The following is a 143,802-nucleotide window of genomic DNA, read 5'->3' on the forward strand; positions in this document are numbered from 1 at the left end:
GGGAGTGAGGCAAGGATTGAAAAAAAAGCTATTGGATACTATGCTTACTACCTGGGTAACGGGATCATTCACATCTCAAACCTCAGCATCATGCAATATATCCATGTAACAAACCTGCACAGGTACTCCTGAGTCTAAAATGAAAGTTGAAATTATCGTTTAAAACAGCAATCATGTTTAAGAACGCACTTAATTTCAGCTGGCTCCACTTAGCTGGAAAATAGCTCGATAACCTGTAGGTCTCGGCTGCCTAGTTTTAGGTTAATGGCTGCACGCACTCAGAAAGTCGAGTTCCTGCAGCTGGTTGAGCGGTAAGTTGAAGTGAGAATTAGGCAAATGAGTCACCCCTTGCTCACATCTGCTCTTGTGGTCTGAGTGGGTGGATCTTCCTCTCCTCCCCAGCCACTGCTCAGGAATAGGCAAGGACACAAGGCCTGGGTGTAGAACCGCATCATTAAACCCACTGTGCTTGGCTCAGTGATGGGTGTAAGGCCCTAAGCTGGATCAATGGGCATCTTCCCCAATACTCTTGACAGCTCTGTCAAAAATTTGCTTTCCTCTTGTCTGAGACGGTAAGCAATGTGAGTTTGGGGCTATGAGTTGTCTTCTTGCTGCCATGTCAGGAAAGAACCTGTCTAAAAAATGAAGTCAAACAGTGGTAAGGGATACGGAGAAAGAGAGAGACAAGGTCCTAGCATTATTATTTGAACCTGTGGATTTAGCCATGTCTGAAATCAGCCCCCTCAACTTTTCAACTACGTGAGCCAATAATTTTCTTTTTTGCTCAAGCTAGTCTGAGTTAGAGGTCTGTCACTTGTGACTGTAAATATCTCACTCACGCAAAGGCCTCCTCCATTCTAGGCACTGTGCTAGCTGCTGGGATTATAGGAGTGGACAAAGACACATGTCATTCCTATCTTCATGGTACTCAGCATCCAGTGGAAAAGATGACAGTAAGCAAGCGAGCGAATACACAGATACATAAAGTAGAATAATTACACATTGAGATTTATAAACAATTGATGCTAAAAGAGAGAATGAGAAAGGAGGACTACTTTAGACAGCATGGTGGGGAAGGCTCCCTTGAATTGTTTTTTGAGCTGAGAGTTTGCAGTATGAAGAACAGGGGGAAGAAAGTTTCAGGTGGTGGAGACAGCAACTGTTCTCAGGCTTCAAAGGCCTCCATTCATTCCAGGACCTGAAAGAAGGCCTTCATTCATTCACCCACTCAACAAACGTCTGTTAGACAGTGTCAAGTGCTAGGTACAAGGAGATAAAAGCAGCCCCTGGAGAGTTGATAAGAGATATTGAAAGCTATGCAAATGTTCGAACCATGTGATTCAGCAATTCCACTTCTAGAAATTTAGTCAAAAGAAAAAAAACAGGAATTTCTGCAAAAACATAGCTATCATGATGTTCATTGCAGCGTTATTTTTTCAACTCTGATTGAAGTGTAACAAACATACTAAAAGAGTGCACATAGACCGGGTACAGTGGCTCACACCTATAATCCCCCAGCATTTTGAGAGGCCCAGACGGGAGGATCATCTGAGGTCAGGAGTTCGAGATCAGCCTGGCCAACATGGCGAAACCCCATCTCTACTAAAAATACAAAAATTAGGCGAGTGTGGTGGTGCATACCTGTAATCTCAGTTACTCGGGAGGTTGAGACAGGAAAATTGCTTGAACCCAGGAGGTGGAGGTTGCAGTGAGCCGAGATCGCGCCACTGCCCTCCAGCCTGGGCGACAGAGCAAGATTCCGTCTCAAAAAAAAAAAAAAAAAAAAAAAAAGAGTGTACATATCACAGTAAACAGTTCAACTATTTTCACAGTCTGAACACACCCACATTATCGAAAAAGGGAAGAGAACATGCCCTGCACTCCAGAAGTCCCCTTTTGCCACCTTCTAGTCACAAATCCCCCTTCAATCAAGGGTAACTACTAGCCTGACTTCTAATAATATAGATTAATTTTGCCTCTTTTTACTTTATATAAATAGAATCATCCAGTATGTAACTTGGGGGAAAGGGATATGGGAAGGTCTTGGCTTCTTTTGCTTAAGTTTTGTGTTTGTGAGATTTCACTATATTGTTAATGTAGTTATAGATTGTTTATTCTGCATAGTATTCCATCATCATCATGTACCACAGTTTATTCATCTGTTCTACCATTTATAGACATTTGGGTTGTCTCTAGACTGAGACTATTACAAACAGTGCTGTTGTGAGCATTCTTTTGGTTAACATATATCTGCATTTCTTTTGGGTATATACTTAGGACTGACGTTGCTGAGTCATAGTAATGATCAGCTTTAGAAGATATTGTTAAACAGTCTAAGAAAATGATTGCATCCATTTACACCTCAGTCAACTTTGTGAGAGACTTCTGGTTTCTTCACATGGTTGATAACACTCGACATTTTCCATTTTTAAAAAAAATTTAGCCATCTGGTGGGTATGTGTTGGTATTGACTTTTGGTTTCAACTTTCATTTCCCTGATGGTGAATAAGATGATTAGTGAAAACCCTGTCATCTGTTTATTGGCCATTAGATATTCCCTTTCCCGAGGAGCCTGTTCAAGTGTGTTTTCCATTTTTTAAGTGAGTGAGCTGTTTTTTTCTGTTGGTTTGCAGGAGTTCTTTAAATATCCTGGCTACAAGCCTTTGATCCGTCGTATATATGAAACTATATTCTTCCATTTCACAGGGTATCTCTTTACTCTCCTTTGATACAAAGCAATTCTTAATATTAATATCTTAGAATTCATCATTTTTATGAGTACTACTTTTTGTATCCTATTTAAGAAATTGTTGGCCAGGCGCTGTGGCTCACACCTGTAATACCAGCACTTCAGAGGCCAAAGCAAACAGATGTCTTGAGCCCAGGAGCTCCAGACCAGCCTGGGCAACGTGGCAAAACCCTGTCTCTACAAAAAAATACAAAAATTAGTTGGCTGTGGTGGCCCAGGAGGATCACTTGAGCCCAAGAGGCAGAGGTTGTAGTGAGCCAAGATCACACCACTGCACTCCAGCCTAGATGACAGAGAGAGAACTTGTCTCAAAAAAAAAAAAAAAAAAAAAAGAAAAAGAAAAAGAAATTGTTTCCCACCCCAGGAGCAGAAAAACATTCTCCTATGTTTTTCTCAAAAAACTTTACTACATTCATTTTACGTTTAGATCTATAACCTATCTGAAATTTATCTTTATGATGTGAGGTAGAGATCAAGATAATTTTTTCCATAGGGCCGTGTTTCCCAAACTGCGCACCAAGTCACCCTTGGGCACTGCAGTCAACTTAGAGAGGGGGCATGGGACATTTTACCTTTTTGAGGGAAGCACAGTGAGAACTGTTGGATACCATATAAAACTGTTAGCTGGAAATAGTTCACAATTTCAATGTTAAATCATACTCCATTCCTTTCAATGACATGATATTTTTGCAAAGCGGGGTTTTTTGAGGTTGCTATGATAAAAAGTAAATACCATGTGAAATCAGGAAATGAAAATGATGATGTTGTCTGATTCCAAGACCTGAGAAGCTGTGCAGTGCTCAACAGGAGCATGATCTACAGTCTATTGGTCAATATTGTGGTTACTTAAAAACAAAATATTTTCTTCTTTCAATTTACAAGTATTTTTTTTTCCAAACGATTACTACATTGTTAAGATACAATTATTCATTAAGTTGTTTGGATCTAACTACTTAATAAATAGAACAGTTAGGTATTTCTTTCTCTTTCTTTCTTTCTTTTTTTTTTTTTGAGACAGTCTTGTTCTGTCACCCAGGCTGAAATGCAGTGGCACGATCTCAGCTCACTGCAACCTCCACCTCCTGGGTTCAAGTGATCCTCCTGCCTCAGCCACCCAAGTAGCTGGGATTACAGGCACATGCGATTATACCCAGCTAATTTTTGTATTTTTAGTAGAGACGGGGTTTCACCATGTTGGCCAGGCTGGTCTCGAACTCCTGACCTCAGATGGCCCACCTGCCTTGGTCTCCCAAAGTGCTGGGATTAAGAACTTTTAGGTATTTCTTTTGACTGAGGGTTGCCATGAAAAAAATTACTGAGACATTAAAGGTACCATATATGGAGAAAGTGTGGGAACCTCACTGAGACAGACAGACTCCAGGGCAGTCCCCACAGTTCCCACCCTCATGTTTGTGTTCTTCTGTGATCCCTGCTCTTGAGTGTGGATGGGATCCCTAACTTGCTTCTAAGTCATAGAATACAGCAAAGGTGACTGATGTATGTGATTGTATGTACAGTACATGATTGTGTTATATTAGATTGTAACACCCAACTTGGAAGGAGACTGCCTCCCTTGTTGGCTTTTAAGAAGCAGGTTGCCTTGTTTCAAGCTACTCTGTGGAGAGGGCCATGTGTCAAGGAGGTGAGGGCAGCCTTAAGCCAATGGCCAGCAATGAACTGAGGCCCTCAGTTTCCATCCTGTAAGGAACTGAATTCTGCCAATAACCACGCAAGTTTGAAGCAGGTCCTTCCCTGGTCCAGCCTCAGAAAAGACTGCAATGCTGGCCACCACTTTCTTATTTTTTGAGATGAGGTCTTGCTCTTTGCCCAGGCTGGAGTACAGGGGCACAATCATAGCTCACTGCAGCCTCCAATTCCTGGATGCAAGTAATCCTCCTTCCTCAGCCTCCTGAGTAACTGGGACTACAGGTGCACACTACCACTCCAAGTTTTTTTTTTTTTTTAATCCAGAGACAGGGGCTTGCTATCTTGTCCACGCTGGTCTTGAACTCCTAGCCTCAAGTGATCCTCCCACCTTGGCTTCCCAAAGTGCTGGGATTATAAGCATGAACCACTGCACCCGGCTGCTGGCCAACACTTTGACTGCAGCTTTGTGAGACCCTGAGGCAGAGGGCCTGGGTAAGCCATGCCCAAACTCTTGTCTACAGAAACTGTAAGGTAATAAGTGTGTGTTGTGTTAAGGAGCAAGTTTGTGGTAATATTGTTACACAGCAATAGATAACAAATGCACTCACCATATAGATATCTTACTGATCCAGCATAATTTAGTAAAGAGACCATTCTTTGTAGTATCAAGTCTTTTTCATAATAGAAGTAGAAACTACCAAAATTTCTTTTTTAAATAATGTGTTTTATTAGGCCGGGCACAGTGGCTCATGTCTGTAATCCCAGCACTTTGGGAGGCCAAGGCAGGTGGATCACCTGAGGCCAGGAGTTCAAGACCAGCCTGGCCAACATGGAGAAACCCCATCTCTACTAAAAATACAAAATTAGCCGGGCATGGGGTGCATGCCTGTAATCCCAGCTAGTCAGGAGGCTGAGGCAGGAGAATCACTTGAACCTGAGAGGCGGAGGTTGTGGTGAGCTGAGATCGCGTCACTGCACTCCAGCCTGGGCAACAAGAGTAAAACTCCATCTCAAAAAAAAAAAAAAAGTGTTTTATTTCCTTCTTTTTTTGTTCTCCTAGGCTCTTAAAAACCACCAAAATTTCTGATAAAAGTTGATTAATAGACCATGATACATTTTGTGCACATGACAGAATAATAGACAACCCACAAAAATTATGTGGAAAATATCTAGTAACATGAAAACGTTTTCACGGTAGATTACTAAGAGAAAAATATGAATTTAAAATCACATGTTCAGTTATATTCTAATTGTGTAAAATGTGAGTACTATGTGTATCTGCATTGTAAAAAGACTGTTTTAAAATACGTTTGGGAGAGAGAGGATTACAGGTGTTCAACAACTTTTTTGTGTGTTTTTAAAATTTTCTACAGAGAAATTGCCAACAAATATCCTGTAAAGAGAACATATTAGTTTTTACACGTACAGATTCATACACTTTTTTTTTCTTAAAATAGAGATGAGGGCTTGCTCCGTTGCCCAGGCAGGCCTCAAACTCCTGGCCTCAAGTGATCCTTCTGCCTCAGCCTCCCAAAGTTCTAGGATTACACATATGAGCCTCCATACCTGGTAAACATACTTTTTAAATAAAAAAGAACAGTCCCTGTGTTGAAGGAATTTATAGTGTGGAAGAAGGAGACAGGGTGTAGACAAATAAGAGTGCTGTAACATTAGAGACTATACATTGAGGACACTTTCGAGACCCAGTGGAAACCATCTCAACACGGAAGGGAAGATATTGGCTCATGGACTTTGACTGGCCTTGCTTGGGTTATATGTCATCCTTGGATCAATTACAATAGACAGAATATGGCATTCTAGGCCAAAATCAAGAGCCTGTGCTACGAGCCCTGCCTGTTGTTAGCACCATGTGGCAAAGGGTGGGAGGTGGCAAGATCTTTCCCCTTTCCCCAAGAAAGGGTGCCAGAAGAAGGGGGATGAGAAAGGTAATTGTGGGAGATCAAGCATGAAGCAGTTAGTTTTGCCTGGAGGAGAGGGACAAAGGCACAGAGGAAGTGATACTCACACTGAGTGTTCAAAGACGGAGAGGTGTTTCCAGGCAGCTAGTGTCAGGAGGGCATCTGTAGAGGAAGAGGGGGAGTGTTATGAGCAATGGGGAAGGGAGCCAGAGAGATAGTCAGAAGTGAGAACTGGATGTGGCTTCTGGGTCAGGTGAGGGTGTTGAGCCTTCATTCTGAGGGTCATGGGGGAGCCCTCAAAAATAAAGATGAGGACATGTGTGTTTGATCGCCTTTGCTTCTGCAGCAAAATACAGTGCCTGGCAAACACCTTTACAAGCAATGATAGTAATAATATGGCTGCCTCCTGCACTAGACTCTATGGCTCTCCGATGGCCATGAGGAGGATGGATTTGGGGGCTTTTGACAATAGCCTCCACTGAATTTGAATCAGTGTGTTTCCAATGTTTTTTACTGTGATCCTCAGTAGGAAACACATTTTACATTACAATTCACCTAAATTTCACTGAATTATGTTAAAAAAAACAAAAAAAAAGCCCCGCCCTAGACTACCAACTCCATCTTGGCAGTGACCATGACTTATAACTCTTGATAATTACCATAGGTTTGATGTCTGGTGAACTGTCCCTTGGTGGGCCCATAATATTACTGTTACTACTAAGTGCAGATTTACTGAATGAACAGGTGCAGATGTCGATAAATTATTCAAATTACTTGCAAACTACAAAGAGTTATACAGGTGCAAACAATTGATGTTAGCCACCAACTCAGACCGATATTGATGAGCCTGTATGTTAGACCAATTGCCAGAGCAGACAGTGGGAGGTGATGCTGAGGGCAGAGGAAGCGGGTAGAGGGAATTTACTGTCCGTGGTGGGTGGTTCTCCATGCACCACATTTCAATGATTCATGCTGCTGCCCGGGCCACGGTTCTCCTCCATAACCACACATCCTTCTTCACAGACTGTGAGTGATTTCGATAGTATATGAAAACCATGACTCAGAGGCTGGAAATCAGAGGGTTTTCTTTGAAAGTCCTAAAAATTTCACCTGAAAGAGAGTGCAACAAATGCACAAGGTAGTCTTTTTCTCTGAATAGAGACATGGGTTTAAAACTAGGAACAGTAAATGACACAGGCACGGAGAGGGGGAAAAAGCCACTTCGTAGATATCTTGAAAGTGCATTTGGCTCACGGAGGGTCTCCAAGGACCACTTAAGCCCATCATTTCCATCCCACCTCTTGAAGCTTATTGATCAGTACAGTTGCAAAACCCTTCCCATGTGTTCTCTGTAACCAAAGTTCTCTGAGTAAAAAGCCAAACCAAGGAAACAGCTTTAAAAGGAGAAGTTTATACTAACCGGGGCTGAGCAGTGGCTTCCTCCCAACATCAATATTCCTCCAAGGCTTAAGGATTGGGATCCCATTTGAAGAAGCACTTGTCGGAAGAAATAATGATTTTCTGTCTTTTTTCAAAGAGTTGGAAACCTTTGTGATGAACGAAGTCATCATTAAAGATTTTTAGTTCAGGATTGCACTCACAGTTTGATAGTTACAGATGACTGAGGAGAAATTTCCAATACCAATTACATGGACCCTTTTTCTTTCTTTCTTTCTTTCTTTTTTTTTTTTTTTTTGAGACGGAGTTTCACTTTTGTTGTCCAGGCTGGAGTGCGATGGGGCGATCTCGGCTCACTGCAACCTCTGCCTCCTGGGTTCAAACGATTCTTCTGCCTCAGCCTCCCGGGTAGCTGGAATTACAGGCATCTGCCACCAGGCCTGGCTAATTTTTTGTATTTTTAGTAGAGACGGGGTTTCACCATGTTGGCCAGGCTGATCAAGAGCTCCTGACCTGAGTTGATCCACCTGCCTCGGCCTCCCAAAAGTGCTGAGATTACAGGCGTGGGGCCTACGTGGAACCTTTTTCATTCAACAAACAAGCAAAGAGTTAAGATAATATTCTAAAAAGGCCTTAGAGTTCCAGATTAAGGGACCCTGGGACCAGGCTGACTTAGGCTAAATTCCACTCTCTCCCCCATGTCACAGGTAAGATCCACGCCTTGGAAGTTAGTCAGGTAGTTTTTGCCCTGAACATCTTCAGTAATCAGCTTGAATTTTCTAAATGCAACTTCATCATTCTGCAAATCAGCAAGACTCACTTCAAACACACGACCCTTAAGACTACCAGGTGCAATTTTGGTTCCCTGGGTCCTGGTGACTAGTGTCTTTCCAATATTTCTTGCACTGAACATAGCATGTGCTTTCACATCATACCAGTCTTTCTTAGAAAATGGATCAACCAGCCAAGGGTGGTGGCTCACGCCTGTAATCCTAGCACTTTGGGAGGCGGAGGCAGGTGGATCACCTGAGGTCAAAAGTTCAAGAGCAGCCTGGCCAAGATGGTGAAACCCCATCTCTACTAAAAATACAAAAATTAGACTGGGCGCAGTGAGTCACGCCTGTAATCCCAGCATTTTGGGAGGCCATGGAGGGTGAATCACCTGAGGTCAGGAATTTGAGACCAGGCTGGCCAACATGGTGAAACCCCGTCTCTACTAAAAATACAAAAACTTAGCCGTGCGTGGTGGCACACGCCTGTAATCTCAGCTACGTGGAAGGCAGAGGCAGGAGAATTGCTTGAACCTGGGGGGCAGAGGTTGCAGTGAGCCAAGATCGTGCCGTTGCACTCTAACCTGGGCAACAGAGCGAGAGTCTATCTAAAAAAAAAAAAAAAAAAAAATTAGCCAGGCGTGGTAGCAGGCACCTGCAATCCCAGCTACTGGGGAGGCTGAGGCATGAGAATCGCTTGAACCCAGGAGGCAGAGGTTGCAGTGAGCTGAGATTACACCATTCCAGCCTGGGGATAGGGCAAGACTGTCTCAAAAAAAAAAAAAAAAAGAAAAGAAAAAAGAAAAAAAAATGGATCAGCCACTTCTTGGCTCCCTTTTTGCTCTCTTTCGTAAGGTGCTTGTTCCTGCCAACCACCACGTTGCTGCTCAGAGTGATCTTTTCAATAAATGTTACTGAAACAACTGGACATCCATATGAAAAAAATGAACTTTGACCTTTAGCTCACATCATATAGAAAACTTAAATTGAAATAAATAATAGAGATAAAAGTTGTGAAAATAAATACATTCAAAAGCTGCTGGAATCCCCAAAGCACTTTTTTTCTGAGGCAGAGTCCCACCTTAGCCTCAAGTAGCCGGGACTACAGGTGCGCACCACCACGCCTGGCTAATTTTTGTTTTTTTTTTTTTGTAGAGACGGGGTTTCGCCATGTTGCCCAGGCTTGTCTTGAACTCCTGAGCACAAGCAATCAGCCCACTTTGGCTTTTCAACTTGCTGGGATTATAGGCATGTGCCACTGCACCTGGCTTCCAAAAAGCCTTTAAACCTTGAGAGAGAACTGACTGTGATTGGAGTCACTTAGCATGTAGTTGCAACTTCTGCTTCTTAGATTATAGATCAACTCTCTTTTCTCATTGTTCTTGTGCTATAAATGACTGGGAGAGACCAGAGACCAGATGTCCTCCCCTTCTAATCACTGACCTTTGTTATAGATTGTCTCCTTCATTATTCTGTACCTAACTCAAACCAGATGGCACAAAAGACCTCATGACTGTTTCATCTTCAGTGTGGAATGTTAAGTGTATCTTTCCTGAAAGAAAAAGAGGACCTTCACCAATCAGACCATTGCAATTATGTATTAAGCCTTACATAAGGCCGGACATGGTGGCTCACAGCTGGAATCCTAGCACTTTGGGAAACCAAGCTGAGAGAATCACTGGAGCCCGGGAGTTCAAGGTCAGCCTGGGTAACATAGTGAAACCCTGTATCTATAAAACATTGACTGGGCATGATGGCACACACCTGTAGTCCCAGCTACTCAGGAGACTGAGATGGGAGGATCACCTGAGCTCAGGAGGTAGAGCGTGCAGTGAACCCTGATAGTGCCACTGCATTCCAGCCTAGGTGGCAGAGTGAAACTCTGTCTCAGGGAAAAAAAAAAAAAAAAAAGTCTCATATTTTAAAAAAAGTTAAAATTCTGTTTTTTCCCCCTAAACTTTGTCTATATAAACAGCCCCAAACTTCTGCACTTCAGAACACATCAGTGCAATTCCATCTTTGGAATTTGTGCTCCCTGGGTGGCTGTCCTCAAGCCTTGTGCTAAAAAAAACTCTACGTTTAATCATATTTTCTAACTTTTATTATTTTAGGTTGACAAAGTAAAAGCTAAAACTGTAAAACTTCTAGAAAAAAATAGAGGAGAAAATATTCACAAACTACGGTCTTGAGGTAGACAAAGATTTCCTGGACAGGACACAAAAGTATAAACCATGAGAGAGAGAGAGAGAGAAAAAAAAAAGATAAACTAGACTTCATTAAAATTTAAAAATTGCCTGTATTTTGAAAGATACTATTAAGAAACTGAAAAGGCAGGCCACAGTCTGGAAGAAAAGATTTGCAATGCAAATATTAAATAAAGGACTTGTACCCAACACACATAAAAGAACTCTGAAAATTCAATGAAAGAAGGCAACTCACACACACACAAAAAGATTTGAACAAACCCTTCAAAAAAATGATACATGAATGGCCAGCAAATACATGAAAAGATGTTCAACATTATTAGTTATCAGGGAATTGCAAAGTAAGGCCACTGTGAGATACCACTTAGAAGAATATTCAGCTTTAGAAAACAGTTTGGCAGTTTATGTATCCCTTACCCTACGACCCAGCAACTCAACTCCTAAGTATTTATTGGCTTGAGAGAAATGAATCACCTAGGCCCTTTATTTAGCTTCCCACAAATTCACTGATTCACTCTGTGACACTGGCCAGGTTCTTCCCATCTCTGGCCCTGTTTTCCATCTGTGGAAAGCAGATGCATGGGTTGGGCTAGGTCAGGGATGGCAAACGACTTTTATCTTGAGTACAAACTCCTTATCACTGCCAGGGACTGCCCAGACCACCTCTGTGATGAGAAGGAATGTCTGATAGAAGGTGAGAGCTCTGTGACCCACTAACAATGTCTGCTAGAAACAAGAGAATGACCCAGAAAGGCCACGTACTTCCTATGTGCTATATGCCCACAAAAAGATTTGTGCATGAATGTGCATAGCAACTGTATTCATAGCAATTGAAAACTGGCAATAACTCAAATTCCAGATACATTGTGGTACATCCACACAACAGTTTATTACTCAGCAATATGAAAGCTATTAATATATGCAATAACGATGATTCCTTTCTTCATATTGAGTGAAGGAAGCCAGAAACGACTCTATAAGTCAATGTATATGAAACTTCTAGAAAAGGCAAAACTAAGCTATACTGACAGGAAGATCAGTGGTTGCCTAGGATTGGGGTGAGACAGGGGACTGGATGGAGGTGGCAGGAGACTTCTGAGGGAATGGAAACGTTCTAAATTTTGATTGGGGCAGGTGCACACATTTGTTAAGATTTATCAAGTTGTGGCGGGGGGCAGTGGCTCATGCCTGTAATCCCAGCACTTTGGGAGGCTGAGATGGGCAAATGACTTCAGATCAGGAGTTTGAGACTAGCCTGGCCAGTATGGTGAGACCCCATCTCTACTAAAAATACAAAAATTAGCTGAGTCGGTGGTGGGCACTTGTAGTCCCAGCTACTTGGGAGGCTGGGGCAGGAGAATCTCTTGAACCCTGGAAGCAGAGGTTGCAGTGAGCCGAGATTGAGCCACTGCACTCCAGCCTGGGTGACAGAGTGAGACTCCGTCTCAAAAAAAAAAAGGATTTATCAAGCTGTATGTGCACTTAAAATGAATGTATATTAATATATGTCAATTATACCTCAAAAAATGATTTTTACAAAAGTAGCCTTGAAATGTAATGAACTATTCCTTGAGCATGTGGCAGGAAGAGGGAGACATACTGCCAGACATACTGTGGGAGAAACATGGAAGTGAGAAAGGACAGGGCACCCTCGGAAACACAGTAGTTGGTAAAATCGCTCTCAGCTTTGCCAAGACCTTTCAGGTGCGCTCAGAGAGGCTGGCCAGTTGCTTCTCAGATACCCTGTTAGAAATTTGACCATGGGCCTAACAGGACCAGGGCTGCCACGGAGCATGGAGAGAGGGCCTGGAGCCCAGGATAGATCATCTGACTTGGTTCTGAGTTCTCCATAAAAATCCTCATGGCCTCTCTCCTCCCCCAGCCTCACGTACCCCACCTCATCTCCTTAAGAATCTAGGCGCACCGCACTCAGGCAGGCAGCTGTCAACTCCGAGCCCCTTCCCCTTCTCCTTCGGGTAGAGTCCCAGTGTTCAGACATTGTCATAAGTACTGTTCTTTTAAAAAGCTGGAAAGTTGGGTTGAGGAGTTTGGGGCTATTATTAGTGCCAAACACTATAAAAAGGAAATGCCACTGATAATCTTAGATGGCTGTATTTTCATACGGGAATAATTCAAGCTTCCTTCTTAGAGTTCTTAGTCATAAGAAACCCTTCATAAAAATACTCCCTCGGGTCATAGCCTCAAACCTAGCATTGCTCAAATCCTTTGGGACTATTCAAGTTAGGACTGACTGGGAGAGCTGGCATTTTTTAGCCCATTTTTATGGCTGCCTCCTTCTGAGTTGCTCGTGTTGTTCTACTGGAGGAAAATAACGAATGATTCAACCTATGCACAAATATTTATTTGCACTGCTTATATGGAGGCGGCATAGCAAAGGGCCTTAGGGGGCAGGCTCCTGTCAGATTTAGCTGAGCTCTGTCCCTGTGTGGTGTCAGGTAAGTTGCTCATCCTTTCTGAGCTTCTCCTTAAAAATGAGCTGTCAACCCTAGGAGCTAATGCCTGGTGGCTGCCACTTAGTAAACTCTACGTGAATATTAATTTGTTATTATTATCACTGTTATGCATTCAGTTATACCATCCACCATGGGTACAGCAAAAATGCTGTTTCACCTTTGAGAATCCTACATTCTACCTTACTACACAAAGCGTACAGACAGGAGAATAAGAGAACAACAGAAGTGATGACACCCTACCCTGTGATGGAGAAGCTGTTAAAAAAGCATCTCCTTTCATCTTTCATACACTGCTAGTCCCCTGCTTTGAGTGTTATTGAGAAACAATGTGTCAATATGTGTCAGAAGTTTTAAAATGTGTTTGCCCTTTGACCCAGATTCCCTCTAGAAATTTTCATAAGAAAACAATTAAATCCGTGAGCAGGGATTTCTCCTGGATATTACTGAGGGTAGCAAAAATTTGGTAACAGTCTATCTGAATGATTAACAACGGAAGTTAAATGCATATTTAGACATTGTGATTGATCAACATTTATGAAAAGCAGGTCACAAAACAATATGTGCAGTGTGGGTCCATTTCGAGGCTATGACCTGAAGTAGGATTTTTAAAAATCGATACATAATAATTGTGCATATTTGTGCAGTACATATGATTTGATACAGGCTTATAATGTGTGATGATCAAATCTGGGTAATTAGAATATCCATCACCTCAAATGTTTATCATTTATTTGTGTTGGGAACATTTCAAATTTTCTCTTTTAGCTATTTTGAAATATGCAATAAATTATTGTTAACTGCAGTCACGTTACTGTACTATTGAACACTAGAACTTATTACCTTCTATCTAACTGTATGTTTGGACCCATTAGACAACCTCTGTTCATCCTCCCCTTCCCCAGAAATAGTGGTTTGTTTTTTCGTTTTGTTTGTTGAGAAGGAATCTTGCTCTGTCATCCAGGCTGAAGTGCAGTGGCGCAATCTCGGCTCACTGCAACCTCCACCTTCTGGATTTAAGCAATTCTCCTGCCTCAGCCTCCCAAGTAGCTGGGATTACAGGCATACCACGCCTGGCTAATTTTTGGTCTTTTTGTTGTTTGTTTGTTTTGTTTTGTTTTTGTTTTTGTTTTTTGTTTTTTCAGTGGAGATGGGGTTTTGCCATGTTGGCCAGGCTGGTCTCGAACTCCTGACCTCAAGTGATTCGCCTGCCTCAGCCTCCCAAAGTGCTGGGATTACAGTCATGGGCCACTGTGCCTGGCCTGAAATCATGTTTTTATTAACCAGAAACTCTAAGAAGGAAACTTGAATTGTTTCCATATTACAGATAATATCTATATACATATAAGAGAGAGAAAAGCTATATAGACCTTACTCACCAATGGTTTTATTATGTGTGAGTATTTGAGTGGATTTTTTTCATTTCATTTATTTGTACTTCTATAGAGTATTGCTTTTATATAAGAAAAAAAAACCCAGAAAATTAGGAAAAACCAATTCAAATAATCTAGAAAACCGAAAGAGAGAACAAATACAGCACAATAGGCAAAGTAAGCAGTAATGTAATTTTTCCTTGACATTTGTAAGAATTCTAGGCCTTTTATTTAGCTTCCCACAAATTCACTGATTCACTCAGTGACATTGGCCAGGTTCTTTCCATCTCTGGCCCCGTTTTCCATCTGTGGAAAGCAGATGCATGGGCTGGGCTAGGTCAGGGATGGCAAACGACTTTTATCTTGAGTACGAACCCCTTATCACTGCCTGGGACTGCCCAGACCACCTCTGTGATGAGAATGAATGTCTGATAGAAGGTGAGAGCTCTGTGACCCACTAACAATGTCTGCGAGAGACCTGAGAATGACGAATGACCTAGAAAGGCTATCCACTTCCTGTATACTCCATAATGTAAAGGGCTTGTACAACTCGATGAGTCTGGCACATCTTTAAGCAAAAATATGAACCTGAATTTGAAAAGTCATAGGGTTGGGGGTACCTAACTACATGTATTCGTTTTTGATTAGGTTACACTGAATCACTAATTTTCCATCTTACTTCACAGACCCTGAGACATAACTTAGGATTTACTAAAGCAGAAAATGGCCATGGTGGTGGCGTCTCAATTGTATTTGCACCCATTATGTCCCATCCCAAGGACAAGGAATAGATCTGCAGCTGTTGTTTCAGCCTCTTCAACCTGAAACAATCTGAAAGTCCCAGCTGTTGCAGGCATAAACCTGATCCTGGCTTTGTCCTTGGTTTATGTCTCATGTTTTGGGGAACTCCGAAAGCCACTCTTCTGGGGTTGATTCAGAGAAGGCCACCTTTAATCATTACCCTCCTGGAAAGTAGAAGTGCTAAACACACATTTGTTAGTGGACTTTCCAGCATGGAGTGGGACCCATTTCTCTCTTGACTCAAGGCCTACAGAGGAGAGATGACATTCCTAAAATCATGCATGAAGTTCAATCTACACCCAGCTCTGCCTGCAGGCAAGCAAACATGGATTCTTTGGTAAAAACCCACATCAGGCTGTCAGCGGCTTGCTATTTGGAGGAAGGGGCAGTCTGGAGGGCTTGACTGCATCTCAGCTGAACCACACTAATCTACCATAGCTTCCACAGAGAACAGCAGGCTGTATTCAGGGATCTCAGCAACAGCTGTGCCTTCCAAACCAAGACGCTTCAGAAAAATGATCCGAAAGTGGGCCGGGTGTTTCAGCAGGATTTGGTGGGACTTTCCTACTCAAATGGCCCTTTGTGTGCTTTTAAAAGACAGGGCATTAACCTTGCGCGTGGCTAAAGCATGATGGATGACTTGGAGTTCTCTATTTACATTTGGCTGGTGGCCACAGCGGAACCATCAAAATGCCTGGGTATCCGATGGACAGTACCCGGCTTGTTCAGACTTGTTTCTGATGGAGTGAGTGGATCCCAGAGCTTTTGCTCTGCCTAGGTTTGATAAACTAAACATGGCCAGGCTGTTAAAAAGCTGACTCCAGTGTTCCTCTCACGGCAGCAAAATTCAGTGTCCTGAATCCATAGCCTCTTTAATCATCTTTGTTTATATTCAGCATCTTTATCTACTTCGGGGTTACTCTGATCTCTGCCCATTTGTTGCAAGATGTGTGTGGTCCTGCCCAAGACTTAGGCATCAGGAGCACAGGGCCTGTGCTCATGTCGCTTCTACCCAGCTCCATGAAGTCACCTGCTTGATCTTTTTCCCTTCCCAGTAATACGCTTGGCAAGTGAGAGTGAATCTGGATTCGTCGGTTCTCCAGACAATCTTGTCAGGCCAGAGGGAGCCAGAAGTTGACCCTCTGCATCATGCTGGCACCATTACGTGAGAGTGTGCAGCACTCGCAGGCAGGATCTAGCTAGGGTAAATTATTAGGCTCTTTTCTGGCAGACCTGAGTCCTGCTCCTCCATTAAAGAGGAGCTGTTAAAGTCAATTGCTCCTCACTGGGCCTCAGTTTGTTCACCTTTCCCTTGTGTTTTTCATGAAGCTCAAAGGAGAAAGCAAAGTGTTCTGAATGACTTTATATAAACATGAGAAGGTGGTAGTGGCCGGTACCCTCCTAACAATAGTCCCATCACATCTTGAGGAGAGAGAGAAGCTAAACACTAGCGCAAGTGGACACTTAAGTAAGATAAACTTATTTCCCTTCTAATCATTTTCGCAAGCTTGGCCTTGTTGTAGCAGCTTGGAGGATTTCAACTGGGTGTCCCAGAGACATATAAAATAGAGCAGAGAGGGGATGCACTGATCTATTGCTAACAACACAAGAGGGAAATACTGGGACGTAACTACTGCTAATCATAATGACAAACACGTTAGTATTTATTATCACCCAACACTGTGTATAATCATTAACTTTCCACAGCAATCCTGTGAGGTAAGTATAATCATTATTCTTATTGTATGGAAAACTGAAGTTCAGAGAGGCGAAGTTACTTACACAGTGTCACACAGCCCTAAAAGTGATGGAGCCAGGAGTCTTTCTCAGATATGCCTGATCCCAAAGCTGATAGGTGAAAAATGTGCAGTATGAAAAGCATTCTCTGGGCTTCAAGATGTTGACTGGCTTCTTTTTCTTCTTTTTTTTTTTTTTTTTTTTTTTTTTTTGTTTTTTGTTTTTAATCATTATTGGGCAGTCTCTCACCCGGAGTAGGCTCAGAGACTTTCTTGACTGACTTCTTGCATCACATGAGGGGCCTGTTTATATGTCCCTGTGTTTGTCCAGACAAATTCGCAATAAATAAAAACCCACTATCACCACAACCCAAAAAACAACCTTGAACTAGCTAACTGTTCAAGAACCAGTGAGGATGAGCCCTGCAGGAAATGGAACCAAAGACTCAAACAGTGTCGGGCTCCATGTCTTCCTGTCTGCTTCTGCGTTGCGACGATTTGCTCCTCCCAAAGATGGGCTTTACCCAAACCCCAGAGAACACGGCCACAAGTAGATCCAAACTCACATTCTTAGAGAATCATTTTCCATGAGGAAAGCAAAGTTGCCTGCCCCGGAATGTTCACTTAGAAAAATCCTTGTGAAGGCTCTGACTGGCCTGCTGGGTAGGACACCCAGCCCTGGGCCAGTCGCTGTGACCGGGTGTACTATTGTGATCAGCCGTACCAAAACTGAGGATCTCTCAAAGTAACAGGCAGGAATGGGGGTGGTTATCACAAGCAGGCAGGCAAGGTAGCAGGGACCCATTGTGCTCTGGCAGGTGGCAATGGAATAAGGGATGTGTTGGTGGCCCCTTTATTCTTGCAGCTACCTTTCATGTTTTCTTCCAACCTAAGCTAGCTCAGGATCTGGACAGGGTGTTCGTATCTATGGAAGGAAGGACTTAGCCTGAGAGTTCTGCTTGACGTGGATCTTACCCCAGGATTGTTTGTCAGCAAGGTTAACGTGGCAGAGCAGAAAGACTGCTGAGTTTGGAGGCAGACAGACTGGAGTTCAGGTCTTAACTCTGCCATTACTTGCGGGGTGGTGTTGGATAAGTCGCTTTACCTCTATGAGTCTTCAATTTTTTTCATTGGCTAAATAAAGATGATAACACCTATTTACAAGCTCGTTATAAGAACTAAGTGAGATAATCACATAAACCATCAGATACAGTGGCATATACTAGGTGCTCAATAAACTGTACCTTCTACTAATTAATTCAACAAATATTTAATGAGCATGCAATACATTGCAGGCACAGTGGTAGGTGTTAGGGATAATACATCAAGCAAGAGATATAATGTTCCCATTCTTTTGGAGCTTCTAGTAGTGGGGGTTGGTGGGGAAAAAATAAGTGAGAAAGTAAGACAATTACAGGTAATAATGAGTGCTTTGAAAAAAAGAATTTTTTTTTTTTTTGAGACAAGGTCTCACTCTTCTGCCCAGGTTGGAGTGCAGTGGCACAGTCTCAGCTCACTGAAGCCTCTGCCTCCTACACTCAAGCAATCCTCCCACCTCAGCCCGCTGAGTAGCTGGGACTACAGGCGTGCGCCACCATGCCTGCTAATTTTTGTAGTTTTTGTAGAGGTGGGGTTTCACCACATTGCCCAGGCTGGTCTCAAACTCCTGGACTCAAGTGATCCACCTGCCTCAGCCTCCCAAAGTACTAGGATTACAGGCATGAGCCACCACTCCTGGTCAGAAAAAATGAAATTATTTTTGTGCTTATATTTATTATTAGTGCGAAAACCCTCCTGCGACGATGTTTGAACCTCCCTGTTCAGTCTCTCACCACCCATTTATCTATGTGTTGGAAATCATTCTCAGAGTGCAATAATTGCTTCGAGCTTGACTTTGGAAAGGGACTGAACTATTAGCTCTTAAAGTGACATGGAAGAAAGGAAAGGAAAATGGGATGTTGATAGGAGGAAAATCCCGATGTTATCCCTTAGCTCCCAAATTCCTTTTTTTTTTTTTTTTTTTTTAGATGGAGTCTTGCTCTGTCACCCAGGCTGGAGTGCAGTGGCATGATCTCCGCTCACTGCAACCTCCACCTCCCAGGTTCAAGCAATTCTCCTGCCTCAGCCTCCTGAGTGGCTGGGATTACAGGTGTGTGCCACCATATCTGGCTAATTTTTATATTTTTAGTAGAGATGGAGTTTCACCATGTTGGCCAGGCTGGTCTCAAACTCCTGACCTTTCAATCCGCCCACCTCAGCCTCCCAAAGTGCTGGGATTACAGGCGTGAGCCACTGTTCCTGGCCCCAAATTCCATTTTGTAAATCATTACCTGGTGGGTTTCAAGATCACCTCGGAAGCCTTTAAAAGATACAGATTCTTAGGTTGCATCCTCAAATATTCAAATGCCAGCGGTTCAGGGAATTTCTTTTTTTCCTCTTTCTTTTATTTTTAAGCTTCATGGTAATTTATATGGGCAATCAGACATAAGAAGCACTGCTTGCCAGCCAGCCTATGAATTCCATTAGTCAGGTTTAGAATACAGGGATGCATTTGTTATTCTGCTAGTCAATGTATACTTCTTTTTTCTAGTTTCTAGGAGAAGACATGGGTCATGGTTGGCCCCCAAGGAGCTTAGAATCTAGGGGGAGATATAAACAAAGTTGCTATGGGAACACAAAGCAGGAACAATTAGTCTTTGAAAATGAGAGAATGCTTTCCGGAGGGAAGAATTCTGAATGAGTTAGAATTTGGTTCAGCTGCATGTGACACAGAACACAAAATTATAGTGGGTTAAACTAGGTAGAAATACATTTTTGTCTCATATAAAAGTCCTGAGGAAAGTAATCCATTGCTGGTATGATGCTCCCATCTTGTTTTTTGACCCTCTTCAGCATGAGTCCTATGTGGTCCAAAAGGGTTGTTCACATTCCAACCACCCCTCCCATATTCCTCACAGTAGGAAGGACAAAAGGGCAGAGAAGGGTATAATCTCTTCCTTTAAAAATATTTTCTGGAAGGTGCACATGAAACTTCCATTGTAATGTTATAGTCCAGAACTTGGGTACTTGGTCACACCTTGCTTCAGGAGATGAAACAAAGTCTTTATTCAGAACGGCCATGTACGTAACTAAAAACTCAGGTTCTATTACTAAAAAAGAAAAGGAAAGCAGCCATTGGGAAACAACTGGTGGACCTCTACACTGAGATGTGAAGAATGAGTAGCAATTAGGCAGGGGAAGTCACATAGCAAAGACTGTCCAACAAGGAGAACTAATGCGTATCACGTCCCCCTCGGCAGGAGGGATGCCAGGAAGCACCCTTCTTTCCACATCTTCGTTGTCATCCTTCATGTTGTGATCTAAAGCCCTCCTGGATAGTGAAACTCCGTCTCTACTAAAAATAGAGAAATTAGCTAAGCATAGTGGTGGGGGCCTGTAATCCCGGCTACTTGGGAGATTGAGGCAGAAGATTACTTGAACCTGGGAGGGAGAGGCTGCAGAGAACTGGGATCGCTCAACTGCACTCCAGCCTGGGCAACAGAGGGAGACTCTGTCTCAAAAATAAATAAATAAATAAAAAACAAAGTCCTCCTGAGATGAGTCTGCTGGCCCTAGCTATTCAGTGCTTGGATTTACAATGACCTCAGCACAATTCTGACCTTAAAACCCTTCATGTCACTGGAATGATGGCTGCTTCAAGAAAATCCCTCCTTTTCATTTGTCAGTAAGAGAACTCACTCTAAGATCTCATCATTGACATTTACCAGGACAAATTTCTGAAATCTCTTTAGAAGAAACTACAATCCCAACTCTTTGATATGATTAGTTATGGCACATCTGCCTGAAGCAATATTATACAAACATGGAAGGTGATCATTTATGAAAGCATAGAGTATGAGAAACAGCTCATGACAAAATATTGAGAAAATGCGAGACTGTGTATGTGCTGTGATTATAATCGTGTGAAAGATGTGTGTGTACATAAACAAATATTAGAAAGAGCATCATAAAAAATGATTATTGGATGGTTAAAGGCTTGTTTCTCCTTGGAAAATTCCCTTTAGTGTGGTTATGTTGTTTTCATACATAAAATTTGAAAATAAGTCTTGCAAACATTACATGTTGTCAAAAAAATGTTATGGTGTCAACGGTAAATATATATAAGAATCACCTGAAAAGCTTACTAAAAATGCATATTCACAGGCTGTAGCCCAAGATATTCTGATTCTATAAGTCTGAGGAATGGCTGCATTTTTAACAAGCATTCAGAGTCATTTTGTTGGAGGTGGTGCATCGACAACATTTGAAAACCACTGCCATAGATGGTGTCTCAGAGACACCTAAAAATAGAGTTGGGACATTATCTGTGCCAAAACAGCCTAGCTTTGTGTTGCACCAAAGACTCTAGGCCAGGCCGGGAGCAGTGGCTCATGCCTGTAAGCCTAGCACTTCAGGAGGCCGAGGTGGGTCGATCTCCTGAGGTCAGGAGCTCGATACCAGCCTGGACAACATGGCGAAACCCCATCTCTACTAAAAACACAAAAATTAGCCGGGCATGGTGGTGGGCGCCTATAATCCCAGCTACTTGGGAGACTGAGGCAGGAGAATCACTTGAACCCAGGTGTCAGGGGACAGAGGTTGCAGTGAGCCGAGATTGTGCCACTTCACTCTAACCTGGGCAAAAGAATGAAACTGTGTCTCAAAAGAAAGAAAAGACAAGAAAAAAAAAAAAAGACTCTAGGCCAATATTCCTCTATCATTGTTGGGGAAACAGTACAAAAATTTAAAACAAAAACTCCGTGTTAAGAAAAATGCACTCTGTCCCTGGTTTGTAAAGTGAAATATCACTAAAAGGAACAGCTTTGATGATTTTTCTTTGAGTCTTCCAAGTAAACTTAAAGGTGTCTGATAAAAGCAACCCAGTTTTGAACAGTAACATTTCTCCAGTTCCCTTAGAGTCCCACACTTCCTATATCTTATTCCATGCCTTCCTAACAGGCCCCACACAAATTCAGCTGTAATCTGCCTTCAAGTGTAAGGCATGGTAATTTCAAGTCCTACAGCTGAATAACATACTCTGCATAAGCCAGCTTTCTGAATAATTCAACATTCATTTTCTTTATTAGTGATGTAGGATTTTTCTTCTCGGTCACTTTGCAAGCTGGGGACCCCTGGCTGATGACGCCCTGCCCAGATGTCGCTCAGCCACGCTGGCATGCCCCAGCTCACCTGTGTGATAGTTTGTGCCTGCATTGGGCGCTTCTTGAGTTCTTGTACCATGCCCAAGAAGAATGAAGATAAGCAGGACGTTGAAGGGTGAGGAGAGCAGAGAAGAATTTTACTGAGTGATGACACAGCTTTTAGCAGAGAGGGGACATGGGGCTGGTCCTCCTACCTCAAGACGGGAAATTCTTCGTGTGGCTGGGTCTGCCTTTTATGGACTCAGAATACGGCTTATGTGCTGATTGGTTTGTTAGTACACAAAAATGTTTAAAGCAAAGATACCACTCAAAGGTGGGCATGATAGTGTAGAAAGCCAATTAGGAAAGGGTAGGTTTATATAAAATAGGTGAAGGGTAAGGACCAATCAGAGGAAAGCGGGCCAAACGGGAAGACAATTTCTCAATCCAGTCCAATGATTTAACTTGTAGCTTGGCTTTCAGGCTTTAAACTGTCTCCGGCTTGGAGTGGGGTTTCACCACAGGCCCACCCCTATCTGCCTAGGCATTTGGCAGCCGCCTGCCACTCTCATTAGGGTGACCAACTCATCACAGTTTGCCCAGGAGTTTCCTGATGTTAGCACTGAAAGTCTTATGTTCAGGAACCCCCTGCTCCTCAGTCCTGTGCAAACCAAGACCGGGACAGTTGGTCACCCTATACCTTCCATACGGCTTAAAAGAAGACATTCTCCAGGAGGATTACTCAGCCTCCACAGTGTGCCCAGAGAGCACAGGCAAAAACTTAGCTTTCTAAAGAAAAAAAAAAAAAATACAGGTAAGGTGCTGAGATATACATACGTGTGTGTGTGTGTGTGTATATATAATTTATTTTTTTTTTATTTTTTTGAGATGGAGTCTCACTCTGTCGCCAGGCTGGAGTGCAGTGGTGTGATCTTGGCTCACTGCAACCTCCAGCTCCCTTGTTCAAGCGATTCTTCTGCCTCAGCCTCCTGAGTAGCTGGGATTACAGGTATGCATCACCATGCCTGGCTAATTTTTGTATTTTTAGTAGAGACGGGGTTTCACCATGTTGGCCAGAATGGACTCGATCTCCTGACCTCGTGGTCTGCCTGCCTTGGCCTCCCAAAGTGCTGGGATTATAGGTGTGAGCTACAGGGCCGGACATGCTGATCATTATTTTAAGAAATAGGACATTTCGGACCAGGTGTGGTGGCTCACGCCTGTAATCCCAGCACTTTGGGAGGCAGAGACAGATGGATCACTTGAGGTCAGGAGTTCGAGACCAGCCTGGCCAACATGGTGAAACCCCATCTCTACTAAAAAAACACAAAAATTGGCTGGGAGTGGTGCCACGTGCCTGTAATCCCAGCTACTTGGGAGGCTGAGGCAGGAGAATCACTTGAACCGGGGAGGTGGAGGTTGCAGTGAGCCGAGATCATGCCACTGCACTCCAGCCTAGGCGACAGAGTAAGACTCCATCAAAAAAAAAAAAAAAAAAAAAAAAGAGAAGAAGGGGAGGGGAGGGGAGGGGAGGGAAGGGAAGGGAAGGGGACATTTCGGCCGGGTGTAGTGGCTCACACCTGTAATCCCGCCTGTAATCCCAGCACTTTGTGTAGCCAAGGTGGGCAGATCATCTGAGGTCAGGTATTTGAGACCAGCCTGGTCAACATGGTGAAACCCTGTCTCTACTAAAAATACAAAAATTTAGCCGGGCATGGTGGCGCGCACCTGTAATCCCTCCCAGCTACTCAGGAGGCTGAGGCAGGAGAATCGCTTGAACCCAGAAGCAAAGGTTGCAATGAGCTGAGATCATACCGTTGCACTCCAGCCTGGGCAACAAGAGCAAAACTCCACCTCAAAAAATAAAAAATAAAAATAAAAATAAAAATAAAAGAACATTACCCTTAAGTGGTTTCAGAGAAAGAGCCAGAGATGTAAAGGTGTTGCAAGCAGCCCTTTCCCATTCCCCACCTTTTCTTACAAATATTCATTACTTTGAGAAAATTTTACTAAGATTTGTGCATGTTAAACTCATCATCACAAAGGAGAGATTTGTAAAGTTGAATCGGGTGGTCTGAAAGCAGAATTCAGAGATAAAGGGTAAATTTGTCAAGAGGATGTGAAATTTTTCATTAAGTAGAATGTGATAAAAAGCAACTCCTACACTTGTTTTTAGATAAGTAGTTTTATTGTGATGCCTTTGAAAATTCTCTTAAATCCTAAAAAGTTAAGAAGACCCAGAAAGCTAAAAAAATGTGTCCCAGCAAAATCTGTTCCAAAATGTAAGACAAAAAATTTTCAGAATTACTCCGCCCTCATCAAAATCATACTACTTTAAAATATTGCAAGCAGTTCATAGAATCTCCAGAAGTTCATTTCAAAATCAGTTCCAAACTACAATTTTCAAAAGCAGTTCATATTTTTTGCCTCAGGAGTAATCCTACCAACAGCTGGTTGACACAGTGAAAAACATACTTGTGTATCTATTTAGCACATTTGCCTGCTTGAATTCTTGGGTGCAATATCAACTTTCCTTAAAAAACCAGTTTAAATAGAAACAGAGGGACTCCTCCCTAACTCATTTTATGAGGCCAGAATCATCGTGATAACAAAACCTGGCAGAGACACAACAAGAAAAAGAAAATTTCAGGCCAATATCCCTGATGAACATCAATGCAAAAGTCCTCAATAAAATACTGGCAAAACGTATCCAGCAGCACATCAAAAAGGCTATCCACCACAATCAAGTCAGCTTCATCCATGGGATGCAAGGCAGGTTCAACATATGCAAATCGATAAACATAATCCATCACATAAACAGAAACAATAACGAAAACCACATGATTATCTCAATAGATGCAGAAAAGGTCTTCAAAAAAATACAACAACCCTTCATGCTAAAAACTCTCAATAAACTAGGTATTGATGGAATGATTATCAAAATAATAAGAGCTATTTATGACAAATCCACAGTCAATATATTGCATACTGAATGGGCGAAAGCTAGAAGCAGTCCATTTGAAAACCGGCGCAAGACAAGGATGTCGTTTCTCCCCACTCCTATTCAACACAGTATTGGAAGTTCTGGCCAGGGCAATCAGGCAAGAGGAAGAAATTAAGGGTATTCAAATGGGAAGAGAGGAAGTCAAATTGTCTCTGTTTGCAGATGACATGATTGTATGTTTAGAAAACCCCATCGTCTCAGCCCAAAATCTCCTTAAGCTGATAAGCAACTTCAGCAAAGTCTCAGGATACAAAATCAATGTGCAAAAATCACAAGCATTCCTATACACCAATAATAGAGAAACAGAGAGCCAAATCTGGAGTGAGCTCCCATTCACAATTGCTATGAAGAGAATAAAATACCTAGGAATACAACTTATAAGGGATGTTAACGACCTCTTCAAGAACTACAAACCACTGCTCAAGGAAATAAGAAAGGACACACACAAATGGAAAAACGTTCCATGCTCATGGATAGGAAGAATCAATATTGTGAAAATGGCCATACTGCTCAAAGTAATTTACAGATTCAGTGCTATCCCCATCAAGCTACCATTGACTTTCTTCACAGAATTAGGAAAAACCACTTTAAAGTTCATATGGAACCAAAGAAGAGTCCATATAGCCAAGACAATCCTAAGCAAAAAGAACAAAGCTGGAGGCATCATGCTACCTGACTTCAAACTATACTACAAGGCTACAGTAACCAAAACAGCATGGTACTGGTACCAAAACAGATATATAAACCAATGGAACAGAACAGAGGCCTCAGAAATAATGCCACACATCTACAACCGTCTGATCTTTAACAAAGCTGACAAAAACAAGCAATGGGGAAAAGATTCCTTATTTAATAAATGGTGTTAGGAAAACTGGCTAGCCATAGGCAGAAAACTGAAACTGGACTCCCTCCTTACACCTTATACAAAAATTAACTCAAGATGGATTAAACACTTAAACGTAAGACCTAAAACCATAAAAACCCTACGAGAAAACCTAGGCAATACCATTCAGGACATAGGCATGGGCAAAGACTTCATGACTAAAACACCAAAAGCAATGGCAACAAAAGCCAAAATTGACAAATGGAATCTAATTAAACTAAAGAGCTTCTGCACAGCAAAAGAAACTATCATCCCAGTGAATAGGCAACCTACAGAACGGGAGAAAATTTTTGCAATCTATCCATCTAACAAAGAGTTAATATCCAGAATCTATAAGGAACTTAAACAAATTTACAAGAAAAAGAAACAACCCCATCCAAAAGTGGGCAAAGGATATGAACTTCTCAAAAGAAGACATGTATGCAGCCAACAAACATATCAAAAAAATTTCATCATCACTGGTCATTAGAGAAATGCAAATCAAAACCACAGTGAGAAACCATCTCATGCCAGTAAGAATGGCAATCATTAAAAAGTCAGAAAACAGATGCTGGAGAGGATGTGGAGAAACAGAAACGCTTTTACACTGTTGGTGGGAGTGTAAATTAGTTCAACCATTGTAGAAGACAGTGTGGCGATTCCTCAAGGATCTAGAGACAGGAATACCATTTGACCCAGCAATCCCATTACTGGGTATATACCCAAAGGATTATAAATCATTCTACTATAAAGATACATGCACACATATGTTTATTACAGCACTATTCACAATAGCAAAGACTTGGAACCAACCCAAATGCCCATCAGCGATAGACTGGATAAAGAAAATGTGGCACATATACACTATGGAATAGTATGCAGCCATAAAAAAGTATGAGTTTACGTTCTTTGCAAGGACATGGATGAAGCTGAAAACCATCATTCTCAGCAAACTAACACAAGAACAGAAAACCAAACATTGCATCTTCTCACTTATAAGTGGAAGCTGAACAATGAGGACACGTGGACACAGGGAAGGAAACATTACACATCGGGGCTTGTCAGGGGGTAGGGGGCTAGGGGAGGGATAGCGTTAGAAGAAACACCTAATGTAGATGATGGGTTGTTGGGTGCAGCGAACCACCATGGCACACGTATACCTATGTAACAAAACTGCACGTTCTACACATAAATCCCAGAACTTAAAGTATCATTTAAAAAGCCAGTTTAGTAGCCAGTAAATTAACAATTATAAGTTTCAGTTTTTCAATCTTTTAAGACCATTAAGATACAATGAAGAAAACTTTATTCAGCCAGTGCTTTCACTAAGGAGTTTGAACTACCCAATGCAGAAAACCATATGCAAAGTCAACAATTTTTAAACCAAAGCCACCAGCTATTATTGTTTTCTGAAGTGTGCTCTGTGAGATGTTAGTAGGTGATATGTTAACACAAAAAGTTGGGGGAGTTCACCCTAAATAAGATTGGGAAATGCTGAAATAGAGTTTAACATGTTTCTTTACTGTAAGACTTTTGAGGCATAACAATAATAATGGACACTGACACTCTTTAAGGTGGGGTGTGACATGTTTTTTCCAAACTTATTTGACCAAATTTTGTCAGAATATCTAAAAGGCTTGGATCTCACTGACAAATGTAAAGAAATACTGCTCTTGTCCTCCTAAATTTGGTAACTCAGCTCCTTGAAAGTTCAGACTAACTCTATTTTCAGTCAATTTGCAGTGAAACTAGTTTTCATTTGCAAATAGCCAGAGCAGTTTTGCCCAAAGCATAGAACAGCTGAGTGACATTCTAAACATATTGAGATTTCAACATATTTTGAGACTATTCTTATAACAAATGTCATTACCTAACAAACAAGGCAGTGAGACCTATTAGAAAGTACTTGTGGCTTTGAACTTGGAGAATTTCACTTGATGACTTAGAAAGGCAGATGAATTACTGCCAGTGGGGCAGGGCTTTGTTTGGTCTGTAGATCTTTAGTCGGTGGTTTGAAAAGCTGTAAATGATCAGATATGGGCATTTGTAGTTGGGAATGCTTATCTGCAATTAGGTACTTTCTAAATGAAATACTCATATTTCCCAGCCCAAATCGTACTGTGGATCTAAACAATCTAAACTCCTGGCTTCTGATCCCAGCACTGAGGAAGAGGAAGAGTAAAAGAATTGCCCAGCGTTAGCCATTAAAAGAAAAGTTTAAGGAAAGAATTGGAGAGGGGCAGGGCTACCCTACAGACAGGCAGTTAGGATATACTGACCTATGCTTTATCTCATTCACTGCTTTATACAGTGATTCCACCAACCAATTTGTCTATAATAAGGTCTATGGTAAAAATCCAGTTAGTCACAAAGGTGCTATTAAATGAGATGAGGTAAAATAGGTCAAATTGCTGCATCCATTTCTCCTTAATGGTATAGATATCAAATGTGTAGACAATCAAATGTTACTTTAGTTCAGATGTGAGGTGACATAATGTTTGCTATCACCAAGAAATTCTAGTTTTGCTCTTTAACGACATCAAAATGGCATTGAGCATAGTAATAAAGAATATAAAACCATGAAAACAAAATTTGTATTGGGAAATGTCGTACAATAAACGTTGTCTGATGAAATGTATTACATTAAGAAATTTTGTTTAAGAAACAAATACAGGTGTAGTAAAGGAAGAACGTGGAAGCTTAGAAGAGATTTCCACACACAATTTCCACACTGTTTTAAGTAGCAGGATCTCAATTTGCATAAATTATATGGTAATTGAAGAAAAAGTGTATTGGTTGGTGACTATTTCCCATCATCAATTCACTTTGTACCTTAGAGATCTTTTACCATGATCTCAACTCTGGCCGTCCTGATACTGTTCTAAAAAGGCCTTCTCAATCCCTAACTGGGTACTTACCAGAAGGTTATGTCACAGGTAGAGTTTTTTTTTGTTGATCGTGAATTAAATAAATTCCACATGCTCTTAAATAAACTTCACAGTTTTCAAGACAGCTGCTTGAGCCAAATCTGGAAGAGCTCTTCCATTCTGGGACATGCTTAAGTCACGTGTACATATGTGTAAAGAGTTTGGAAATGGCATCAGAATGTGTGCACATCTTTGTTGATACATGTTTAAGTCTCATGTGAGCTAATAGAATCTATGCAATTCTGGAGACTATTAGGTAAAAATGAGTATCTGTATATGGTACAGAAAATAATCTTCTATGAATAATATTCTGTTTGCTTATTTCTATCCCCCAAACAGAAAACATTCAACAAGAACAATTTTATCTATGTTTATTTAATTACAACAAAGAACAATGTATGCCAAATGGAAAAAAATACTTTAAAATGATAAAATATTTAGAAACAGAAATGACTAAATTTAGCTGAAGGAATCACCCAGGTGCCATTAAAACACATTTGGAACTTACAATTTGTTATTAGTGTAAGTTAAATTTAGCAACCGAGTCCAAGTTCACTAAGAGTTGTCAAAATACTTTCAAAATGTTACATCAAAAATTGACAACATCCATAAGTATTACATAAACAGCAAACAAAAAATCATTTAAAAAAATGTATCCTGAGATAAAATAAAAATCACACTATGCTAGATTTATACCCCTTTTCCCCTCACATACAATTGTGAGGCTTCAGTATTTTGCATGTTCCAGGATAAAGTAATAATAATATATGTTGATGCAAATTTAGCCATTAAAAATAAACTACTTAATAACTTAAATATTCCTACAATGAAACATCCAGACTCTAGTTTCACTAATGAAAATTTTATGAAGACATAAATTGCATTTGGTTTTAACTCCTCAAATCATGACTGAAAAAACTTTCAACAAAGAATTCTAGGCTTTTTTTTTCTCATACCAACTGACCCAGAATATATTTTAAGAAATGTTTATTTTCTGTGCATATTTGTTTTAAAATTATAAATCCCTGAGCACTTTTTCTTCTTCCTCCTCATCACTGTCAGTGACATTGACTTGCTGGATGCTAGAAGGAGTTGATGTCGGGGCTGTGAAGACATTCTCCAAGGCTCCAATGTCCAGTTGAGGCACAGGGTTTAAGTATTCTTCCCCACTGTGGCTATGACTGTTATAGAAAGAAGTTCCATTCATGTTCTCACAACTCCGAGAATTTTCGCTGTGTGTGCGTTCACTTGAGTAGTCTCTAAAAGAATAGTCTCTATTTAAAGCTGAAAATATAGCCTCATGTTTTTGGTACCTGTCTTCATAATAACCAAGGCATTCTGGCATTGAACTCGGAAAATTTCCATAGCCAAAGGGAGGCCGACTGTAAGGGCATGTACTGCAGCAGAAAAACACAAACAAGGAATTAGATCTTGCCCACATACTGCCTTGCATACAGACTAACACAGCAAGTTAATGCATCCTCTTCAGGGCTTGGAAAGTTCCTTTCTGCAACCACTTCATGTATTCCTCTGCTCTTTTCCCACTGCCCAGTCCCCATCCACAAGAAACCAGCACTGTTATCTATCATTAGCCTCAGGCTTCTTACCTTTTGACAACCATGATAACAAAATTGCTTATTCTGGTCTTTCTCTCATGATGCCTCATACCACATAAGGTTTTGGAAATGCAGATGTGTGTTGAGCTATGCTAAGAATTGACACTTAGTGGCTGGGCGTGGAGGCTCACACCTGTAATCCCAACACTTTGGGAGGCCGAGGTGGGCAGAATATGAGGTCAAGAGATTGAGACCATCCTGGCCAACATAGTGAAACCCTATCTCTACTAAAAACACAAAAAATTAGCTGGGCGTGGTGGTGTGTGCCTATAGTCCCAGCTATTCAGGAGGCTGAGGCAGGAGGATTGCTTGAACCCAGGAGGTAGAGGTTGCAGTGAGCTGAGATTGTGCCACTGCACTCCAGCCTGGTGACAGAGTGAGACTCCGTCTCAAAAACAAAAACAAAAACAAACAGAATTGACACTTAGTAAACAATGCAATGGTGCAATAGTTGTTTTTCCTGGTTTTTTTTTTTTTGAAAAGGAAGCTCATGGTGGGGGGGGGGAATGTATAACTACATTGAAATCTAGAGATCCGGAATATTGAGGCACTGAAACAGAAGACAACTTAAATTTTTTCATTGACATTCAATAGTAAAGTAAATTTAAAACACTGTTACTACTAGAAAGATTTAAAACTGATAGTAAACTATGATCTTAAAGGTCTTTTCCAAAACATTTTTTGGAGGGCAAGAATGTGAAGAATCAAAAAGACATTTTGCAGTTTTACAAATTACGGTTTTTTGGCCAGGTGCAGTGGCTCACGCCTGTAATCCCAGCACTCTGGGAGGCCAAGGCAGGCGGATCACAGGGTTAGGAGATCGAGACCATCCTGGCTAACATGGTGAAACCCCATCTCTACTAAAAATATAAAAAATTAGCTGAGCATGGTGGCGGGCGCCTGTAGTCCCAGCTACTTGGGAGGCTGAGGCAGGAGAACGGCGTGAACCCAGGAGGCAGAGGTTGCAGTGAGCGGAGATTGTGCCACTGCACTCCAGCCTGGGCGACAGAGCAAGACTTCGTCTAAAAAAAAAAAAAAAAAAATGGCACATCCAAAATTTCTGCCACTTTCTGGGCACAGTAGTGCATGCCTGTAGTCCCAGCTACTCAGGAGGCTGAGGCGGAGGATCACTTGAGCCCAGGAGTTTGAAGCCAGCCTGGGTAATATAGTGAGACTTCATCTAAAAAAAAATAATTTTTAAAAAAACATTACACCTCAAAAATTCTGCCACTCAGACCCATTTGTCAATTTTTTTAAGTATTATTCTCTTTCAAAGGCATAAAACAGGAATTATAGGAAAAGGTAGAGTCCAACCATCTAGTGACAGATAATCATAAACATAATGACCATACTCATCAGCAAAACCCATGGCAAGTTAAGTGTTTCATTTCTTGCCTTTACACACACACACACCCCAACTTTGTTTCCATACTTTTAAAAACCTAAGTATGACAGACTAGACATTATCTCAAATTCTGAAACTATGCCCTACCCCCAAATCTTCAAGTACTAGGTACCTTGCTGGTGTTAATTATAACAAATGAGGTAAAGTTTCTAAAATTTTTCAGGTTTCTATGCCTACTGCCACTCTTAGTTCAGGCATTTTAAATTTAATATACATGTCCTGAATATACTGTGCTTCTTTTTTTTTTTTTTTTTTGAGACAGAGTCTTGCTCTGTCACCCAGGCTGGAGTGCAGTGGCATGAAATTGGCTCACTGCAATCTCTGCCTCCCAGGTTCAAGCAATTCTCCTGTCCCAGTCTCCCAAGTAGCTGGGATTACAGGTGCCCACCACCATGCCCAGCTAATTTTTGTATTTTAGTAGAGATAGGGTTTCACGATGTTGGCCAGTCTGGTCTCGAACTCCTGACCTCAGGTGATCCATCTGCCTCGGCCTCCCAAAGTGTTGGGATTATGGGTGTGAGCCACCGCGCACGGCCAAATACACTGTGCTTCTGGCTAGCACAACTTCGCTCATATAGCAGGTCTCTCCATCCATTGAATTCCACAGATAATTCAAGGATGATAAGAGGCTGACTAATGGGTACAAACATACAATTAGAAGATATAAGTTCTAATGCTCAGTAGCACTGTAGGGTGACTGTAGTTAGCAATAATGTCTTGTGTATTTCAAAGTAGCTATAAGAGAGGACTAAAAATGTTCCCAATATAAAGAAATGATAAATAATGAAGGTGACAGATAACCCAAATACCCTGACTTGATCATTACACATTTTATACATATTTATGACATGTACCCCATAAATATGTAAAATGTTATGTATCAATAAAACAAAAATCTCTCCCTTCCACAAAGCCTTCACTTCAGCTAGAAATAATTCACCCAGTAACTATCTTTTTCAGGACTCAGTGTAGGCAAGATGCTATGTTAAGGTTTGGTAGATCATTTTTTAAAAAACATAAAATCTAAGTATATATTAGACATGTGCTAAAGTCTATAATGCCAGCATTATAGTGACTATTTTGGTTTGGTAAAGACGAGTTAGTGTTATGTTCAGAGAACAAAACGATCAATTAAGACAAAGGCAATCCTAGAAGGTTACATGAGTGAAAGTAAAAAACTATAAAAGCATCATGGTGTAGGGAGAAAAACATTACTTAGAATAGTCCAAATAATAATATTATCCAATAGGTAAGCATTTACTATTTTTTAGGCATTGGCTAAGGAGTGTATATATTATTTCAATATAACACTGAACGACACTCAGAATGACCCTAACGGATAGATACTATAAATATCTCCACTGTACAGATGAGGAAATGGAGCTTTAAAAAGGTTAAATAACTTGCTCAAAATGGTAGAATTAGTAAGTGGTAGACAGAATCAGCCAATTTGACTCCAGAACTTGTTCTCCTAACTACCATGCCACCCTACCCAGGCTCTAGTTCTAGCTATGCCACATAAGAACCTGGTAAACTTAAGTAAATCTTACTTTATCTGATCCTTGTATCCTTCTTATATAAAATAGGGATAGCAATGCCTGTTCTGTCAACCTAAAAGGTCTGTCATAAGGAACAGGAGAATATCAGTAATGGAAACTAGAAACACTATTTCAATGTATGACTGGTAAGTCTTATAAGAAATTATTGCAATCTTTAGCTTGAGGATTTGACTTTGGTTCTTTTTTTTATTTCTATCTCCTTATTGATATGATCTATCTGGTAAGACATTGTTCTCCCGGTTTCCTTTAGTTCCTTGAGCATATTTAAAACAGCTGATTTAAACTGTCTAGTAAATCCAATGTCTCACCTTCCTTGGGGATAGTTACTACTACTATCTTTTCCTTGTGAATGCCCTACTTTCTTGTTTCTTTGCATATCTTGTAACTTTTTGTTGAAAACTGGATGTTTTGAATATTATAATGTGATGCCACTAGAAATCAAATTATTTCCCTTATCCAAGGTCTGTTGTTGTTGCTTGTTTGGGATTGTAGTTGTTTATTTGGTTTTCTAGAGTATTTTTGTAAAGACTGTATTCTTTGTTATGCATGGTCACTGAAATCTCTGTTCAATTAGCTTAGCGGTCACAAATTTGAAAGAGATTTCCTTAAAAACCTAGAAACAAAAACAAAACAAAAAATATTATCTTGGTCTTTGCAGATTGGCTTTGAGTTGGGGCACTCCTTACATACTCAGCCAGGCTGTTTTCAATTCAGCCTTAGTCTTTACTTCCTGCTTACACAGAGCCTACAGATCAGTCAGTTAAAAGCTCGGGGTCTTTTCGTGTGTTTTCTGAACATGGGTCTAGTTCTGGATATGTGTGTGGCCTTCTGGATGTCCTATATATATATATAAAATAGTATCATTACTTATATATATATTTTATCTATATAATTTAAGAGATGGGATTTTGCTCTGTCACCCACGCCAGAATGCAGTGGCATGATCATAGCTCACTGCAGTCTCAAATTGCTGGGCTCAAGCAATCTTCCTGCCTCAGCCTCCCAAGTAGCTGAGACTACAGGTACACCACCACACCCAGTAACTTCCAGAGACTTGAATGGTTGGTTTTTAAAAATAGTTTTCACCAGTTACACTAGTTTGCTAGAGACTAGGTCCATGGAGCTCCCTGTGCTGTCATCTCAAAAATGAACTGTATTCTCACTTACCTTTTTAATCATTTGATTCTATTTCTGTTCTTAAACTTTGCTCTTGGATGCAGTTAAATAACTTAGAAACAAGTTGGTCCTTTCAGGTCTTGCTTTTAAGAGTTTTGAGCTGAGCATGGTGGTTCACGCCTGTAATCCCAGCACCTTGGAAGGCCAAGGCGGGTGGATCACCTGAGGTTAGGAGTTTGAGACCAGCCTGGTCAACATGGTGAAACCTCGTCTCTACTAAAAATACAAAAATTAGCTGAGCGTGGTGGTGTGGCCTGTAGTCCCAGGTATTCCGGAGGCTGAGGCAGGAGAATTGCTTGCTCGAACCTGGGAGGCTGAGGTTGCAGCGAGCCAAGATTATGCCACCGCACTCCAGCCTGGGCGACAGAGTGAGAATCCGTCTCAAAAAAAAAAAAAAAATTAGAGCACAATGGCTCATGCCTGTAATTCCAGCACTTTGGGAGGCCAGGAGCTTGAAACCAGCCTGGGCAACAAAGCGAGGCCCTGTCTCTACAAAAAAATGAAAATATTAGCTGGACATGGTGGTGCACACTTGTAGTCCCAGTTATTCAGGAGGCTTAGGAAGAAGGATTGCTTAGGCCCAGGAGTTCAGGGCTGCAATGAGCTATGCTCATGCCACTGCACTGCAGCCTGGGTGATGTAGTAAGACTCACCCCGTTAAAAAAAAAAAAAAAAAAAAAAAAAAAGTTTTTTAGTTGTGACCATAGCAACATTTAGGCTAAGGCTATCTGAAGCAAGACCCTTCTGAGTACCAAATGTTCTGTGCCCCATAGAAGTTTTCTAATCTAGTTAGTGGCACTATTCCCAGCACTGTTCGTGCATGATTGTCAGATACTGTTTTCTCTAATCCTTTCAGGTGGTTCTCTCACCGCCTTGGGTTGTTTCTTCACAAGTATTCACTAATTAGTACTTCACTGAATATTCAAGAGGGGCCCTACACAGTCACTTGGAGTTCCCTCTGTGTGTAGCTCTTTTCTCTGGTACTCTATCCTGAAAAGTCTAGCTAACTAGGTCTCACTGGACTTGCAGTAGAGACGGGTGAAACCCCATCTCTACTAAAAATATAAAATTAGCTGGACATGGTGGTGGGCACCTATAATCCCAGCTACTCAGGAGGCTGAGGCAGGAGAATCACTTGAACCCAGGAGGCAATGCAGTGAGCCGAGATCATGGCATTACACTCCAGCCTGGGCAAAAAGAGCGAAACTGCATCTCAAAAGAAAAAGAAATGTCTACATCCAGTGGATAGGATGATTTTAGACTCTGAACCAATGTGTGAAACACCTTGGGAATTTTATTTCTAATGAAAGTCACATAGAGCCCTGGGTAAAAACAAGATTCTTCTGTGCTTTACCTGGATCAATGACAAAAACTTTCTATTCCTTTTATCAAGGTTAAAAAGTCCTTCCAGCCCGGTGTGGTGGCTCATGCCTGTAATCCCAACACTCTAGGAGGCCAAGGTGGGCAGATCACTTATGGCCAGGAGTTCAAGACCAGCCTGACTAACATGACAAAACTCAGTCTCTAATAAAAATACAAAAATTAACCAGGCACGGTAGCTTGTACTTGTAATCCTAGCTACTCAGGAGGCTGAGGAACAAGAATTGCTTGAACCCTGGAGGCAGAGGCTGCAGTGAGTTGAGATCACACCACTGCACTCCAGTCTGGCAGGCAGAGCAAGACTCTGTCAAAAAAAAAAAAAGAGAAAGAAAGAAAAAAATCCCTTCCAGGGTCTTGGCTTTATAGAGAGGTTTTAGTTTCAGTACCTATTACCACCTCGAACAGGGGAGCAGAGCAGGGTCAAAAACCTCATCTCTATTCGCTTCGCAGACATTAAAACTCAAGTTTATGTTTTTTTCTGTTTGTTTTTGTTTTAGAGACAGGATCACAATTTGTTGCCAAGGCTGGCCTTGAACTCCACCTCAGCCTCCCAAGTGGCTGGGACTACAGGCGCATGACAGCATATCCAGCTTAAAACCCAAGTTTATAACCAATGTAACTATTTCTGAATCTGAAAATCATCTCCAGGAACATTATAACTAGTTTTCAACTTGTTGATCATTTTGGCACATGGTGAGTTCCTTGCTGGTGAGATCACGTAAGTATTAAATTATTCATATTTAAATTCAACATTTCTAGCTAGTTACAGCAGAAGGTATTCTATGTTAACGAAGTCTATCATGTTTTAGGACTGTAAGTTTCCCTCCTCCATAAAAGTTTAGGCAAAAGTTTGTATATGTATGTAGATATGCATTTTTATGGAAGGAGTCTATAACTTCTATCAAATTCTCAAATGGGTCTCTGACCCAAACAAAGGTTAAAGAGAATTGCGTTTAACCTTTTATTCATTTGCCTAAAATTTTACAATTTCGATGCTATTTTACAAATCCAGGAATTCTTTGAACTTCCCCACCATATATCTGAGTGTATTTTCCATATATTTCAAGCTAGTAAATCCCCATTTGTCTTCATATCTTTTCTTTATCCCTAATTACAATAGATTTTAAACACATATTTTTTACTCAATGGCCAACAGAATGAGGATCCTATGTATCGCCCTTGAATATGAAAGCCCAATATACTGCAAGAAGAAGAAAGAGGAAGGGGTAGGGAGAAAAGAACTAGTCTGAAGAACTAATGCAGTACACAGAAAGAGAGCATTTTGATAAACACAGTATGATGATGGTTAAGATCTGAAGGCAGGAATAAGATGTTAGCCCCAGAGATGGGGAGCAGCACTTTTGAGTGTCCACCTGTTTTGTAAAGTGACTCCTTGATTAAACCACCTAGCCTACTTGATTTTTACTCTACATACACAGGGCAAAATGAACTGTTTGGTGAAAAAAAACATTTTTTGGTTTTTTGAGACATGGTCTCACTCTGGTGCCCAGGCTGGAGTACAGTGGTGTGATCCTGATTCACTGCAACCTCTGCCTCCTGGGTTCAAGTGGTTCTCTGCCTCAACCTCCCAAGTAGCTGGGATTACAGGTGCCCCCCACCACACCTGGCTAATTTTTGTATTTTTAGGACAGACGAGGTTTCATCATGTTCACCAGGCTGATCTAAAACACCTGAACTCAGGTCATCTGCCCGCCTCGGCCTCCCAAAGTGCTGAGATTACAGGCATGAGCCACTGCACCCACTCAGAAATATTCTTTACAGGAGATTCCATTATCAATTGGGAGAAGAGAAAAATTGAGAGAGAATCAATTAATTTTGGCATTTAGAGTTTACTGAAATATACTATCTAGACAGTCATAAATAATCTATTTCCTTGGAAAAATTATCATCAGACACATACAGTTATAAGTCAGAAAAACAATTGAAAAATACTATAATTCATAAGGCTAGTGTTCTTTTCTAAAAAACTATGCATAGCTTAATGTTTATAATTGACATACTGCTCTGACATTCTTAAATGAAATAAAATTCAGTATAATAACTACTTAGTCACTTCATTTGGTTCTTCCAATAGCATTATTATTAATTAGCAATAATAGTATTAATGAAAAAGGTAGTTTTTGTCTTCTAAGAACTTACTTTTGGGCAGGCACGGTGGCTCATGCCCATAATCCCAGCACTTTGGGAGACTGAGGCGGGTGGATCACCTGAGGTCAGGAGTTCGAGACCAGCCTGACCAATATGGTAAAACCCCATCTCTACTAAAAATACAAAAATTAGCTGTGCATGATGACAGGCACCTGTAGTCCCAGCTACTCAGGAGGCTCAAAGAGGAGAATTGCTTGAACCCGGAAGGCAGAGGTTGCAGTGAGCCAAGATCACGCCACTGCACTCCAGCCTGGGTGACAGAGCAAGACTCTATCTCAAAAACAAAGAACTTACTTTCAAGAGCTTCCTTTTAAAATGTTCCTTAAAGTGTCAGATAATTTGTACATTAACAGCCACATCTTACAAGCCTTGTCATGAATGAGTAAGATAGACTTCGAGGATTTAATCTATGTAATATGTAAGGAAACATTACCTGCCCCAACGTCCACTTGACTATGTGAGTTTTTTATTCAAAAGTATATTTTTTTCCATATGATTCTCTGCTAGCAACTAACAGCTGTCAATCAAGAGGAACCATCATAAAAGAAGTCTTACCGATATAGTAAAAAAGACAAATATGAAATTCAAAATCAATCAAACCTGAATTTGACTATTGGCTCTGCCACTGTAAAATCTTGATGAGGTTATTTATTAATCCATTTACTAATCCCATTAACTGAAAAAGTAGAGGAATATTATACCCAAGTCACAGGATTGTTATAAAAATGACATGTAAAAATTCTTAGCTCTCAAAACACTAAAACAAAGAAAAATACAACAAAGAAAAAACTAGTAACAGCTAGAGTGAGACTGTGGTACACAGCCCATTGTAATTGACTCTTATTCGCCTATCCTGTGAGTAAATAGGGTCCAAGCATTTCCCATATTACAAAATTAATTATGTAACAAATATAATTTCCACAATTTTTGTTATAGGCCTCAAGGCTCTAACTAAGGCCAAGTGTTCCCAAATTTATTCATTTATTAAATTCAATCTACATCCTTCTTATATCTAGGAAAAATTTTGTAAAATTCTCCAAATTTCCTGTAAAATCCTAGATCCTAGAAGATAGCAATGAAAACAGATTATCAACCCCCCGGCCTTAAATTAAAAGTCTCTTGAGGTTTGATCCCTTGAACTAAAATACTTAAGGCCGCAAAAGATAAAAAGATTCTACATAAAACAAAACAACCCTAGATAACAAAATTCTCCCTTTCTCCCTATCTAATCCTCTGGTTCCACTTTCTTCCAGTCCTGAGCTAAGGACCCAAAAGCAGGCAATCCCATTATAAATTGAAATAACATAATATATACCTCAAAAGTTGTTTCTATTGAGGTGTAGGTATACCCTAGTGGGAAGCAGATTTACTTGTTAAGTAAGAAACAAAAAAAGATTGGTGTTAGACACTTTAATGCTCCCGTCTCAACAGAAACCATCTCTGTCTACACATTTAACAGTAATTGAAAAGTAAAGGCTAGGCCGGGCATGGTGGTTCATGCCTGTAATCCCAGCACTTTGGGAGGCTGAGGTGGGCGGATTATCTGAGGTCGGGAGTTCGAGATCAGCCTGACCAACATTGAGAAACCCCGTCTTTATTAAAAATACGTGACGCATGCCTGTAATCCCAACTACTTAGGAGGCTGAGGCAGGGGAATTGCTTGAACTTGGGAGGCGGAGGTTGTGGTGAGCCGAGATCGTGCCATTGCACTCCAGCCTGGGCAACAAGAGCAAACCCCCATCTCAAAAAAAAAAAAAAAAAAGGAAAGTAGAGGCTAATACCACTCTATCAGAATACTTTGAAGGGAGTTAAATTTCTATCATTCCAAAATGAAGTTATACATTTGTTTTCCCTAGGTATTTCCCTATGAAAATGAATTCCTTTATTGGTAATTTACATGGGAAATTTTCCAGTTTGGTAAAAAGGGCACAAAGAGGTAGTATAACTTTGGTCTTGTCATTTAACCTAGGTAAATAAACAATTTTTCACTTAGACCAAGTGCCCTCCTCTATACCCTTGCTATTCAAAGTGTGGTCCATAAACCAGCAGAATTGGCAATTACTTGGGAGCTTGCTAGAAATGCAAAATATCAGGCATACTATACCCCCATATAGGATACTACTATACCCCAGACCCAATGAATCAGAATCTGCATTTTAACAAAATACCACGATTTATATACACATTAAAGTTTGAGAAGCATACCCTCTATACAATAAGCACACCTCTATACATTTGACTAAACAATCTTAAGGTCTCTTATAGTTATTTTGCATGAAAAATTCTATCTGACAACATTAAAGCCTATATTCTTTTTCTTTTTTTTTTTTTTGAGATGGTCACCCAGGCTGGAGTGCAGTGGTGTGATCTCAGCTCACCGCAACCTCTGCCTCCCGGGTTCAAGTGATTCTCCCGCTTCAGCCTCCTGAGTAGCTGGGATGACAGGCACATGCCACCATGCCTGGCTAATTTTTGTATTTTTAGTAGAGACAGGGTTTCACCATGTTGGCCAGGCTGGTCTCAAACTCCTGACCTCAAGTTACCCACCCACCTTGGCCTCCCAAAGTGCTGGAATTACAGGCATGAGCCACTGCACCCAGCCTGAAGCCTATATTCTTACATAACAAGAGTCAGCTGGAGCTGAGTTAGAGCATGCACTCTCTCTAGCTCCCCCAGTCCTCACCTGGCCCTCTCCATCTATTTATGTTAACTGCTTGTCTTCTATTCAGCAGAATTGAAGAAGTCCCCTTTTAAGTATTTAAAAACAAACAAAAAATGTTGTCACAGGTAAAAACTCATCAGTTGAATGTTTAGGTAAAAGGAAAAAAAAATGTTAATTTACCTTGATGGGAAGTAGTGAGGTCCGGGTAGGAAGTAAGGGTGATGAAAAGAGAATCTTGGTGGTGTCCCGAACAGTGTGGCTGGATGGCCAAGGTGGGGGGGCTGGTAGACATGTGGGTGTGGAATGGGAGAAGCCTGGGGGATTGGAGCACTTCTGGGACAAGGGGAAACGCTGGAATACTCCTTAGGAGGCTGGATGGTCGAAGTTGCAAATCTGGCATGGGCAGTACTTGCACTATTTGAAATCCTGTTGGTGCTCTCTAGAGAGACAGGGGTGGGTTGCTTCACAGTGTGAGTGCCTTCAGAGTGCAGCTGATGAGTGTCTGTCTGGGAAGGCCCAGCAAAGCGTTGGGGCGGGAGTGCTGGATAGAGCGGCAGACTTGGATCCTGGACAGCCACCTGAGCAGCACTGGAGACGCTGGGCTGGAAAAGTGTGACAGGACTTGGGCGCTGGACTGCAGGTGTGGGCAGCTGGATGGCAGGTGAAGTTTCACCTTTAGAAACAAAAATAGCATAAATCAAGAATCAACTGAGTCATTCCACGTTTTTCTTCTTTCAGTGAAGTTTAATAAATTGTATAAGCAGAGGCCTTCATCAACCACCTTACCTAACTGCATCATCACATCAAACCATTCTGTTTCATTTGCAGCATTTTGAACAAACTGAAGTTATCTTATTTTCTTGTTTATTTACATTTTTTGTCTCTCTCTCCCAACTAGACTCTAAGTGCCATGAGAAGAGCAACCTTTTCTGTTTTGTTTGCTGCTGTATCCCCAGGGTGAAACATTCTGTCTGGCACAGAAGAGGCCCTTAACAAATATTTTTTAGATGAATAAACAAATGAACAAAATTATTGATAGATATACCCAAAGACTGAAAACACATAAATGTTGGTATGCATATACACATTTAAAAATAATAATAATATGAAGCTATTGACACTAGGTACCTTTAAGGAGCCATGATCTAAGACAGGGGACAGGGCAGTGGGGCAGGAGGAAAAGCTAGATTTTCATTTTATACCTACTGGTACTATTTGAATGTTCTGTTTACCTAAATATATTAATCTTATTTTTAATATTACTAGGGGTTTCAGAGTAGCAGTATGGGTCATTTTTCTTTTCTTTTATAAACTTCTCTATATTAAACTAAATTACAAATGACACTTAATTTTTTTAGCCAAAAAAACTTAAACAACAAAATTATTTCCCTCTATTGTATTCAATATGAATACAAAAGGAAATTTCCAAGTGAGAACAGGACTTGCCACATGTCAACCACTGGTGACAGATATAAAAGGAATACTATTGCAGCAGAGCATGAAAGATATGGCAGAATTTTTAAAGGTAGGTGAAACAATTATGTTTTAGCTTTCTGTTCCTGAAGAAGACAGGACTACTGATTGAACTGCTAAGTGACCCAAATGACACACCTAGCCTAAATTTAATTCAACTTTCCTGATGAAAGACAGATGGATGCCACAGCAAAAGAGTCATGATCTAGTGTATTGCAATACAGTTCCGAATCCATTAATAAAGAAGATGCAGTTCAAGAAATTCTGTGGTTGGACATGTCTCTGTCAGAGACTGAAAGAAATGTGGATCTTTTTCCAGCCTCATCCAGGTGACTTCCCTCTCCTTCCTTTTCTCCAGATAAAGCAGATAATACCCCTCTTAAAGCAGGAAGTAGGGAATTAAAGGACATAGCCACCTGTTTGAAGATGGCCTCTGACCCAGTGAAGTAGAGAAACAGGATGTAATGATGCTGCCCTGATTCTCACCTGATGAGGTTATATGGACTAGCCCTCCTATCTATGAGGCACAGGCCCTACTCAGGCCCTTCCTGATTTATAATTTCCCTTGTCCACGTTCCCTCCAAACCTCGTAAATCTATCACTTATCAGGAAATAGTGTAAATCTTTGTGATTATTTGCATGTCTGCCACCTCAACCATGATCACCAAACTGGGAGATTGAGAGCAGGAACTCTCAATTCCTATTTGTATCCCAGTATCTAGCCAGAACCTGGTTAATAAAAAACAGTTAAGAAAAGTATGAATGGATACAGCTTCTATAAAAGTTCCAAAGCCTTTAAATGAATAGGAATACTCATATAAAAGGAGAATGCTAGCATAACTGGCATCAAAGACATGTAATCAAAGATCTGAAGAGAATTCCAGACTACTATGCTGTAAGCGAGACACGGTAGTGGGATGGGGTGGGGGGACTCATCTCACCTTCACTTACATATTTTTCTATACATGCCCACTGACCACCAGACCTTGCAGCACCACCCCCACTGACACCATACCCATTGACCAGAGAGCTTGCAAGCTGTCTGAAAAAACTAAGATAAGCAGCATTCCGCCATAAATCTTACTCAAGGTAGTTAACTCTATCGCCTGCATGTGAGAATGGCCTCCTGGCGAATTCTAGAATGACAATCTAGAATTAGAATGACAATCCTAACCCCTAGGATTGTAATAGTAAAATTTCTAGGATTGAAATACTAAAATCTCCGCCCAGGGAGATTTTCTGATCATGATCAACATATGAGTTAGCATGATTCCTTACTTGTCTGCGCACCCTGCACTCCACCCTGCATATGTAATGACACTCACCTGCCTCGTGAATTACGCATATCACCCTCCTTAAGACACCACAGTGCACTCCCTTGGAGAGCCAGCCAGAGAACCCTTTCTCCTGCGCTGTCTCTCTTAATGCCCAATCTTTCTAGGCATAAGCCCTAACAACCCCTGTCTAGGAAAAATTTGCCTGGTCTCTTGTTAATTTCTGTTACACTGAGAGCCAAGAACCTTGTGCCAGTAACATAAGCACTTTCAGAAACTAGAAACAGGTTGGGTGCCATGGCTCACATTTGTAATCTCAACACTTTGGAAGGCCAAGATGGGAGAATCACTTGAGTCCAGAGTTTGAGACTAGACTGGGCAACCTAGCAAGACCCCAACTCTACAGAAAAAAAAAAGAACTAGAAAGAGAAGAGGAGCTTGGGAGATGGTACTAAATGTGAGTGACAGAGTAAACAATGTACCAGACACAAAAATAATACCAGACAAGGGCTGGGCGTGGTGGCTCACGCCTGTAATCCCAACAGATAGATGGAGGGAGGCCGAGGCAGGTAGATTGCCTAAGGTCAGAGGTTCAAGACCAGCCCGGCCAACATGGTAAAACCCCATCTCTACTAAAAATACAAAAATCAGCCGGGCATGGTGGCATGCACCTGTAATCCCAGCTACTCGGGAGGCTGAGGCAGGAAAATTGCTTAAACCTGGTAGGTGGAGGCTGCAGTGAGCTGAGATCACACCACTGCACTCCCACCTGGGTAACAGAGCACAACTCTATCTCAAAAAATAATCATAACAATACCAGACAAGACAGATTCTATCAAAGAAATAGTAAAAGTAGTTATATTTATATCTATAATTGCTACGACTACCTTATTAACTCTTTGACAGCAGAGACTATAAAAAAACTTTATATATTTTCCTAGCAGAGTTTGCCCCATAATAGGATTTAATAAACCTTAGTAGTGAAGGTGGCAGGCAAGCAGGCATACAAACGTGCCACTGGAATTCACTCAGAAGATATCTGAGATAAAACTCACTGTCACAGGGGAGATTAAACTGCCACAATTCACATATATTTACTGAATATCTTAATGGGATAAAAGTGTACTGGGAAGATCTAGTACAGGACAAGTGATTGATTAGAACAAAAAGGTTTGGTAGAATACCCAGTAAAATGTAATCAGCTTGAGGGCCGGGTGCAGTGGCTCATGCCTGTAATCCCTGCACTTTGGGAGGCTGAGATGGGCAAATTACTTGAGTCCAGGAGTTCGAGACCAGCCTGGCCAATGTGGCGAAACCCCATCTCTACTAAAAATACAAAAATTAGCCAGGCGTGGTGGCGCTTGCCTGTAGTCCCACCTATTTAGGAGGCTGAGGCAGGAGAATCGCTTGAACCTGAGAGGCAGAGGTTGCAAGGAACAGAGATCATGCCACTGCACTCCAGCCTGGGAGACAGAGTAAGACTCCCTCTCAAAAAAAAAAAGAAGCAGCAGCTTGATTGAGAGCCAAATAATGGAGAAATATTACTAGAAAATCCATTAATTCAGTGTGTGAAATATTATGCAGTAGTAATCACAACATATATAAATTTATGATCCTGGCTAAAGAGAAAGTCAAAAAAATCTACCCTGGGGTTATTCAATTTTTGGAATATTGATACTGGCTAGGGAAAAGGCTGATAGAGATTAAAATAAAAAGTTCATAGAAAAATGGAGATTATTTTACACAACAATGCTAAAAATACAGAAGAAAGAAATGTGCCTCAAAGTCACAGTTACTATGGCTAACTGGCAAAAAATAAAAAATGATAACAAAAATAACAACAAAAACAACAAAAAACCTTCAAAAGTTTGTCCAAATGTACAAATAAGCCCAACTGCGGTGAGGCAAATGCAAAAACGTTAGGCAGTCCAAAGGAAAACAGAAGGAGCCACATCTGAGAGACCTCAAAGTCAATACTAATTGACTCTAAATATTTTTACAAAAAGGAAAGAATCAGTGGAATTATTTAGTCATTACGGTATAAACAGCAACTGAAAGAGAATAGACAGACTCAATAAATTCTTTCTACTAAAGAAGACCTTAAGAAGATTTCTGAACCCTAACTAATTTTCAAAGCAAATAGGTTAAAAATATTAGATCAACTACCATATAATGACAAGTTCAAAGAATGTTCTAATTCAATTGACAAAAAGAATATAAATAGATCTTAGATGGCATTCACCTAAGACTTTTTTTTTTTTTTTAAAGGAAGAGAAAGAAAAAGAAAACAAAAAAGACAAACCTCTGTACAGGCATGGGGGCTCACAACCTGTAATCTCAGCACTTTGGAAGGCAGAGGTGGGCAGATCACCTGAGGTCAGGAGTTTGAAAAACCAGCCTGGCTATCATGGTGAAACCCTACTAAAAATACAAAAATTAGCCAGGCATGGTGGTACATGCCTGTAATCCCAGCTACTAGGGAGGCTGAGGCAGGAAAATCACTTGAACCCAGGAGGCAGAGGTTGCAGTGAGCTGAGATTGCGCCACTGCACTCCAGCATGGGCAACAGAGTGAGACTTCATCTCAAATATATATATAAATATAAATATAAATATTTAAAAATGTTTTTAAAAACCTCAAGGTAGAACTGAGAAAATTTTAGACAAAGTAGGTACAAATGGCTTCTGCCAGAGATTTTTAGAAAGTTAATATGACTTCCAGCTATTGAAACTGGTGACCTTGAGAACTCTAGCTTGGTGAGTCTATTAGCTACACCTGAAATGGTGGTGAAATCTATACAGTATGATATTAATGCGCAAAGCTTGCTACAGAAAAAGAGCAAATTGTTTCTATATGAGAAAAATCACATACCTCACTATCTTGGTATCTTTCTTCCATGGAAATAAAGCAAACATGCTTGAAAAACAAAATTATCATAACTTCATATTTAGAATATGAAATTACTTGAAACAAACAAAAAAGTATATAAATCAACATCTGCACATGACAAGATATTAAAATTATGATTCCCCAAGATTATAGCACACAAGAGATGTGCTATAATCTGTTCTAAAAGCTTCACAAATGATTTAGAATATTAAATATACAGTGAAATTTCCAAATTTGCAAGTGATACTGACTTCTCTAAGTAATATAACACCAAGTTGATGAGAACAATCTATAAGAATATATTTCAAAGCTATATGATTGGGGAATAAAATAGCAGATAAATTTCATGATTATTAAGGTGTATATCTTAATAATTCCCAAATTATGCTTGTAAGATAATGTTCTCTGTTTATCTTTTAAGATGCAAGAAATAATTTTGTTTGTTTTTAGAGACAGGGTCTTGCTATGTTGCCCAGGCTGGTCTCGAACTCCTAGGCTCCCAAAGCACCAGGATTAAAGGCATGAGTCACCACAGCTGGCCCAAGAAATGAATCTTTACTGACACTATATATCACCAGAAATAAGGGATACTGTAAAAAACAAAACAAAACAAAAAACTAAGCACAAACAAAAAAATAATTGTTGTCTTAGATTTGATTACTGTTGTGCATAGCTCTGAAATGCTTCCTATAATTCTACCTACCATACTTAAATACAACATCATGGAGAAAGAACCCTGCCAACATTAGAAAAAATTTTCCAGTTTCTACTCAACCCTTATCTTTGCTCAGAATGGCATAAAATTAATATATCAAATGTCAGCTGCTTCAAATAAGAACACTGTTAATTCTGTTTCTGGGAAGAGAAAATATACAGCATTTAACAGTGGGTAGAAGCAGATGTAAGTGAGGTCTTGGAAAAAGGGATAAAAAGAAGAAACTTATATTATGAAAACAGAAATCATAACATAACACAGGCTGGGCATGGTGGCTCACACCTGTAATCCCAGCACTTTGGGAAGCCGAAATGGGTGGATCACTTGAGGCCAGGATAACATGGTGAAACCCCATCTCTACTAAAAATGCAAAAATTAGATGGGCATGGTGGTGTGCACCTGTAGTCTCAGCTACTCGGGAGGCTGAGGTGGGAGAATTGCTTGAACCCAGGAGGCAGAGGCTGCAGTGAGCCGAGATCGGGCCACTACACTCCATCTTGGGTAATAGAGCAAGACTCTGTCTCAAAAAATAAATAAATAATGTAACAGAAAAACAAGGTAAGCGGAAAAAGTCATAATTAAGCCTGGGTTGAAATACAAGATTAAAGAAGTCACTACCAAATAGTGAAGACTGAGAGTGCCTGACTGTGCTAGGAGAGAATAGGGCTATAGGATCAGCTTTCTGCATCTCTCTCTTGAGTCTAGACATCTGGAATGTAGCTTGTTGCTATCAATTGCTAAAATGATACATTAAAAACAACAACACTGAAAATGTCTAAAATTCTAATAAGTCAGTTTCCAAGGTATCTAAAACTCTCAGCTCATATGGGTGGCTTTATTACCAGAAGGATTTAAACAGGTTAAAAAAAAAAATAGAAAAAGCAGGTTTAAGCAGTCTTAGTAGTTTCAAGAATGTGGGCCAGGTGTGGTGGCTCACACTTATAATCCTGGCACTTTGAGAGGGCAAGGTGGGTGGATCACTTGAGCCCAGGATTCGATACCAGCCTGGGCAACATGACAAAACCCCATCTCTAAAAAAATACAAAAATTAGCTGGGCATGGTGGTGTGCACCTGTAGTCCCAGCTACTAGGGAGCCTGAGGTGGGAGAATCGTTTGAGCCCAGGAGGACAAGGCTGCAGTGACCTGTGATCCTGCTACTGCACTGCAGCCTGGGCAACAGTGTGAGACTCTGTCTCAAAAAAAAAAAAAAAAAAAAAAGTGACAGCAAGTAGTGAATGTATAAAGCTCTCCTTTAAAAATGGTTAAAACATGTTCTGGGGGCCAGGCATGGTGGCTCATGCCTGTAATCCCAGCACTTCGGGAGGCCGGGGCGGACAAATCACCTGAGGTCAGGAGTTCCAGACCAGCCTGACCAACATGGAGAAACCCCATCTCTACAAAAAATACAAAATTGGCCGGGTGTGGTGGTACATGCCTATAATCCCAGCACTTGGGAAGGCTGGGGCGGGTGGATCACCTGAGGTCGGGAGTTCCAGACCAGTCTGACCAACATGGAGAAACCCCATCTCCAGAAAAAATACAAAATTAGCCAGGTGTGGTGATACATGCCTATAATACCAGCTACTCAGGAGGCTGAGGCAGGAGAATTGCTTGAACCCGGGAGGCGGAGGTTGTGGTGAGCTGAGATTGCACCATTGCACTCCGGCCTGGTCAACAAGAGTGAAAACTCTGTCTCAAGAAAGAAAAAAAAAATGTTCTGGAAAAACAAACCAATGATGAATGGCCCTATAACAAGTTATTAAGATATTAGCTTCTCAATTTTTGGTTCTTAAAATCAATAACAGGAATGTAAAGAACTCAGAGGAGACATTTAGAAAGATTAATATAATGAACCAAACAAATATTTGGTAGAAAATAGATTACTTCCACTGCTTTTCTAGAGCAGTGAGAGAATGGTCTCAACAAATCAGCATCATTACTAAGTTCCAGGACAGGATGCCTCATACCCCATTATCAAGACATTCTTTCATGCTGTTAGTAAAAAGACTCTCCTTTTTCCTATTGAATTACCTCAGTCATTTCCTGCATTATCTGCCTAATCTATGGGCCCATCCTGATTTGCTTAAAAGGTCTGAGGTTTTACACATGGATTATTTGCTACTCTGGAAGACTCTGGTTTTGATGTCTACTGAAATTTTTCCTTCTCCAATTTAATGTTCTCACTTTCCCTCTTCTTTTTTTCCCTTAATATTGTTGTTCCAAATTCTTAAGACTAACAGAAAGAAAACTTCAAACTTGAGGTAAAATTTTCTTGCAGATATTTAAAAAATAGTAATCTACAATAAAACTAACTCACCAACTGGATGAGTGATGGGATTCTGTAGGCTGGGAATTACCACAGAGTATGTAGGTGAGCGGTAAGGATAAACTGTTGTAGGATTTGTAGAGATGATATTCTGTGTGGTACCAGAAAATACATTGGAAACACTTAGAGGGAATCGTTTTCGCTTCCCTGGACGAGGCTGATAAACCCAACCTATAGAAGACAAAATATGTTTAAATGTGTAGCCTCTATTTAGCCTTTAAATAATGTTTTTCATACTAACATGCAAAGCACTTTAAAGTGTTTTTAAAACAAATTATTGTCTAAAGTATCTTTTCCAGCTCCGGGATATTATTTCAGTGAATGACTTCTCCACTGTGTATTTTAACATACATATCCAAATAGCTCCTGACTAGTGGCCAATGTTACAACTCATAATTGAAAGGAAGAGGGTCAATTTTTTTTTTTTTTTTTTTTTTTTTGAGATGGAGTCTTGCACTGTTGCCTGGACTGTAGTGCAATGGCGCAATCTTGGCTCACTGCAACCTCTGCCTCCCAGGTTCACGGGATTCTCTTGCCTCAGCCTCCTGAGCAGCTGGGATTACAGGTGCACACCACCACATCTGACTAATTTTTTGTATTTTTAGTTGGCCAGACTGGTCTCGAACTCCTGACCTCGTGATCCGCCCGCCTCGGCCTCCCAAAGGGCTGGGATTACAGGCGTGAGCCACTGCGCCCGGCCAAGGGTCAAATGTTTTATAACCAATGACACAGAATGAATCTGTAGTAGAGTCAACATCAAAACCCCTGTACTTGAATCCCAAAGCCTTTCCTCCACCTTATCAAACAATGCCTATGACATTATTCATCTCCTCATTTCCTCACTTTCTGTAAGATACAATTGTCTATATCTTACAATGCAATAGTCACTAATAATCAGTCACCTTTTTTTTTTTTTTTTTGAGACAGAGTCTTGCTCTGTCACTCAGACTGGAGTGCAGTGGCAAGATCTCAGCTCACTGCAAGCTCTGCCTCCTGGGTTCACGCCATTCTCCTGCCTCAGCCTCCCAAGTAGGTGGGACACAGATGCCCACCACCACGACTGGCTAATTTTTTTTTTAAATGTATTTTTAGTAGAGATGGGGTTTCACTGTATTAGCCAGGATGGTCTCGATCTCCTGACCTCGAGATCCACCCGCCTCGGCCTCCCAAAGTGCTGGGATTACAGGTGTGAGCCACGGCACCCGGCCGATCAGTCACTATTTTTATGCCTAGTTCAAGAAAAGTCAGTCTCCTAAACTCAGCAATCTCCAAGTCCACAAATAACTCAATTTCTTCCAAAGTCAGACCAGTGGAACTATGGCATTTGCAGCCACTGTGTAATCAGAACAATCACTGGTTCCCTACAGCTGCTGCCTCTGACCTTCATTCCTAGAACCTCTCTCCCAATATTTCAGAAAATAGTAAGTTTTGTCCCACCTTGCACAGACATGCTGGCCATACTTGCATTTTCCCAAGCTTAATCCCTATGTTCTCACTGCTAGGGAGAAATCGGATTTATTTCACACTATATCATGACAGGGCTAAATCTGTCAATCAGAAGGCAGGACTTTGTTCTGACAATCATATGTTAAAACGGAATATGGTGACAATCCCTGCATTCTCATTAAGTGTAGACTGCATTTTTTTTCTGTTGCTATCATTTTAACACTTCTATAGTTTACTTGCAAAATCATAGCCTAAAGCTTTTGAGATGTACTTTCATTAAATTTATATCTATCTAAATCAAAATCACAATGAAACTGCATGTCCTCTGATTTGTATGGGTTGGTGAATATGAAATCAGATACCCCTTTGCTTGGTTCCACTTAAGGAAACTCATGCCCAGTGTCATGTCAATTGTTGTTATATTAGTCATTATTCTCTTTTTTGTACATACCAGAATAAAATTATACATTTTTGTCTTTCAAACTCAACCTACCCTAATCTTTAACTAAATAAATTCATTTAAAAGAAGTAAGAGGCATTATTTCATTTGATTACCAGGAAATTCCTCTCTGTGCTTTTCTTTAATCTTTTGTGCTTCATCGTAATAGGGTTTCTTTTGTTCTTCACTAAGTTTGTTCCACTCTAACCCAAGCTGGACACTGATTTCTGCATTGTTGGCTGCTGGGTTAGCTTTGGCTAGTGCTGGTCGGTGGATCCTTGCCCAAACCATAAATGCGTTCATGGGTCGCTTCACATGACCATTTCTGTCCTTACTGAAGGGAGTGTCTGGTATGCCTACATGACAAAAATTAAGAGGCTAAATTAATGTGCCACACACACACACACACAATTTTAAGGTAAAGTGCACCTCCATCTATACTTATTTTTGAAATATGTGGAGGAAATACACACTTCAGTATAACCAAAAAAAACCTGCCAGTATTCCACAATTCCTTACATCCCCTGAACTCGCCATTCTGAACTGTAGTTTAGAATGACTCCTTTTCCTCAAAGAGAATAATACTGTTGAAGATACTGTGGAAATAATCATGTTGAAGAGAGTAAATTGTTGGCTTATTACTTCTTTGATCTGTATTATTAGTACCTCTAACAATAATTAACATTTAGTTTATTTACCAATAAAAATATTCTATCATTAAGGGACAGGAACCATGCATGACTTACTCATGACTATAATCTTAGCTAGGTAGAGGTTCTCTAAACATTCACAGGAACTCATCTACATGCTGCTCTTGTGTCCTTTCAAGCAAAAATATTTATCAAACTATAATACTATATTAGTTGTATTTCACTATGAAGCTGAAGTTCCTACCAAGTGGAATCATCAACACTAGTCCCGTGTACTGGGAGAAAAATGAGAGAAAACAATAAAAATAATTTTTTGGGTCAGGCAAGGTGGCTCACGCCTGTAATCCCAGCACTTTGGGAGGCCAAGGCAGGTGGATCATGTGAGGTCAGGAGTTTGAGACCAGCCTGGCCAACATGATGAAACCCCATCTCTACTGAAAATACAAAAATTAGCTGGGCGTGGTGGCTCATGCCTGTAGTCCCAGCTACCTGGGAGGCTGAGGCAGGAGAATCGCTTGAACCCAGGAGGTGGAGGTTGCAGCGAGCTGAGATCACGCCGCAGTACTCCAGACTGGGCAACAGAGTGAGACTCGGTCTCAAAAAAAGTGTTTTGGAAGTCACAGAAGGCAGGTGCAATGGCTCACATTTGCTTCTGACCTTCGTTCCTAGAACCTCTCTGCCAATATTTCAGGAAAAAAATGAGAGAAAATAATAAAAGTAATTTTTTTGAAAGTCAGAGAAGGCAGGCACAATGGCTCACACCTGTAATCCCATTACTTTGGGAGGCCGAGGCGGAGGATTGCTTCAGCTCAGGAGTTCAAGACGAGCATCTCTTTTTCATAAAATAAAATTTAAAAGAAGAAAGTCACAGAGCCAGTTGAAATTTCAACAAAGGAAGCTATCAAATTCACATCTCTCATGTATTTTATCAAAAATAACTGTCCATAAATTTATATTTTAGGATTGCCTGATATATTAAAAATTTCTTAAAAACACTAAGGATGAAATAAGTAGTATAAAGAAAGCTTTCCCTTTCTTTCCTTTAGAAAACAAAAATCTAAAAAATACTAAAGAGAAAAGCAACAGAGTGGAGTGGAGAGGAAGAATCAACACAGAAAATTTAAAAAATAAATAAAGTTAAAGAAAATATGAACCAAAGATTAATACGACTTTCCAAGATGTTCATTGGCAAAGTGTTCTGTGTGAACTAAATCGTAAAATAAGAATTTGCTAACTTTATATCTGGAAATACTGGATAGAAATAAAAACATCTATTTGTACTTGTTACCGCTGCAACTAGTCATTTCTTTAAAAACAATATTTATGGTTCATTCTACCGTATTCTTTTCAGTATTTCTATAAGTCCTTACCTTTCAGAGGAATAAACACTAAAATATTACATCGAATCACGTACTGTTTTCTGCTAGAAGAATGTTTACTGTTCATTTTTAAAGATAGCCTCTATAATGGGTACAAACTTTCCTATTTAATTATAATCCCTTTTTCCATTAAACACCATAATTTCTTCTATATCTTGACACATATAAAAGTACTCAGCTATTATAATACAATATTTTTAATCTTGATTATTTGTAGCATATAAACTGAGGGCTCTGTGCTGTCTAGAAAATACCTCTATTTTTGTGTACAAAAATTAGTCCTATCTAAATACTGGGCCTTAAAATCGATTTTTTAAAAAATACTTTAGAATCTTGAAGGCATTCGTGTATTTTACTGCTACATATACAAGTCGATCAGAAGTGATACCTGTGCAGACTCTGCCCTGAAAATAATCGGTTCCATGACTTTACTTTTGTAGTTTAGACTTGGGAACTGCTGACAAAACAGCTATGGGCAACACAGGTGCAGTTTTGAAAACCCCTCTCCCCTGCTGTCTAATACCTGCATCTGAGGGCAACACGGTGAGCGGGACATCTTTGGTTTCGATTTTTACAGAAGGCTCCAGTAGGGACTGCATTTTAATAGGCACTGGTGTAAGGGGGACTTTGGTCAATCTTATCAGCTCTGAGGGCGGAGCTCCCTGAAACTGGATCCGGGCCCCAGGGGGGACCGTGTGGAGAGTCAAAGGGATCCTGAGGTCTTGCTGGTGCGGCCCAAAGGCACCGGACGTTGGGGCCAAGATGACCTCCGCGCTGCCATGAACTAGGCCATTGGACGCGGGCTCCGCGTCGAGCCTGCAGTCCTCGAGGAGTCTCTCGGGTTCCTCCGTTTTGATCACACCTTCTCGGATGGTCGCCGGGCTTTTGCCATCCCCGCCTTTCATCGCGTCTCTCATGACCTCCTCGGCCTCCAGCTTGCCCTTCTCGTTCCCTCGGAAGTAGCCGAGGGCCGGTCCCGGACCTTCCAACTTGACCACCCTGGAGGCTCTAGGACCGGTCTCGACGCCCCCACGAGGACCCACTGACGGGTCCAGGCCGGGCCCCAGCTCCTGCTTCTTGGCCTTGAAGTGCAGCGCCCGAGGCTGCACCGGGTGCAACTCCGGCCTGGAGGGGGCGCCCTCGGACGCTGACGGCGGCGGCAGGAGCCGAAGGTCGGGCCTGAACTGCAACAGCCGCGCCTGCGCGGGCGAGGCAGCGGCTTCCTCGTCCCGGGTCTGAGGCTGTGGTAGCAGCAATACCTGCTCTGGCTTCACCTGCAGCAGCTGCCGCACCGCGGGCGGTAAGCCGGACGCCACGGCCTCCCCGCACGACGAGGCCAAGGTGGCACTGGCGGCCGCGCTTAGTGTGGGAGGCGACGGAGGGGGCTCCACGGCCGCTGCCCAAAAGGTGGTGCCCTCGACCGGCAGCGGGAGCGGAGCGGGACGCAACGGGCGCTGTTGAGGCGGAGGCTCCGGTCTGGCTCTCTCCATGGGGGAGGGGGACGCCCCGGCCTGGATTGTGAGCTCAGCCGTTTGTTGGCGACCTTCCCCCTCCCCCTTTCGGTTAAGAGCCTTGCAAGGCCTTTGCTACCCAGAACCCTACGCGGTTCAAAACGCAGCTGTCTGTTTGGGCCTCACCAATCACAAGCGACCGATACCCCTGGACGGCCAATCACAGGCGGGTTTTCCGGCTCTTCCCGGTCCCTACTCTCGCCTCGTGCTGAGTCCTCGAATCACCTGCCATGGCGGAAGCCGCCGCACTTGTTGCCCATTTTGTCTGACTCTCCCTCTCTTGTGGAGTTCTCTCCCCGGCCGTTGTCTTTAGTTATCCCTACCCCGCCCGGAGCTGCGACAATGGCGTTGCCCAGGAAACGCTGCGCTTCCAGGCCACTGACGTCCAGGGAATAAAGTCTTGCGTCACAAGGCGGGCGACGCCTTGTGGGCCCGCTCTGTGCGGAATGAGTAATCTGTCGGCCCTGAGTATCACCAGGGCTTTTGAATCTTTGCCAAGGGAGAATGGTGAAGATTTTGCAAATTATCAGTAACCCATTAGCTGATCTTGCTGGGGAGGCTTTTCGACTTTGTGTGATTATTGTGCTAAAGTTTCAGTTAATCACCAGGCCCTGTGGTCCTACTTCCAGAATAATATACATCCCAAATTCGTCCACTGTTTTGTGTTTCTACCTGCCATTATTCTGTTGCAGGCTCCCACCATCTTTCACTGGGATACTGCCTTAACCCTGTACATAGTCTCCCTGTTTGTCACTCTTGCCCCACTACACTCCAGCTACCAGTGATCTTTCGAAAACGTAAATCTGAGGTTGTCACACTTTTCCTAAAGCTTTCCGTGGCTCCCCACTGATCATGTGATGAAAGTCTAAAATTCTTAGCAAAGCCTTAAAAATCCCCCAATGGCTTGGGATCTAACCTACTACTACTACTACTATTAGATTGGTGCAAAAGTAATTGTGGCTTTTGCTCTTAAACAGTTGCTGAGTCTTTGGGTTTCAGCCACATTGGCCCCTTCATCATTCTCTTTCTACTGTGGGCTCCGTAAACATGCTCAGCGTGCTACTCTTTCCTTTGTGTCTCCTTAATTCCTCCTTCCCATTTTTCAAATTTCAGCTTAACTGGGACTTCTTCAAAGAAGCTTTTACTGACTCTGAAAATCAGATCAAATCTTGGTCTACTTATACCTCTGTCACTTCATTTGCTTACCACGATTTGTAATTAGAATTTTTATGTGATGATTCTACTGCCTCTTTCACTTGACTATAAAGTCCTTGAAGGCAGAACTGTTTGTGTTTTGCCCATCACTGAATCCCCAATGCAGACCATTGAGCCTGGCATATAGTACTCAATAAATACTTGTTGAATAAATAACTGAATAGCAACTGTGATAGGGTAATAATAAAATAGTAATAATCACTACCTGTGTTAAGGGCTTACTCTTATGCTAGACACTGTTCCAAATCCTTTCCATGTTTATGCTTCTCCTTTTATTAGTATTGTGTTTATTTCCATTACACATCACCAAGAAAAACAAAAAGAAATCCTGTATTAACATTTGTTGCATTTCTAAATGACATTCTGGCCAAAAGCTATAGTTTATCTTGACGTAGATGATTTTTGCAATCAAGACAAGTTATCACTCAAAGAAAACCACTCCAATTCATTGTCTAATCCTCTGGTAACAAATGTGGTCAATAGGAGTTCTTACACCTGGCAGATAGACAAGGGCAATGGTTTTCAAACTTTTATCTCAAGAACTCATTATACCCATAAAAACTATTGAAGATCAAAAAAAGATTTTGTTCATGTGGATTTTATCTATCAATATTTACCATGTTGTAAATAAAAACAAATGTTCAAGATCATTACCAACTCATTTAAAACATCAACAATAAAACTGTTATGTGGTAACAAGTTTTCATAGGAAAAAAATATATTTTACCCACATTATGCTCACAAGAGAACGAAGTGAAAAGAGCAAATACTACATTAGGATTATTATTAAACTAGTTTTAACCTAGCCAACTCTGAAAGTGTCCGTCCCCATACCACATTTTGAGAACCACTGTACTAAGGTTTAAATGGGAGAGGCAACTGTATGCATGAGCAAAAGCTGATAAAAGAGGCAAATAAATTAAGTTGTCAGAGGTGTGTGAACCAGAGCAACTCCATCTTGAGTAGGTGCTGGGTAAAATGAGGCTGAAACATACTGGGTTGCATTCCCAGACAGTTAAGGCATTATAAGTCACAGGATGAGATAGGAGGCTGGCACAAAATACAGGTCATAAAGACCTTGCAGATAAAACGGGTTGCAGTAAAGAAGCTGGCTAAAACCCACAAAAACTAAGATGGTGACGAGAATGACCTCTTGTCGTTCTCACTGCTACACTCACACTGGCAGCATGACAGTTTACAGATGTCACTGCAATGTCAGGAAGTTACCCTATATGGTCTAAAAAGGGGAGGCATGAATAATCCACCCCTTATTTAGCTTATCATCAAGAAATAACCATAAAAATGGGCAACCAGCAGCCCTTGGGGTTGCTAGGTCTATGGAGTAGCCATTATTTTATTCCTTTACTTAATAAACTTGCTTTCACTTTACTCAATGGACTCGCTCTGAATTCTTCCTTGTGCGAGATCCAAGAACCCTCTCTAGGGGTCTGGATCTGGACCCCTTTCCTGTAACATCTTTCTGGTGACCCAGATGGGATTATACTGCGTAAGCCCCCAGTAAGTGGCAAGGTCCTATAACATCTTTCTGGCAACTATGGAATGGACTATAGTATGGAAACCCTGACCCAAAGGCTAACTTTGGGTAAGTGTTGGGGTCTGGTAACGTCTTTCTGGTGAACCCTAAGGGGACGATACTGACGAGACTTCTGACTCAAACTCAAAGGAAATAGACTACAGCACTGATTGGACAACTTTGGGTAAGTGGTGGGGTACCCAGATAAAGAATGGGATTGGGTTAGAGGCCCTTCTAAGATTTAGGGGGCTAGAAGACCCTCTCGGTAAAGTCCCTTTTGGCTAAGAACATATTCGGCACTACAGGATGTTAACTTCTATTCTCCTTGGAATAATTTGCCTTGTACTCTTTGCTGACGGATGTGGGTGACAGGGTTAGGCAGGTACAGGATCATGGGACATGAGGAGATTTTTCCTCCCATAAAGGGAAAACTTGAGAGCCGATGGGACTGCTGGAAAACATCCCTTCACTACTAAGAAGTGACCACCTGAACTCTTCACTGTCGCTGCAATGGGTGGGTCTTTGTATGGCTTCCCTGAACACCTGGCCTTCCCCACCTTGCCTCAGGCAATGCTATCGTCTCTCTCTGTGCAAACTGGTTGTAGGAATGGTAAAAATCACTATTTCTTACAAAGTTTTGATTAATGGAAGAAAGGATTTGTGAGGCTAGTCTTAAGCTGTAGCCAATCTGGTGTGTTTCCTGTGTCATTCTGTATTATTCTGTCATAAAGAGGGGTACCTTAGGATAGAACATGGGCTTAGGACATCTATAAGCCTGCTGTTCAAGATGGCCCAGCAAACTGGTCAGTTACAAACTTTGGTGCAGGTCCCCCAAAAAAACTGGATGAGGTTTCCCTCTTGTCTTGTATGTCCTTGGGAGCTTGACCTTATAACGATGTGGCTGTGCTTCTCTTTCACAGTGGTGGCCCAGGTTCAGGGTTCAATTCCCATCTTAGGAGATGAGTCCTTTATCTTCTGTCGGTTTGTGCATTTATGTGTATAATGGGTGTGGTGTTGGTATATAAAAGAGCTTTGATTAATTGATTAAAAATAATAAGTGCTTAAGTCATATTTTTGTAAGAAAAACTAAATGTATAATGCCTTTTATTTAGTTCATGTGACTTAAGTAATCTTTGAGAAATGAAGACAGTTTTAAAGATTACTGGTAAAATGAAAATATCTTAAAAATGTAAACATTTGGTCTAAATTATGCAGGTCAGATATTAGGTTTGCTAAATGCTTTAAGGTCATAAGCTGCTGCTTTCATTTTGAAAATTGTTCAATTTACCTACTTTGATGACATTAGAGTCTAGATAAGACCTGGAGACATGTGATGTTAGCCATACCCCTGGCAATGCGAGAAAAAGTCAGACCTTATCTGCACTTGTGTCTGTGTCTTAGGCTCCACACCTAGTACATAATTAAAATGCTTACTAACCAGGGTTTTCACCAAAAGTAAAAATCGCTGAGAGTTAACATTGTAACATGTAATTGAGACTACTGAAGAATAGTTCTACACATAAGGTGTGTAAGGAAAGTGAAATGTGCTTTTGGTAAAAGATTATTAGAAGTCATGGGAATGTAAATTTTCTTCCTTAGATTAAATGGTTAAATTATTGTTTTAAGTTAGATAGAATGAAGCTGAAGGTTTAAGCAAGTTTTGGAAAGTTGTGAAAAATTAACTGTAAGACATTCTGTGTGTGAATATATTGACTAAAGTTAAAGGGGTATTCAGTTTTTCTATAAATTAAGCATTGGAATAAAAGCACAAGTTTTTTAGAGCAAAAACCTGCTATAATTTGCTCCTTAACAAAAATATGTGAAGGGTTATAAAAGGTTTGTGAAAATCTTACCTAAAAGTCAAACTCATTAAGATTGAATACATTTGTCTATAACATTTTATAAAGAATTGGGTTTGTCATCAATAATGCACTAATGCAACAGTCATGTTTGGCTTATTTGGTACAAAAATCATACAGGAAGCATTATCAAATGTAAAATGGTGTTTGGATTTTGGGGGGCTGTAATTGTATAAATGTATTATTGGTATATATCCAAAATTATTTTTAAAAGTCTTATAATTCTGATATGACTTAGTGTATATTATGAATAATTATAATTGTTACATAAAATCATTGTATACCACAGAAGGAAGCAAATTTCCTTATCAATTGTGACTTTAATAGTGGCTGTCCTAAGATTTTTTGTCATCCACACACAATTGTTGTCTTGTTTTAATCCTCTTCAAAAGTTGGTTTATAATCAACTATAGAACTCTAACAAGTGTTCTTCAATGCAGGTTTCTGATAACTTTGGAAATTGTGATATTAAAATAAAGGAAAACACTTTCAGAATACTCATGGAGAGCTGAAATGTTCAGGCATATTAAGCAGAACAGAAGTTAACTGAATTGACTGAACCAATAGAAGACTAAAGTAATCATTTTAGCTTTGCTTAAAATGCTGCTGATCCTTTGTTTTGTTTTTCGGAGTCAAGGAAACTTATCTTTTGAGCTATTTGCAGCTCGTAGCAGTTGAGTAAAGTATATTGCTGTGAATAATATTTGAAGTGTATTTGGTTCTCTCAACCTAATTTCTCCAGAATTTGGAAACTGTTTGTGAGTATTCTTATGTTATGGCAATATAGTTATTTGCATAACTGAAATAAGAACCTGTTTTCTTTTGCAACAGGACACAATTGGAAACACTGGATATTTTACCAAGGCTTTGACTGGAATGGCATGTTTTCTTTTAAGGACTCAAACTTGTCTTGTAAAGCCAATAAAAGCCCCTTGGGGAACTGGCCTCAGACCTTGTCTATAACAGCCACTGTACAGGGTTTCTGACCTGTGGTAAGTAAAGAATGTCACTTTCTAACAGGTCCAGGATCCCCAGGTTATCTTGGGACCCTGAGCAGGGGAATTTACTCACCTCATAGGTATTTGAGGTACAAACCTATGGCAGGGCTGGGCTCTAAAAAAGTCTTAGATTCCTTCTATGGAATAAAGTTCCATCAAAGCCAATTTAAAAAGAGTTTATGTAAAAAATAATTATTCTTATTGCACTTTATACAAATAATCAGGCCATGTATAATAAAGCAAATCAGACTTACCATGATTTGTCTTTAGTAAAAATGGGACACTGGAGAGAAATTATGTTTCAAAAACTGTGGTACACTTGTTATTAAATTCTAGTCTCATCAGTTGTTTTTAAGTTTGTTTCTGCAATTTAGACTAACCCTGCTTATTCCTGTGAACCAACTAGTGACATCTGACTGTTGCTCAGAGGAAACAAGAGGGATGGGTAATGTAAAATCTAAATCAGCATTCTAATTCTGAGCACATATTGGAATCAGATAACAACCCCATGTCAGCTTGGTTCCAACAGGTGCCCAGTTCATGGAAAGCCCTCTAACTTAGTTTACTTGGAATTATTTTATTTCTTTTGCTTTACTGTTGTGGAATATATTGCTGTTGTGCTATTTGTGTCAGGAATAAGGATAAGCTTACTCGTTTTCTTAAGTTAAACACTTATGAATCTTCCAGATATCACCTTTTGTTAAAACTCAGAGTCATGAATTGCCCTCACCATACTGATGCTTTCTGACTGAGCTCCTCTCTACCCTGAATACAAGAGACTCTCATAGTTAGGCAGGAATATCATTGCTCCTATTCATCATGAAGAAGTTACAGAAGATGAATTTTCAACTCTCTGCAACCCTTAGGATTAAAATTATGCAAACCCTTAGGATTAAAAAAGGGAGGGGTAATGTCAGGCGTGTGAACCAGAGCAACTCCATTTTGAGTAGAAGCTGTGTAAAATGAGGCTGAAACCTACTAGCCTGCATTCCCAGACAGTTAAGGCATTCTAAGTCACAGGATGAGATAGGAGGCTGGCATAAAATACAGGTCATAAACAGCTTGCAGATAAAACAGGTTGCAGTAAAGAAACTGGCTAACACCCACCAAAACCTAGGTGGCAACAAAAGTGACTTCTTACCATCCTCACTGCTACACTCCCACCAGTGCCATGATAGATTACAGATGCCATGGCAACATCAGGACATTACCCTATATGGTCTAAAAAGGGGATGCATGAATAATTCATCCCTTGTTTAGCATATCATCAAGTACTAACCATAAAAATGGGCAACCAGCGCTCTGTCTATGGAGTAGCCATTCTTTTATTCCTTTACTTTCTTAAACTTGCTTTCACTTTACTTTATGGACTCACCCTGAATTCTTTCTTGTGTGAGACCCAAGAACCTTCTCTTGGGTTCTGGATCTGGACCCCTTTCCTATAACATCTTTCTGGCAACCCAGATGGGCCTATAGATATTCCCAGTAAGTGCTAGGATCCTGTAACATCTTTCTGGTGACCATGGAATGGTCCCACTATACTGTGGAAACCCCCAACCCAAAGGCTAACTTTGGGTAAGTGGTGGTGTCCAATAAGAAAGTTGGTGTTAATTTTGTGCAAGATTTCAGTTCATATTCTGATTTCAATTATCAAAATGTAGTTGACAGTAGATGCATGGGTTTCTTTCTGAACTCTCTGTTCTGTTCCTTCCATTCCTTCCATCTATGTACTGTAAACCAAAAGTATCTGCCTCAATCAATTTAGAAGTTTATTTTGCCAAGGTTAAGGACATGCCCATGACACAGCCTCAAGAAATCCTGACAACATGTACCCAAGGTGGTTGGGCTACAGCTTGCTTTTATACATTTTAGGGAGATATAGGACGTCATTCAATACTGTAAAATGTACATAGCTTCAGTCCAGAGAGGGGTGACAGCTCAAATCAGGGCTTCCAGATCACAGGTGGATTCAAAGATTTTCTGATTGGCAGTTGGTTGAAAGGTTTATCTAAAGACCTAGAATCAACAGAAGGGAGTGTCTGGGTTAAGATATTGGGTTGTGGATACGAAGGTTCTTATTGTGCAGATAAAGCCTCCAGATAGCAGGTTTCAGAGCATATCAGACCTAAAAAAGTCTATTCTGTCAGTCTGAACGTCGCTGTTTCTATGTTAAAGCCGGTCAGCTGTGCCTGAATTCCAAAGGGAGGAATGTTTAATGAGGCATGTCTGACCACTCATTCCCATGGTAGCCTGATCTAGTGTTTTAGGTTTACTTTAAAATGCTCTAGCGCGGTACAGTTGTTCATGCCTGTATTCCCAGCATTTTGGAAGGCTGAGGCAAAAGTATTGCTTGAGTCCAAGCGTTTTAGACCAGCCTGGACAACGTGGCAAACTCTCGTCTCTACAAAAAAATACAAAAATTAGCCAGGCGTGATGGCCTGTGCCTGTAGTCCTAGCTACTCGGGAGGCTGAGGCTGGAGAATTGCTTGAGTTCAGGAAGCAGAGGTTGCAGTGAGCTGAGACTGCATCAGTGCACTCCAGCCTAGGTGACAGAGTGAGACCCTGTCTCAAAAAAATAAAATAAAATAAAATACCCTTGGCCAAAAGGAGGGGTCCATTCCATTGGTTGGGGAACTTAGAATATTATTTTTGGTTTACAGTATCTATTTTTTTTCTTTTGTTAAAAATGGGGTCTTACTCTGTTACCCAGGCTGGATTATAGGCATGAGTCACCATGCTAAGCTATATACATATATGCCAAATATGTATACCACCATGCCAAAATACATTAATGTATTTTTTTATTTTTTATTTTTTTGAGACGGAGTCTCACTCTGTTGCCCAAGCTGGATTGCAGTGGCACAATCTTGGCTCACTGCAACCTTTGCAGTTGGTTGTATGTTCATTTTTGTATTTTTATTTTCTTACCTTATTGCCTTCCGGGTTCAAGTGATTCTCGTGCTTCAGCCTCCCAAGTACCTGGGACTATAGGCACATGCCACCATGCCCAGATAATTTTTTGTATTTTTAGTAGAGACGGGTTTTCACCATGTTAGCCAGGATGGTCTCAATCTCCTGACCTCGTGATCCACCTGCCTCTGCCTCCCAAAGTCCTGGGATTACAGGCGTGAGCCAGCACGCCCAGCCTTATATATGTCTTTTTATGCCAATACCACAGTCTTGATTACTCTAGCTTTATGGTAAATTTTGAAATTTTGAAATCATGTAAGTCCTTGAACTTTGTTCTTTCATAAAATCATATTGGCTTATCTTGGTCCTTTGGATTTAAAAGACAAATGTTAGGTTCATCTTATCAATGTCTTTTACAGCAAACCCTAATGGTATTTAGATAGAAATTGTATTGAATCTATGGATCAGTTTTGGGAAAACTGACACCTTGACAATACTGTATTTTCCTATTTGCAAACATGGGACATATCTCCATTTGTTTCGGTCTTAATTTCCTGTGACAAATTTTTGTAATTTTCAGTGTACTGTCCTGTACTTCTTTCATTATTTCTGAATACTTTATTCTTTTTATGCTATTGTGAATGTAATTTTTTTTAAAATTTCCTTTACAGTTGGTTGTATGTTGATTTTTGCATTTTTATTTTCTTACCTTATTGCACTGGCTGGAACCTTCAGTCCAAGGTTAAATAGAAGTGGTGAAAGTGTACATCCTTTTGCCTTGTACCCAATCTTAGGAAGAAAGCATTCATTCACCTTTAAGCATGTTGTTAGTCATAGGTTTATGTAGCTGCCTTTTATTAAAGTAAGAAAGTTTCCTTCTATTCCTAGTTTATTGAGAATTCTACCATGAATGGTAGTTCAATTTTATCAAATGCTTTGTCTGTGTCTCTTGAGATGATTATATGGCATTTTCCTTTAAGGGTCAGCAGAATTTTCCAGAAAAGGCTATATAGTAAATATTTTTGGTTTTGTGAGCCACATGAGCTCTGTTGCAACCAATCAGCTCTGCTTTTGTAGCAGAAAGCAATCATAGATAATATGTAAATGAATGGGCTTGGCTTTGTTTCAGTAAACTTTATTTGCAAAAACAAATGTCATGCCAGATTTGGCCCAGGGCTATAGTTTGCTGACCACTGATTTATTTTATTAATGTATGTATTACACGAATTGTTATTCAGATGTTAAGCTAAAGAACATTCCTGTAATAAACCGACCACACTTGGTAATAGTATATAATCTTTTTTGTACATTACTGGATCTAATTTGTTGTTATTTAAACAATTTTAGCATTTACATTCATGAGGAGTGTTCTATAGTTCTCTTGTGATATCTTTGTGGCTTTTAGTATCAGGGTAAAATGAGCTGTAAAGTGTCCCCTTTTCTTCTATTTTTGAAAAGATTTCCATTGGATTGGTATTATTAATTATTTAAATGTCAATAGAGTTCCCAGTAAAACCATGCAGGCCTGGACTTCCCTTTGAAGAAGATTTTAAAATAATTTAATTAAATACTTTAATATTTTTCACTGATATATATATGCAAATTTTATAATTTCTTTTTGAGTCTACTTTGATCATTTCTGTTAATGAATTTGCCCATTTCATCTAAGTTGACAAATTGTTGGCATAAGATTGTTCAAAATATTCCTTTATAAGCCTTTTAATTTCCATAGGGTTCAGAATACTTCCTCTTTTAATCCCAGTTTTGGTAATTTCTATCTTCTCTCTTTTTTTCTTGGTCATTTGACTAAAATGTTATCAATTTTGTAGATCTTTTCAAGGAATCAATTGTAAGTTTCACTAATTTTCTCTATTGTTTCACTGTTTTATTTGTATTGATTTCCGCTGTGGTCTTTAGTCGTTCATCCTACTTTGGCTCTTCTTTTTGTAGTTTCTTAAGGTGGAAGCTTAATTAATTTTTCTAGGTTATTAAAGTCTTCCTTTCTAATTTTTAAAGCTATAAATTTCTCTCTAAATATTGCTTTACCTGCATTAATGTTGATATGTTCTGATCTTATATTCATTCAGTAGAAAATATTTTATAATTTCCCTGGAGATTTTTTCTTTGACGTGTAAACCAAAAATAAAATTCAAAAGTCTCCCCCACAAAAATCTGATTGGACTTTCTTCTCAGCCAGGGCACTCTAAAATTTAACCTGAAAGACTGGTTCAGGCCATGAAAGGAAGTAGGGGTTTGACATGCCTCATTATACTCCTCCAGCATTAATCAACACAAACCTTATATCTGATAAGAAACATTTACAATCTTCTCTCTAATGCCTGCTGGAGGCTTTGTTTGCATGATAAAACCTAGGTCTTCACAATCCTTTATCATAACCTAGACATTCCTTTCTACTGACAATAACTTTTTCTATCAATTGCCATCACAATATGTTTAAAGAAATATTGACATACCCGCCAGGCATGGTGGCTCACACCTGTAATCCTAGCTCTTTGGGGGGCCGAGGAGGGTAGATCACGAGGTCAGGAATTCAAGACCAGCATGGCCAACATGGTGAAACTCATCTCTACTAAAAATACAAAAATTAGATGGGCATGGTGGTGCGTGCCTGTAATCCCAGCTACTCAGGAGGCTGAGGGAGGAGAATTGCTTGAACCGGGACCTGGGAGGCAGAGGTTGCAGTGAGCCGAGACCACACCACTGCACTCCAGCCTGGGCGACAGAACGAGACTCCATCTAAAATAAAACGAAATGAAATGAAATGAAATGAAATAACTGAAAAGAAATACTGACAAACCCAAATATAATTAGTGGATAATGTTTCTTTTTTTTTTATTCTGTCCATTTTTCCTCCACATATTTTGGGGCTCTCTAGTTAGGTGCAATTATATTTATAATGCTGTATCTTTTTGATTAATTAACCCTTTTTATCATTATGAAATGTTCTCCTCAGTCTCTAGGATGGTTCTTGTATTAAAATATATTTAAATATAGTCTCTCCAGATCTCTTGTGGCTACTGTTTGCTTCATGTATCTTTTACCATTGTATTACTTTCTATTGTATTTTAAATATAAAGTTTTTTTTCTATGAAAAAAATATACTCTTAATCTTATATTACTGCCTCTACCTATGAGTGGAGTTTCTAGTCCAGTAAAATTTAATGTAAAAAATTATTGGTATACTTAGAGTTATGTTTCTCATTTTAGAACTTTTCTACATACTTGTTTGTTCCTATGGTTCTCTTATATCACTTTTCTTTGGTTATACAAATATGTTTTAGCTTACCATTTCAATTCCTGTGTTAGCTTTTTTTAAAGCAAGTTTTTGAGGTTTAGTGTGTGCAAGTGTGTTTGCATGCATCCTTAACCCATCACAGTCCTCTCCAGGTTAATACTAACTTAATTCTGGTCCAATATAGCTACATTTCACCTGTAGGTCTCCATTTCCTCCTCCTCCCTGTATGCTATTATTGACGTTGATATGGTGCCTATATATATTATAAACCAAGTAATACAATAATACATTTATTGCTTTAAACAGATTGTTTAGAGAAATTAAGAGAGAAAAATTATATTATTTTTTAAATCTAGTGTTAACGAAAAGAGTCAAACTCTGTAAAATATTTGAAGAGATTTATTCTGAGCCAAATATGAGAGACAATGACCCATGACACAGCCCTCAGGAGGGCCTGAGAACATGTGCCCAAGGTGGTTGGGGCGCAGCTTGGTTTTATACATTTTAGGCAGGCATGAGACATCAATCAAATACATTTAAGAAATACATTGGTTTGGTCCAGAAAGGCAGGACAACTCAAAGTCAGGGCTCCAGGTTATAGGTAAATTTAAGCATTTTCTGGTTGACAATTTGTTGAGTTTATCTAAAGACCTGGGATCATAGAAAGGAAATGTTCAGGTTAAGATAAAAGACTGTGGAGATCAAGGTTCTTTTGAAGTCTTATAGTGGCTGCCCTTAGAGACCATAGATGACAAATGTTTCCTATTCAGATCTTTAAAACGTGCAAGACTTTTAGTTAACCTCTTTAGGATTGGGAGGGCCTAGAAGAAAAAGATATAGCTATGTTACTAGAGATTCTTTACAGATGCAACTTTTCCCCCACAAAAGACAGCTTTGCAGGGCCATTTCAAGATACGGAAAAGAAACATGTTTTGGGGTAAAATATTTTTATTTTCTTCTTTGTCTTGTAATGTTATGCCAGAGTCAGACTGGAAAGTAAGTCACAATATATAGGGTTAAATAAAACCCATCTGATGAGAATTTATGATTTGTAAGGCACGACTCCTCAGACCTCCCAGATAGGAATTTGGGCAAGATTAAAAAATCAGAGTTTAGTCCTCATTAGCCACATATTTACCATTTCCCACATTGTTCTTTCCTTCATGCATATCCAAGTTATTGTCCACTGTCATTCCTTTAATATTTCTTGGAAGACAGTTCTCCTAGCAGCAAATTCTCTCAATTTTTGTTTACCTGTAAATATCTTTATTTACCTTCATTATTGAAAGGTTAGCTAACTATATGAAATTCATGGTTGGCTTGTTTTTCTTTTTTTTTTATTATTATACTTTAAGTGCTAGGGTACATGTGCACAACATGCAGGTTTGTTACATATGTATACATGTGCCATGTTGGTGTGCTGCACTCATTAACTCATCATTTACATTAGATCTATCTCCTAATGCTATCCCTTCCCCCTCCCCCAACCCCACGACAGGCCACGGTGTGTGATGTTCCCCATCCTGTATCCAGGTGTTCTCGTTGTTCAGTTCCCACCTATGAGTGAGAACATGCAGTGTTTGGGTTTCTGTCCTTGCAATAGTTTGCTCAGAATGATGGTTTCCAGCTTCATCCATTACCTACAACGGACATGAACTCATCCTTTTTTATGGCGGCATAGTATTTCATGGTGTATATGTGCCACATTTGCTTAATCCAGTCTATCATTGATGGACATTTGGGTTGGTTCCAAGTCTTTGCTATTGTGAATAGTGCCTTAATAAACATGTGTGCATGTATCTTTATAGCAGCATGATTTATAATCCTTTGGGTATATACCCAGTAATGGGATGGCTGGGTCAGATAATATTTCTAGTTCTAGATCCTTAAGGAATTGCCTCACTGTCTTCCACAATGGTTGAACTAGTTTACAGCTCCAACAACAGTGTAAAAGTGTTCCTATTTCGCCACATCCTCTCCAGCATCTGTTGTTTCCTGACATTTTAATGATCGCCATTCTAACTGGTGTGAGATGGTATCTCATTGTGGTTTGATTTGTATTTCTCTGATGACCAGTGATGATGAGAATTTTTTCATGTATCTGTTGGCTGCATAAATGTCTTCTTTTGAGAAGTGTCTGTTCATACATTTTGCCCACTTTTTGATGGGATTGTTTGATTTTTTCTTCTAAATTTGTTTAACCTCTTTGTAGATTCTAGATATTAGCCCTTTGTCAGATGGGTAGATTGCAAAAATTTTCTCCCATTCTGTAGGTTGCCTGTTCACTCTGATGATAGTTTCTTTTGCTGTGCAGAAGTTCTTTAGTTTAATTAGACCCATTTGTCAATTTTGGCTTTCGTTGCCATTGCTTTTGATGTTTTAGACATGAATTCCTTGCCCCTGCCTATGTCCTGAATGGTACTGCCTCGGTTTTCTTCTAGGGTTTTTATGGTTTTTGGTCTAACATTTAAGTCTTTAATCCATCTTGAATTAAATTAATTTTTGTACAAGGTGTGAGGAAGGGATCCAGTTTCAGCTTTCTACATATGCCTAACCAGTTTCCCAGCACCATTTATTAAATAGGGAATCCTTTCCCCATTTCTTGTTTTTGGTCAAGTTTGTCAAAGATCAGATGGTTGTAGATGTGTGGTATTATTTCTGAGGGCTCCGTTCTGTTCCATTGGTTTATATATCTGTTTTGGTACCAGTACCATGCTGTTTTGGTTACTGTAGCCTTGTAGTGTAGTTTGAAGTCAGGTAGTGTGATGCCTCCAGCTTTGTTCTTTTTGCTTAGGATTGTCTTGACAATGCAGGCTCTTTTTTTGTTCCATATGAACGTTAAAGTAGTTTTTTCCAATTCTGTGAAGAAAGTCATTGGTAGCTTGATGGGGATGGCATTGAATCTATAAATTACCTTGAGCAGTATGGCCATTTTCATGATACTGATTCTTCCTATCCACGAGCATGGAATGTTCTTCCATTTGTTTGTGTCTTCTTTTATTTTGTTGAGCAGTAATTTGTAGTTCTCCTTAAAGAGGTCCTTCACATCCCTTGTAAGTTGGATTCCTAGGTATTTTATTCTCTTTGAAGCTATTGTGAATGGGAGTTCACTCATGGTAGAATTTGTCAGGGAAACAAACTCTCTGTCTATTACTGGTTATAGGAATGCTTGTGATTTTTGCACATTGATTTTGTATCCTGAGACCTTGCTGAAGTTGCTTATCAGCTTAAGGAGATTTTGGGCTGAGATGATGGGGTTTTCTAAATAGACAATCATGTCATCTGCAAACAGGAACAATTTGACTTCCTCTTTTCCTAACTGAATACCTTTTCTTTCTCTTGCCTGATTGCCCTGGCCAGAACTTCTAACACTATGTTGAATAGGAGTGGTGAGAGAGGGCATCCCTGTCTTCTGCCAGTTTTCAAAGGGAATGCTTCCAGTTTTTGCCCATTCAGTATGATATTGGCTGTGGGTTTGTCATAAATAGCTCTTATTATTTTGAGATACGTCCCATCAGTATCTAATTTATTGAGAGTTTTTAGCATGAAGTGCTGTTGAATTTTGTCAAAGGCCTTTTCTGCATTTATTGAAATAATCATGTGGTTTTTGTCTTTGGTTCTGTTTATATGATGGATTACGTTTATTAATTTTTGTATGTTGAACCAGCCTTGCATCCCAGGGATGAAGCCCACTTGATCATACTGGATAAGTTTTTTGATGTGCTGCTGGATTCGGTTTGCCAGTATTTTATTGAGGATTTTTGCATGGATGTTCATCAGAGATATTGGTCTAAAATTCTCTTTTTTTGTTGTGTCTCTGCCAGGCTTTGGTATCAGGATGGTGCTGGCCTCATAAAATGAGTTAGGGAGGATTCCCTTTTTTTCTATTGATTGGAATAGTTTCAGAAGGAATGGTACCAACTCCTCTTTGTACCTCTGGTAGAATTCAGCTGTGAATCCATCTGGTCCTGGACTTTTTTCGGTTGATAGGCTATCAAGTATTGCCTCAACTTCAGAGCCTGCTATTGGTCTATTCAGGTATTCATCTTCTTCCTGGTTTAGTCTTGGGAGAGTGTACATGTCCAGGAATTTATCCATTTCTTCTAGATTTCCTAGTTTATTTGCATAGAGGTGTTTATAGTATTCTCTGATGATAGCTTGTATTTCTGTGGGATCAGTGGTGATATCCTCTTTATCATTTTTTATTGCGTCTATTTGATTCTTCTCTCTTTTCTTCTTTATTAGTCTTACTAGCAGTCTACCAATTTTGTGAATCTTTTCAAAAAACCAGCTCCTGGATTCATTGATTTTTTGAAGGGTTTTTTGTGTCTATATCTCCTTCAGTTCTGCTCTGATCTCAGTTATTTCTTGCCTTCTGCTAACTTTTTAATGCATTTGCTCTTGCTTCTCTAGTTCTTTTAATTGTGATGTTAGGGTGTCAGTTTTAGATCTTTCCTGCTTTCCCTTGTGGGCATTTAGTGCTATAAATTTCCTTCTACACACTGCTTTAAATGTGTCCCAGAGATTCTGGTATGTTGTGTCTTTGTTCTCATTGGTTTCAAAGAACATCTTTATTTCTGCCTTCGTTTCGTTATGTACCCAGTAGTCATTCAGGAGCAGGTTGTTCAGTTTCCATGTAGTTGAGTGGTTTCGAGTGAGTTTCCTAATCCTGAGTTCTAGTTTGATTGCACTGTGGTCTGAGAGACAGTTTGTTATAATTTCTGTTCTTGTACATTTGCTGAGGAGTGCTTTACTTCCAACTATGTGGTCAATTTTAGAATAAGTGTGATGTGGTGCTGAGAAGAATGTATATTCTGTTGATTTGGGGTGGAAAGTTCTATAGATGTCTATTAGGTCCGCTTGGTGCAGAGCTGAGTTCAAGTGCTGGATATCCTTGTTAACCTTCAGTCTCATTGATCTGTCTAATGTTGACAGTGGGGTGTTAAAAGTCTCACATTATTATTGTGTGGGAGTCTAAGTCTCTTTGTAGGTCTCTAAGGGCTTGCTTTATGAATCTGGGTGCTCCTGTATTGGGTGCATATATATTTAGGATAGTTAGTTCTTCTTGTTGAATTGATCCCTTTACCATTATGTAATGGCCTTCTTTGTCTCTTCTGATCTTTGTTGGTTTAAAGTCTGTTTTATCAGAGACTAGGATTGCAACCCCTGCTTTTTTGTTTTGTTTTGTTTTGTTTTCCATTTGCTTGGTAGATCTTCCTCCATCCCTTTATTTTGAGCCTATGTGTGTCTGTGCATGTGAGATGGGTCTCCTAAATACAGCACACTGATGGATCTTGACTCTTTATCCAATTTGCCAGTCTGTGCCTTTTTTAATTGGACCATTTAGTCCATTTACATTTAAGGTTAATATTGTTATATGTGAATTTGATCCTGTCATTATGATGTTAGCTGGTTATTTTGCTCGTTGTTTGATGCAGTTTCTTCGTAGCATTGATGGTCTTTACAATTTGGCATGTTTTTGCAGTAGCTGGTACCGGTTGTTCCTTTCCATGTTTAGTGCTTCCTTCAGGAGCTCTCTTAAGGCAGGCTTGGTGGTAACAAAATCTCTCAGCATTTGCTTGTCTGTAAAGGATTTTATTTCTCCTTCACTTATGAAGCTTTGTTTGGCTGGATATGAAATTCTGGGTTGAAAATTCTTTTCTTTAAGAAAGTTGAATATTGGCCTCCCCTCTCTTCTGGCTTGCAGAGTTTCTGCTGAGAGATCTGCTGTTAGTCTGATGGGCTTCCCTTTGTAGGTAACCCGACCTTTCTCTCTGGCCCTTAACATTTTTTCCTTCATTTCAACTTTGGTGAATGTGACAATTATGTGTCTTGGATTCGCTCTTCTCAAGGAGTATATTTGTGGTATTCTCTGTATTTCCTGAATTTGAATGTTGGCCTGCCTTGCTAGATTGGGGAAGTTCTCCTGGATAATACCCTGAGGAGTGTTTTCCAATTTGGCTCCATTCTCCCCGTCACTTTCAGGTACACCAATCAGACATAGATTTGGTCTTTTCACATAGTCCCATATTTCTTGGAGGCTTTGTTCGTTTATTTTTGCTTTTTTCTCTAAACTTCTCTTCTCGCTTCGTTTCATTCATTTGATCTTCAATCACTGATACACTTTCTTCCACTTGATAAAATTGGCTACTGAAGCTTGTGTATGCGTTACGTAGTTCTCATGCCATCGTTTTCAGCTCCATCAGGTCATTTAAGGTCTTCTCTATGCTGTTTATTCTAGTTAGCCATTCATCTAATCTTTTTTCAAGGTTTTTAGCTTCTCTGTGATGAGTTCGAACATCCTCTTTTAGCTCAGAGAAGTTTGTTATTACCGATCATCTGAAGCCTTCTTTTCTCAACTTGTCAATGTCATTCTCTGTCCAGCCTTGTTCCATTGCTGGTGAGGAGCTGCGTTCCTTTGGAGAAGAGGCACTCTGATTTTTAGAATTTTCAGCTTTTCTGCTCTGGCGTCTCCCCATCTACCTTTGGTCTTTGATGATGGTGACATACAGATGGGGTTTTGGTGTGGATGTCCTTTCTGTTTGTTAGTTTTCCTCCTAACAGTCAGGACCCTCAGCTGCCGGTCTGTTGGAGTTTGCTGGAGGTCGACTCCAGACCCCCTTTGCCTGGGTATCACCAACGGAGGCTGCAGAACAGCAAATTTACAGAACAGCAAATGTTGCTGCATGATCGTTCCTCTGGCAGCTTTGTCTCAGGGGGGCATCTGACCATGTGAGGTGTCAGTCAGCCCCTACTGGGAGGTGCCTCCCAGTTAGGCTACTCAGGGTTCAGGGACCCACTTGAGGAGGCAGTCTGTCCATTCTCGGATCTCAGACTCCGCAATGGGAGAACCACTACTGTCTTCAAAGGTGTCAGACAGGGACGTTTAAGTCTGAAGAAGTTTCTGCTGCCTTTTGTTCAGCTATGCCCTATCCCTGGAGGTGGAGTCTACAGAGGCAGGCAGGCCTCCTTCAGCTGCAGTAGGCTCCACCCAGTTCGAGCTTCCTGGAGCTTTGTTTACCTACTCAAGCCTCAGCAATGGCGGGTGCCCCACCCCCAGCCTCGCTGCCGCCTTGAAGTTCTATCTCAGACTGCTGTGCTAGCAGTGAGCAAGGCTCTGTGGCCGTGGGACCCTCTGAGCCAGGCATGGGATATAATCTTCAGGTGTGCCATTTGCTAAGACTGTTGGAAAAGCACAGTAATAGGATGCGAGTGACCCGATTTTCCAGATACCATCTGTCACGGCTTCCCTTGGCTAGGAAAGAGAATTCCCAGACCCCTTGCACTTCCCAGGTGAGGCAATGCCTCGCGCTGCTTCGACTCATGCTCTGTGGGTTGCACCCACTGTCCTGCACCCACTGTCCAACAAGCCCCAGTGAGATGAACCCGGTACCTCAGTTGGAAAAGTAGAAATCACCCGTCTTCTGTGTTGCTTACACTGGGAGCTGTAGACGACTGGAGCTGTTCCTATTCGGCCATTTTGGAACCTCTCTCTTGCTTTTCTTTTTCTTTTGGCATGTTGAATATGTTACTCCACTACCCTCTTTTCTGAGGAAACCTCAGCCATAATTGTACTGTTATTTCCTGTACATGTGATAAGTCATTTTTATCTTATGGCCTTCCAAATTTTCTCTTTGTTTTTGGTTTTTAGCAGTTTGGTTATGTGTCTAGGTGTAAATCTCGTTATGCTTATCCTATTAGGGGTTTTTTTGAAGTTCTTGGATTTGTAAATTGTTCTTTAGGTTGATAGTTTTGCTTTATGTTTTTTGTTTTGTGTGTGTGTGTGTGAGAGAGAGAGAGAGAGAAAGGGTCTTGCTCTGTTGCTCAGGCTGGAGTTTAGTGGCATAATCACATCTGGGTGAAGCCTTGACCTCCTGGGCTCAAGTAATCGTCCCACCTCAGCCCTCTGAGCAGCTGGGACCACAGGCAGATGCCACCATTTTTTGTAGAGACAGGTTATCCCTATATTGTCCAGGCTGGTCTTGAACTCCGGGGCTCAAGCAATCTGCCCACCTCAGCTTCCCAAAGTGCTGGGATTACAGGCATGAGCCCCCGTGCCTGGCCACTTTGTGGTTTTTAGATCACTTTTGAAATGTTTTTGACCATTATTTCTTCAATTATTTCTTCCACCTATTTTCTTTCACTTCTTATGGGACTCCCATTAACGTGTGTTGGAATCCTTATTTTAGCAAGTCTTGTGTGGTCTGTTCATTTTTCTTTGATTCTTTTTTCCTTTGCTCTTTGGATTGGATAATTTCTACTGATTAAGCTTGAAGCTTGCTGATTCTCCCACCATCTCAATCTGCTATTGAGCTTATCTAGTGAAATTTTCATTTCAATTGTTATACTTTTCAACTCTAGAATTTCAACTTTGAATGTTTCTAGCTGAGTTAGTATTTCTATTTTTTATTGTCATATTTTCTTTAATTCTTTGAAAATATTTATAATAGTTTCTTAAAGTTTTTGCATTCTAAATCTGGGACCCAGTCAGAATAAATTTCTATTCATGGAAGGCTCTGTCTTTTAATTTCATCATGGGCTTGATAGATTTTTGCTCTCTCATCCCTCATGGAAGGACATCAATAATAATTGTTGAAGAACATTAGGTATAAATTTCAGTAATTGCTTCCTTGGTGATTTACATAAGGTATAGCAGAGGTGTTATTAATTTGTTTCTGTAGTTAAGATGGAAACTTACCTGCATTCATCATTTTCATCAGATTCCTTGTAGTGGGTTGAGTAGCATCCCCAGAAATTCATACCTAGAAGATTAGAATGTGACCTTATTTGAAATAGGGTCTCTGGAGATGTAATTATTTAAGAATGCAGATGGGATCATGTTGGATTTGAGTGGACACTAAAGCCAGTGATTGGTGTCCTTATAAGGAGAGGATACAGCAGAAAAGATCATGTAAAGATGAAAGCAGAGATTGGAGTGATGTATCTATGAGCCAAGGAATGCTAAGAATTGCCAGGAGCCACCAGAAGTTAGGAAAGAGGCATTGAAGGCACTTTTCCTCAGAGCGTCCAGAAAGAGCCAACCTGTCTACACCTTGATTTCAAACTGCTGGTCTCCAGAACTCTGGGAGAGTGAATTTCTGTCATTTTAAGCCACTCAGTTTGTGGTATTTTGTTACAGAAACCCTAGGAAACTAATACATTATGTTGTCTTCTTTCTCTTTTTTTTTTTTTTTTTTTTTTTTTTGAGACGGAGTCTTTCTCTGTCACCAGGCTGGAGTGTGGCGGGATTCGGCTATACTGTAAGTCTGGCCCCAGGTTCACGAGCCCAGCTCAGCCTCCGGGAGTAGTTGGGACTACAGGCGCCTGGGCCACCGCTGCCTCGCTAATTTTTTGTATTTTTAGTAGAGACGAGTTTCACTGTGGTCTCATCTCTCCGATCCCAGGATCCGGGCCTCGCCTTGGCCTCCCAAAGTGCTGGGATTACAGGCGTGAGCCACCGCGCCCGACTTCTTTCTCTTTCTTAATAGAAATTTGCAGCAAAGAATTCTGGGATTAGTTCTTTCTTATGACTGCAAAATCTCAATTACTAAGGCCGGAAAGAGAGTTTCCATTCACTGATTTACTCATTTATTCATTCAGTAAATGTTTACTGAACCCCTAGAATGTGTCAAGCCTTGTGTTAGGCTCTAAGAATACAACAGTAAGTAGGACAAATGAATTCTCTTTTCTTATACAGTTTACGTTTTTACAAAGAAATCTTAAATTCATATGAAAACTGTTCAAAGTCACAACAATGTCTCCGAAGAAGGCCATGCGAAGACATTGTGAAAAGGCAGACATCCAAAACCAGGAAGGGAGCCCTCCTTAGAAACCAATCCTGCCAGCCAGGCATGGTGGCTCACACCTGTAATCCCAGCACTTTGGGAGGCTAAGGCTGGCAGATCACTAGAGATCAGGAGTTCCAGACCAGTCTGGCCAATGTGGCAAAACCCCATCTTTATAAAAAATACAAAATTTAGCCAGGCGTGGTGGCTCATGCCTGTAATCCCAGCACGTTGGGAGGCTGAGGCGGGTGGATCACCTGAGGTCAGGAGTTTGAGACCAGCCTGGCTAACATGGTGAAACCCCATCTCTATTAAAAATATAAAAATTAGCTGGAGGTGGCGGTGCATGCCTGTAATCCCCACTCCTCGGGAGGCTGAGGAAGGAGATTTGTTTGAGCCAGGGAGGCAGAGGTTGCTGTGAGCCGAGATCACAACACTGTACTTCAGCCTGGGTAGTAGGGTGAGATGCCTTCTAAAAAAAAAAAAAAGAAAGAACATAAGCTCTTGCATTGCATTCCCGGCTTCCTATCCTGGCTCCACCACTAACTGTGTGACCTTGGGTAAGTCACTACGTCACTTAATGCCTATAAGACTGTTTCCCCAGTTATAAAATGTGAATAATAACAGTACATAAAATAATTATTGTGAGGATATAAAATATTCTATGTAAAGGACTTAAGATATAATTCGGCACGAATAAACACTCAATATGGTGACCATTATTTCTGGAGAATAAAGAACAGGCAGCAATTATTCTAAATTGTCAAACCTGGTTGACTCGGAAAATGAAGATAAATCTGACCAAAATTCAATGTGTAGATGACAAAGATGTTGTTCAACTTCAGACGTGTAAAATAAAGCCTAAATATAGAGAGTGAAGATATACTGGTTATGCTTATATAGATATGTAAAGTTACTCTACTTAGTTCCGATTTACATTACTTACATTTACTCATCCTGAGATTCTGTAACTACAGAATTGTTCTTTACAAATGTAATAACTTAAAAATGAAGGTAACTTTTGGATTATATCCATAATGAGTCAAATCCAATAGGGCAGGAGTCGCTGAGATTTTGCCTAAAAATGTGTCCTCAGGTAGTAATCTTCAAAAACAAAATATCATAGATAGAAAAGATTTATTTTTCAACCTAAGAAAGCACGTTGAAAACAGGAAAAAGAAAAAGGTTTACTTAAATGGTGTAAATGCGTGCACTGTCAGTGACGTGATGTAGTTCAGTCTTTGATATCCTTTGAATTCTCTTCCTAATTTACTGTTTCTTTACAGACGACTATGCAGCAGAAGAAAACTATGCCTGAAATATCTACAGGGAAAATTCTGTGTATTCATGTTTAAGGAACCACTTTTGTTCCTCAAGTAACCAGAATGAGTAATAAAAATCAAGCATGAGGAGTAGTGTTTGTCATGCACTTTTTTTCTGATTGCTAAAATGAAAGCTTTCGCCAGGTGCGGTGACTCACGCCTATAATCCCAGCACTTTGGGAGGCTGAGGCAGGTGGATCACCTGAGGTCAGGAGTTTAAGACCAGCCTGGTCAACCTGGGGAAACCCTGTATCTTCTAAAAATACAAAAATTAGCCAGGCATGGTGGCGGGCACCTGTAATCCCACCTACCTGGGAGGCTGAGGCAGGAGAATCACTTGAACCCAGGAAGTGGAGGTTGCAGTGATCAGAGATTGCGCCACCGCACTCCACCCTGGGCGACAGGGTGAGGCTCCATCTCAAAAAAAAATTAAAATTAAAATTAAAAATACAATGAAAGATGTCATTGAACTCAGATTAGGAAATAATTCTTCCCAAGCAAAAAACTCATGAATTATTTATTGGATTTTCTTCTACCTTTAATTTCTAATACATGGGAATGAGTAATAGTATAAGCCAAACTGGAAAGTCAATTCACATTCCAGATTCTATTTTTACATGGGCATGAAGATTTCAAATTCTTTTATTCGATAAGCCAGCCTAGTCACTGGAAAAGATTAAATTGAACTGTCTGCGTGCGTCAATCTCTCTACCAACATATAACCTCCCCACCCTGCATTGATAGAAGAATAAATAGGACTGAGAGGGAGAAAGACACTTGTGTTGGGGGTGCACAGTACTTGTAACCAATCGTTTTGTTGTTGTTGTTGTTTTGAGATGGAGTCTCGGGCTGGAGTGCAGTGGTGCGATCTTGTCTCACTGCAGCCTCCACTTCCCAGGTTCAAGCAATTCTGTGCCTCAGCCTTATGATTAGTTGGGATTACAGATGCCCACCACACCCGGCTAACTTGTGTATTTTTAGTAGAGACAGAGTTTCGCCATGTTGGCCAGTCTGGTCTTAAACTCCTGACCTCAAGTGAGTGGGGCCTCGGCCTCCCAAAGTGCTAAGATTACAGACATGAGCCACCATGCCCGGCTAGCCAATCTTGAACACGAATACTAGAACATTTTTCTACCTGGGAAGTTGTGGGATCTGCTCGAGATTCTAGTCGTTTGCTTGTTTGTTTGTTTGTTTGTTTTGGTAGAAATGAGATTTCGCCACATTTGTCCAGGCTGGTCTAGAACTCTTGGGCTCAAGCAATCTGTCCACCTCAGCCTCCCAAAGTGTTGGGATTACAGGCGTGAGCCACTGCACCCAGCCATGCTCCAAGGAAATTGCTAACCAGTAAGAAAGGAGAACATGAGAGAACAGTTACTGGGAAAAATAAAGTTACCTTTTATTTATACTCCCCAGTGAACTGAGACTTCTAACAAACCAGTTACATATACAAAAACAAAAAAAAACAAAAAAAAAGAATTTATCAGCTCAATTGTTCAACAAATATTTGCTGATTGCTTCCCTTGTGCCAGGTACTGTTCTAGGCTTTGAAAAATATTAAGCAAAGTCCCCCCCTCCAGGAATGTATGAGTCCAGGGGTAGCACTGGCTCCAAGCATGGTGCTCAATGTTATCACAATTTTTTTCTCCATCTGTCATATTTTCTTTCCTTTCTGTAAACTGAAATCTCGGGTGGTCTCTTCCCTCTTGAAGGCAAATGGCCACCAGTGTAACAATTCTAATGGGAAGAGAGCCTGTCTTTCCTGATCCTCCTAGCAAAGGTTCAGACTGTCTCATTTATCTGGCTTGGGTCACATCCACATCTCAGAACCTGACTGGCTAGATCTCAGTCATCAGTAAGGCCACAAATATTGGTGCAGGTTGTTCACTGCAAAAAGGACAAGCAGGGGCTGAAATCCAGCGAGGGCCGCATTCAGCAAGCCTTTATCCTGGTGCAGGACTGTGTGTGGCAGGAGAGAGGGATCATTATCCAGTTCACACTAGGACTTGACAGTGGTCTTGGCTGTGTGCCCACCCTGGAGCAAGAGGTGAGGAGGAATTATCTCCACCTGGACTACATGGCCTGAAGGTGGGGAAAGGACAGTTGGGCTTCCCTGGTTCAAAGTCAGAAAAGTTAAATGCTGGGCAGGCAAAGACAACAGCTATCTACTTCATTCCTTAGCAGCATGGAAAGGCAAGGTGGCAGAGTGGAGGGGACCTTGGACTTGGTGTCAAAAGGTCTGAGTTCTAATCCTCGTTTGGGAAGTTTTTGGACATTGGGCAAATCACTTAACTAATTCCCACAACATTTGTTTCCTTTCTTATGAAATGGAGAACACTATTGTCCTACCTCCCCTACAGATTCACTGAGAGAGGAAAAAATTAATAACGTATGAGAATATGGTTTGGAATGTTTCTTATATCCAAAAGGTATTATTATTATCAATTATATCCTCCTAGTCAGTACCTATGGACACAAAGTTCTTTTTTTTTTTTTTTCTTTAGTCTATCTCTTCCATTCAATCAGTCCTGGATATCTGAAAAATCAGAATAGATTCTCAGTTGGCCCAGACACCTCACACATTGTCCAGTGCCCTCACACATTGAAGGGGCTCAATCAGTGTTTATTAATTGGCTGACCCATGATATAGAAATTCACACTACTCAGGGTTCCTTTCCAAAGTCTTACACAAGCAAAATATTGTGGCAAAACGTTCACCCAACATTAAAATTCAAGGATTCCAGAAATCTGTAAGCCAGCTGTCTGGTGATCTCATTACTGGGTCTCAATGTAAGTACTGCTTCCTCAGGGGAAACTTCATGGACTATCCCCAACCACACCCACCCCCTGCCCCAGGTCTCCAGCCTGATTCACAACACTTCACTCAATTGTCTGTCCTCAACTCTGTCTTTCCCAACTGACGGCGAACCCCACAGCACAGGTAGCATGGCTGTCTGGTTTGCTGTTGCGTGATAGCCGTGGTGCGTGGTACATAGAAATAAATCAAGAAATACTTGTTAAATGAATGAGTACATTTGTGGAATTAAAGGGAACAAGGTTAAGTGTGAATAGGCAACATACATTTAATTTCCTCTTTCTCTTTTCCTAACGTCTTTTTCCAAGCCCTCCATCAACCACTTCCTCATGACTTCTGGAACCCCTGTTAAGTAGAGAAAGAATGAGTAGTTAACTTGAATGTGTCCTTTGAAGGACACACAATCAATGACTCTTTAGAAATAAAATCCATTCCCCCTGACCTATGTAAGCAATGCCTCAAAAATGCAGGACAAATATACTAATTATAACTCTCGGTAATCATAAATTTATTCTGGAATAATAGTTCTAAATTTTATACCCTTGTATATCCTGGTATGTCCTAATGCTTGTATCTGCCTCAAAACCAAGACAGACCTAGGCAGTCATTCCTGGAAGCATATACATTACTCCAAGCCAGAAATTAGATTAGAGTGGTTCAGAGGAGAAAGGAGATTTTAGACACAAATTATTCCTTCTTCTTTCCCCTCCCCACCATCCATTCTGCAAATTTCATTTACATAATGCAGCTTTTAGCACAAATGAAATGAGTCAGCATCAGGGAAGACAAACTGAAATACGACTTTCACGCCAAAGGCAATTATTTTTCTTTGTGTCAGCCTGCAGTGAGCAAGTGGTCTTCTAAGTAACAGAAAATTTAAGACATAATAATAGAAGCCAGTGTCCAGTTAGGTCATAAATACCTGTTGTGTGCAGAATTTTTAATTTATTTTTAACTATGCTAAGATACACAGAATATAAAATTTACCATCTTAACCATTTTAAGTATACAATCCAGTAGTGTTAACTACATTCACGTTGTTATGAACCAATCTGCAGAACCCTTTTCACCTTATAAAATGGAAACTCTGTACACATCAAGTAACAACTCCCTCTTCCCTTCTCCCCATACCCCTGGCAACCACCCTCGTACTTTCTGCCTCTATGAATTTGACTACTGTAGGCACCTCATATGAGTGCAATCACACAGCATTTGTCTTTTTGTGACTAGCTCATTTCACGGAGCATAATATCCTCAAGATTCATTCATGTTGTAGCATGTGTCAGAATTTCATCCCTTGTTAAGGCTGAATAATATTCCACTGTGTAGACATGCCATATCTTGTTTATCCACTCATTCATTAATGGACTCTTAGGCTGCTTCCTCACTTTAGCTATTGTGGATAAAGCTGCTATGAACATAGCTGTCCAAATATCTCTTTGAGACTCTGTTTTCAATTCTTTTGGCTCTGTACCCAGAAGTGAAATTGCAGGATCAATGGTAATTTGATTTTCATTTTTTAATTTTTTTGTAAAGATAGGGTCTTGCTGTGTTGCCCAGACTGGTCTCGAATTCATGGGCTCAAGTAATCCTCCACACTCAGCCTCTCAAAGCACTGGAATTACATCATGCTCAGCTCTGTGTTTAATTTTTTGAGGAGTTGCTATACTGTTTTCCATAGCAGCTACACCATTTTACATTCCCTGTGTACAGAATTTTACAAAACAGTTTGTGAGGTTCAAAGAAATTTAGGGTTTACTTTCCATCCTCAGTAACATTCTTCTTGGAGATTCTCATGGTGCTTTCTCTGTGGGAACTCTATTACACCCACCATGTTTTCCCTTGCAGTATAGTCATCTTATCTTCCCCACCTGTCAGGACCCTGAAAGTAGGTAGGATCTAGGTAGAATTCATCTCTAAAGACAGTGACCTGGATGAGTCTCCCAGCTTCCCTGGTTCCCCGTATGTAGTATTGCAGGAAGTTATTGTATCTCTTGTAGGTTATCTGATAAGTAAGGAGAATAATGCCTCTCAACAAGATGGCTGAGAGGATGGGTCTACATAATGTATCCTGAGTGCTTAGCACAGCACCAGGGACATGGTATGTGCTAACTATTTTATGAAGCAGGAGAGTACGGACTTTTAATCCCTATAAGCCTCTGTTTGTTTTCTCATTTGTAAAATGGATTGTTCTGAAGATGAAAAGGAATGACCTGTAAGAGGTTTACACAGTGTCACAAAGCAATTTGTGAGTGCTCAAAAAAGTAGCAGTTAGTTTTATTATTTATTTATTTACTTACTTATTTGAGACAGAGTCTCGCTCTGTTGCCCAGGCTGGAGTGCGGTTGCACAATCTCGACTCACTGCAACCTCCACCTCCTGGGTTCAAGCAATTCTTCTGCTTCAGCCTCTGAAGTAGATGGGACTACAGGCACACACCACCATGCCTGGCTAATTTTTGCATTTTTAGTAGATACAGGGTTTCACCATATTGGGCAGGCTGGTCTCGAACTCCTGACCTCATGATCTGCCCACCTGGGCCTCGCAAAGTGCTGGGATTAGAGGCGTGAGCCACCGTGGCCAGCCAGTTATTTTTATTATAACCAGTTTCTTGATTTATCTTAGTTCAATATTGATCTATTATGTTTCTTCTATCTCTACATTTAAACATGCCTTGTCAAATCATTCTGGTTCATCCCTTACCAACATTTTGGGCAGATTTCCTAATCTTCCTCACTTTGATTACTTAAAGCTCAGTTTCTGCAGTCCAAATCTGTGATTTCAATTTTTTTTTTTTTTTTTTTTTTTTTTTCTGTCTGAGTCTTCCCCTGCCACCCAGTCTGGAGTGCAGTGGCAATATCTCCGCTCACTGCAACCTCCGCCTCCCAGGCTGAAGCGATTCTCGTGCCTCAGCCTCCAGAGTAGCTGGGATTACAAGTGTTCGCCACCACACCCAGCTAATTTTATTTATTTATTTATTTATTTATTTATTTATTTTGAGACAGAGTCTTCCTCTGTCACCCAGTTTGGAGTGCAGTGGTGTGATCTCGGCTCACTACAGCCTCTGCCTCCCAGATTAAAGCGATTCCTGTGCCTCAGCCTCCCAAGTAGCCAGGACTATAGCCATGCACCACCACACCCAGATAAGTTTTGTATTTTTTAGTAGAGACAGGGTTTCACCATGTTGCCCAGGCTGGTCTCGAAATCCTGACCACAGATGATCTGCCCACTTCTGCCTCCCAAAATGCTGGGATTACAGGCGTGAGCCACCGCGCCCGGCCCTGTGATCTGAATTCTTTGTAAGCCCTATTTCTTCCTCCCTTTCCCCCTACTCAAGCCCGGTACAGGCCAGGCCTGTTACTGAAGGGGCTTAAAGTGGGAGACCCTGAGTCTGTTCATTCACTCGGCTCCCATTCAACAGCCGGGATGCAGGTGGGAGGCATGGTCTGGTTCTGAGTTCTTCTGTACCATAGGCCTCTCTTCAAGGTTTCATTCATGTTGAGGGCTGGGCTGGAATGTAGGGAGGGCAGAGGGTCCTCATGTGAGTGACCTTCAGCCTGGTGCTGGGAAGTGCTCTGTCTTCCTGCTTCACATGGTGCCTGGTGCTCCTGAGCCATCTTTACACCATCCTGATCCTCCATTTTTCCTGATGATCCCTTGCAGAGGAGCACCTTTAGGTCCCTTTGGCCCAACTGGCTTTCTCTTTCTTCAAGCCCTCTCTAGCAGGGATGACTTTACTTGTGCAGTGACCTTATGCAAAACTCCAAGCTCCTCCCGCTGTAACCTCTGAGCTCCTATTTGTAAGGCCTGTGATGATTTTTTTCCAGGCACCAAAGGCTGAAAGGGACTCGGGTATCCCCATCTTTTGTCAAGCACACCTCATCACTGTTCCTTGTCATCTATTGGCCCAGGCCACTCCAGAAACCTCCAAGTGTGATGCAGTCACTGGTCTCTGCATTCACACACATTCCTTGGGAGGGTGCGAGGTGTGGCAGAGTGACAGCTGTCAGGATTTGGGATCTCCCAGTGACCCTCCTGGTACCTTTCTACACTGGCAGCTACAGGAAAACTGCAGGTCCCCAGCTTCCTAGAACCCCTGGACAGGGAGGAAGCAGTCCTCCTTTTTCCTGCCCTAGAAGCCCCCCTTCCCGCCCCCTCCCACTACTTTCTTCGCACTGGGAGCTGGGGGGTGAGGCAGATGGTGGTGAAGACAAGTATAGAGAGGGAAGGGAGTAATGTCTCACTAAGAATTTCCAGCCAATCTTCCTATCCCTTCCTTTCCCTCTTTATCTTCTGCTTCTATAGACTGTCTGTTGTGAGACTGGGAGAGTTCAGGGGTGATGGCTCAGGCTAACAGGGTTTGTTTGACTGCTCCTTTAAAACTCCTGTTGGCTTCTGTGGCAGAAGCTTCCAGTCACCCATCCAATATTATTTTTCCATCTTCCTTTTTTTAAAAAAAAAAAATAGGCCGGGCGCGGTGGCTCAAGCCTGTAATCCCAGCACTTTTGGGAGGTCAGACGGCTGGATCAACAGGTCAGGAGATCGAGACCATCCTGGCTACCAGAAACCCCGGGCTCTACTAAAAATACAAAATCCTAGCCGGCTGGTGGCAGGCGCCTGTAGTCCCAGCTACTCGGGAGGCTGAGGCAGGAGAATGCATGGAACCCGGGAGGCGAGCTTGCAGGAGCTGAGATCCCGCCACTGCACTCCAGCCTGGTGACAGAGCCGAGACTCCGTCTCAAAAAAAAAAAAAAAAAAATAGCCAGCTGGGCATGGTGGCTCATGCCTGTAATCCCAGCACTTTGGGAGGCCGAGGCGGGCAGATCCAAGGTCAGGAGATCGAGACCATCCTGGCTAACACGGTGAAACTCTGTCTCTACTAAAATACAAAAAATTAGCTGGGCGTGGTGGCGGGCACCTGTAGTCCCAGCTACTTGGGAGGCTGAGGCAGGAGAATGGCATGAACCCAGGAAGCAGAGCTTGCAATGAGAGCCGAGATTGTGCCACTGCACTCCAGCCTGGGGGACAGAGAGAGACTCCATCTCAAAAAAAAAAAAAAAGCCTATGTTGTTGGAGGTAGCCAAGCACCCAGCTAAAAGAACTACATTTCCCAGCTTCCCTTTTAGATAAGAAAGACCAAAAATATGTAAGCAGAACTTGGGCAGCTAATGTCAGTAAAAACCCCACAGAGATGGTTCAGGCAGGAGATGTGACCCTCTGCTCCCTTCCTCTTTCTTCTTCTTGCCTGGAATATAGACGCAATGGCTGGAGCTCCGGCCATCAAACATAGAAGCCACACACCAAAGTTGCAGAACCCAACCTCTAAGGGCAGTGTGCAAAACAAATGAGATAACCTAGGTAATGTGACTAGTACAGTGTCTGGCACACAGCACATGCTTAACAAATGCCCTCTGGTATTAATGCTAACCCTAAGGGAGAGCTCAAGAGAGTTCTGTCTGGCTTTTAATCTGTGCCTCCTCTCCAACATTTTCATAAGTCACTGAAAGAGGGAAGGAATTCTGAGCCACATCTCGTTCTGCTGCTGACTTCTTACATGAGTTTGAATGTGTCTGGTAATGTTAAGAGCTTCCTTTCCTTGTTGGCAAAGTGAAAAAGAAAACAAAAACTCTCCTACCACAAAGAATGAGCATACTGGAATTTCATTTATTTTAATAGTCACTCTATTTTTGGCATGTGATACTGATTTTCCATATATAGTAATGACAAAGTTTTTCTTTCACATAAATTCAAGTGTAAAAAACGAGTTGAAAAAAATGGACAAGGGATTTGAATACGTTCTTCAATAAAAGCTATCCAGCTGGCAAAAAGAATAAAAAAAGATGGCCAAGCGCAGTGGCTGCTATAATCCCAACACTTTGGGAGGCCAAGGCAGGCAGATCATTTGAGCCCAGGAGTTCAAAACCAGTGTGGGCAACAACATGGTGAAAACCCATCTCTACAAACAAATACAAAAATTATCCTGTTGTGGTGGTGCAAGCCTGTAGTCCCAGCTACTCGGGAGGCTGAGTAGTGAGGATCAATTGAGCTCAGGAGGTTGAGGCTGCAGTGAGCCATGATCACATCACTACACTCTAGCCTCGGTGACAGAGCAAGATCCTGTCTCAATAAAATAAGAAATTTAAGAAGTTCAGTATTATTCATCATCATGAAAATGTATACCACAAAAGATCCATTACATGCAGGCCAGAATGATGCAGCACAGTGTTTTAAAGGACTAATAGTACCAGTTGCTGGTGAGGATGTGGAGCAACAAGAACACTAATACACTGTTGTTGGGAATGTAAATTGGCAAAAAACACTTTGGAGAAAGTATGAAATTATCTATTAAAAGTGAACAAATGCAGCCGGGCACAGTGGCTCATGCCTGTAATCCCAGCACTTTGGGAGGCTGAGGCGGATGGATCACCTGAGGTCAGGAGTTCGAGACCAGCCTGACCAACATGGTGAAACCCCACCTTTAGTAAAAGTACAAAAAAGTAGCCAGGTGTAGTGGCGGGTGCCTGTAATCCCAGCTACTCCAGAGGCTGAGGCAGGAGTATCACTTGAACGGGGGAAGCGGAGGTTGCAGTGAGCCAAGATCACGCCATTGCACTCCAGCCTGGGGGACAAGAGCGAAACTCCATCTCAAAAATAAAAATATAAAAGTGAACAAATGCATTTTCCCATGACCCAGAAATTCCAGTCAGGTATACATCCAACGTAAATGCAGGCATGTGTACACTACACATGCACAAAAATGTTGACAGCAGCATTACTCATAACCACCCCAAACTGGAAACAACCCAAATGTCTATTCAACAATGTGATGCATAAACTGTGGTACAGTCAGACAACGGGACACTGTACACTTTTCTGTATATACATGTTTCTTTTCAATGAAAAGATTTAAAAAGAAGAGAGTTGACAAATATAATAATATTAATTTAAAAAGTAGTACAAGGACATGACAAAATTCGTAATGGCTACACATGAATAAACTATGTTCGGGAATTGAAGAACTGGATGAGTTAAAGGATTGGATGACACATCCCTCTTTGGATTCAGGGTGCTAAAATGATTAGCACAGACAGAAACTATTGTAGAGCTGGTGAATAAAAACATGGAGAGAAGAGGAGGTGGTGCCAGGCAGTGGCTAAGCGTTCAAGCTCTGAGTTGAAATTCGTGGATTGGAATCTTTGCGCCACCACTTGCTGGCTCTGTGACCTTCGGCAAGTCACTTAACCCCTCTCCACTCAGTTTCCACAACTGTAAAATGAGAGTAGTGATGGCATCGATTTCCATGCCTCTCTCCTAGCTTCTGATGATGGGTGACAATCCTTGACCTTTCTTGGCTTGTAGATGCATCACTCCAATCTCTGCTTCCTTCTTCAGGTGCCATTCTTCCTCTCTGTGTGTCTCTGTCTTCTTATAAGAAAACCAGTCATACTGGACTAAAGGCCCACCCTAATGACCCTATTTTAATTGCTTACAGTAGCCAAGAGGGCAAAGACCCTACTTCCACATAAACTGACATCCACAGGTATATGGGTTAGGACTTCAACATATTTTAGGGGAGGCACAATTCCACCCAAAACATGTAGAAAAGTTAAAAAATTATAATAAATACCCGTAAAACCACCACTAGATTCAGCAGTTGTTAACATTTTGCCACTTTTGCTTTTACTGTCAATCTATTTTTTTACTATCTCATCCCTAAAATACTTCTTCACGTATCTCCTAAGATTAGTCTTTTACACATCACATTAACATTACCATACCTGTAAAATTAACAATTCCCTAGTATCCACTAATAAATAGTTGCAGTAGATTGTATTATTACTCAAAATTATTGATTTTCCTCTTCCTTATAGGAAGATGACACAGTCCTGCCCTGTAATCTTAGCGCTTGGCCATATTGCTTCGGCAAACATACTGTGAGCAGCAAGATGCACGCTGCACAGTACAGAAGCTTTTCTAATCATTTCCTGGGTTTTTTAATACAGACACAGGGATCAAGACAGCTATCAAGAATATACCCATAGTCAACTGATAGTACAAGTGACTTGAACAGGAAATAAACTTTTGTTTTACAAACCACTAAAACCTAGGGTTGTTTGTAATTGCAGATTTCCACAGCGAATTTACAGCTGTTTTTAATGGTTTTTAGGCCAGTATCCAGTCAAGAGTTTTGCATTGTATTTGGTTATTATGTCTCTTAAATCTCTTATTTTGGAACAATCCCCACTTACCTTTTCTTTCCTTCTTTGTTTCTCCTCCTTTTTCATTTTCTTCGTTTTTTCTCCTAGTACACATGTTCAAAGATACTGTTCTTCTTGAAAAAATTTACTTTTTGAAGAAGCCAAGTCAGTAATCTTAAATAATATCTCATATTCTGAATATGTCTGATTATGTTCTTTTGGTGTGTTTTAACATCTTCCTCTAAACCAGTACTTCTCGATCTTGGTTGAACCTTGACATCACTTTGGGAGCTGGAACAAAACACTAATGCCTAGATCCCACCTGCAGAGGTTCTAATATAATTAGCTTGGGTGCAGACTGGGAATGGGGAGCTTTAAAATGCCCTGAGTTGATTTTAACGTATGGGGAAGGTTGTGACTCATTGATCTAATGGTTAGATCAGTCTTCACCCATGATTCCGTACATGCCACACTGCAGGACATCAGGTGCTCTGTAGATTTAGGTTACATCACTGTTCGTGATGTTAAATTTGATGACTAGTTGAAAGTGGTGACAAAGGTCTCCTTGTAACTGTATGTTTTTCTGTCTGTAAATTAACAAATAATTTGTGGGGCAATTTCATAACATTTTGGGACTATCCTGGTTCCCAAAAATCTTATAAATACTGCTTTTGGCATCCATTAGTGATCCTTGCTTGAATTGATTATTTCATAAATATTTACAAAAAGCTGACTTTCTAAGTCTATCATTCTGCCTTTTAAACTAGCCAGCATTCTTATGTAAAGACTTCCCTTCATCAACTGAGGGTTAACTGTAGTTCCCCATAAGAAGGCAAGGTAGGGCTAGGCGTGGTGGCTCACGCCTGTAATCCCAGCACTTTGGGAGGCCGAGGTGGGCACATCATGAGGTCAAGAGATTAAGACCATCCTGGCCAACATGGTGAAACCCCGTCTCTACTAAAAATACAAAGATTAGCTGTTGGCATGTACCTGCAGTCCCAGTTACTCAGGAGGCTGAGGCAGGAGAATCTCTTGAACGTGGGAGGCAGAGGTTGCAGTGAGCTGAGATCATGCCACTGCACTCCAGCCTGGTGACAGAGCAAGACTCTGTTTAAAAAAAAAAAAAAAAGAAGGGAAGGTGGGTCAAGCACGCTGGCCAGCAGGGCACAGTGGCTCATGCCTGCAATCCCATCACTTTGGGAGGCTGAGGCGGGTGGATCGCCTGAGCTCAGGAGTTCGAGACCAGCCTGGGCAACATGGCAAAACCCCGTCTTTACCAAAAAAACAGAGAATTAGCTAGGCATGGTGGTTCACCTGTGGCCCCAGCTACTCAAGAGGCTGAGATGGGAGGGTGGCTTGAGCTTGGGAGGTGGAGGTTGCAGTGAGCCGAGATCGCACTATTGCACACTCCAGCCTGGACCACAAGAGCAAAAGTCTATCTCAAAAAAAAAAAAAAAAAAAAAAGATTACTTCTGAGAATGGTTCTGAGTTCCTGATAGCCCTCCTCTTGTGGACTGCACTGGGCCCTTTTACAACCTCAGAATGGCTTTTCTTCTGGGTATCCATGAAATATCGCTTTAGCATACCTTTTCCACAGCAAGAAACTGTGGTTACTCCCTTGCTCCTCTGAAAATTATGACAGAGCTGCACTTGTCCTAAGAAACCTGGGGAAGCCTCAGCCACTCCCCTAGGACCCCATCAACTCTGCTCTGGCCCTGGCCCCGGCCCCAGCCATCTGTAACCTGTATCACCTTTCCCTCCCCGCTCCAGCTTAATGAATTCCAGTGAAGCAGCAGTGAAAAAATGTTTACCCAGCTGGGCACGGTGGCTCATGCCTGTAATCCCAGCACTTTGGGAGGCCGAGGCAGGTGGATGATGAGGTCTGGAGATTGAGACCATCCTGACCAATATGGTGAAACCCTGTCTCTGCTAAAATACAAAAAATTAGCCAGGCGTGGTGGCACGTGCCTGTAGTTCCAGCTACTTGGGAGGCTGAGGCAGGGGAATTGCTTGAACCAGGAGGCGGAGGTTGCAGTGAGCGGAGATCGCGCCAGCCTGGGCGACACAGCAAGACTCTGTCTCAAAAAAAAAAAAAAAAAAAAAAAAAAAAATTTTCCCAAGAGCAATTTATTTATTCATGATAACTGCATTGCACAATGAATCTATGAGATGGAGGTAAAGTAGCCACAAGCTTTTGCATTAGAGGGCATTACGGGCTAGACCCATATTCACTTCATTCTCCCTATATGCTGGGGGATCATAAAGGTGATAGGGAGTCATCAAGGTGCTCTAAGGCAGGACCCATTTACAGAGAAGGCAATTAACACTCAGGGTTACTGACTTGCCCAGGGTGTCTGAGAAAGCCAGAGAGGAAGACTCCATGTCTCTTGGGTCTTTTTTCTGAAAGTACATTATCTATTTAGGGAATCCATGAATGGATTCTTATTTTCTCCCATACAAAGTCTTGGGTCTTAGGCCGGGCACAGTGGCTCACACCTTTAATCCCAGCACTTTTGGAGGCCAATGCAGATGGATTACTTGAGGCCAGGAGTTCAAGACCAGCCTGGCCAACATGGCAAAACCTCGTCTCTATTAAAAACACAAAAATTAGCCAGGTATGGAGGTGTGCGCCTGTAATCACAGCTACATGAGAGGCTGAGGCACGAGAATTGCTTGAAGCTAAGTGGTAGAGATTGCAGTGAGCCAAGATCATGCCACTGTCCTCCAGTCTGGGCAACACAGCAAGACTCTGTCGCAAAAACAAACAAACAAACAAAAACAACCAAACCAAAGTCTTGGGTCCTAGAGTTTGAACTGGCATCAACACAGTCCTGTCAGTTTTTTCCTTCCAGGAGTATCCCCATTTTCCAGATGAGAACTGAGGCTCTTCTCCCACTTTTTGCTTGGGACAGGTACCGTGTCGGGCACTAGGAAGAGACAAGTGAACAAGATGGACTCCAAGAACATATACATTGTTTCAAGCAGAGCAGGAGCCCAGGGTTGAGCCCAAGTTGAAAACAGTTGGAGGCCGGGTGTGGTGGCTCACGCCTGTAATCTCAGTGCTTTGGAAGGCTGATGTGGGCTGATCACTTGAGGTCAGGAGTTCGAGACCAGCCTGGGTGATGGAGTGAGACTCCATTAAAAGAAAAAGAAAACAGCTGGAGTTCTTTAAGAGATGGTGCCAGATCCTCTTGAAGGTCACAAACACCAAAAGAAGAGTAAGGACCTGCGCATTTCTCTGCTACACTTCCATGGGTGTGGTGCAGTGGAAATAGATGGGAAGGCCAGCTTTGTGTGACCCTGGGTGAATCACACTTCCTCCAGACTCTCCTTTCTCATTTGTAAAATAGCATCTATTAAGATCCTCTCAGTTAATGTAATATTAACTGAATTTGAACTAGTTCAAGCAAAATAGAAAAGCTGGGTTTACACAATCAAGGATGGACAGGGTAGAGTCGCCGACATTTTGGGGGAAAGCAGCCAGGGGCTGTACTACCACGAGGTATGTCTTCCATTCTCTCTCATTGTTTTTGTATCCTTCTCTTTTTTTGCCTTTTTGTTGTTGTTGTTGTTGTTGTTTTTAAGACAGGGTCTCACTTTGTTGCTCTGGCTGGAGGGCAGTGATCACAGCTTACTGTAGCCTCAACCTCCTGGGTTCAAGCAATCCTCTCACCTCAGCTTCCCAGGTAGCTGGTACTACAGGCATGTACCACCATCCCCAGGTAATTTTTGTATTTTTAATAGAAATGGGGTTTCACCATATTGCACAGTCTGGTCTCAAACTCCTGGGCTCAAGTGATCTGCCCACCTCTGTTTCCCAAAGTGCTGGCATTACAGGCATGAACCACCATGCCTAGCCCTCTGTGGCTTTCTGAACACTGATATCATTATCAGACTGGCTGACCCTGGGGAGCAAAGCCACAGGAAACCCTGGCCTGTAGACCACAAGGAGTGCTTCCACTGCTGCTCCGGTTAGACAAATCCTGGAGAAGGAATCCAACTGGCCCCACCCACTTGGTTCATGGACCCATCCCTGTTCCAATCATTGTGGCCAGGTGGTATGGAGTATTCTGAGCAGCCCAGGATAGACTGGGGGCCAACTCAGTGAGTGGGGAATGTTTACACCTTAGTTGGGGTGAGGAACTCTGAAATACTCTTAACTGGAAGCTCCTGAGGTGGCTTTATACCTGAGGGCTGTGCCATCTTTCAGCTGTCCAGAAGTTTCCTGTTAAAGCTATATGAAGGACCAGGCATGGCGACGCACGCCTGAAATCCCAGCACTTTGAGAGGCTGAGGTGGGCGGACCACCTGAGGTCAGGAGTTCGAGACCAGACTGGCCAACATATAGTGAAACCTCATCTCCACTACAAAATACAAAACTTAGCTGGGTGTGGTGATGCACGCCTGTATTCCCAGCTACTTAGGAAGACGAGGCAGAAAAATCCCTTGAACCCAGGAGGTGGAGGTTGTAGTAAGCCAAGATTGTGCCACTCTACTCCAGGCTGCGACACAGAGCAAAACTCTGTCTCTCGCTCTGAGTCTCCTTGAATCTCAGTTTCCTGAAGTATTAAATGGGGGTAATAATACATAATAGATGTCAAGTGCCTAAAACACCTAAGGGCTCCATATAACTTTATTTTTATATATTTATTTTAAGTAAATATGTATTTCAAATAAATATTTTAAATATATATTATATTAGATATATTTCAAATAAATATATATTTTAAATATGTTATTTATCTTAAATAAATATATATTATTTATTTTAAATAAATATATAAATATTTAAATAAATATAAATAATTATAACTCATTTATGAATTTATCTATCTATAATAAATAAAAATTTATTTATCTATCACAAATAAATAAAAATAAAGTTATATGGAGCCCTTAGGTGTTTTAGGTACCTGACGGCTATTATGTATTATTTCCCCCATTTAATAGTTCAGGAAACTGAGACTCAAAGAGATGAAGAACTTCACTAAGATCACACAATGAGTCACTGCAGAGCTGCAAACCCTGGTCTGACTGACCACCTTGCAGGATAGTCCCTTTTTTTTTTTTCTTAGATGGAGTCTCACTCTTTCACACAGGCTGGAGTGCAGTGGTGCGATCTCGGTTCAAATTTCAAAGCAATGAAATTCTTGAAAGCCACTTAGTTATTGGGAGAGAAGAAGATTAAAAGAAAGACAAATTAGTGAGTGAAGAATGGAGAGGTATTGAACGGGAAGACATTGTGGGAGAAATGGAATCTTGAAGCTAAGGAGATGGGCCCAAGGTTGTTTTTTTTGTTTGATTTTTGTTTTTTTGAGACAGGGTCTCACTCTATCACTCAGGCTGGAGTGCAGTGGAACAATCATGGCTTACTGTAGTCTTGACTCCCTGGGCACAAGCAATCCTCCCACCTCCACCTCAGCCTCCAGAGTAGCTGGGACCACAGGCACATGCCACCATGCCTGACTAGTTTTTGTATTTTTGTAGAGACAGGGTCTCGCTATGTTGCCCAAGCTGGTCTCAAACTCCTGGGCTCAACTGATCCTCCCATCTCAGCCTCCCAAAGTGCTGGGATTGGTGTGAGCCACTATGCCCAGCTGAAAGATTCTTTAGTCCAGTAGACACACACACACACCTCAGTTCAAATGAAATCTCACCTGGGATCCCATTCAGGTCATCAAAACTATTAGCAGATTAACATATTGAGCACTCATGTGCTAGGTATAAGGCCCAGCTCTTTTCAAACATGATCTCACTGAATCCTCCCAACAGCAGAATAGGTCATTTTATTAGCCCTATTTTATGGATGAGGTGTTTTTTTTGTTGTTGTTGTTTGGCTATTTTTTTTTTTTTTTTTTTTTTTTTTTGAGATGAAGTCTGGCTCTAGCACCCAGACTGGAGTGCAGTGGCACAATCTCAGCTAACTGTAACCTCCGCCTCCTGGGTTCAGGTGATTCTCGTGCCTCAGCCTCCTAAACAGTTGGGATTACAGGCATGCACCACCACACCCGGCTAATTTTTGTGTTTTCAGTAGAGACAGGGTTTCATCATGCTGGCCAGGCTGGTCTCCACCTCCTGACCTCAGGTAATCCACCTGCCTTGGCCTCCCAAAGTGCTGGGATTACAGGTGTGAGCCACCATGCCCGGCCAAGGTCAGCTCTTTAACATCAAAGCTGGACTCCAACCCAGGTGCCTCTTCCACCAGGTACCTGAAGAACTTGTCACCCACTCTGCGGAGGGATGGGACATAGGAGTCCTGACTGCTGCCCCAGACTCCTATGAAATAAAGAGATGAGTTCGGCTTGTCGCTGGAAAATCTCTGTGGAGTATTCCTTGTGCCTGAAGTTCTATGATGATGGCAGCGGACAGATGAATGGTACTATTGCTTAAAGAAATTAAGTATGTTTGAACACAACTTCATTTTTTGTTGAAAATACATTTCATTTCCCCTCCCTTCATTCCCCCACCAAATGCAGGTGGAGGAACTTAATGTCAGATGTGAACCAGGCCATACAATGCACAGGGCATGCTCTTCCCATGCCAGGCAGCCGCCCCAGTGAGCCTCAGCTTCATTATGAGCGCAGAGCTTATTTCAGCCATTACTGGCAAAAAGGAACTGCTCTGTGAGGGATGCCCATGGTTGGAGGCTTCATTTATGGCCCCTGGCCACTGACTCTCCTCCCACGGCTGTAGCTGTTGAGCACAGTGGTTGATAACATGTCAAGAAGGAAGCCTGGGATGAAGACTTATTCCCCACACTGCAGGTCCTAGCTCCAGGCTGTCAGGCAGGAGCAGTGATTTCAGAATGTGAAGAATTCAGAATTTAGTGGATCCAGAGGATCCTGCCAAAGGGCTACCCAGCTGGAATCAGAGAGGTAACTTGTCAGGGAGCAGGGGGAGGTAGCTAGCTGCTGAAGTTGCTGCTAAGAGTGAGTGCTAAAGTTGTGACATATCTGTCTCATCTATCCATCCATTCATCCATTCACTCACCAATCCATCCATCCATCCATCCATCCATCCATCCACCCACCCACCCACCCACCTATCCATCCCTCCACTCATCTATCCGACCACTCATCCATCCAACCACTCATCCATCCATCCATCCATCCAATCCACCTACCCACCCACCCACCCACTCACCTATCTATGTGGCCCTTGAACACACGATCAGAACATAAAGGTGGAAGAACGGGTTTTCTTCTTTGCTGAGACACCTCTGGCTTTTCCTGATCAGTGATGGGAACCTGCAGACTGGGAGTGCTTCAGCTCTGGTTCACTCTGATCTTGGGCAAGTCACCTTTCCACTATGAGAGGCTGGGGAGTTGGAAGAGACCATATAGCTGTCTTGTGCAGATCGCCTCTCCTATTTCATCAATGGGTGACGGAACCTAGGAGTAGGAAGGCAACCTGTCAAGGTCAGGTAAGGAATTAGTGGTAGATTTGGTCCTGGATCCCAGGATCCTGCTGCTCATTTGTAAAGTGAGAATGGGAATCCCGGCTCTCCTCGCTTCCCAGGATTGTAGGAAGGACCCCACGAGATAAGTGGTGGGAAAGCATTTTGACAGGTGAGGTCACCAGGCCAGAAGGTGCCAAATGTGCACCTGGGGCTCTGGCTGCTGGGCTAGGGCAGATCCCACAGAGACCAAAAGGGGTCAGCAGAGGCTTGTGCTTAGATGCTCAGCTAGGATGTGCTACAAGGCACAATGCCCGGGTGCTGAAATTGGGGAGTGAGGCAAAGTCATTAATTTATTTTTATTAATGAATGTATTTTTTTGAGACAGAGTCTTGCTCTGTAGTCCAGGCTGGAGTGCAGTGGCACAATCTTGGCTCACTGGAACCTCTGCCTCCTGGGTTCAAGCAATTCTCCTGCCTCAGCCTGCCAAGTAGCTGGGATTATAGACAGGCACCACCACACCCGGCTAATTTTTGTAGAGATGGGGTTTCACCATTTTGACCAGGCTGGTCTTGAACTCCTGACCTCTAGTGATCTGCTCTCCGTGACCTCCCAAAGTGTTGGGATTACAGGTGTGAGCCACCGCGCCCAGCAATTTTATATCTATCTATCTATCTATCTATCTATCTATCTATCTATCTAGGACAAAGTATTTCTCTGTCGCCCAGGCTGGAAGTGCATGGCACGATCTTGGCTCACTGCAACCTCCACCTCCCGAATTCAACTGATTCTCGTACCTCAGCTTCCCGAGTGGTTGGCATTACAGGGGGGCGCTACCACGTCCGACTAATTTTTGTTATTTTTAGTATAAACAGGGTTTCATTATGCTGGCCAGGTTGGTCTCGAAAACTCCTGACCCCAAGTGATCCGCCCGTCTTAGTCTCACAAAGTGCAGGGATTACAGGCATGAGCCATGGCCCCCAGCCTGGCCATTTTTCTCTAGAATTCCAGGAACAGGCTGAGTGGGGATGGGGGTGGTTCTGAGGCTACTAAAAAGAACAGCCAAAGCTTGCATAGGCAAATCCTACCTGCCAATGCCCTGGACTCAAATGCATCAGGCTCACCCCAGGAAGGGCAGCGAGGGCTGCCTTGTTCTAGAGACGATATGACGGGCAAGGAAAAAGCCTCCTGAACCAAGGTGGAAGCCTAAATGCTAAGAGACGTTCTGGATCCTCATCATCAGATAATCCAGAGAGAAGTGAACTGATGGCCCCTCAAACCAGTGCCCAGTGAGTGATGGGAATAAAGGAAAGTGCTGTTCATCACAGCAACTAAAAGTCTGCAGGAGAGACAATGCTCTTGAGGGTGAGGGTAGTGATGGGAGGAGGGTCAGTCATTTTCATGCTAGTTAGGAAATATTTATCAGGCACCATATTAGGGGTTGGAGATACTGAAATGTACAAGACAGTCATGGCCCCTTTTCTCAGAGCTCAAAGTCTAGTGGGGGAAACAGACATTAAATAGGCAATTACAGGCAGACAGAGCTTGAAAAGAGGATAACAGTGGCTACCTTAAAAGGATGTTGTGAAATTAAATGAGATAATCCAGGTAAAGAGTTTTATCAGGACTTGGCACAGAGTTAGCCCTCTGAAAATGATAACTATTTTTCTTGCTTTGGATAGGGAAGTTAAAATGCAGGGCTCTGTGGAAGTGAAGTGTAAAGAGAGATTTATTCCAGGTCGGAGGCTAGGGAGTCACAAAGACCGCCTGAAGAAATCACAAGAGATCTGAAGAACGTTTAGCTTGAGGCAGAGGGAGGGGAGAAAAAAATGGCAACTCAGTAGCAGCTCAGTTTCACCACTTTACAGCCTATAAAGTCTTTGGCTTCCCTCATCTGGTTCGATCTTCAAACCTAATCAGACCGGCATCTAGAGTTAATATTTCCATTTTACACAAGAGGAAAGAGAGACCCAGCGGGAAAAAATGACTTGTTCAGAGTCATAAAGCAAAGTCCCGAAGCAAGTCTTTCTGGCCCATTATGTGTGGGAAAAGCGAACAAACACCCCGGGGCGTTAGCGAAACACTAGGTTACAAACGTGGAACGAAGTCGAAGAGTTAACGAGAGCCAGGCACCACTTATAGGGGTTGGCCAGGTAGGTTTCCTGGGGGAGCTGGCTTCTTCGCCTGCTAGGTGTCAAGACTCCTCAGGAAAGTGGCGGATTCGTTCCGTAAGCGGCCGCCCAGCGAAGCCTGGGGCAAGGGTCTTCCGGAAAGAGACCAGTCTTGATGCTGGAGCCTCAATCCCCGTTGGCCTAGCACTTTGGTTTCCATAGCAATTGTCTCTCGTCGCAGAAAGGAATCGCCTGTGCCGGGTCTTCAGAGAAATCCAGACCTCAGCTCCACGCCCCTGAGCAGCCCCACCCTGGCTCAACCCGTTACCCGCCCCGACAGCAAGACCGGGTCACCGCCGTCCCCGCGTCGAAGCGGATAGGATCTGCTCAGCTCACCGCACCCCACTTCTTCCGGACCCGTCCGTCTCCACGGCAACGCGCCAGGTCTCACCACGGCGGCCGCCGAGGGACAATATTACTGCGTCCGTAGCCGCCGACTCTGCATGCACGTCCAACAGCACCTATCCCTTTCCCCGCCGCCAGTATGTGTCTCCCAGGCAACGCGCGGCGCTCGGCTCAGGGCTCCGCCCAGGCACTCACTCCGCGTCAGCGCGCGGCCACCTAGCTGGGCTGGCAACCAGCCTCCAGTTTCCAACTCTTTCTCCAATAGGGAAGCCGCAATGACACAGCCGACTAAGCCCTTGGTCACCTGGGACCTGGGATCCTCCACGATCTATGGGACCGCCCCCCAGGCGACCACCAGTTCTGCCGCAACCTCGAACTACCAGCTGGGCTCGAACTACCAGCGCGATAGACTCGGCCGCCGCCAAGACATCGGCGTAGGGGGTCAGCCGCAGGTCTGCTTCCCGCGGCCGCGGACCGCGCAGCAGCCGGTGCTCTTCAGGTGCGGCCCGCATGCCCAGAGCGTTCGTCAGACCCTCGGACCCGCGAGGGAACCCGAACTCTTTGAGACTGGCGCTTCCCTCAGCCGGACCCCGGCCCTTTTTCCCACCCCCGGACAGTCGATTCCTCGTAGCCCCGGGCCCCAGCTCCTTCCCAGTCTAAATCGTCGGATTCCCTGGAGCCCGAACTCCGTCGCCCCGGAATCCCGGGAGAACCTGGAATCCCCATTTCCAGTCCACATTTTCTCAGAATCGGTCCCGGCCCGTTAGTCCTCCAGGCATGACATCTGGTGGCCGCAGCACCCTAAGGGGTGAGCCCTGACTCTTAGAGCCTGGCGAGGCCCGGGTCCTCCCAAGTTAGAATCCGTCTCATATGCCCCTTCTCAGCCTCTCTGTTCCCCAGTGGTCCTGGAAAAAAAACCCAGTTCCCTCTGCCTGGCCTGGATCCTCACAAACCCTAATTACCCGTGCTCCTTTCCATTCCACAAACCCCCCTCTCTGCATCCTTCAGGCTCCTGTCCATGGAGAACTTGAGGTAGAAAGCAATTTGGTTCAAAATGACCTTTATTACTTGAAAGGGACTATTTCCAGTCGTTGCCACCCTTTTCCCCTTCTAGTATTGGTAAATTTGGTGCACCCACTAAGTGGGTGAAGAGTTTTATGTGTCCTTAAATGTTTTAGGGATTTCTTTTTTCAGCAACAACAACAACAACAACAAATCAGGATTTGGGGGACTTTTGTGTTTGAGCATCTTGATCTCTAAACCAGTCTTTTCCATCACCTCATACCTAGGCTGTGCATAGAGGTCAGAAAAATGTAAATGGGAGACTGGGAAATTGGATTGTTCATACTAGTTCGTAAATCTAAAAACATACACGACACTCCGGTTCCAAATTGGCTGAAAATGAATTGCGATTCTCCTGCCTCAGCCTCCTGAGTAGCTGGGATTACAGACGTGCGCCACCATGCTTGGCTAATTTTTGTATTATTAGTAGAGACGGGGTTTCACCATGTTGGCCAGGCTGGTCTGGAACTCCTGACCTCAGGTGATCTGCCTGCCTCTGCCTCCCAAAGTGCTGGGATTACAGGTGTGAGCCACTGCACCCAGCATCAGTTAGAAAAAAATTCTAGTCCTTCAAAATGTTTTACCCTTCCACAGTTGTCTTTTTTGTCCTAATTACAAAAGTAGCATACACTTATGGATAAATAAGTCCAGGTGCAGTGACTCATGCCTGTAATCCCACCACTTTGAGAGGCTGAGGAGGGTGGATCACCTGAGCTCAGGAGTTCAAGACCAGCCAGGTCAACATGGCGAAACCCTGTGTCTACCAAAAATACAAAAAATTAGCCAGGCATGGTGGCTGGCCTGTGGTCCTAGTTACTTGGGAGGCTGAGGTGTGAGGATTGCTTGAGCCTGGGAGGCAGAGGTTGCACTGAGCCGAGACTGTGCCACTGCACTCCAACCTGGGCAACAGAGTGAGACCCCGTCTCAAAGAAATAAAAATAAAATAAAATAAGAAAAATAAGACAGACTAGCAGCATGATTGGCTAGGGACAATCACTGTTAACATTTTGGTGCATTTTGTTTGGGATCCATTCATATATTTTATATATATATATATATATGATAACATGCTTACACTTAAAAAACAATACATCACAAAATGTTCACTTTCTAGTAACCTGCTTTCTTCTCCCATCTAATACACCACCCGTGTCTATGTTTCATACACAATTACATGTATTTTATTTTAAGACATACCAAAATTTATTCAATATTGTACATCTTGTTTCCACATTTTAGAAAGAAAATATGAACTTTTTTTTTTTTTTTTTTTTTTTTTTTGAGACGGAGTCTCACTTTGTCGCCCATGCTGGAGTACAGTGGTACGATAGTTCACTGCAACCTCCGCCTCGTGGGTTCACGTGATTCTCCTGCATCAGCCTCCCGAGTAGCTGGGATTACAGGCGCTCACCACCACACCCAGCTAATTTTTGTATTTTTAGCAGAGACGGGGTTTCACCATGTTTGCCAAGCTGTTCTGGAACTCTTGACTTCCACGTGATTCGCCTGCTTCAGCCTCCCAAAGTGCTGGAACTACAGGTGTGAGCCAACACATCCGGTCCTGAACAATTATTTTTAAATGGACAAAACCATTTAAAGGTATATGTTCATAAAACTACTTCGTGGTGTAACCAAATTATCAAAAAGTGAAAACTCAGTGCCTGCAAGTGTTTCCACTTTTCACCGTTTTCTCATTTTGACCAGATTGTTGTATTTTCACCTGGAGTACTTGGCTCCATTCTAGCCCACCCCACCCCATCTTTCACCTCTCACCTTTCAGAGCCTCCTAAAACCCTTGGCCACCCCATACCTCCCTCACTTTTCTAAACTCCCCAAACTTTCTTCCAGAATTTCCCTGTTAACCAGCCTGACACCTGTCCAAGCTTTTCATTTTCATTTCTCCCTGCTCTAATTTATACTCCCCCAAACCCCCACCTCCCAGATCCCTTTGAGGCATATGCTCTAGAGCAAGTGCCCCCCAAGCTAAACACCTCTCAGATTCATCCTTCTGAATCCTACTCTACAACTTTACTCCTCTCCTCTAAGACTCCTCTCACCATTTCATCCTTAAGAAGGATCATCAAGATGACTGCTTTTGGCTGGGTGGGCGTAGTGGCACTTGCCTGTAATCCCAGCACTTTGGGAGGCTGAGGTGGGTGTATCTCTTGAGGTCAGGAGTTCAGAACCAGCCTGTCCAACACGGTGAAATCTTGTCCCTACTAAGCATACAAAAATTAGCCAGGCATGGTGGCAAGTACCTGTAGTCCCAGCTACTCAGGAGGCTGAGGCAGGAGAATTGCTTGAACCGGAGGTGGAGGTTGCAGTAAGCCAAGATTGCACCACTGCACGCCAGCCTGGGACACAGAGTGAAACTCCGTCTCAAAAAAAACAAAAAACAAAAAAAGGATGACTGCTTCTGAGGATGGTTCTGAGTTCCTGATTACCCTTCTCTTGTGGACTGCACTGGGCCCTTTTATATCCTCAGAATGGCTTTTCTTCTAGGTATCCATGAAATACCCCTTTAGCGTACCTTTTCCACAACAAGAAACTGTGGTTACTCCCTTGTTCTTCTGAAAATTATGGCAGAGCTGCACTTGTCCTAAGAAACCTGGGGAAGCCTCAGCCACTCCCTCAGGACCCCATCAAATGTGCTCTGGCCCTGGCTCCAGCCATCTGTAACCTGTACCACCTTTCCCTCCCTGCTCCAGCGTAATGAATTCCAGTGAAGCAGCAATGAAAAAAACTTTACCCAAGAGCCATTTATCTCGGGTGATTATTCATGATAACCGCATCGCACAACGAATCTATGAGATGGAGGTAAAGTAGCCACAAGCTTTTGCATTAGAGGGTGTTAGTGGCTTGACCCATATTTATTTCATTCTCCCTGTATCCTGGGGGATCATAGAGGTGATAGAGAGTCATCAAGGTGCCCTAAGGCAGGCCCCATTTTACGGAGGAGGCAATTTGATACTCGGGGTTACTGACTTGCACAAGGTTCCTGGGCTAAGGGAGCCAGAGGAAAAGACTCCGTATCTCTTGGGTCTTTTTTTCTGAAAACATATTATCTATTTAGGGAATCCATGAATGGATTCTTATTTTCTCCTATACAAAGTCTGGGGTCCTAGGCCGCACGCAGTGGCTCATACCTCTAATCCCAGCACTTTGGGAGGCTGAGGCAGGAGGATCACTTGAGGTCAGGAGTTCGAGACCAGCCTGGCCAACATGGTGAAATCCTGTGTCTACTAAAAATACAAAGATTAGCCTGGTGTGGTGGCACCTGCCTGTAACCTCAGCTACATGGGAGGCTGAGGCATGAGAACTGCTTGAACCTGGGTGGTGGAGGTTGCAGTGAGCTGAGATTGTGCCACTGCACTCCAACCTGGGCAACAGAGCAAGACGCCATCTCAAACAAACAAACAAAAACAGAAAACCAAACTCTTGGGTCCTAGAGTTTGAATGGGCCTCAACACCATCTTGTCGATATTTTCCTTTAGGGATCATCCCCATTTTCCAGATGAGAACTGAGGCTCTTCTCCCACTTTTTGCTATGGACAGGTAGAGTTTGACCTGCTTACTTGAAATGCTGAGTGCTGTCACTGCACTATTCCCATAGACCCTGATTGATGCATTCATTAAACCTGTCCTTTGGGCCTGCTTGGGATAGGTACTGTATTGGGCACTAGGAAGAGACAAGTGAACAAGATGGACTCCAGGAACACACTCATTTTTTCAAGTGGAGCAGGATGCCCAGGGTTGAGCTGCTGCCACCACCTTTTCTTTTTTGAGACAGAGTTTCACTCTTCTTGCCCAGGCTGGAATGGAGTGGCACTATCTCAACTCACTGCAACCTCTACCTCCTGGGTGAAGCAATTCTCCTGCCTCACCTTCCCAAGTAGCTGGGATTACAGGCATGCACCACTACGCCTGGCTAATTTTTGTTTTATTAGTAGAGACGGGGTTTCACCATGTTGGCCAGGCTGGTCTCGAACTCCTGACCTCAGGTGATCCACCCACCTCAGACTCCCAAAGTGCTGGGATTACAGGAGTGAGCCACCATGTCCAGCCACTGCCCCCTTCTTGACTCTTTTGAGCTTCCCTCCATGTTCCAGGGGCAAGTCTGGATGGGCCCACAGGATTCTAACATTAAAAACAATTGGAGATCCTTAAGAGATGGTGCCAGATCCTCTTGAAGGTCACAAACACCAAAAGAAGAGTTGGGACCTGCGCATTTCTCCTTCTGCTACACTTCCATGGGTGTGGTGCAGTGGAAATAGATGGGAAAGCCAGCTTTGTGTGACCCTGGGTGAATCACGCTTCCTCCAGACTCTGCTTTCTCATTTGTAACATAGGATCTATTAAGATCCTCTCAGTTGCAGGTAATATAAACTGAACTTGAACTAGTTCAAGCAAAAGAGAGAAGTTGGGTTTACATAATCAAGGATGGACAGGGCAGAGTCACCAATGTTTTTGGGGAAAGCCAGGAGCTGTACTACCACCAGGTATGTCTTCCATTTTCTCTCATCGTCTTTGTATCCTTCTTTTTTTTTTTTTCTTTCCTTTTTTTTTTTTTTTTTTTTTTTTTTTTTTTTTTTTTTTTTTTGAAACATGGTCTCACTCCTTTGCTCAGGCCGGAGGGCAGTGGCATGATCATAGCTCACTGTAGCCTCAACCTTCTGGGTTCAAGCAATCCTCCCACCTCTGCCTCCCAGATTGCTAGGATTACAGGCACGCGCCATCATGCCCGGCTAATGTTTTGTACTTTTAATAGAAATGAGGTTTCACCATATTGCCCAGGCTAGCCTCAAACTCCTGGGCTCAAGTGATCTGCCCATCTCTGCTTCCCAAAGTGCTGGGATTACAGGCATGCTCCACTGTGCCCAGCCCTTTGTGGCTTTCTGAACACTGGTATCATTATCAGACTGGCTGACCCTGGGGAGCAAAGGCACAGGAAACCCTGGCCTGTAGACCACAAGGAGTGCTTCCACTGCTGCTCCGGTTAGACAAATCCCGGAGAAGGAATCCAGCTGGCCCCACTTGGTTCATGGACCCATCCCTGTTCCAATCATTGTGGCCACGTGGTGTGGAGTATTTTGAGAGGCCTAGGATAAGTTGGGGGCCAACTCAGTGAGTAGGGAATGTTGTGCACCTTAGGTGAGAGGAGGAACTCTGAAATACTCTTAACTGGAAGCTCCTGAGTTGGCTTTATGTATACCTGAGGGCTGTGCCAACTTTCAGCTGCTCAGAAGCTTCCTTTTTTTATTATTTTTATTTATTTATATTTTTGAGACAGAGTTTCACTCTTGTTGCTCAGGCTGGAATGCAGTAGCTCCATGTCAGCTCACTGCAACCTCCACCTTCCAGTTTCAAGCGATTCTTCAGCTTCAGTCTCCTAAGTAGTTGGGATTGCAGCCACCACACCTAGCTAATTTTTGTATGTTTAGTAGAGATAGGGTTTCACCATGTTGGCTAGGCTGGTCTCGAACTCCTGACCTCATGATCCACCTGCCTCGGCCTCCCCAAAGTGCTGAGCCACCGCGCCCGGCCCTTTTTTTTTTTTTTTTTTTTTTTTTTTTTTTGAGATGGAGTCACCCAGGCTGGAGTGCAGTGGCACCATCTCAGCTTACTGCAACCTCCACCTCCTGGGTTCAAGCGATTGTCCCGCCTCAGCCTCCCAAGTAGCTGGGACTACAGGCATGTGCCAGCACACCTAATTTTTGTATTTTTAGTAGAGACAGATTTCACCATGTTAGCTAGGCTGGTCTCGAACTCCTGGACTGGTCATCTGTCAGCTCCTCCCAGCCTCCCAGGTAGAGTTCTAGGATTACAGGCATGAGCCACTGCACTTGGTCTCAGAAGCTTCCTTTTAAAGCTATACGGAGACCTTATATGTTTTAGGTACCTGACACCTATTATGCATTATTACCCCCATTTAATAGTTCAAAAACTGAGACTCAAAAGAAATGGAGGAACTTCACTAGGATCACACTGTGAGTCACTGCAGAGTTACAAACCCCAGTCTGACTAACCGTCATGCAGGATATTCTCCCTAAGGACAGACACTGGTTTCTCCATTTTATAGACCCAGTGACTAGCGGAGATGCCAGCTTGTAGGAACTCAGAGGATTTGAAGGCTTCTGTGACAATGTGGCAGTGTTTCTGTCTCTCTAAAAATGTGATCACATTAGGGGAAGAGGCGTCTTTGGCTAGCCACGGATTTCAAGGACAGCTAGGTTCTAGCATCTTAGGCATCCCCTGAGTATGCTCTAAGAACAGTGAATGATGGCTGCTACTGCTTCATCTATGGCTGCGGTCCTCAAGAGGTTTTGCCCCTCAGGGGATATTGGCAATGTCTGGAGACATTTTGATTATTACATTTTTGATATTACAATGATAGTGGTGCTACTATCATTTAATAGGCAGAGGCCAGGGATGCTGCTGAATATCCCACAGTGTATGGGACAGCCTACCACCACACAGAACTGCCTCGCTCAAAAATGTCAGTAATGTCAAGGTTGAGAAACCCTGATTGGTAAGAGTCATGCTCAAGGTAAAATCACTAGTTGAGAGAGGCCAAAAAGCCTGCTGTCATGGAGTGGACTAGAAAATGGTGGTAAGCCAGGCACGGTGGCTCACGCACTTTGGAAGGACGAGGCGGGCGGATCACCTGAGGTTGGGAGTTCGAGACCAGCCTGACCAACATGGAGAAACCCTTCTCTACTAAAAATACAAAATTAGCCGGGTGTGGTGGCACATGCCTGTAATCCCAGCTACTCAGGAGGCTGAGGCAGGAGAATTGTTTGAACCCGGGAGGCAGAGGTTGTGATGAGCCAAAATCGCATCATTGCACTCCAGCCTGGGCAACAAGAGCAAAACTCTCAAAGAAAAGAAAAGAAAATGGTGGTAATAAGGTCAGGCACGGTGGCTCACACCTGTAAGCCCAGCACTTTGGGAGGCCGAGGCAGGTGGCTCACTTGAGGTCAGGAGTTTGAAACTAGCCTGGCCAACATGGTGAAACCCTGTCTCTACTAAAAATACAAAAATTAACCTGGTGTGGTGGCTTGAGCCTGTAATCTCAGATACTTGGAAGGCTGAGGCATGAGAATCACTTGAACCCAGGATGTGGAGGTTGCAGTGAACCAAGACTGTGCCACTGCACTCTCTCTAGCCTGGGCGATAGAGTGAGACCTGTCTCAAAAAAAAGAAAAAGAAAAAAAGAAAATGGTGGTAATGGCACCCAGTTGGTAATGGCTGGATCAGAATCATCTCAGGTACATGACAAAAGTGGGGATTGCTGGCCCCCATCCAAACCCTATTAAACAAGAATCCTTGGGGCTGACGTTTGTGTCAAGTAACTGAAACACTTCTGATGCTCAGCCAGGTTTGGAGAACACGGACTTGAACTATGTCATTTAGTACCCACCCTCCCTCTTTAATTGCTCATGTCAAGTAATCATGTCCACATTGGCCTTTATGAAGAAGTCCTTTGCTTAACCTTGTGCTGGGTCTGCAGATAATGTTAGTGCTTATCAGAAACCCCTGGAGGGCTTGTTAAAAACATACATTCACAGGATCACCACCCACCACATTGTTTCGAAATGCCCGAAACCTCCCCATCCTTCAAAACCTAGCCTCAGTTTGTATGCTAACTTCTCTGCATAGCTTTTCTTTTCTTTTCCGAGGCAGAGTCTCGCTCTGTCACCCAGGCTGGAGCGCAGTGGCACAATCTCGGCTCAATGCAACTTCCGCCTCCTGGGTTCAAGCGATTCTTGTGCCTTAGCCTCCTGAGTAGCTGGGATTGCAGGCATATGCCACCACACCCAGCTAGGTTTTTTTGTATTTTGAGTAGAGATGGGGTTTCACCATGTTGGCCAGGCTGATCTCAAACTCCTGGCCTCAAGTGAGCCACCTGCCTCGGCCCCACAAAGTGCTGGGATTATGGGCATGAGCCACCACGCCCAGCCAAGTGAAACTTGTCTCGATATCCCCCTTCCTTGAACACTGCGCTTCTTTTGGAGGTGGATCATTTTCTCTCTTAGAAATATATGGTCATGTGGGCCGGGCATGGTGGCTCACACCTGTAATCCCAGCACTTTGGGAGGCCAAAGCGGGCAGATCACGAGGTCAGGAGATCGAGACCATCTGGGCTAACACAGTGAAACTCCATCTCTACTAAAAATACAAAAAAATTAGCCGGGCGTGGTGGTGGGCGCATGTAGTCCCAACTACTAGGGGGGCTGAAGCACGAGAATGGCACAAACCTGGGAGGTGGAGGTTACCGCGAGGCAAGATTGCACCACTGCATTCCAGCCTGGGCGACAGTGGGAGACTCCGTCTAAAAAAAGAAAAAGAAATATTTGGGCATGTGTCTTACCTACTGACTACATTGTAGTTACCGTGAAGACCTGTGGCAGTTTTTCTTAGTATCCTCTCCTGTAGCTAGCTTATTGGAGTAAATGAATAAGACATAGGATGTGGCTTCCCAGACCTTACCGTCTTTTGGGGGATATAAGTTATACAACAGAAGAAATCAGTAGAATTCAGTGTGATATAGGGGATGTCACAGACAACATGTGGGAAGCACCAAATGATTAATAGTGACAGGGCAATAGAAGTTATGGAGAGACAAGATGTAACCCTCCTAAACCGCCCCCACCCCCGCCATCTTTTTTCTGACCAGTCTTCAGATAGGGATTTTTTTTTTTTTTTTTTTTTTTTAAAGACAGAGTCTTGCTCTGTCGCCGGGCTGGAATGCAGTGGCGCAATCTCGGCTCACTGCAACCTCCGCCTCCCGGGTTCAAGCGATTCTCCTGCCTGCAACCTCCACCTCCCGGGTTAAAGCGATTCTCCTGCCCCAGCCTCCCCGAGTACCAGGGACTACGGGCGCGCACCACCACGCCCAGCTAATTTTTGTGTTTTTAGTAGAGAGGGGGTTTAACCATGTCGGTCAGGATGGTCTCGATCTTTTGACCTCTGCCTTCCTTGGCCTCTCATAGTGCTGGGATTACAGGCGTGAGCCACGACGACTGGCCAAATAGAGATTTTTTTGTTTTGTTTTGTTTTTGTTTTTGAGACAGAGTCTCGAGTCTCGCTCTGTCGCCCAGGCTGGAGTGCAGTGGCGCGATCTCGGCTCACTGCAAGCTCCGCCTCTTGGGTTCACTCCATTCTCTTGCCTCAGCTTCCCGAGTAGCTGGGACTACAGGCGCCCGCCATCGCGCCTGGCTAATTTTTTGTATTTTTTAGTAGAGACGGGGTTTCACCGTGTTAACCAGGATGGTCTCGATCTCCTGACCTCGTGATCCGCCCGCCTCGGCCTCCCAAAGTGCTGGGATTACAAGGGTGAGCCACCGCGCCCTGCCTAGAGATGTTTTTAAGGTCAAAATCAGGCTCCTAGGCTGCAGACTGTCAGAAGGTATCCTAGAAGTTACCTAGCTTTTTTTTTTTTTTTTTTTTGACAGGGAGCCTCACTCTGTTGTCCAGGCTATAGTGCTATGGTGCGGTCTCAGCTTACTGCAGCCTCCACCACCTGGGTTCAAGCAAATCTCCTGCCTCAGCCGCCTGAGTAGCTGGGATTACAGGTATGGGCCACCATGCCTGGATAATTGTTGTATTTTCAGTAGAGACAGGGTTTCACGATGTTGGCCAGGCTGCTCTCAAACTCCTGACTTCAAGTGATCCACCCTCCTTGGCCTCCCAGAGTGTTGGGATTACAGGCGTGAGCCACTGCTCCCCACCTTGGAGTTATCTAGCTTAATACCCACTTTTTACAACTAGAGAAATAGGCTCCCTGTGAGTCAAAGTATATGGAATGTACGTAGGGTCCAGCTGACACTCTTCCCACTCCCACATCAGCAGCACAGATGCCTGCCCCTCTGTGAAGTGACCCTAACCTCACCTCTGTTTTTTGTAAGGTGAACGCTTTAGAGAAGACCAAGAAAAAGATGAACCACTACTATGAACACCTGAAAAAAAAGTTCATGACAGAGCAGCTCAGAAAGCTGGGGCGATAGAGAGATGAATCCATGAACAACCAGTACTTAACCTTTGGGGTACCATGACCAGTTTAAACTCCAGTCTCCCAAGAAAGACCAACCACCCTACTTCTGGCAAAGGGATCTGCCCCAGAGTCATGATGACACCAGTGTGACCAGAGGAGAACTAGTAACTACAACCTACACAACTATAGAACAATAAACAGAAACCAGTAGACAGCGGAGCATAACAAATCCTCAGCAATCCTCATATTCCTTGCCCATGCATGCCCTCTATTCTGGTGAAGGAGGTCCTGATAGTCTCATAGATGCTCAACTCGAAAAGGTGGGATCAAGCTAGCTTCCATGCTTAAGGCAAAGATTGACCTCTTGTTGCCCACATGTCTGAGGTGACATGGCAGGCCAAGTGTGCTGGGACAGTGGTACCTTAGATGGGAAGGCCTCAGTAATGCCACTGCCTGGCATCCCAGTGGTAAGGAGGTCGGGGGGAGGCGTCAGAAGGACCTGTCTTAAGTGCTATTTCTACCACCAGTCAGCCTTGTGACTTTGTCACCTCCTTGAACCTCCGTTTCCTTATCTGAAAGAATGCAGTAGTAGTAAGGGAACCTACCTCCAAGGTCTAGCATGAGGATGTAAAGCGCTAAGCCCAGGGCTCATCATTTCCAGTGGTTCTCACCATGATGGCTCCAGTAGCCTTCCAGTAGTCCCCACTCCCTGTTCTGCCTGCTCTCCAGACTACACCCGGATAGTCCCCACACTGTAGCTTTATTTGTGAAGATCCTTCATCTGAAATGCCCCTTTAGCTCTCTCTTCATCCTTCAAGGCTTATCTGTATGTCATTTCCTACAAGGCATTTTCTTTTTCTTTTTTTTTTTTTTTTTGAGATGGAGTCTCACTCTATCGCCTAGGCTGGAGTGCAATGGCACAATCTCGGCTCACTGCAACCTCCACCTTCCAGGTTCAAGTGACTTTTGTGCCTCAGCTTCCTGAGTAGCTGGGATTAAAGGCATGTGCCTCCACACCTGGCTAACTTTTGTATTTTTGGTAGACAAGCGGTTTCGCCATGTTGGTCAGGCTGCTCTCGAACTCCTGACCTCAGGTGATCCTCCCTTCTTGACCTTCCAAAGTGCTGGGATTACAGGCATGAGCCACCGTGCATGGCCACCAAAGTAATTTAATTCCTGGAGACCCTTAGCAGGAACACTTTCCAGCCCAGTCCTTTGTTAAGTCAGGAAGTGTTACTCTGCCTATTAGAATTCTGGGCCTGGTCCAGCTGCTGACTTTGAAAGTCTGCAGACCTATGAGGGCCGAGGGGACAGAGCCAGGGGCAGGCCTTGGACTGGGACCTCCTGCCTCCCTCAGTAACCTCTCTCTGCGTTTCAGCTCTCCCACTTGCTCTTCAGGAATGGTGGGGCTGGTGAGTGGTTTCTGCACTTCCTTCCATTTCTCAGATCTGAGATGTGGCACTGAGCTTTGCACACATAATGCTTCACGAAGGTCTGCTGAGTGGAAGGGAACAAATCCTGCTCTGAGCAAAGCAAGAAAGTCCAGGCTTATCCAAAATGATCACTCAGGGAGAGTTTAACTTGACTAATGTGTTTATCACTTTCCAAAGTGATTCCCAGTGGTATTCCTTATCCAGTGGTCTCATCCAGGAGCATTTTCAAATCTTCTGTCACCAAGCCACTGTCATTCAAGTTGGGTCTCCCAGCTAATGGAAGTACCCCTATACAGGAGCTTTGCGTGATAGTCTAAGTTTGGCCAGGCGCAGTGGTTCATGCCTATAATCCAAGCACTTTGGGAGGTCTAGGTGGGAGGATCACTTGAGGCCAGGAGTTTGGGACCAGCCTGGGCAACATAGTGAGACCCTGTCTGTACAAAAAAAAAAAAAAAAAAAAAAACGAAAAATAAGCCTGGTGTGGTGGCACATGCCTGTACTCCCAGCTACTCGGGAAGCTGAAGTGGGAGGATTACTTGAGCCCAGGAGGTCAAAGCTGCAGTAAGCCAAGATCGCACCACTGCACTTCAACCTGGATGAGAGAGTGGAGACCCTATGTCAAAAAACAAACAAAAACTCCCTGTAGCTAAAAAACATTCACCTTCCACATCATCCAACACGTTTATTTATTAATAGCTCCTTATATGTACCAGGCACTCTTGTAGCTGCTGGAAATTAGTGAACAAAACTGACTGAAATCCTCTGCTTTCATGAAGGCGCGATCCTCAGCTCACTGCAACCTCCGCCTCCTGGGTTCAAGCGATTCTCCTGCCTCAGCCTCCCAAGTAGCTGGGATTACAGGTACCCACTATCATGCCTATCTATCTATCTATCTATCTATCTATCTACACACACACACATATATATATAGGCTTGTTCTGAGAACCCAGTTAGCTTGACAAGAACCTAGCCCAAGGCCTAGCATATAAATAAATATATATTTATTTATTTTTGTATTTGTGTAGAGACAGGGTTTCGCCATGTTGGCCAGGCTGGTCTTGAACTCCTGACCTCAGGTGATCTGCCCACCTCAGCCTCCCAAAGTACTGGGATTACAGGTGTGAACCACTGCACCCAGCCAAAGCTTATATTTGAATAGTCTTGGGGTGGTGGAGAGGGGAGTAGGAAGAACAGAAATCAGATGAAACAGGAATCAGCTGTTGGAGTCTGGTGCCTCTGGCTCTGGCTGAAGGCAGGATGCCTCCTTTGGGCTTTACGGGGAGAATCTGGTTTGCACAGTATTTTCTCTGTGCAATCCTTTGACCTCTGGAAATGCTGTTCACAAGCCTGGAAGGCTGTCTGTGTCCCTCCCTGCTTCAGTGAGGTTTCCTTTATCTGATGTGCACGATCTTTGCAGTCAAATGGCTCTGATTTGGAATCTCGGCTCTGCCTTGCAGAAGAATGTCATTTTGCCCCTTGGAGCTTCACCTTCCTCATCTGGAAACTGGGAATAATTGTAGTACCTACCTTATAGGCTTGTTCTGAGAACCCAGTTAGCTTGACAAGAACCTAGCCCAAGGCCTAGCATCTTGTGGGTGAATGGGAAGGGGGTTTTATTGAGAATGGTAATTGTTGTGTTGTACCTGGAGTTGACACATACACTTCAAGAGGCCGCCTGGTGCTGGGGAGTGAGCCTTGGAATAAGAATCTAGAGGTGGGAGTTCAGCCTCTATGATTCCTCAATTTGCTCTGAGACCCTGAGCAACATACATTCCCTTTCCGAGCATTGATCTGCTCGCTCTCTTCCCTCATATTCAGTTAATCCCCTAGGAGGAGGAAATTGGGTTGAGATAGATCCATATCCTCCAGGTGGCCTTGGAGCATCCCAAGCCAGCACGTGCCTGTTGGGAACCTGGTTGGGAGCAATGGTTGGTCACTGGGGTTCCAACCAAGTCCTCCACAGTTACTTCTGGGGGGCTGAGTGCACTCACTACACAAGAATGAAATGATCACCAGGAAGAATTCTTCCTCAGCTTTGTCATATTAGAAGGCTGGGGGGGCTTGATTCCCTGGAACCTGCCTTTTCAACCTGATTTCCCATACTTCTTCCCCTGAGCCAGATCCCATGAATTCTCTCTCTTCTCCAAACAGGCCCCTTGATTTTCCACGTTCTTCCTCTCTTCCTCCCTCCCTCCCTTCCTTTCTTCCTTTTGTTCTTCCTTTCTTCCATTTTTCTTCCCTCCTTTCTTTCCCCCCACACCTCCCTCCTCCTCTCCCCTTCGCACTTCCACCCCCTTCCCTCCCTTCCCCTCCTCTTCCTCTCATTGCCCAGGCTGGAGTACAGTGGCATGATCATAGCTCACCACAGTCTTGAACTCTTGGCCTCAAGTGATCCTCCCACCTCAGTCTCTTGAGTAACTAGGACTATAGGCATGTGCCACCATGCCCCGATAATTTTTTTTACTTCTTGTAGAGACAGGGGTCTCACTGTGTTGCCCAGGCTGGTCTTGAACTCCTGGCCTCAAGTGATCCTCCTGCCTGGGCCTCCCAAAGTGCTGGGAATACAGGTGTGAGCTACAATGCCTGGCCCACCTCAGAACTTTTGATTCTACTGTTCACCCTGAAAGGAATATAGATTTCCCCTCATTTCTACCTGAGGAAATTCAGCTCAGACCCTTCAGTGCCTGCCATGACATGAACTCTGCCTTCCAAGACTAGACTCTGTCCATCTCCCATCAGACTAGGAGTTTCCACCAGGCAGGGGCTGGACACGTCAGAAAACAGAGGCCTGGATGGATAACCCTTTCTGTGTAAAAATTGCATTATGCAGAACCAGCCATATTCTCTGGAGCTCTCAGGTAATTTCCATGGTGGTCCCCCCAACCCCTCATTGCTTTAGAGATTCTGCATACTTCACTAAGGGATCATTGACTCCTCTGAAAGGTTTTCAGATAAAACCTGTCACTATCACTCTAAGCAGAGGTCGCTAATTGATAGTACTCCTGGGACCAATAGTGGGACATTGATTTGATCAAACACTATGCTTCTCATGGTATTGAATTTAAGCACTTTGGGTGTGGTATGGAAGCTGCAGTTAGCTGCCGCTCCACCACTGCCATCTCCTTAAACCCAAGTACACTGAATCTCCCTGGCCCCTGAAGAGATGCGAGTTTGTGATCACTGCAACGTGTTAGAACAGCAATTCCTTTAAAATAACTAACAAGTTTAAAAACTTTAAAATCATAACACATGCACTATAGATAAAATTCCATTTAAAGGGTATTCAATAAAGGAAAATTCCCCTCCTGCACTCCAGGGCCACAGCAATAACCATTTCTGTGTATCCTTCCAGAAATGTTCTAAGAGCATAGACTCTTAAGATGCCCTTCATGGGCTTCATAAAATACGTGCAAAACTTTATTTATTTATTTATTTTTGAGACAGAGTTTCGCTCTTGTCACTTAAAAAAAATTAGCCAAGTGTGGTGGCACATGCTTGTAGTCTCAGCTACTTGGGAGGCTGAGGTGGCAACCGTGACTGCACCACTGCACTCCAGTCTAGGTAACAGAGTGAGATCCTATCTCAAAAAAAAAACAAAACAAAACAAAAAAAAAAAAAACAGAAACAGAAAAAAAGAAGCCACCAGCCTGGCATTGCCCAGCTCAGTCAACAAAACATCCTTTTTTTTTTTTTTTCCTTCGGGAAAAGTCATTACAAATGTTTGGCCAAGGGCAAGTCTATCATGTCTCCCAGAAATGGGCCTGCCTTAGTATCCCTTCTATGCCCAGGAACTAGCTAGAAAAAGCTTGAAGGAAATCTGGTCTCAGCATAAACATGATGATGGATTTCACAGTGGAACAGCTGGGAGCCCATAGTCAATTTTGCTTTCTGTAATTAGAGGTCTGTGGGGTGCATTCCTATGCACAAATGGCACTGTGATTCCCATTTTACAGAGTAGGCAGAATTTCAGAAAAATTCCAGGGTCTGCCTGAAGTCAAAGTCAAGTGGTGGAAGAGTCAGGATGAGAATCCACACCTCTCAATATTCATCCCGACCTCCTTCCTAGGTGATATTGGGCCACAATTCAGAGGTGGAGGTTAATGGATTCTTAGGACTTTTTTTCCCCTGTTTTTATTTATTTATTGAGGCACCACTGCACTGTGTCCTTGGCAACAGAGTGAGACCCTGTTGCCCAGGATGCAGTGCAGTGGTGCCATCACAGCTTACTGCAGCTTCAACCTCCTTGGGTTCAAGTGATCTTCCCACCTCAGCCTCCCAAATAGCTGGGACTACAGGTGTGCACCACCATGCTGGGCTTTTTTTTTTTTTGTAGAGAAGGAGTCTCCCTATGTTGCCCAGGTGAATGGGGCCAGCCTCTACACCTGTGGGTATTTCTCGTCAGGTGGAATGAGAGACTGAGAAAAGAAATAAGACACAGAGACAAAGTATAGAGAAAGAACAGTGGGCCCAGGGGACCGGCGCTCAGCATATGGAGGACCCGCACTAGCACAGGTCTCCGAGTTCCCTCAGTATTTATTGATTACTATTTTCACTATCTTGGCAAAGGGAATGAGGCAGGAGAACAGGGTGATAGTGGGGAGAAGGTCAGCAGGAAAACGTGAGCAAAGGAATCTGTGTCACAAATAAGTTCAAGGGAAGGTACTATGCCTGGATGTGCACCTAAGCCAGATTTATGCTTCTCTCCACCCAAACATCTCAGTATAACAAAGAGTAACAGAGCAGCATTGCCACCAGCATATCTTGCCTCCAGCCACAGGGCGGTTTTCTCCTATCTCAGAATAGAATGAATGTACGATCGGGTTTCACACCATTCCGTTACCAGGGACATGCAGGAGATGGAGGCCTTCATCTTATACTAATCCTCCTCAGCACAGACCCTTTACGGGTGTCGGACTGGGGGACGGTCAGGTCTTTCCCTTCCCACGAGGCCATATCTCAGGCTGTCTCAGTGGAGGGAAACCCTGGACAATACCCAGGCTTTCTTGGGCAGAGGTCCCTGCTGCTTTCTGCAGTGCATTGTGCCCCTGGTTAATGGAGAATGGAGAATGGCGATGACTTTTACCAAGCATATGGCCTGTAAACATATTGTTAACCAGGCACATCCTTCACAGCCCTAGATCCCTTAAACCTTGATTCCATACAGCATATGTTTCTATGAGCACAGGGTTGGGGCTAAAGTTACAGATTAACAGCATCTCAAGGCAAAACAACGTTCTTAGTACAGATCAAAGTGGAGTTTCTTATGTCTTCCTTTACTACATAGACACAGGAACAGTCTGATCTCTCTTTCTTTTCCCTACACCCAGGCTGGTCTCAAATTCCTAGGCTCAAGGGATCCTCCCACCTCAGCCACCCAAAGTGCTGGGATTACAGAAATGAGCCACTGCGCTTGGCCTCTAAGGGAATTTGGATTTAACATTCCAGGATAGGAAAGCAGGGCTGCATGCTTCAAGATCAAGAGTTACCTGCCCCTGGGATTTGTAATGACATCACCATTTCAACAGAGGTCATTCTGAGAAATCCTCAGGGCCAACAGCATGTCCCTGTTTATCTGACAGGGTATTATAAACTTCACAGAAACTTCTCAAACCAAATTTAATTGACTTTGGAAAGAAAGTGATTCCTCACTTTTGGAGTGGAAAAGTTAAAGATTCATGAAATCAAGTAGAGGCCTAGAATCCCTGTTCCAAGCCAGGCTGTTAGGCTGTGGGGCATTTCATTCTCCCCTACTATAGGACTGCATTCAAGCCTCCACAGACCACCTTTCTGGGTTGTCCGAGTAAAAGGCCACTCTACTCTGAGTCCAAAAGAACAGAGTGAACTGTTTAGGAAAAGGCCATGGACCCTCTCAAGAGCCCTCAACCTTAACCTCTCCCACTTAGGATATGAAATCCTGGTCACACCATGTCCAATTCTGAATATTTAAAAAGAGATTTAGGCTGGGCGTGGTGGCTCATGCCTGTAATCCCAGCACTTTGGGAGGCTGAGGTGGGCGGATCACGAGGTCAGGAGATCAAGACCATCCTGGCTAACACGGTGAAACCCTGTCTCTACCAAAAATACAAAAAAATTAGCTGGGCATGGTGGCGGGCACCTGTAGTCCCAGCTACTCAGGAGGCTGAGGCAGGAGAATGGTGTGAACCCAGGAGGCAGAGCTTGCAGTGAGCCGAGATTGCACCACTGCACTCCAGCCCGGGGGAAAGATGGAGACTCCATCTCAAAAAAAAAAAAAAAAAAAAAGAAGAGAGAGATTTAAAAAGGAGCAAAGAGCAATGGCTGGGCCCAGTGGCTCGGGCCTGTAATCCCAGCACATTCGGAGGGCGAGGCAAAAGGATCACTTGAGCCCAGGAGTTCAAGACAAGCCTGGCCAACATAGCAAAACCCCATCTCTATTTTGTATAAAAATCTTTAAAAAAAGTAATTAAAACTTTGAAAAGGAGGAATGAAAATTATGTTTTCTCAACTGTGAAAAAAATGCTCAGGGGGAAGGAAATGTATCACAGTACTAAGATGTTGACTAGGTTAGGAGGATGGGGACATTGTGGCTGGACTATATTTGTTTTCCCTTTTCTAAACATCAGCATGTAAAATAAATTTCTGACCAGGTGTGGTGGGTCACGCCTATAATCCCAGCACTTTCGGAGGCCAAGGCAGGCAGATCACTTGAGCCCAGGAATTTGAGACCAGCCTGGGCAACACGGTGAGACCCTATCTCTACAAAAATTATGTAAAAAGATATAAAAAATAATAATTAGCTGAGCAGGGTGGCCAGTGCCTTTAAGTTCCAGCTACTCAGTACGCCAAGGTGGAAGGGTCACTTGAGCCTGGGAGGTTGAGGCTGCAGCTGGCAGTGATCATACTACATCATTCTAGCCAGGACAAGACAGTGAGACCATCTCTAAATAAACAAATAAATTTCAGCCGGGCATGGTGACTCGTGCCTATAATCCTAGCACTTTGGGAGGCAGAGGTGGGCGGATCACCCGATGTCAGGAGTTCAAGACCAGCCTGGTGAACATGGTGAAACCCCGTCTCTACTAAAAATACAAAATTAGCCAGGCATGGTGGCATGTGCCTGTAATCCCAGCCACACAGGAGGCTGAGGCAGGAGAATCGCTTGAACCCAGAGGGCAGAGGTTGCTGTAAGCCGAGATTACGCCATTGCACTCCAGCCTGGGCAAAAAAGAGAGAAACTCCGTCTCAAAAAATAAATGAATAAATAAATTTCTTGGGGTTCCGGTTCTAACTAAGATAGAGTCAGCATAGTCTGTCTCTCCCACTGGCTGAAACTGAAAGCCCTGGACAGGCTGCATGAAGCAGCCATCTGAGGACTCTGAAAAAGAAATATTAACAAGGCTGGTGCAGTTGCTCATGTCTGTAATCCCAGCACGTCGGGAGGCTGAAGCAGGAGGATCACTTGAGGCCAGAGGTTTGAGACCAGCCTGAGGAACAAAGTGAGACTCGGCCTCTAGAAAAAATAATTTTTTTTTTGGCCAGGCACAGAGGCTCACACCTGTAATCCCAGCACTTTGGGAGGCCGAGATGGGCGGATCAGGAGGTCAGGAGATTGAGACCATCCTGGCCAACACGGTGAAACTCAGTCTCTACTAAAAATACAAACATTAGCTGGGCTTGGAGGAACGTGCCTGTAATCCCAGCTACTCGGGAGGCTGAACCAGGAGAATCGCTTGAACCAGGGAGTCGGAGGTTGCAGTGAGCCAAGATCGCGCCACTCCAGCCTGGCGACAGAGTGAGACTCCGTCTCAAGAAAAAAAAAAAGAAAAAATAATGGTTTTTTTGGTAGCAGCATTATCAGTAGTAGCCAGAAAAGCACTTAAAAACTCTGACACAGCAGAATCCTTTTATCTGACCAAAGGATCTGCGTTCTGAAAAGTGGAAGAGGAAAATCTTGATTGCCTTTTTCTCTCTTCATCCTGTCACTTGGCCCAAGGGTACACCTCGCCATGGAAGCGACTTAACAGAGCAGGGAAACTAAAGGCCCCAATTTCTAGCTAGAGGACCAGGCAAATGTCTATCAAGAATACTTCTCTTTTTGTGTACAAAAATTAGTCCTATCTAAACACTAGGCCTTAAATTCGACTTTTAAAAAAAATACTTCAGAATTTTGAAGGCGTTGGTGTATTTTACTGCTATATATACAAGTCGATCAGAAGTGATACCTGTGCAGACTCTGTCCTGAAAAGAATCAGTTCCATGACTTTACTTTTGTAGTAGACTTGAAAACTGCTGACACGTCCTATAGGGCAACACAGGCTCAGTTTCGAAAACCCGACTCCCCTGCTGTCTAATACCTGCATCTGAGAGCAACACGGTGAGCGGGACATCTTTGGTTTCGATTTTTACAGAAGGCTCCAGTAGGGACTGCATTTTAATAGGCACTGGTGTAAGGGGGACTTTGGTCAATCTTATCAGCTCTGAGGGCGGAGCTCCCTGAAACTGGATCCGGGCCCCAGGGGGGACCGTGTGGAGAGTCAAAGGGATCCTGAGGTCTTGCTGGTGCGGCCCAAAGGCACCGGACGTTGGGGCCAAGATGACCCCCGCACTGCCACGAAACCGGCCATTGGACGCGAGCTCCGCGCCAAGCCTGCAGTCCTCGAGGAGTCTCTCAGGTTCCTCCATTTTGATCACACCTTCTCGGATGGCCGCCGGGCTTTTGCCTTCCCCACCTTGCATCCTCCTCCTCCAGCTTGCCCTTCTCGTTCCCTCGGAATAGTCGACGGCCGGCCCGAGGCCTTCCAACTTGACCGCAATGGAGGCTCTAGGACCGGTGTCGACGGCCCCCCGAGGCCCCACCGACCGGTCCAGGCAAGGCCCTAGCTCCTGCTTCTTGGCCTTGACGTGCAGCGCCCGGGGCTGCACCGGGCAACTTGGGCCTGCAGGGGGCGCCCTCGGACGCGGCCGGCGGGCGGCAGGGGCCGCAGGACAGGCCTGAACTGCAGCTGGGAGAGAAAGCGGCGCCCTTGTCTAGAGCGTGGGGCCGTGGTAGCAGCAACACCTTCTCCGGCTTCACCTCCAGCAGCCGCTGGGCAGCACAGGGCACCAAAGCCTCCCTACACTAGGAGGCCACAGTAGCAATGGCGGCCGCGCATGGCGTGGGCAGTGACAGAGGGGTCTCCACAGCCACTGCCCAAAAGGAAGTGCCCTCAACCGGCAGCAGGAATGGAGCCGGACTCAAGGGGAGCGGCTGAGGCAGCGGCTCCTGCCTAGTTCTCTCCATGGGGGTTGGGGGATGCCCCGGCCTGGATTGTTAGCTCCGCCGTTTGTTGGCGACCTTCCCCCTCCCTGTTTCGGTTAAGACCCTTGCAAGGCCTTTGCTACCCAGAACCCTATGCGGTTCAAAACACAGCTCTGTCTCAGCCTCACCCAATCACAAGCGACCAATACTCCTGTCCAGCCAATCACAGGTGGGTTTTGTGGCTCTTCCCAGCCGATACTCTCGCCTTGCGCTGAGTCCTCAAATCACCCGGTGATGGCTGGAGCCTCAGGGCGAGTTGCCCATTTTCGCTAAGACTCTCCCTCTCTTGCAGAGTTCTCTCCCAGCATTGTCTTTAGTCATCTTTCCCCTGCCTGGAGCTGCGACAATGGCGTTGCCCAGGAAACGTTGTGCTTCCAGTCCGCTGACCTCCAGGGAATAAAGTCTTTGATGTTAAGACACGCGATGGCCTTGTGCACTGGCTTTGTGCGGCCTAAGTAATCTGTCGGCCCTGAGTATCACCAGGACTTTTGAATCTTTGCCAAGGGAGAATGGGGGAGATTTTGCAATTTACCAATAACCCATTAGCTAATCTTGCTGGGAAAAGCCTTCGACTTTGTGCAGTTCTTGCTCTAGTTAAGCTTTCAATTAATCACCAGGTCCTGTGGCCCTACTTCCAAAATATTATACATCCCAAATTCATCCACTCCTTTGGGTCTTTACTGCCATTACTCTGGTCCAGGCTCCCACCATCCTTCACCTGGATACTGCCAAAGCCCTGTAAATAATCTCCCTGTTTGTCAGCCTTGCCTCACTACACTCCAGCTATCTTTTGAAAATACAAATCTAAGGTTGTCACACTTTTCCTAAAGCTTTCCATGGCTGCCCACTGATATGTGATATGTGTGTAAAATCCTTGACAAAGCCTTAAAATCCCCAAATGACTTGGGATCTAACCTACTACTACTACTACTACTATTACTACTACTATTACTATTACTAGGTTGGTGCAAACATAATTGTGGTTTTTGCCATTAAACAGTTACCACTCTAGCCCTGAGTCTTTGGGTTTCAGCCACATTGGCCCCCTCATCATTCTCTTTCTACTGAAGGGTCTTTAAACATGCTGAGTGTGCTACTCTTTATGTCTCCTTAATTCCTCCTACCCAGTTTTCAGTGCAGCTCAACTGGGACTTCTTCAGAGAAGCTTTTACTGACTCTGAAAATCAGATCTAATCTTGGTCTACTTATACCTCTATCACTTCGTTTGCTTACCATGATTTGTAATTAGAATTTTCACTGTGATGATTCCACTGCCTCTCCCACTTGACTATGAAGTCTTTGAAGGCAGAACTGTTTGTGTTTTGCCCATCACTGAATCCCCAATGCAGATCATTGAGCCTGGCATATAGTACTCAATAAATACTTGTTGAATAAATAACTGAATAGCAACTGTAATAGGGTAATAATAAAATAGTAATAATCACTACCTGTGTTAAGGGCTTACTCTTATGCTAGAAACTGTTCCAAATCCTTTCCATGTTTATGCTTCTCCTTTTATTAGGATTGTGTTTATTTCCATTACACATCACCAAGAAAAACAAAAAGAAATCCTGTATTAACATTTGTTGCATTTCTAAATGACATTCTGGCCAAAAGCTATAGTTTATCTTGATGTAGATGATTTTTGCAATAAAGACAATTTATCACTCAAAGAAGACCAACTCCAATTCATTGTCTAATCCTGTGGTATCAAATGTGGTCAACAGGAGTTCTTATACCTGGCAGATAGACAAGAGCAATGATTTTCAAACTTTTTTTGATTTCAAAAACTCTTTATACCATTAAAAACTACTGAAGATCCCCAAAGAGCTTTTTTCATTTGGATTTTATCTCTCAATATTTACTAAGTTATAAACAAAAACTGAAATTTTAAAAATAGCTATTAACTCATTTAAAACAATAATAAAACCATTATTAGTAACACATTTTCATGGGGAAATAATGGTTTTTCCCCCACATTACACTCACAAGAGAATGAAGTGAAAATAGCAAATATTGCATTAGGATTATTATGAAAATAGTTTTAACCTAACTGACTCTCTAAGAGTGTCAGTCCCCATACCCCACTTTCAGAACCACAGTAGTAAGGTTTAAATGGGAGAGTCAACTGTGTGCATGAGCAAAAGCTAATAAAAGAGGCAAACAAATAAATCAAGTTGCCAGATATCAGGGGAAACCCCAACCCCGATATTCAACATGGGTTCTTTTCTATTTCCCTAAGCGTCGGCTGGTCTGAGAAATAAAGGGAAAGAGTACAAAAGAGAGAAATTTTAAAGCTGGGTTTCCGGGAGAGACATCACATGTCGGCAGGTTCCATGATGCTCCCTGAGCCGTAAAACCAGCAAGTTTTTATTAGCGATTTTCAAAAGGGGAGGGAGTGTATGAATAGGGTGTGGGTCACAGAGATCACACACTTCACAAGGTAATAGAATATCACAAAGCAAATGGAGGCAGGCAAGATCACAGGACCACAGGATGGGGTGAAATTAAAATTGCTAATGAAGTTTCGGGCATGCATTGTCATTGATAACATCTTATCAGGAGACAGGGTTTGAGAGCAGACAAAGGGTCTGACCAAAATTTATTAGGCGGGAATTTCCTTGTCCTAATAAGCCTGGGAGTGCTACGGGAGACTGGGGCTTATTTCATCCCTTCATAAAAGACAGCTGCCCCCAAAGCGGCCATTTCAGAGGCCTACCCTGAGGGGCGCATTCTCTTTCTCATTGATGTTCCTTGCTGAGGAAAATAATTCAGTGATATTTCTCCTATTTGCTTTTGAAAGAAGAGAAATATGGCTCTGTTCCACCTGGCTCACCTGCAGTCAGAGTTTAAGGTTATCTACCTTGTTCCCTGAATATTGCTGTTATTTTTTCAAGGTGCCCAGATTTAATATTGTTCAAGTACACATGCTCTACAAACAATTTGTACAGTTAACACAAACCTCACGCATTTGTGCAGGAGGCGACGTACATTCTCCTCAGATTACGAAGATGACAGGATTAAGAGATTAAAGTAAAGACAGGCATAAGAAATCACAAGGGTATTGATTGGGGAAGTGATAAGTGTCCATGAAATCTTCACAATTTATATTCAGAGATTGCATAAAGACAGGCATAAGAAATTATAAAAGAATTAATTTGAGGAACTAATAAGTGTCCATGAAATCTTCACAATTTATGTTCTTCTTCCATGGCTTCAGCCAGTGGGGTCCCTGACTTCCCACAACAGTCAGAGCTGTGTGAACCAGAGCAACTCCATCTTGAGTAGGTTTTGGGTAAAATGAGGCTGAAACCTACTGGGTTGCACACTCAGATGGTTAAGGTATTCTAAGTCACAGGAGGAGATAGGAGGCTGGCACAAAATACAGGTCATAAAGTCCTTGCTGATAAAACGGGTTGCAATAAAGAAGCCAGCTAAAACTCACCAAAACCAAGATGGCAACCAGAAAGACCTCTTGTCACCCTCACTGCTACCCTCCCACCAATGCCATGACAGTTTACAGATGCCATAGCAACATCAGGAAGTTACCCTATATGGTCTAAAAAGGAAATAACCGTTAAAATGGGCAACCAGCAGGCCTTGGGGCTGCTCTGTCTATGGAGTAGCCATTATTTTATTCCTTTACTTTCTTAACAAACTTGCTTTCACTTTATGGACTCACCCTGAATTCTTTCTTGTGCGAGATCCAAGAACCCTCTCTTGGGGTCTGGATCTGGACCCCTTTCCTGTAATATCTTTCTGGTGACCCAGATGGGAATTTAGTGCAGAAACCCGCGGTAAGTGGTGGGGTCCTGTAACATATTTCTGTTGACCACAGAATCGACTATACTGTGGAAACCCCCAACCCAAAGGCTAACTTCAGGTATGTGGTAAGGTCTAGTAACGTCTTTCCAGTGAACCCTGAAGGCATGATACTGAGGGGACCCCCGTCCCAAAGGACATAGACTACAGCACTGATTGGACGACTTTGGGCAAGTGGTGGAGTATCCATATAAAGAACAGGATTGGGTTAGAGGCCCAACTTAGAAGAATTAGAGCCTTGCCTAAGACAGTGTGGGTTAGAGGCCCCTCTTAATAAAAGGCAGGAATGCTTGACCATCCTTGGTTTAGAGGCCTGACTTAGGAGGGTTAGAGTCCCTTCTAAGATTTAGGGTGTTAGAGGTCCCTTTCGTTAAAGTACCTTTTGGCTAAGAACAGGTTTGGCACTACGGGATGTTAACTGCTATTCTCTTTGAAATACTCTGCCTTGTACTCTTTGCTGACAGCTGTAGGTGACACGGTTAGGCATGTACAGGATCACGGGACACAGGGAGCTTTTTCCTCCCCTAAAGGGGACACTTGAGAGCTGATGGGACTGCTGGAAAAGATCCCTTCAGTACCGAGAAGAGGCCACCTGAACTTTTCAGTTGCTGCAATGGGTGGGTCTTTCTCTGGCTTCCCTGAGCGCCTCACCTTCCCCACCCTGCCTCAGGCAATGCTTTCCTCTCTCTGTATGTGCAAACTGGTTGTAGGAATGGTAAAAATCACTATTTCTTGCAAAGTTTTGATTAATGGAAGAAAGGGTTTGTGAAGCTAGTCTTAAACTGTAGTCAGTCTGGTACATTTTGTGTGTCGTTCTGTATTTTTCTGTCATAAACAGGGGTATGTTAGGATAGAACATGGGCTTAGGACACCTATAAGCCTGCTGTTCAAGATGGCCCAGCAACCTGGTCAGTTACGAACTTTGCTGCAGGTCCCTGAAAAAAACTGGGTGAGGTTTCCCTCTTCTCTTGTACATCCTTGGAAGCTTGACCTTGTAACCTAACCATGTGGCTGTGCTTTCTTTTTTCACAGTGGTGGCCCAGGTTCAGGGTTCAATTCATGGCTTAGGGAAAGAGTCATTTATCATCTACCTATTTTTTTTTTTTTTTTTTGAGATGGAATTTCACTCTTGTCACCCAGACTGGAGTGCAATGGTGCAATCTCGGCTCGCTGCAACCTCCACCTCCCAGGTTCAAGTGATTCTCCTGCCTCAGCCTCCCAATTAGCTGGGATTACAGGCGTCCACTACCACTCCCAGCTCATTTTTGTATTTTTAGTAGAGATGGGATTTCACCGTGTTGGCCTGGCTGGTCTCAAACTCCTGACTGCAGGTGACCCGCCTCGGCCTCCCAAAGTGCTGGGATTACAGGCATGAGCCACTGCACCCAGACTTGTCTATGTATTTATATGTATTATGTGTGTGATGTTTACCTATAAAAGAGCTTTCATTAATTGACTTAAAAACAATTAAGTGTGCCAGGCACGGTAGCTAACACCTGTAATCCCAGCACTTTGGGAGGCTGAGGTGGGTGGATCATGAGGTCAGGAGTTTGAGACCAGGCTGGGCAACATGGTGAAACCCCATCTCTACTAAAAATACAAAAAATTAGCCGGGAGTGGTGGCACGCACCTGTAATCTCAGCTACTCGGGAGGCTGAGGCAGGAGAATCTCTTGAACCCAGGAGGCAGAGGTTGCAATGAGCACAGATTGTGCCATTGCACTCCAGCATGGGTGACAGAGCAAGACCCCATCTCAATAATCATAATCATAATCATAATCATAATCATAATTATTAAGTGCTTAAATCAAATATTTTGTGAGAAAAGTAAAAAGTGTAATGTGCTTTATTTAGTTCATGTGACTTAAGTAGCCTTAGGGAAATAAGTAGTTTTAAAGATTATTAGTAAAATAAAAACATCTTTTAAAATGTAAACATTTGTTCTAAATTATGCAGGCCAGATACTAGGTTTGCTAAATGCTTTAAGGTCATAAACTACTTCTTTGACTTTTGAAAATTGTTCAATTTACCTACCTTGAAGACATTAAATTCCAGATAAGGTCTAGGGATATGTGGTGTTAGCCATACCCCGTAGCAATGCTAGAAGAAGTCAGACCTCTGCACTTCTGTTGAGGTCCTAGGTTGCACACCTAGTACATAGTTAAAATTGCTTACTAACCAGGGTTTTCACCAAAAGTCAAAATTGCTGAAAGTTATCATTGTAACACGTAATTGAGACTACTGAAGAAGTAGTTCTACATGTAAGGTGTGTAGGGAAAGTGAAATGTGTTTTTCTGGTAAAAGATTATAAGAAGTCATGTGACTGTAAATTTTCTTGCCTAAAAGGTTAAAGGATTGTTTTAAGTTAGGCAGAATAAAGTTGAAGGTTTAAGCAAGTTATGGAAAGTTGTGGAAAATTCATTGTAAGAAATTCTGTGTGTGAACATATTTGGCTAAAGTTAAAGGGGTATTCAATTTTTCTGCAAATTAAACATTGGAATAAAAACACAGTAAAATTAGGTGTGTCCGTATTTCACTATCAGAAAGGTGAATTACTAGTATATACCTCACACAAATTAAAAATTACTTGGGAAGAATTTATAGTACTTAATTTTTATTTTATTTTATTGTTATTATTTGGAGACGGAGCCTTACTCTGCCATCCAGGCTGGAGTGCAGTGGCACGATCTCGGCTCACTGCAACCTCTGCCTCCTGGGTTCAAGTAATTCTCCCGCCTCAGCCTCCGGAGTCGCTGGGATTATAGGAGCCCTCTACCAGGCCCAGCTAATTTTTTTATATTTTTAGTAGAGACTGGGTTCTGCCATGTTGGCCAGGCTGGTTTCAAACTCCTGACCTCAGGTGATCCACCCACCTCGGCCTCCCAAAGTGCTGGGATTACACACGTAAGCCACCACAGCAGGCCTAGTTTTTTTTTTAAATTGTACTATTTAGCGGTTTTTTGTATGTTAATAGCATTGTAAAACAATCACCACTATCTGATTCCAGACCATTTCATGATCCCAAGAAGAAACCTCAAATCCATTAGTAGTCCTCATTCCTCCTTACTCCTCACCCCACCCATGTCCCTAGAAATCACTAATCTGCTTTCCGTCTATTTTTATTTTTATTTTTTTGATACAGATTCTCACTCTGTCACACAGGCTAGAGTGCAGTGGCACAATCTCAGCTCACTGCAACCTTCACCTCCCGGGCTCAAGCGATTCTCCTGCCTCAGCCTCCCGAGTAGTGCTTTCTGTCTTTATGAAGCTCAGTTTTTACTTCTCCATTCCTCTAATAATGGATTCCTAGGGTGCCTCCAGTGAGCTCTTACTAGAAGCAGCATTGTCATGGACATGTCCCCTATAAACTTATTTGACAGTTTCTCAGGAGCTCTACCCACTAGTGGGAATGCTGTGTCATGGGCATGCACAGACACTTTCACTAAAGGACAGATTCACTCCCACATGGCTGTTCCTCTTCAGACTCCTAATAGCAGCACAGGAGGATTTGCCTTTTCCCACTCCCATACCAACACTTGGTTTAACTCAGTAAGTTTTGCCAATCTTATTGGTACATAGAAGTGTATCTGGTGTTTTTTTTTTTTAAATAATTTGTGCTTCTCTGATGATTGGATAGGTTGAGCACGTCTTCATAAACTTAGTCTTTTAGGCTGGGTGCTGCTGCCCATGCGTGTAATCCCAGCACTTTCAGAGGCCATGGTGGGTGGATCCCTTGAAGTTGGAATTTAAGACCAGGCTGGACAAGATGGTGAAATCCCAGCTGTACAAGAAATACCAAAAATAAATGAAAGAAAGAAAGAAAAGAAAAGAAAAGAAAGGAAAGGAAAGGGGAAGGGAGGGGAGGGGAGGGGGGCGTGGTGGCGAGCCTATAGTCCCAGCTACTTGGGAGGCTGAGGTGGGAGGATCCCTTGAGCCCAGGAGGTGGAAGTTGCAGTGAGCCAAAATCAAGTCACTGTACTACAGCCTGGGTAACAGTGAGACCCTGTCTCAAAACAAAAATAATAAAATAAAGCAAACTTAGTCTTTTAGCTGTCCCTATCTGTGATGTTTACTTACATTCAAATTACTTACAATTTAATTTTTGCGTTTCCTGATTTTTATATGTTGATTTGCAAGAGTCCCTTATTTATTGCAGATACTCAAACATTGCAGATATCTTCTTGTCTGTGACTCATCTGTTAACGTGTTTCTGATATCCTCTGTTGTACAGAAATTCTTAATGTGGTCAAATTCATCATTTTTTCACTTTATATTTTGTGCTTTTAGGATCTTGTTTAAGAAATCCTTTCCCATACCAAGTTCTCAAAGACATTCTTTTATATTTTTCCTATTACTTCCATAATTTTACCTTTTATATTTAGATCTTTAATCTATATGCTGTTTTCCTTTATATATGACACAAAATTGGGATCCAAGTTCATTTTATCTAGCAATCTAGTTATCACATCAGCCTCTAACAATCCACGTTTTCTCTGCTGCGTTAACCTGCCTATTTAGCATATCTCAGGTACTCTATAAAGAGGTCACATGGATAGGATGGCAGCCTCTGGCAACAGCCATGAGAGTGATCATATTGGACGCAGATCCTCTAGCCCCAGTCATGCCTGCAGGTCACGGAAGCCCCAGCGGACATCTTAATCTTATGAAAGACCTTGAGCCAAAGCCACCCAGCTAAGCTACTCCTGAATTCCTTAATTACGGAAACTGTATGAGATGACAAATTTATTTTATTTTATTTTATTGTCATTCTTTTTTATTTATTTTTTGAGACAGAGTCATGCTCTGTCACCCAGGCTGGAGTGCAGTGGTGCAATCTCAGCTCACTGCAACCTCTGCCTCCTGAGCTCAAGCGATTCTCCTGCCTCAGCCTCCCAAGAAGGTGGGATTACAGGCCTGCACCACCACACCTGGCTAATTTTTGTATTTCTGGAAGAGACAAGGTTTCACCATGTTGGCCAGGCTGGTCTTGAACTCCTGACCTCAGGTGATCCACCCACCTTGGCCTCCCCAAGTGCTGGGATTGCCGGTATGAGCTACCGTGCCTAGCCAATAAATGCTTATTTGGGTTTTTTGTTTTTGTTTTTTTTTTTTGAGATGGAATCTCAGCTCACTGCAACCTCCACCTCCCAGGTTCAAGCAATTCTCCTGCCTCAGTCTCCAGAGTAACTGGGACTACAGGCACGTGCCACCACACCCGGCTAATTTTTGTATTTTTAGCAGAGACAGGGTTTCACCATGTTGGCCAGGCTGGTCTTGAACTCCTGACCTCAGGTGATCCGCCGGCCTCGGCCTCTCAAAATGCTGGGATTACAGGCGTGAGCCACCGTGCCCAGCCTATTTTTGTTTTAAGGTACCAAGTTTTGGGATAATTTGTTACACAAAAAAGAATAATGAATACAGTTTTAACACTGAATAAAGAACAAATGGAGCTCTTGTCTCTATCACATGGTGTCCTACAATTTTATGACAGTGCTACCAGAAAAATCAAAGTAAGTTGTAGTTTTTCAGTGTTGGCATTCCCTAAAATAAGAGAGTAACATAGTTAATAAAAGAGAAGGATGAGAAGAGGGAGAAAGGTATCTAGAAAAGGAAAAGATATTTGAGGCTCCATACAGTGTTTCTATTATGTCTTTTGTTATCTCTTTCGATCAAAAGAGCATTTAATCAGCTAGCAACAATGTGGTTCTTATATTTATATTATCTTGGATCTCCTAAGCATGTCTAATCACTGTTGGCCAAAGTGAGGAGACTAGGCATTAAATGGCTCTGAGTTGGCTGGAGGCCATAGAAAGGAATATGTCAGATTTGGAAATGACTGTGAAGGAAATGCAAGTGTTTAATGAAATTTGTACTAAACACTTTTTAAGGTCCACTCAGTCCGGATATCTGAGATATTTGTCTTTTGCCTGGTAAACTCTTACCTACCCTTTAAGGTCCCAGCTTAAATGTCACCTTCTCTAAAATACTATCTCTAGTTATCCTAGGCAGAGTATAACATTTCTTTATGCTTTCACAGCACTTTCTATATACCTCTGTTTTGGCACTCATATTGGAAGAGGGGTAAGGCCATTGTTGCCTACCTGCTAGCCATCCTTCCATGTTTTTCATTGCTAACAGAACTCTGATTTTGTTTAGAAGGCATTGTGCCAAGTACTGTTCTCTTCTGTCAGAAATTGCTATGGAGTTGGGCATGTGATCCAAGTTTTGTCCACTGACACATAAGGAGCAGTCTGTTGGATGCTTCTGGTGAAAAAAAAAATTTCCCTGATAAAAGAGAGAGCAGATATAAAAAGAGCACTCTTTTCTGTTTATCTCTTTCCTTTCTGTTTTAAATGCTGTAGTGTGAGAACCTGATGGTTGCTACCACAGCAGCCATTTTGTGAACATGAGGACAGATCTCTTGGATATGCTATGGATAGTGAAACAGAAGAACTAAAAGTATTCCAATTTTTAATGACATCAATGAGCCCCTGAAGAGGTCATGAAATTAACAAACTAAATTTATCTATATGATATTAAATTTCCATAGTGTTTAAGATTTCTTTAGTGAGGTTTCCAGTTATTTGCAGGTAAAAGCATCCAAATTTATGGAAAAAGGAACAGAAAAAACATTCCTAAAGCACTTATATCATGCTTTAATTTTTCGTTAATGTAATTGGCTACCTCAATTGTTAGGGCAAGGACCTTGTCTTAATCAATTTCTAGCACTCTCTACAGTCTCTGATTTGAAAATGATTGCTTAAGAAGCATTTGTGTCGAATGTGGATTTCGTTGCAATGGAAAGTAAAATTTTTTTAAAAAGTGTTTGTGGAATGAATGAATCCATTAACAGATGAATAAATGAATCTATAGATCAATATGATGGTGTTATTGAGAGGTAGTATAGAAAAATGAGTTAAGCACATAAGCTCTTGCATTGCATTCCTGGCTTCCTATCCTGGCTCCACCACTAACTATGTGACCTTGGGTAAGTTACTTAATCCCCATAAGACTGTTTCCCCAGTTATAAAATGTGAATAACAGTATGTACTTAAAATAATTTTTGAGAGGATATAAAATATTTTATGTAAAGGCTTAACATATAATTTGGATCTGAATAAACACTCAATATGTTGACCACTATTTTTGGAGAATGAAGAACAGCCAGTAATTATTCTAAATTGTCAAGCCTCGTTGACTGGGAAAATTAAAATAAATCTGAGCAAAACTGAATGTGTAGATGGAAAAGATGATGTTCAACTTCAGACATGTAAAATACAGCCTAAATATAGTTAGAGAGTGAAGGCATATGGGTTATGCTTATATAGATATATAGATAACATTACTCTATCTAGGTTCTGATTTATATTACATTTACTCATCCTGAGATTCTATATTTACAGAATTGTTCTTTACAAATATAGTAACTTAAAAACGAAGGTAACTTTTGGATTATATCCATAAGGAGTCAAATCCAATAGGCCAGGAGTTGCTGAGATTTTGCCCAAAAACGTGTGCACAGGCAGTAAATCTTCAAAAAAAAAAAATCATGGATAAAAATGATTTCTTTTTCAACCTAAAAAAGCAGATTGAAAAAAGGAAGAAGAAAAAGGTTTCCTTAAATAGTGTAAATATATCAGTGACGTGATATTGCTCAGTCTTTGATATTCTTTGAATTCTCTTCCTAATTTAACGTTTCTTCACAGACTACTATGCAACAGAAGAAAACTATGTCTGAAACATCTGCAGGGGAAATTCTGTGTATGAGTGTTTAAGGAACCTCTTTTGTTACTCAAGTAACCAGAATGAGTAATAAAAATCAAGCATGAGTAGTAGTATTTGTCATGCACTTTTTTTCCTGTTGCTAAAATGAAAGCTATCATTGAAGTCAGATTAGGAAATAATTCTTCCCAAGCAAAAAAATCATGAATTATTTATTGGATTTTCTTCTACGTTTAATTTTTAATGCATGGGAATGACTAATAGTATAAGCCAAATCAGAAAGTCAATTCACATTCCAGATTCCATTTTTAGATGGGCATGAAGATTTCAAATTCTTTTATTCAATAAGCCAGCCCAGTCACTGGAAAAAATTAAATTGAAATATCTGCCTGCATCAATCTCTCTACCAACGTATGACTCTTTCAGGGCCAAATGATTATGGGCCACTCTATATGCAGCCCTATAACTCATAGCTATGTGGTGAAATTTACACTTCAGTGAATATGATTCTGCCTCTGTATCAATAATAATATCTTTGTATTATATCAAGATGTCTTAATGCCTTGCCTTTTCTAAAAAGTATTAAGAGTTCTTTGTGATTTAGGGCCTCAAAACATTTCATGGACACCAAATTCTACTCTATACTTTTCTTTCTTTCTTTCTTTCTTTCTTTCTTTCTTTCTTTCTTTCTTTCTTTCTTTCTCTCTCTCTTTCTTTCTTTCTTTCTTTTTCTTTCTTTCATTCCTTCCTTCCTTCCTACATTCCTTCCTTCCTTCCTTCTTTCTTTCTTTCTTTCTTTCTTTGGTTTCTGTCTGTCTTTCTTTCTTCTCTTTCTTTTTTCTTCTTTATCCATCTCTTCCTTTTAATCAGCATTGCATCTGAAATATCAAAATAAATTCTCAGTAGCCTAGCCACCTCCAGGTTTTCTTCACCTTTGTTTATCATTCTAACCACAGCCAGATTCTTTTGTTTTCTTTCTTTTTTTTTTGACGGAGTTTTACTCTGTCGCCCAGGCTGGAGTGCAGTGGCGCAATCTCGGCTCACTGCAGCCTCCACCTCCCAGGTTCAAGCAATCCTCTGCCTCAGCCTCCCGAGTAGTTGGGATTACAGGCATGTGCCACCACACCCAGCTAACTTTTGTATTTTTAGTGGACACAGTGTTTCATCATGTTGGCCAGGCTGGTCTTGAACTTCTGGCCTCAAGTGATCCACCTGTCTCTGCCTCCCAAAGCACTGAGATTACTGGCGTGAGCCACTGCGCCTGCTAACCAATCTTGAACACAAATAGCAGAACATTTTTCTACCTGGGAAGTTGTGGGATCTGCTCAATATTCTAGGTTTTTGTGTTTGGGTTTTTTTTGGGGGGGCGGGGTGGGGGGCGGCAGGGAGAGACAGGATTCTCGCCACATTGTCCAGGCTGGTCTCAAACTCCTGGGTTCAAGCAATCTGTCCACCTCAGCCTCCCAAAGTGTTGGGATTACAGGTGTGAGCCACCGTGCCTAGCCATGCTCAAAGGAAATTGTTAAACAGTAAGAAAGGAGAACATGAGAGAACAGTTACTGGGAAAAATAAAGTTACTTTTTATTTATACTCCCCAATGAATTGAGACTTCCAGCAAACCAGTTACATATACAAAAAACAAAACCAAAAAAGGAATTTATCAGCTCAGTTATCCAACAGATATTTATTGATTGCTTCCCTTGTGTCAGGCACTGTTCTAGGCATGAGGGATTCAGCTTTGAAAAATATTAAGCAAAGTTCCCCGTCTCCAGGAACTTGTGAGTCCAGGGGTAGCACTGGCTCCAAGTGTGGTGCTCAGTGTTATCACAGTTTTGTCTCCATCTGTCCTATTTTCTTTCCTTTCTGTAAACTGAAATCTTGGGTGGTCCTTCTTGAAGGTAACATGGCCACCAGTGTAACAATTCTAATGGGAAGAGAGCCTGTCTTTCCTGGTCATCCTAGCAAAGGTTCAGACTGTCTCACTGACCTGGCTCGGGTCACATCCACATCTCGTAACCTAACTGGCTAGGTCTCATTCATTAGTAAGGCCACAGATATTGGTGCAGGTTGTTCATTGCAAAAAGGACAAGCAGGGGCTGAAATCCAGCGAGGGCCGCATTCAGCAAGCCTTTATCCTGGTGCAGGACTGTGTGTGGCAGGAGAGAGGGATCTTTATCCAGTTCACACTAGGACTTGACAGTGGTCTTGGCCGTGTGCTCACCCTGGAGCAAGAGGTGAGGAGGAATTATCTCCACCTGGACTACATGGCCTGAAGGTGGGGAAAGGACAGTTGGGCTTCCCTGATTCAAAGTCAGAAAAAAGAAATGCTGGGCAGGCAAAGACAACAGCTATCTACTTCATTCCTTAGAAGCATGGAAAGGCAAGGTGGCAGAGTGGAAGGGACCTTGGACTTGGTGTCAGAAGGCCTGGGTTCTAATCCTAGTTTGGGAAGTTTTTGGACATTGGGCAAATCACTTAACTAATCTCCACAACATTTGTTTCCTTCGTTATAAAATGGAGAAAATTGTTGTCCTACCTCCCCTACAGATTCATTGAGAGAGGAAAACAATGAATAACGTATGAGAATATGGTTTGGAATAAGTTTATTACGCCCAGAAGGTATTATTATTATCAATTATATCCTCCTAGTCAGTATTTTTTCCTTTGTCTATCTCTTCCATTCAATCAGTCCTGGATATCTGAAATATCAGAATAGATTCTCAGTTGGCCCAGACACCTCATACATTGTCCAGTGCCCTCACACATTGAAGGGGCTCAATCAGTGTTTATTAATTGGCTGACCCATGATATAGAAATTCACACTACTCAGGGTTCCTTTCCAAAGTCTTACACAAGCAAAATATTGTGGCAAAACGTTCACCCAACATTAAAATTCAAGGATTCCAGAAATCTGTAAGCCAGGTTTACAGGTTTGATCTCATTACTGGGTCTCAATGTAAGTACTGCTTCCTCAGAGGAAACTTCATGGACTATCCCCAACCACACCCACCCCCTGCCCCAGGTCTCCAGCCTGATTCACAACACTTCACTCAATTGTCTGTCCTCAGGTCTGTCTTTCTCAACTGACTGCGAACCCCACGGGGCAGGCAGCATGGCTGTCTGGTTTGCTGTTGCGTGATAGCCGTGGTGCGTGGTACATAGAAATAAATCAAGAAATACTTGTTAAATGAATGAGTACATTTGTGGAATTAAAGGGAACAAGGTTAAGTGTGAATAGGCAACATACATTTAATTTCCTCTTTCTCTTTTCCTAACGTCTTTTTCCAAGCCCTCCATCAACCACTTCCTCATGACTTCTGAAACCCCTGTTAAGTAGAGAAAGAATGAGTAGTTAACTTGAATGTGTCCTTTGAAGGACACACAATCAATGACTCTTTAGAAATAAAATCCATTCCCCCAGACCTATGTAAGCAATGCCTCAAAAATGCAGGACAAATATAAGAATTACAACTCCCTATAATCATAAACTTATTTTGGAATAATAGTTCTAAATTTTATATCCTTGTATATCTTGGTATGTCCTAATGCTTATACCTACCTGAAAACCAAGACAGACCTAGGCAGTCATTCCTGGAAGCATATACATTACTCCAAGCCAGAAATTAGATTAGAGTGGTTCAGAGGAGAAAGGAGATTTTAGAGACAAATTATTTCTTCTTCTTTCCCCTCCTCACCATCCATTATGTAAATTTCATTTACATAATGCAGCTTTTAGCACAAACCAAATGAGTCAGCATCAGGTCAAATGAAATATGACTTTAATGCCAAAGGAAATTATTTTTCTTTGTGTCAGCCTGCAGTGAGCAAGTGATCTTCTAAGTAACAGAAAATTTAGGAAATAAAAATAGAGGCCAGTGTCCAGTTAGGTCATAAATACCTGTTGTGTGCAGATTTTTATTTTTAATTATGCTAAGATACGCAGAATATAAAATTTACCATCTTAACCATTTTGAGTATACAATCCAGTAGTGTTAACTACATTCACATTGTTATGAATCAATCTGCAGAACCCTTTTCACCTTATAAAATGGAAACTTTGTACACATCAAGTAACAACTGCCTATTCCCTTCTCCCCATCCCCCTGGCAACCACCCTCCTACTTTCTGCCTCTATGAATTTGACTACTGTAGGCACCTCATATGAGTGCAATCACACAGCATTTGTCTTTTTGTGACTGGCTCATTTCACGGAGCATAATGTCCTCAAGATTCATTCATGTTGTAGCATGTGTCAGAATTTCATCCCTTGTTAAGGCTGAATAATATTTCATTGTGTATGCATACCACATCTTGCTTATTTACTCATTCATTAATGAACACTTAGGCTCCTTCCTCATTTTAGCTATTGTGGATAAAGTTGCTATGAACATGGCTGTACAAATATCTCTTTGAGACTCTGTTTTCAATTATTTTGCCTGTCTACCCAGAAGTGAAATTGCAGGATCAATGGTAATTTGATTTTTTTTTGTTTGTTTGTTTGAGACAGAGTCTTGCCCTGTCGCCCAGGCTGGAGTGCAGTGGGGCGATTTTGGTTCACTGCCACCTCTGCCTCCCGGGTTCGAGCGATTCTCCTGCCCCAGTCTCCCGAGTAGCTGGGATTACAGGCGGGAGCCACCGCACCCAGCTAATTTTTGTATTTTTAGTAGAGACGGGTTTTCATTATGTTCGTCAGGCTGGTGTCAACTCCAGACCTCGTGATCTGCCCACCTCGGACTCCCAAAGTGCTGGGATTATAGGCATGAGCCACGGCGCCCAGCAGTTGTTTTCGTTTTTGTTTTTTAGAGATGCGGTCTTGCTATGTTACCCAAGCTGGTCTTGAATTCCTGGGCTCAAGTAATCTTCCACACACGGCCTCCCAAAGCACTGGAATTACAGGTGTGAGCCACCATGCTCAGCCCTATATTTAATTTTTTGAGGAGCTGCTAAACTGTTTTCCATAGCAGCTACACCCTTTTAAAATCCCTGTGTGCAGAATTTTACAAAACGGTTTGTGAGTTTCAAAGAAATTTAGGGTTTACTTTTCCCCTTCAGTAACATTCTTCCTGGGGATTCTCACGGTGCTTTGTCTGTGGGAACTCTATGACACCCAGCATGTTTTCCCTTGCAGTATAGTCATCTTCTCTTCTCCACCTGTCAGGACCCTGAGAGTAGGTAGGATCTAGGTAGAATTCATCTCTAAAGACAGTGACCTGGATGAGTCTCCCAGCCTCCCTGATTCCCCGTATGTAGTATTGCAGGAAGTTATTGTATCTCTTGTAGGTTATCTGATAAGTAAGGAGAATAATGTCTCTCAACAAGACGGCTGAGAGGATGGGTCTAGATAATGTATCCTGAGTGCTTAGCACAGCACCAGGGACATCGTATGTGCTAAGTATTTTATGAAGCAGGAGAGTGTTGTGGCTAAAAGTGCAGACTTTTACTCCCTATAAGCCTCTGTTTGTTTTCTCATTTGTAAAACGGATTATTCTGAAGATGAAAAAGGATCACCTATACAAGGTTTATGCAGCATTACATGGCAATTTGTGAGTGCTCAAAAAAATGGCAGTTATCTTTATTGTAGCCAGTTTCTTGATTCATCTTAGTTCAGTATTGATCTACTATGTTTCTTCTATCAGTTCATTCAAATATGCCCTGTCAAATCATTCTGGTTCATCCCTTACCAACATTTGGCAGATTTCCTAATCTTCCTATCACTTTGATAATTTAAAGCTCAGTTTCTGTAGTCCAAATCTGTGATCTCAATTACTATTATTATTATTATTATTATTTTCAGACAGAGACTTACCCTGTCACCCAGGCTGGAATGTGGTGGCACCATCTCGGCTCACTGCAACCTCCACCTCCCAAGCTCAAGTGATTCTCCTGCCTCAGCCTTGTCAAGGACAATCCTTGACCTTTCTTGGCTTGTAGATGCCTCACTCCAATCTCTGCTTTCTTCTTCAGGTGCTATTCTTTCTCTCTGTGTGTGTCTCTGCTTTCTTATAAGAAAACCAGTCATATTGGACTAAAGGCCCACCCTAATGACCCCATTTTAATTGCTTACAGTAGCCAAGAGGGCAAAGACCCTACTTCCACGTAAACTGACATCCACAGGTATATGGGTTAGGACTTCAACATATATTAGGGGAGTCACAATTCCACCCATAACGTGTAGGAAAGTTAAAAAAAATATATAGGCCGGGCGCGGTGGCTCAGGCCTGTAATCCCAGCACTTTGGGAGGCCGAGACGGGCGGATCACGAGGTCAGGCGATCAAGACCCTCCTGGCTAACACGGTGAAACCCCGTCTCTGCTAAAAATAAAAAAAAATACAAAAAACTAGCCGGGCGAGGTGGCGGGCGCCTGTAGTCCCAGCTACTTGGGATGCTGAGGCAGGAGAATGGCGTAAACCCGGGAGGCGGAGCTTGCAGTGAGCTGAGATCCGGCCACTGCACTCCAGCCTGGGAGACAGAGCGAGACTCCGTCTCAAAAAAAAAAAAAAAAATATATATATATATATATATATACACACACACACACATAATGAATACCCATAAAACCACCACTAGATTCAATAGTTGTTAACATTTTGCCACTTTTGCTTTTACTACCAATCTACTTTTACTGTTACTATCTCATCCCTAAATACTTCTTAATGTGTCTCCTAAGATTAGTCTTTTACACATTACATTATCATACCTGTAAAATTAACAATTCCCTAGTATCCACTAGTAAAGAGTGGCAATAGATCGTATTATTACTCAAAATTATTCACTTTCCTCTTCTCTATGGGAAGATGACACACTCCTGCCCTGTAATCTTAGCGTTTGGCCATATTGCTTCAGCAAACATACTGTGAGCAGCAAGATGCACACTGTGCCGTGTAGAAGCTTTTCTAATCATTTCCTGGGTTTTGGGATAAGACACAGGGATAAAAACAGCTATCAGGAATATACCCATAGTCAACTGGCAGTACAAGTGACTTGAACAGGAAATAAACTTTTGTTTTACAAATCACTAAAACCTAGGGTTGTTTGTAATTGCAGATTTCTCCAGTGAATTTAGAGCTGTTTTTAATGGTTTTTAGGCCATTATCCAGTCAAGAGTTTTGCATTGTATTTGGTTGTTATGTCTCTTAAATCTCTTATGCTGGAACAGTCCCCACTTACCTTCTTTCTTTTTTTGTGTGTGAGGGGAGACAGTCTTGCTCTCTTGGCCAGGCTGGAGTGCAGTGGCACAATCTTGGCTTGCTGCAAACTCTGCCTCCCAGGTTCAAGCAATTCTGCTCCCTCAGCCTCTTGAGTAGCTGGGATTACAGACATGAGCCACCATGCTGGCTAATTTTTATATTTTTAGTGGAGACAGGGTTTCCCCATGATGGCCAGGCTTGTCTCCAACTCCTGACCTCAAGTGATCCGCCCAACTTGGCCTCCCGAAGTGCTAGGATTACAGATGTGAGTCACCGTGCCAAGCCCTCCACTTACCTTTTCTTTCCTTCCTTGTTTCTCCTCCTTTTTCATTTTCTTTCTTTTCTCCTAGGACACATGTTCAAATATATTGTTCTTCTTGATAAAATTTACTTTTTGAAGAAGCCAAGACAGTGATCTTACATAATATCCCGCATTCTGAATATGTCTGATTATGTTCTTTTGGTGTGTGTTTTTTGTTTTGTTTTGTTTTGTTTTTTTAAGACGGAGTTTCACTCTTGTCACCCAGGCTGGAGTGCAATGGCGCCATCTTGGCTCACTGCAACCTCTGCCTCCCGGGTTCAAACGATTCTCCTGCCTCAGCCTCCCGAGTAGCTAAGATTACAGGCACCTGCCACCACTCCCAGCTAATTTTCGTATTTTTAGTAGAGACGGGGTTTCACCACGTTGGCCAGGCTGGTCTCAAACTCCTGACCTCAGGTGATCCACCCGCCTTCGCCTCCCAAAGTGCTGGGATTACAGGCATGAGACACTGTGCCTAGCCCTTTTGGTGTGTTTTAACATCTTCCTCTAAGCCAGTACTTCTTGATCTTGGTTGTATCTTGACATCACTTTGGGATCTTGAACAAAACACTAATGCCTAGATCCCACCTGCAGAGGTCCTAATTTAATTAGCTTGGGTGTAGCCTGGGAATGGGGAGCTTTAAAATGCCCTGAATTTATTTTAATGTGGGGAGAAGGTTGCGACTCATTGATCTAATGATTAGATCAGTCTTAACCCATTGATTCTGTACATGCCACACAGCAGGACATGAGGTGTTCTGCAGACTTAGGTTATATCACTGTTTGTGATACTAAATTTGACAACCAGCTTAAAGTAGTGACAGACCTCTCCTTGTAACTGTATGTGTTTCTCTCTGTAAATTAGCAAATAATCTGTGGGACAATGTCATAACATTTTGGGAATGTCCTGTTTCCCATAAATTTTTTAAGTGCTGCTTTTGGTATCCATTAGTGATCCTTGCTTGAATCAATTATTTCATAATATTTACAAAAAGCTGACTTTCTATCATTCTGCATTTTAAACTAGCCAGCATTCTTTTTTGTTTTCTTTTGTTTTTTGTTTGTTTTTGAGATGGAGTTTCGCTCTTTCACCCAGGCTGGAGTGTAATGGCGGGATCTCAGCTCACTGCAATGTCCATCTCCCAGGTTCAAGTGATTCTCCTGCCTCAGCCTCCCAAGTAGCTGGGATTATAGGCGCCTGCCACCACAACTGGCTAATTTTTGTATTTTTAGTAGAGACGGGGTTTTGCCATGTTGGCCGGGCTGATCTTGAACTCCTGACCTCAGGTGATCCACCCGCCTCGGCCTCCCGCCATCACACCCAGCTGCCAGTATGCTTATGTACAGAGTTTCCTTAATCAATTGAGGATTAACTATAATTCTCCATAAAAAGGCAAGGTAGGCCAAGCATGCTGGCTGGCCAGGCTTGGTGGCTCATGCCTGTAATCCCGGCACTTTGGGAGGCCAAGGCGGTTGAATCACTTGATGTCAGGAGTTTGAGACCAGCCTCACCAAAATGGTAAAACCCTTGTCTTTATGAAAAACATACAAAAATTAGCCAGTTGTGGTGGAGAGGGCCTGTAATCCCAGCTACTCAGGAGGCTGAGGCAGGAGAATCACTTGAACCCAGGACACAGAGGTTGCAGTGAGCCGAGATTGTGCCACTACACTCCAGCCTGGGCAACTGAGGGAGACCCTGTCTGAAAAAGAAAAAAGGAAGGAAGGAAGGAAGGAAAGAAGGAAGGAAGGGAGGGAGGGAGGGAGGGAGGGAGGAAGGAAGGATATTGCCTAATTCTTTCCCCTTATTCACCAATTTTTACAATAAGAACTTAGTGTAATAATCATCTCCAACGGTGGCAAATGAGATTTTTTTTCTGAGTATCGTTATGGACTTGGCGGATTTTTATTTATCTGATGTATTGCAGTCAATTGTAGTTACTATTTTTATCAATGCTCAAATTATCTCATATTTGACCAGTGGGAACCCCTTCAAGCTGGCACATCTTTTTTGAGATACACTCCTTAGTCTGAGCATTTCCTTCCTTTCTGGGACAACACAATGTCCCAGGCTCGCCCAGAATTTTCTCTGCCACAATATGGAGGCAGCAATTTCTTCAAAGAGTTTATTTTTATTTTCATGGGGAATGGTAATTAGAAATTAAGATCTGGATGCTTATTGCTTCTGGAGTGTCATTTCATCTCCACCCAATGGACAGAGCTGGGAAATACACTTTATTTTTTTGAGACATTATCTGGATCCGTTGCCCAGGCTGGAATGCAGTGGTGAGATCTCAGCTCACTGCAACCTCCGTCTCCCTGGTTCAACTGATTCTCATGCCTCAGTCTCCCAAGCAGCTGGGATTTACAAGCATGCCCCACCATGCCAGGCTAATTTTTGTATTTTAAGCTCAGTCATAGTGTCACCACATTGGCCAGGGTGGTTTCAATTTCCTGGCCTCAAGCAATCTGCTGGCCTTGGCCTCCCAAAGTGCTGGGGTTACAGGTGTGAGCCACTGCACTGGACCTGGAAAATACATTTTTAAAAATCATGAATTCAGGGCCGGGCACAGTGGCTCACACCTGTAATTCCAGCACTTTGACATGTGGATAGCTTGAGCCTACAAGTTGAAGACCAGCCTGGTTAACATGGGAAAACCCTGTTTTTTTCTTTTGCTTCTAAGGAGCAGAGAGTTTAATAGGCCAGAAGGAAGGGAGAAGACGGAAGAAAGAAGCTCCCTCATGCAGAGACACAGTGAAGGGACTCCAAAGCCGAAAGAGGATGTCCCCACCTGGCAGGGATACCAGCCAGGTATACATGCAGAGGCTGGAGGAGGTGGTGTTTGATTTGCACAGGGCTCAGGGGATTGGTTTGACTAGGCATGACATTCACGTAGCTTGTGAAAACATTGGCCCTCCCACACTAGCCTTTTAATATGCAAATGTAGGGCGCCATGATGGTCTACACTCCTGGGGATATGTGGGGCGGCCATGTTGCCAGGAACATGTGGGGAAAGGGCAGGAAGGCCACAGGAATCTCCATGTTTGGGTGGGCCCACTTCCTAATGGTCGGTATTTGCATATCAAAGGTTGCTTGGCTAGCTCTAAGAGGGGCTTTACAAGAAACTTTTCTTGAGATGCTTTAAAAAACAAAAACTTCCCAAGGACTTCTCTTCCTACAACATTCCCCCTGTGGAGATGCCACACTAACTGCTTAGAGGGTTTTGGGTGAACATTCTTTCTGGCTACTTCCTGCTGAAAAGGGGAGTCAAATAGGGAACAGCAGCTAGCGCTCCTCCTGGGGTGGATCTAAGGGGCCTCTGAAGGATGGTATCTCCATGTGTGTTTCAGTTTACAGCACCATTTTGAGTTTGATTGCTTCTAGGTGAGAAGAAACAATTTGAGTTATAGTGTTGAGTATATAGGCTCCAAATATCAATACACGACATACAAGCAAGAGAGTGCTTAAAAAGGGGGTTAACCAATTCCATAAAGAAGACTGGAATTTATTAAAAAGGGATTGCAGCCACTCGGAGCTGAAGCTGCCATTGTTCCTGAACCTGTCAACAATTATGATTTGATTTTTCTTTTTTTTTTTTTTCTGAGATGGAGTTTCACTCCTCTTACCCAGGCTGGAAGTACAATGGCGTGATCTCAGCTCACTGCAACCTCCGCCTCCCGGGTTCAAGCGATTCTCCTGCCTCAACCTCCTGAGTAGCTGGGATTACCGGCATGCCTGGCTGATTTGACTTTTAAGTACCTGTAGATTTTCCTCTACTTTATTAGAGGTGTTAATCCACAAGCAGCATGTTTAATTTAAAACTGCATTACTAAACCCAATAAAAAGTCCTAGCAGACTCCGTGATGGTGAAACTTTCATGCTTCCCTTTTGTCAACTATTATCCCTGCTATAAAGATAATAATTAAGCAAAATACTACTGTTATGCCCAGACCGTTTATTCCCCGAAGAAGACCACCAGAGTCCAGAGTCAAAGCTAAGCAGCAAGGATCTTTATTACAGGTTCGAACCTGGAACTCTCCCTCGCTCGAGAAACGAGACGGGCAGGAGAGCTCCCCCACTGAGCTCCGAACAAT

At 42.5% G+C, this 143,802-nt stretch overlaps 2 protein-coding genes, 2 long non-coding RNA genes and 1 pseudogene across 6 annotated transcripts; 2 read left to right on the forward strand and 3 right to left on the reverse strand.

Moving 5' to 3' along the window:
• Nucleotides 1-29,395: 29,395 nt before the first annotated feature.
• Nucleotides 29,396-55,455, reverse strand: SOX30 (SRY-box transcription factor 30). 2 transcript variants are annotated; one of them, XM_003900440.5, is made up of 5 exons: nt 54,124-55,455; nt 51,688-51,927; nt 49,678-49,857; nt 41,189-41,681; nt 29,396-30,438 (listed from the first exon to the last, which is right to left on the reverse strand). In XM_003900440.5, exons 1-5 carry the CDS (start codon nt 55,088-55,090, stop codon nt 30,057-30,059), a joined length of 2,262 nt encoding a protein of 753 aa, XP_003900489.1. In that variant the 5' UTR covers nt 55,091-55,455; the 3' UTR covers nt 29,396-30,056. The 2 variants fall into 2 exon arrangements, with proteins under 2 accessions (XP_003900489.1, XP_009207746.1); XM_009209482.4 differs by lacking the exon at nt 41,189-41,681 and having other exon boundaries at nt 30,320-30,438; nt 54,124-55,437.
• Nucleotides 55,456-59,743: 4,288 nt separating this feature from the next.
• Nucleotides 59,744-78,083, forward strand: LOC103885529. The gene is made up of 3 exons (XR_004183865.1): nt 59,744-60,295; nt 60,551-60,711; nt 77,955-78,083. It is a non-coding gene; the product is annotated as an uncharacterized LOC103885529 (long non-coding RNA).
• A 9,332-nt stretch (nt 78,084-87,415) lies between these two features.
• Nucleotides 87,416-98,069, reverse strand: LOC103885530. Of its 2 annotated transcripts, none has more exons than XR_002522830.2 (3): nt 96,144-96,811; nt 95,210-95,861; nt 87,416-89,587 (listed from the first exon to the last, which is right to left on the reverse strand). It is a non-coding gene; the product is annotated as an uncharacterized LOC103885530 (long non-coding RNA). The 2 variants fall into 2 exon arrangements; XR_001903897.3 differs by lacking the exon at nt 87,416-89,587 and adding an exon at nt 97,967-98,069 and having other exon boundaries at nt 95,068-95,861; nt 96,144-96,391.
• Nucleotides 98,070-98,995: 926 nt separating this feature from the next.
• On the forward strand, nt 98,996-110,197 carry C5H5orf52 (chromosome 5 C5orf52 homolog). Its single transcript, XM_003900441.5, has 3 exons — nt 98,996-99,411; nt 102,683-102,791; nt 109,883-110,197. The coding sequence occupies exons 1-3, from the start codon at nt 99,011-99,013 to the stop codon at nt 109,979-109,981; spliced, it is 609 nt and encodes a 202-aa protein (XP_003900490.3). The 5' UTR covers nt 98,996-99,010; the 3' UTR covers nt 109,982-110,197.
• Nucleotides 110,198-119,545: 9,348 nt separating this feature from the next.
• Nucleotides 119,546-121,015, reverse strand: LOC101017491 (annotated as a pseudogene).
• Nucleotides 121,016-143,802: the final 22,787 nt, after the last annotated feature.

Source organism: Papio anubis, chromosome 5 (assembly GCF_008728515.1).
Source record: "Papio anubis isolate 15944 chromosome 5, Panubis1.0, whole genome shotgun sequence".
Taxonomy (NCBI): Eukaryota; Metazoa; Chordata; class Mammalia; order Primates; family Cercopithecidae; genus Papio; species Papio anubis.

Coding starts and splice junctions, on each gene's coding strand:
- SOX30 (XM_003900440.5), bottom strand. CDS start 55,090: ATGGAGAGAGCCAGACCGGAGCCTCCGCCTCAACAGCGCCCGTTGCGT. Junction 51,928..54,123: donor CGTGTTGCCCTCAGATGCAG/GTATTAGACAGC, acceptor TTTGTCATGTAG/GCATACCAGACACTCCCTTC. Junction 30,439..41,188: donor CCTCACTACTTCCCATCAAG/GTAAATTAACAT, acceptor TTTCTGCTGCAG/TACATGCCCTTACAGTCGGC.
- C5H5orf52 (XM_003900441.5), top strand. CDS start 99,011: ATGCACGTCCAACAGCACCTATCCCTTTCCCCGCCGCCAGTATGTGTC. Junction 99,412..102,682: donor CAGCAGCCGGTGCTCTTCAG/GTGCGGCCCGCA, acceptor TCCCTGCTCCAG/CGTAATGAATTCCAGTGAAG. Junction 102,792..109,882: donor AACGAATCTATGAGATGGAG/GTAAAGTAGCCA, acceptor GTTTTTTGTAAG/GTGAACGCTTTAGAGAAGAC.